The sequence below is a fragment of the Pipistrellus hanaki genome (genome assembly GCF_964339955.1).
Source record: "Pipistrellus hanaki genome assembly, chromosome: 2".
Taxonomy (NCBI): domain Eukaryota; kingdom Metazoa; phylum Chordata; class Mammalia; order Chiroptera; family Vespertilionidae; genus Pipistrellus; species Pipistrellus hanaki.
Genome location: NC_140504.1, coordinates 191,835,864 through 191,948,416, shown reverse-complemented (window position 1 = coordinate 191,948,416; position 112,553 = coordinate 191,835,864). Strand labels below are relative to the sequence as shown.

The 112,553-nt window shown below is 46.6% G+C and overlaps 4 protein-coding genes and 1 pseudogene across 8 annotated transcripts in view; 3 read left to right on the top strand and 2 right to left on the bottom strand.

Moving 5' to 3' along the window:
* FBXO42 (F-box protein 42) overlaps window positions 1–29,252 on the bottom strand; it is a 67,156-nt gene extending 37,904 nt beyond the window's left edge. Inside the window, exons 1-3 of the mRNA XM_084875332.1 lie at window positions 29,027–29,252; window positions 10,131–10,397; window positions 7,660–7,776 (exon numbers count right to left, since the gene is read on the bottom strand). Of these exons, the coding sequence (XP_084731458.1) occupies window positions 7,660–7,776; window positions 10,131–10,380 (367 nt within the window). The 5' untranslated portion in view covers window positions 10,381–10,397; window positions 29,027–29,252. The remainder of the gene's footprint in view (window positions 1–7,659; window positions 7,777–10,130; window positions 10,398–29,026) is intronic.
* On the top strand, window positions 21,121–21,781 carry LOC311618142 (small ribosomal subunit protein uS15-like; annotated as a pseudogene). The gene is made up of 2 exons: window positions 21,121–21,389; window positions 21,619–21,781. The product of its transcript is annotated as a small ribosomal subunit protein uS15-like (transcript).
* Window positions 29,253–37,086: 7,834 nt separating the features above from the next.
* Window positions 37,087–59,998, top strand: SZRD1 (SUZ RNA binding domain containing 1). 4 transcript variants are annotated; one of them, XM_084875395.1, is made up of 4 exons: window positions 37,102–37,222; window positions 53,695–53,744; window positions 55,523–55,774; window positions 56,931–59,998. In XM_084875395.1, exons 1-4 carry the CDS (start codon window positions 37,172–37,174, stop codon window positions 57,031–57,033), a joined length of 456 nt encoding a protein of 151 aa, XP_084731521.1. In that variant the 5' UTR covers window positions 37,102–37,171; the 3' UTR covers window positions 57,034–59,998. The 4 variants fall into 4 exon arrangements, with proteins under 4 accessions (XP_084731522.1, XP_084731523.1, XP_084731521.1 ...); XM_084875394.1 differs by having other exon boundaries at window positions 37,103–37,222; window positions 55,520–55,774; XM_084875396.1 differs by lacking the exon at window positions 53,695–53,744 and having other exon boundaries at window positions 37,087–37,222; window positions 55,520–55,774.
* SPATA21 (spermatogenesis associated 21) lies at window positions 57,469–93,826 on the bottom strand. The gene is made up of 13 exons (XM_084875400.1): window positions 93,448–93,826; window positions 92,114–92,231; window positions 89,890–90,041; window positions 84,867–85,086; window positions 83,643–83,917; window positions 82,737–82,785; window positions 79,676–80,148; window positions 79,237–79,325; window positions 76,450–76,587; window positions 73,324–73,395; window positions 73,101–73,212; window positions 62,317–62,492; window positions 57,469–61,471 (listed from the first exon to the last, which is right to left on the bottom strand). The coding sequence occupies exons 2-13, from the start codon at window positions 92,219–92,221 to the stop codon at window positions 61,248–61,250; spliced, it is 2,088 nt and encodes a 695-aa protein (XP_084731526.1). The 5' UTR covers window positions 92,222–92,231; window positions 93,448–93,826; the 3' UTR covers window positions 57,469–61,247.
* Window positions 93,827–98,580: 4,754 nt separating this feature from the next.
* On the top strand, window positions 98,581–111,448 carry NECAP2 (NECAP endocytosis associated 2). The gene is made up of 8 exons (XM_084875382.1): window positions 98,581–98,735; window positions 101,080–101,180; window positions 103,206–103,310; window positions 103,390–103,471; window positions 104,423–104,531; window positions 107,255–107,432; window positions 110,177–110,261; window positions 111,223–111,448. Exons 1-8 carry the CDS (start codon window positions 98,644–98,646, stop codon window positions 111,269–111,271), a joined length of 801 nt encoding a protein of 266 aa, XP_084731508.1. The 5' UTR covers window positions 98,581–98,643; the 3' UTR covers window positions 111,272–111,448.
* Window positions 111,449–112,553: the final 1,105 nt, after the last annotated feature.

Here is a 112,553-nt window from a genome sequence, read left to right as displayed (position 1 = left end):
TAACTCTGGGAATAACCCTTCCTTTTTTCCTTCTTAACTGAGCCCACCCTATAGGCCCTTTAAGGAATCTCTACACTAGGAAGACCAAATTAGGATGAGTTAAGAGCCAATAAAACAGTGTGTTTAGTCACTTACACCTAGTAATCTCAATCAGTGAAAGAAGTACATCCAAACCATCTGACCTCTGACACTGCAGTAATAGAGCTGCACACTTTTTAAATTAACGAAGAAATTAAAGAGAATAGAGATATAAAGAAATGAAATACTGTCGCCCGGCAGGTGTGGCTCAGTGGTTGAGTGTCGACCTATGAACCAGGAGGTCAGGGTTCAATTCCTGGTCAGGGCACATGCCTGGGTTTCAGGCTCAATCCCCAGTGGGGAGTGTACAGGAGGCAACCAATCAATGATTCTCTCTCATCATTGATGTTTCTATCTCTCTTTCCCTTTCCCTTCCTTCTGAAATTAATAAAAAAAATTTTTTTTTTTTTTAAAGAAATACTGCCGTAACCCATTTGGCTCAGTGGATAGAGTGTCAGCCTTTGGACTGAAGGGTCCCAGGTTCAATTCCAGTCAAGGGCATGTACCTTGGTTGCAGGCACATTCTCAGAGGGTGTGCAGGAGGTAGCTGATCAATGTTTCTCTTTCATCGATATTTCTAACTCTCTATCCCTTACCCTTCCTCTTTATAAAAAATAAAAAATATATTTAAAAAATAATAAAAATAAAAAATATTATCTAATCATCAATAGGCTCACACCTGCAAAATAGTCACTATATTCCCAGAACTCAAACACACTATAATGCAGGGGTCTTCAAACTACGGCCCACGGGCCACATGCGGCCCGCAGAGGAGTCTGATCCGGCCCGCCAGGTTTTTTGGGCAGTGAGCGCAGCCGAGGTGTTACAGTAGGAATTAGTAGTCCGGCCCTCCAGCTCTCTGAGGGACCGTGATCTGGCCCCCACTTTAAAAAGTTTGAGGACCCCTGCTATAATGGTATATGAAGATTTAAATGATCTCACAACTTCCACTGACTGTCCTTGTCTTTGAAAATAAATTCTAATCTATATCTAAATCAGTTTTTTTATCCACATCCCAACAATAAAGTCTATTGAGAAGTAAAATCCTATTAAATTACATTGCCCATGTCTCAGATTTATTAAAAACTACAAACAGCAAAGGATCAAATTAGATGACATTAGACAAAAAAAAAAAGAGTAATTACTGAAGCCATATTTTAATCTCCACTAGAGGAGCTAAATTAAGCTTCAGATAGTCTGGTCTTTCATACCTTTCTTGAACTATTCCATCAAATGGGAAAATTTTGAACTGAATCAACTAGTGACAGGCAAAAAAGAACATTCTTTTCCTTTTGATAATCCATACCTCCAGGACAGAAATTAGCAATGTCCTATGGCTTATGAAACCTTAAGTTGTGTCCATTTTAACAGTGTTTAATAAACAAGTTCATGATTTCATAGCTGAAAGAGTCAGAGCTCATTTATTTGCACCATTCCTCAAAGATCAACTCTTAGCAGCTGCTTCCTTCCTGTAGCCAAAGCGTGCAGTGCCTTTATTTATCAGAGAGGTAGCACACATTCTTCTTCTCTATTTGGATTGAAAACCCAGCCAGCAGCTGGGCCCCATGAGGTTCTCAACCACGTGTATTTTAATCCTATACTAAAATAAGGCATTCGGCATTTTCCTGCTTCTCTTTGAGCAAACAAAGGTTTCTGCAAGAGGAAGGCACAGCCCAGACTCCGCAAAGATAATAGGACTGAAACGACAAGTTTCACACACTTTATTTTCAATGTCCAGCAGTCAATTATCAACGAAGCTTGGAAAGGAAGGGAGTCAATTAAGGCAGCTAAGTTTAGAACTCAGATATAATGGAATGAGAAAATGGCCACTCAAATATTTTAGGCATCCTAATGAACTTTGTTTAATGTCTATTTTTATTTAAGACACTATAGGTTTGGGTGAGAGTGGGGAAACCGGACAAGTTCAATGGGTCTTGTAGAAAAAATAAGAAAATAAGCAAATACCAGTGCTCAGATAGTCATTTCCCTTTTACCAACGTTCTCCACCCAAAGAGAATATTTTCCTTTCAGAACATCTAGACCATTGGAATGTACCAAACAAATGTTACAGTTCATAGTACAGTATGAATACTCTGCTAAGAAATAACGTTTACTCCAACCGCTAAACCTCTTCAACCTTTGGAAATGGGCTTGATTGTTCCATGAACAATTATTGCAAGACACATACCACAAGTTAAGACCTAATAATAATCCCTATTCAAAGGCAAGTCAAATATTACAATTACACAAACAGCAAGCGAATGAATCTCAGCATTCTGAATACTTCCCTCCTATATTACATTCCTCTCAAATGTAAGATCTTCCAGTTGTTTCATATTTTCCATGATGCCTGGTAGTCACTCAGTAAATGTCCACTCTAACTTTTGCACTTTCGGTTGTTAAAAGTCTCTTTTGTTTCCCCCACTTGTCTCCAGAGAAAGGTCCTGAGGCATTTATCCCATGCTTAAAGAGACTATGCTGTCATGTGTCTCACATCTACAAGCCAGGACATATTTGATAGGGCCTGTAATTACATAACTATGGAACAAGCAAGGTTGGTTACCCAGTCTGGGCCTGCTGGCTATTGCAGGAACACAATTTGCATGTGTGTGGAATGCTCTGACCGTATCTGGAGCCTAAACACTAAAACTTTTTTCTAGGCATGATGCTGGGGACTCAACAGACCACTACATCCATTTGAAAAGGACACCCTACAATCTGAAAAGGACCGTCTAATCAAGGCTTGCATGATTGATCACGCACTCACCAAAAACAAAAAAAAACAAAAAAAAACGAAACAAAAAAACACAGGAGAACTGACTTTATTTTACTTCCCCTGCCTTTTTTGTCCCAGATATTTTTATTTATTACTATTTTTTATACTTAGGAAAGAAACAGTACTGCTCATATCTCTGTTACATTTAATTTCACAGAATTTAATAAATTATCAACTATAAACATTTTGCAGTTTAAAACATTTTTTAGCAAATCTTCCTTTAATTCAATTTCCTAGCAACTCAATCTGCATGTTTCTCATTCATGGTACATGGGTGCAGTCCCTAGGCATGGCCAGCGATGTAAGCGTGAATGTCTGGTGTGGAAGGGCAGGTCCCAGCTGGCCTCTGGACCCTGGGCAGCACCTGGGCCCCAGCTCGCCCACCTCCGCCCGAGTCCCCACGCAGAGATGCAGTAAGTGAGGCCAGAAGCCGCAGGCCAGGGCGCAGCACAGGACACCCACCGGTTCCGCACAGAAGCCAGGTGGGCAGCACGCTCTCTCCCCGCCAACCTTGCAGACCACTTCTGCGCGAACCTATGGGGAGCCCAACTGGCCCCTGTGGTCCCAGCGGCCGCGAGGCTGCGCCTCCTTGCAGGCGCCCAGCATCTGGAGTGCGACCCCTGGTGTCTCGGGGGAGGGTAGCAAGGGAAGTGAGAGCAAGCTCAGTGGACACCTGCATTTTCACCATACCTCAGTCCTGTTCCCATCACCCCCGACCTCAGGTAACAGAGAGGTCACAGCGCATCGCCAAAGCCTGTCATTTTCCATGCCGCCCCCTGGTGGCCAGCACACATCATAACAAGCGGTTGAACTCCTGGTCAAACTCCCAGTCGAATGACTGCCCAAGGGGACAGGCTTTTATTACATAGGATAGGGGAAGGTATGAAGTGTATAAGAGGAGTATAAGCAGAGGAAGAAAGAGTTTAATTACCATGGTGAGGAATCTGAAAGTAGTTTTTGAAGATGGCTTTTGGCTTTGCTTCTGAGATAGATTTTAGAGGATAGGACATTTTCAGTAAATTAATGAGGGACAACCAAGACTGGGACAGAAAAAGAATAGGAGGAAAAGGGAAAATGAAATCAGGGCATCCAAGGAAAGTCATGAAGTAGGGGGTTTAAGACATGACAAGGAGCCTTGTGTGGTCTGGCTGCGTAAGGAGGCAACAGCACTGTTAGGCTGAAAAGGTAAGGTGGAGCCTTGAAAGCCAGTTGGAGTGGGAACTTGACGTGTAGTGCAACGAGGCCGAGGCTTTTTGGAAGAGGAATGAGAAGGCTGGTTTTATGTTTCAGATTTGCTCTGTTTCCTGACAGGAGCTCCTGTCATTTCGAACAGGCCAATTCTTTATGTGTGGGATCATCCCAGTCACTGCAGGCCATTTGCCTGGTCTTTGCCTAACTAGATGCTTATAATGCTTTCTAGTCGGGACAATAAACAATGACTTTACACATTTCCAAATACCCTAAGAGGTAGCACTGTCCCAGTTTTAGACATGATTGCCAACAGTGTCTAATCCAGATTCAAGTGAAGAGAAAAGGCAAGAAGACTATTTAGACAAAACTTAGGAAAGATGGAATGATTAGATTATACATGGGAGTAATGGTAAAACAAAGGAAACATGAAAGAGATTGCTGAGACAGAATAAAACCAACAGGATTTTACTTTTATTGTTGGGAGAAAGAGGAACTGAGGATGATCCAAGTTTTCAAGCTTGTATAATTGAAAGCATGATAAATGCCATTAACTAAAGTAGGGGGAGGAGAAAATTTGGAGGGTACTACTGACTTCTGCTTTTAGCTGACTAAACATGGAACATCTGTGTATCTCTTCAGAACTAGGAGCAAAGAATTAGAAATGCAGATCTCAAGCTCAACATGAGCTGAGTATAAGAAATAAAGTTGATCTCAAGGTATAAATACAGGGTTGAAAGAAGAAGGAACTAAGGGAAGAAATTCCTTGTTTAAACCCTATTTCTCTGTAATAGTTTTCTTTAGTTCACCAGCTAGATAACATGTAGATAGATGGAAAGAAACATGAGAGACCAAAAGAGACAATAAGACACAGAGGAACTTCTTTAAAAAATCTATAGCACCTTTTTCCAGATTTCAATTGGATATGAAACAATTTTTGAGTAAAAACAGTATCAAAACCCACCAATCTCTGAAATTCTGGGAGCTTACTCATTGTACTATTTCTTTCTATTTCCCCTTTAAATAAATACCTCTATTTTATACTTTTTCAAAAGTAAGTTAATGGAAATAAGTTTTTCTCCTTTTCTCATCAGAAAGCTAAACTATTGCTATGATAATTATTCACCTCTGAATATTTCCTACTTTGGTTTTTATTTCACCTAGATTCATTCTATTTCCCTCACAGTTTAAAAAACTAAAAGAAAAAGAAAAAGAAAGAAAGAAACGCTGTCTCTACTTCTTATACCAATTATCTCTAGGTAACTGAAGTTATTCCTCCCTCAACAATAAATATTGGACCTAACATAGAATCCTACCATAATTTCATTAAATACTAGTGGCCCAGTGCACAAAATTCGTACACAGGGGGAGGGGGAGGACTGCACCCTCTCCAATCTGGGAACCCCTCGAAGGATGTCCTACTGCTAGTTTACAGGGATCGGGCCCAAACTGGCAGTCAGATATCCCTCTCACAATGCTGGCTCCTAACCACTCCCCTGCCTTTCTGCCTGATTGCTCCTAACTACTCTGCCTGCCAGCCTGCTTGCCTCCCACTGCCCCCTTCCACCACCCTGCTTGCCCCAAAAATGGCCCCGTCAGCCTGATTACCCCCAACAGGCCCCCCTGTGCAAGTGTGCTCGCCCCCAACTGCCCCCCCCCCGGCCTGCTCACCCCCACTTTCCCTCCCCACTGGCCTGCTCACCCCAAACTACCCCCCCCCACTGTCCTGATCAACCCCAACTGACCCCCACTGACAGCCTGTTTGCCCCCAACTGGTCCCCCTGCTGATCTGCTCACTCCCAACAGCCTCCCCCCGCCCCCCTCCCCCACCAGCCTGATGATCCTCACTCCCTGGTATTTATACATTTGGTCAATCTCTATGTGACCAATAAAATACAGCAGAAAAGACAGTATTCATCTCAGAGATTAGGTTGTGAAGGACACCATGGCTTCTGTTGGTGTCTGTCTCTGTCTCTCTCAGATCATTTATTCTGTGGAAAACCAACTGCCAAGTCGTGAGCAGCTCTACACAGTCCATGTTAGTAAGGAACTCCTCCTGTCAGTTACTTGTTTGAGCTTGGAAGCAAACCCCCAAGGCCCCAGTCAAGTCTTCAGGTGACTATCTCTCTGGCTGTCAGACTGAACGCAACCTCATAAGAGACCCTGAGCCAGAATCTCCTAGTTGAGTCACCCCCAATTTCGTGAACCCCGGAAACTCTGGTAGATAACAAATGCTGTTTTAAACTGCTAAGTTTGGTGTATTTTTTATGCAACATAGATAACCAATATACTCTCCTTCCCCTCAAGAGTTCAAAATATAGGCTTTTAAAAAAATACACACATTTATAAGCTAACAATGAAAGACATTAAGTGCCAAATTAGAATTCCAGGCAACAACATAAACATAAGCTCAGAACAGAAAAATATTTCTTATAAGCTAGGGAGTTGAGAAAAGGTTTCATAAAGGAGCTAGAACTTGAACTGAATCTTCAAGGAGAGGCAAGCTTCTGCTAAGCGGATAGTAATATTCCAGGGAGGAAGAAACTAGTATGGCAAAGTGATAGCTTGAAAGAGGAGAGCTCTTGGGAAAAGTTGGGAGGTGAAGTGGTGAATTGAGACATAGGTCAAAAGAAAAAGGGCTTTGAATATTATACTAAGTTTAGCTTTTAATTGTAGGCAATAGACAGGCACTGAAGTTTTTGAAAAGGGAAACAATATAATTAAAACAGTAATTATGAGAACTTTCTCACTCCTCTCCCTCAGTGAGCTATCTCTTTGCAGACCCATTAATAAATGCACCTTTACTGGCCTAAGATATACCACATCTCAATTTCACTTTGATGGAAGGATATGAATCACAATAAAATAAAATGTGTCTACAAAAATCAATTAAAATAGTTAATTCTAGCCGAAACCAGTTTGGCTCAGTGGATAGAGCGCCAGCCTGCTGACTGAAAGGTCCCAGGTTCGATTCCGGTCAAGGGCATGTACCTTGGTTGCAGGCACATCCCCCATAGGGGGTGTGCAAGAGGCAGCTGATCGATGATTCTCTCTCATCGATGTTTCTAACTCTCTATCCCTCTCTCTTCCTCTCTGTAAAAAATCAATAAAATATATTTTAAAAAATAGTTAATTCTAGAATAACTTTAAAACTCTATCTATTTTCCAGGGACATTTTATTTATAATTTTACTATATAAGTTTATATTTTATAATCAATAATCTTCAGTCAAATTCAGTGTTTGCTGAACATACACTATGTTAAAATAGTTATTGTAAAACTCTAGAGAAAAATCTAGAAATACTCTCGTGTACGTCGTTCCTTTGTTTTCATCTTACATTATGTCAGATGTTTAAGAGTCTAAGCATAACACCTTGACATCTTTGGAGAAATACTACAAAAAAAAAAAAAAAAATCAATGAAAAGCAGAATATAAAATTATACCAAAATACCAACAATGTATTTAGGCTCATGCTCTTCCCTAATTCTGATTGTAAAATTAATACTAAGTCCTCATTTTACATTTTCATCATTAAAAAGCCAGACAAAACACATGCCTCAAAGTAGTCTTTGGAAACACAGGCAGGGTGGGATCTGCTTTCTCAGTAAATACTTACTGTGTGAGAACCGCTGAGTGATCGGGGTTCCAGGATAAGGGTAAGTCCGACTCTCCCACTGAATGTTTCCTTCCTGAACAGCCTTTATGAAACCATGATAACACTGGTGAGCTACACCTAAAGACAAAAATAACAAAGGCCTCAGCCTAGACACTTTACTTGTAAATCAAATTATTAAAACAATTTAAGTATTTTGTAACTTTTATAAAACATAAGTTTCTTTGAAGAACTCCAAATTTTTTTTGATTTTTCATTCAAAGAAAGAAAACAGAGACCTGGCCTGGTAGCTTAGTTCATTAGAACATTGTCCCAATATGCTAAGGTTTCAGGTTTAATCTCTGGTCAGGGCACATACAAGAATCAACCAATAAATGCACAAATAAGTGAAACAACAAATCAATCTTTCACTCTCTCTCAAAATCAATAAATAATTTTATTTAAAAATAAAATAAAGTCATAAGAGTTTTAAAACTGGAAGATCCAATCCTTTCATTTGCCAGGTTCAGGAAGGTCAAATGACTTGCTCAAAGTTAGAAAATCAGCTCACTCTGTAACCAGCTCCCCTTTATGTTATATCATGATGCAACACATCAAAATAACTGATATTATTTACTCCAAGGCAAAGGGGCTGGTGAACAATTTAGCTGAGTGATAAAAGAGTATGGTAAAACAGTACCTGGAATATAGTAGGTGTTCAGTAAATATCTATTATTAGGCCATGGCAACTAAGCATTCTCCATCTTAAACAAGGAGATAATAATTAGTTTATAATGGATTGTTATTTATAACTACATTATTTATAATTAAGAAAGTCTTTTAAAAAGTGAAAGTGTGCCCAGCTTATATGGTTAATGATTGAGCACTGACCTATGAACCAGGAGGTCATGATTTGATTCCTGGTCAGGGCACATACCCAGATTGTGGGTTTGATCCCTGGTGGGGGGACCAGAGTACAGGAGGCAATCTACTGAGAAGCAACTGATTGATATTTCCTTCTCACACTGATGTTTCTCTCCCTCCCACTTCCTTTCTCTCTAGAATCAATGAAGAAAAACAAATACCACTATCCTCAGTGAGAAATAAATAAGTAAATGCCCGATAATACATTCATACATGTGATTAGATCACAGCCCCTCATCCAAAATTCTTCCTCCTCTATTTAAGAGGTAAAACCATCTATTTCCACAGTATAAGGAGCCAGTCTCTCCTGAAGTGTCCACTAACTCTCCTGACAGAAGCAGGTTGTGCATACTAGTACTACCTGTTATAAGCAGCTTCAACACAGCTAGTCTGTAGACTTCAGGTAGGAGTTGGATAAGTGACAAGATCACGTTCCCCATGAGAACCCCTCCGATGCCAAAAAAAAGCTTTTAAGGCTGATTCTTATATAAATGTTTTTCGCTTTCATATTTCTGGCTGCCTTGCTCCACCAGGAAAGAACCAATTGATAGAACCTTTGCCTTAATAAAAGATTATTATTAGTGTCTGTCTCTGTCTCTTTTTCATTCAAGAAAACCAAGATGGCGGCATAGGTGAACACCTAAACTTGCTGCCTAGCACAACCACTATAACTGCTATCAATTAATTAAAAATTACAGCCAGTAATTTCAACATTTAGCTACAGTTGAAATCTTGATTAGAAAATAAAGAGAGAAACTCATTTTTAAAAGTAAAAGATATCCATAAGGCCTGTGTTGTTTAGAGATAAAATCAAAGGGTAAATGCTTTCGCTAATCTAAATTTGCCACAACTAGCCACTTTGAGAGATAACATGGTATCATCATGGACTTTAAAGACAGACTGCCTGTGAATCTTCGATCCTCCATTTATTATCTATGTGACTGTGGATAAGTTACCTAACTGTACCTCAGTCAGTTTCTTCATCTATTATAGCATGCTGAGAGGATTGTAAAGCAGTTACAATAGTGCCTGACAATGGTAAGAGCTATCTTAATGTTAGCTATTACTGTTATCCCATATCCCTACTTTGCCTGTTCAAGAACAATACAATTTACCAGATCAACTCTAAGAATATGCAGAAAAGAAACTGCAAAATGATTAAATACTATAGTATTCAAGCTGTTCATAAAACTATTTAGGATAAAACGAAAAGGGAAATGTACAATATTAACTAACACTAAATTTTAGAACCACAGTAAGTTTAAGGAAGAAAAGAGAAAAAAGCCCTGGCCAGGTGGCTCAGTTAGTTGGAGCGTCATCCAGTACAACAAAAGGTTGCAAGTTCAATTCCCAGTCAGGGCACATATCTAGGTTGCAGGTTTGATCCCCATTTGGGGTGCATGGAGGGGGGCAATTGATGTTTCTCTCTCACATCTTTTTCTCTCCCCTCCCCCACAAATCAATTTTAAATAAAAGAAGAAAATAAAATTTGGGGTTTAAAAATAATTCATTCAAACACATTTTAAATAAATAACCTTTCCACTGTCCACTGTCCCTCTGTCCCCCAGTACCTTTGATAAGTCGATACCATTGTTTGCAGACAAGGGCTGCAGTTTTGTGTTCTTGGTATGGTGAAAGAAAGGACAGGATGTATTCCAAAACCTCTTCAGGCAACTCAGACATGGACCGATTATGTCTAGTCTCCTCAACCTCCAATATTGGGTGGGACTCCTCATCTTGCTCCATTGTCCCTTCTAGCACAGTTTCTTCTTGGTCCACCGCCATGAAACTGTCATCTTCACTGTCCGAGGAACTGGCCATGACATTCCACTCGACAGCTATCGTGGGAAAGAAACAAACATCAGTATACACTGCTAGCAGCTCTGAAATAACATAGGCATGTGCACCCAAGTTGTTCAGGGTTTGTCTGAGACCCTCAATATGAAATGTGTTCTCTAGCACTTTCATATACTACTTGTGAGCCACCTTAATTAGATAGGCACAGCTAGCACCAAGCCCATCCCAAATAACTAACAATCCCTTAAGACTTCTGGTTGTATTTTTTCTCTCCACTGAAAACTGATAGGTACAACTATATTAGTAAAACCAGAAAACAGGTTCTCTAATTCCCCTGACTCAGGATCTGACGGGAAGATAGCAAAGGAAGTAACAATTAGCCCCTCTTAGCCAGTAACATAATTTAAGACCTCACACTTAGAAGGAAAAACTAATCGTGGTGCTACAAAGAGTAATAAGAATATTCTGAGACCATAGCCAGTGAATAGAGCCTCTGCTTGCAGACTGAAAGGTCCTGGGTTTGATCTGGTTAAGGGCACATGCCCAGGTTGCTGGCTCAGTCCCCAGTAGGGGGCATGCAGGAAGCAGCTGATCAATGATTCTCATCATTGATGTTTCTATCTTTCTTCTTCCTTCCTCTCTGAAGCCAATAAAAGTGTGTGTGCGCGTGCGTGCGTGTGTGTGTGTGTGTGTGTGTGTATATATATATATACATATATATACATATATATACATATACACATATATATATATACATATACATATATATATATTTTTTTTTAGTATTCTGTCCTAGCACTGGCCTGTGGACTGAAGGGTTGCAGGTTCGGGGAGGAATCAAACCCGGGAACCTTAGGTCCGTAGGCCGATGCTCTATCCACTGAGCCAAACTGCCTAGGGCTCCAATACCATATCTTGATAGACTGTGAGCCTAGGGTCTGCTTCAGAACAAACTGAATCATAAAAACTGCAAAAGGATATTTTCATTACTATTTTTATCCGCAAACAAAATAAATCTGTTTGGCTACATAAAACAATTTACTTCTTTTCCAAATCTCAAATTAGCAAACCCAAAGAAAGGGCTCATACTTTTGTTAAATCCAGTTTTAAGCAATTCTCACCATTTGCCCATTTCACTGTCTACACAAGCACCAAACCCTGTGCCCCTGAGCGCATGTCTGCTATCTTGGCCCTGAACACAGATGCAAAGCCTCTGATTACATGCGCAGCATCAATTTGCACAGCCCTTCATTTTCACTTTCTTGATTAGGTAATGAAATCATCACTCATATTCCCAGAGGACATGGAGGAGTTCTGAAACAGTTTTTCATTTTTTCATGCCAAAAGAAGCCCTACACAACATTTACATGTAAGTGTATTAATTTAATGAAAGTGATTTTCATGAAAAGTCTTTAAAAGGAATTGTCTCACCCTTCACATTTGTGTTAGGCCTTCTCAGTTTCGACAAAGTGAGAAACCACAATTTGAAGTCAACTTACTGGACTATTGAGGGCAGAGACCATTTGCCTAGGCACCCTGTCTTTCTAGCACTAGTCATTCAGATGAGCCAAGGTTTATTGGCATTTCTACTCACAAAACCCTTGTGCTGACTTCACATTATTTTATAATAGAAATGACATCATTAGTAGATCCAGGAAATAGCAGATCCTACCCTTATATGTCACTGGATGTTGTCAAGATGTCTTATTGGTCAGAATGAATATACTTCTATGGTTCCTTGAATTTTGACCTTTTAAGGTGTACACTGGCTGGCCTGAGAGTCTGCTGCCAGACTCATGACCCACACCACACCCAATGACCCCTCGCTAATTCAAGAGGAACAGTACTGAAGAAACCATTTAACAGGCCCAATAGTATTTTTTCCTTGAAAAATTACTATACAACCTCCAACTAAATTCAAACCAGTTTGAAAGTCCTTCTGAAGTACAAATTAAGGTTAAGATTCTGAAACCAGGAGATTTGGTTACAGTTTCTAGCTGCAATGCTATGTGACCCAGGTAAGTAACATAGAGAAAGATAGGAAAACCTCTTTATTCCCTAAGTAATGAAAGTTCCCTACCTACTTCAGAAAGACTTCGTAAAAATAGCAGATATCAACAAACTACTCTGAACTCAGAAGAAGTAAGTTGTAAAGCGTTAAAATGGATTCAAAGAAATTCAAAATGGAAATGAGAATACTTTGTTTTTCCCTTAAAAGAAATTGCTATAATTGCTTTTAATATTTGATTAATCGTGTCTGTGATTTCTGTACAATTGGACATCTGACAATCCTCTTGGAGTAAACATGTCTTTCTGAAAATCAGAATACACTCTACTTATCAAAAAGAAGGCTGAAGATTTAAAATGCAATCAAACTTATTCACAATCTCAAAAAGTTAAAAAATGCAATTAAGGGAACTTCTTACTGACAGTAAAACAGAGCACTCAGACCCAACTAAGGAATGCATGGCTGGGTTGAATGGGAAGCACCCAGTCATCCCTCAGCATGAGGACTTCTGCAGTTTCAGGGCAGAGCAGCAAGCTTGCACAGATACCATTAAAAACTCATGAAATTATGAGGAACCTTTGTAATAATATGAACAATAAAGATTGATTTAAAAAAAAAAAAGAAATTTCAAAAAAATAAAAAATAAAAACTCATGAAATTACTTCCCTCAGCAGCACTGACTTGAGTTTAAAAGTATTAAATATTACTCTTGAAAATATATTTTTTTCAGAGCAGCATAAATAACTGCCGAATGAGGATTTAAAGACCACAATATGATTCACTCTAAGATGATAACAAACTTTCCTATTAATATACTATTATTATCATCATTGAACTAAGTCAAATGAAAAAGTTATAAAAAAGTGGGAAATGGTAAAATATAAATTTCTACTTTATTGCAGGCTTTCAACAAACATCAAAGGAACATCCACTATGTGAAAATACTGTGCTTAGATTCCCATGGGAGTTCTAAAAAAAAAAAAAAGATATGCTGAAACGGGTTTAGCTCAGTGGATAGAGAGAGTGTCAGCCTGCGGACTGAAAGGTCCTAGGTTCGATTCTGGTCAAGGGCATGTACCTTAGTTGCGGGCACATCCCCAGTAGGGGGTGTACAGGAGGCAACTGATCAATGTTTCTAGCTCTCTCTCCCCATTTCCTCTCTGTAAAAAAAAAAAAATCAATAAAATATATTTTTAAATATACTTTACTGATTTTTTTACAGAGAGGAAGGGAGAGGGATAAAGAGTGAGAAACATCGATCAGCTGCCTCCTGCACACCCCCTTCCGGGAATGTGCCCGCAACCAAAGTATATGCCCCTAACCGGATTTGAACCTGGGACTTTTCAGTCTGCAGGCCAACACTCTATCCACTGAGCCAAACGGGCTTCGGCAATAAAATATATATATATTTTTTAAAGAAGATATGCCACTATTCTCTCTCAAAGAGAATAGCCCATTTAGAGCCAGACAGATGTGTGATAGAAAAATGAGAAGCTTTTAACACTTCAGGAAAGAAAGAGATGGCTCCTAACTAGTATGAGAAGGAAGTTAAACAGAGGCAAGCATTTGAGTTTTGAAGAATAGTAGGCCCTAGCTGGTTTGGCTCAATGGATAGAGCCAAATTGGACTGAGACCTGAAGGGTCCTGGGTTCGATTCCAGCAGGGGCACATGCCTGAGTTGCAAGCTCGATCCCCAGTGGGGGGCATGCAGGAGGCAGCTGATCAATGATTCTCTCTCATTAATGTTTCTATCTCTCTCTTCTTCCTCTCTCTGAAATCAATAAAAATATATTTTTAAAAAAATGAATATTAGGATTTCAGAGAATGAAGTGGAAGAAGGTAAACAGATAAGATTTTAAAATTACTGTCTCTTGTACCAATATTCCTTGCCACTTATAGAATTACCTTTAGAAAAAAACAACTATTTTTTACTCCATGAGTGATTTACCAAACACACATACTACTTAATATTTATCTATTGTACATTAACAGAAGCTCATAATCTGAGACTCCTTAGATCATGAGTCAATGTTTTGACAAAAAGCCTAGAAATAGAATAATTCGGCATAACTATTGTTGCTATTAGAAAACTGTGAGCTATTTTGACAAGCAAATTCAGAGAGCTGTTTCTATAAAGCATTCCAAATTTAATAACAGGTATCAGCTGCAGTGAGGGTTTTGTTGTTGTTGTTGTTGTTGTTGTTCTTAATCCTCACCCAAGGATATTTTTCCATTTAGTTTTAGAGAGAATGGCAAGTAGAGGGAGAGAAAGAGAGAAATATCAATTACTTGCCGCCTACATGCACCCTGATGAGGGCTGGGACAGAGCCTGCAACCAAGATATGTGCCCTTGACCAGAATTGAACCCAGGACCCATCAGTCCCCAGGCTGACACTCTCTCCACTGAGCCAAACCAGCTAAGTCTGCCACAGGTTTTTTTAATGATTAAATTCATCAATGTGTCATGCAATTAAAATTCCCCTTAATTAGCTGAAACCGGTTTGGCTCAGTGGTAGAGCGTTGGTCTGCGGCCTAAAAGCTCCCAGGTTCGATTCCGGTCAGAGGCATGTATTGTACATCCCCAGTAGGGGGTGTGCAAGAGGCAGCTGGTCGGTGTTTCTCTCTCATCGACGTTTCTAGCTCTCTATCTCTCTCTCTTCCTCTCTGTAAAAAATCAATAAAAATATATTTTTTAAAATTCCCCTTAATTAAATAAATAATTTCCATAAACTACCCATTAGTATACTTTATCATTCTTTTTTTAAAAATATATTTTATTTCAGAACCTAGGACCCTTTAGTCCACAGGCCGATGCCCTATCCACTGATATTTTCTCTCATCACTGATATTTTTATTTCTTTCTCCCTCTCCCTTCCTCTCTGAAATAAAAATATATTTAAAAAAAGAAAAGAAGAAAAATGCAAAAGGAGTAAATAACCATACTGTAACACTGTATTAATTCAAAATGGACTGCATCCGGCAGCAGAAATGTTCAGAGCACAACTACCTCTTCCTCTATTCTCCCACAATACTAAGTATCTGCCTGCATACTAGCAATTACTATACAGTAGTCCCCCTTTATTTGCTGGGGATATATTCCAAGACCCCAGTGGATACCTAAAACCTCAGGTAGTATCAAACACAATATATGTTTTTTCCTATACGTACATACCTATGATAAACTTTATAAGTTAGGCACAGTAAGAGATTAACAACAATCATTAATATAGTAAAAGCCTAATATGCAAACTGTCCCCTCAGGCAGTCATTCAACTGGGAATTCAACCACTAGCTATGACATGCGCTGATCACCAGGGGGCGGCGTGGACCATGGTGGGCTTCCACAATGCAGCTCTGGCAGAGTAGGCGCTGCCAGCCCCCATGAAAGCCAGACTGCAATGGGATGGTGGAGCAGGTGAACAGGCAGCACCAGGCGAAGGTCAGTGCGGGGGGGGGGGGGGGGGGGGGGGGGGGGGCGCGACGATCGCTCTGCAAATGGCAACAAGTGGTGGCAGCAGGGGGTGGAGCCAGTGCTGAGGGAGCCAGGCGAGGGGCCCAGCCCAGATCAATCGCCTCACAGGCAGGATGGTGAAGCAGGTGAGGTAGCGGTGCCAGGCAACAGCAGGATGCCAGGTGGGGCTGCAGGGATGCAAGGCTGGAGGCATGAGCTGAGGCTGCGAGGCTGGGGGCGTGAGCTAGGGCCCAATCCCCACAGGCCACCCCAAGGGACCCCACCCATGCACAAATTCATGCACCATGTCTCTAGTCCTATATAATAAAAGCCTAATATGCTAAGTGTCTAGTCATTGGTTCAACAGAAGTGTAATATGCTAATGATATGCTAAGGCCGCTGAACCCACTCACTATGATGTGCACTGACACCAGGGGGCAGACAGATGACTGTTCACCCAGTCACTATGACCACTACTGGGGTTAGACACTCTGACCAGTAGGTGAGCTTGCTGCTGGGGTCCAGCTAACAGAGATTGAGTGAGATGGGCCAGACATGCCCTGGAGCCCTCCTGCAGTCCCTCTCCGACTGGCCAACCTCCCGCATCCCTCTCTGGCCCCCATGGCCTGGCCTGTACCCTTTCACAATCTAGGCTGAGGGACCCCCAGCCCCTGCCCCCAAGAGCGTGAATTTTGTGCACTGGGCCCCTAGTAACTAATAATGAAATAGATTATGACAATATTCTGTAAAAGTTATGTGTGTGGTCCATCTCTCAAAATACCTTATTGTACTATACTCACCTTTTCCTTAAAGGATGCACTTTATAGTTTCTGTATATCATATTCAAATTGTCAGCATCATTATTTATTGCACTTTGGGGTTATTATTAAGTAAAATAAGGGTTACTTGAACACAAACACTGTGGTACCAAGACAATTGATCTGATAATGGAGGTGGCTACTAAGTAACTATCAGGCATGGAGCACTTACAGCGTGGATATGCTAGTCAAAGAGATAATGCATGTCCCAGGCAGGATGGAGTGGGATGGCTTGAGATTTCATCATTCTACAATTTCAAACTGATGAACTGTTTATTTCTGCAATTTTCCATTTAATATTTTTGAACTCTGATTAACTGCAGGAAAGCAAACCCACGGATAAGGAGGGACTACTGTACTAAAGCTGTCTATGTCTCCTCTTCTCCTTTCAAAGCACAATAGAAAATAATTCTATTTCCTGCATCCATATAAGCCCTCAACAAAAAGCTGCTGAGTGAATAAGCAAACACAGCTTTATGAATTCATTTTAGAGCCAAAAACAAAGCCTAAATGTTAACTCATAGATATTCTGATGAAAAAACACACAGAACATTCATATGAAAAATTAAAATTAAAAAAATAATAAAATCAGAGTTCAGATGGCTAAAGACAAAACTAGAAGAGGGATGGTAAAAAAAAAAAAAAGGGTATAAAGAAGTAGGATTTTGTTTTTAATTTTTATTTACTGATTTGAGAGAGAAACATCTATTTGTTGTTCCACTTATTTGTACAGGTCACAGATCAAACTTGAAACTCTGGTGTACAGATATCAATAATAATCAAAATGTAGCCCTGACTGGTTTGGCTCAGTGGCTAGAGCACCGGTCTGTGGACTGAAAGGTCCCAGGTTCGATTCTGGTCAAGGACATGTACATTGGTTGTGGACACATCCCCAATAGGGAGTGTGCAGGAGGCAACTGGTCGATGTTTCTCTCTCATCGATGTTTCTAGCTCTCTATCCCTCTCCCATCCTCTCTGTAAAAAAAAAATCAATAAAATATATTTTAAAAATTAAAATTTAGCCAATTATATGCAAAGACAGACTCTCCAAATCTTCTATTTATCTTATTTCTATCCTGAACTAAATTTTCTAAAGTTTTCCAATCAGAATTGACATTGGCTGTTTTTTACATTCCTGAGTCTCCTCTCCTGGTTTAGCAGAAGTAGTAATTTATCCAAAAATTAGTTCCAGTACAACCGAATACACTTTTATTAAATATACACTTCAAAAACTTCACACTTTCAGCTTAAAGATAGCTGCATTAACTTTAGACTTTAAAAATAAGGGAAGTCGTTCATGAAAACAAAAATATGCATGTTAACAAAAAAATACACTCACAAAAATGACTTAGTAAAACAATCTAACTTGAGGTTTCTCTATCACTTCATACATTAAATGTAAGATAGTCCCTCAAATTCCATTTTTTAAAATATATTTTTATTAATTTGAGAGAGGAAGGGAGAGGGAGAGATAGAAACATCAATGATGAGAATCGCTGATCAACTGCCTCCTGCATGCCCCCTACTAGGGATCAAGCCGCAACCCAGGCATGTGCCCTTGACATGAATCGAACCCAGGACCTTTGAGTCCCCAGACTGATGCTCTATCCACTGAGCCAAACCAGCTAGGAATCAAATTCCATTTTTGCTTTCTCTTTCCTTACTACATCTCCTTAGGCAACCATGTCTGAAAAACACGATATGGCTGAGATTGAGAAATTTGATAAGTTGAAGTTGAAGAAAACAGAAACACAAGATAAAAATCCACTGCCTTCAAAGGAAACGATTGCGCAGGAGAAGCAAGCAGGCAAAATGTAATGAGGCGCACACTACCAACAAGCACTATACATTCCACAAGCACTGCCTTCTTATTTACTTTTATTATCTGTTTAATTTTGTAAGATCAGGTTATCAGAGAACTACTGACAACAAAGCAGCACCTACAGCTCCCCTCTGCCTGACTGGCTGGCAGGAAAGGAAAGAACTTGCATGTTGGTGAAGGAAGAAGCTGGGTGGAAGGACAATCGAATCTACAGTAAAAACCAAGCTGGTCCAGCCTTGGCTGGTGTGGCTCAGTTGGTTGAGCACTGTCCTGAGAACCAAAAGGTCACCAGTTCAATTCCCAGGCACATGACCAAATTGCAGGCTGGATACCTGGTCGGGTACTAGAGGAAGGCAGCCCATTGATGTTTCTCCCTCTCCCTCCTCTCTCTAAAAATCAGTAAAAACGTATTAAAACAAAAGGTGTCCTAAACGTATTGGTCCAAGGTGTCCTAAAGGCTGTAAAATGTAGTTTAATCAGACTGTTGTTGTTAAAATGATTTTAATTATTGGAATGCACAATTTTTAATATGCCTGAGGGAAGCCTGGGTCCTGGGTGCCAGAGGGAAGCCAGTGCTGGTAGCTGGGTGAAGGCTTACTCTTGCATGAATTTCATAATTTCTTGCACCAGGCCTCTTGTATCCTATATAATGAAAAGCTAATATGCAAATAGACTGAACGGCACAACGACCAGTCACTATGACACTCACTGACCACCAGGGGGCAGATGCTCAACCCAGCAGCTGCCCCCTGGTGGTTAGTGCACCAGAAACCCAACTGGCAAGTGCAGGGGTGGTAGAGGGAGCCTCTCCTGCTTCCAGGGCAGTCGGACATTCCCCAAGGGTGCAGGCTGGCCCAAGGATATTATCACAAAAGACAGATCTATGGTTACTTCTAAAAGAAATAAATGGTTGTAATCAAAAAGGGGTACATTAAAAGTACCTCTGAGGCACCAGCAATATTTTCTTTTCTTGACTCAGATGGTAGTTACACAGGTGTTGGCTTAAAAATATTATTTAAAATGCATACTATATCTTATGCACTCATCAACCTTTCACAATTAAAAAAAAAACTAGGTAAAGCTAACTTTTAATACTATTTAATAATAATATGTAAATATTTCTGCAGATATTATTCTGAACAGGAGCTCACATATTTCATCTAAAATAGTGTCAGCTTAACAGTGCACAGCAAAACCTACCTGGTAAAGGTAAGAAGAACAGCAAAGTCATTAAGAATGTAGATGAAAAAGGAGAAAAATCTCAAGGTTCCAATACTCCTCAAATTTTAATGTGAATCTCATTAAACTACACATTCAGATTCATTAAGCCTGTAGTAGGACCTTTCTGCATTCTAAATTTGGTGATGCCAATGATGCCAATTCATGGACTCTTGAGTACCAAGTTCTTAAGTAACCATTAAAATGCAGCTGGTATTAATACTAGATGATAAAAGGAAAGAGAATCAATAGGTATTGAGGGTATGTGCCAGGTACATTAACTCATGTAATCCTACCTCTACTCTATCAGGGACATGTTATCAATTATATTTTACAGATGAGAATAATGGGACTCAGATAAATTAATTTGCCTATGATTACATAGCTTTGTAAAAAGAAGAGGAACCAGAATATGAACCCAATTTTATGGCTCCATTGTTAAGAAAAAAGAGCATAAATCAGTCATTGAAATTAATTTAAAATCGACAAAATAACTGTAACATGTTCCATTACATGGTATCTTACATATAGTATCACTTTCCCCATTAGCTCATTCTTCAAAATGCCATTCCCCCTGCTAGGACACTTATCATTGTTATCTACCTTTGAAATAGTGTAACAAAAGACCTATCTAAAATCTAACTTTCCTGATTCCAGTCTCTTGCCCCATCAATGTTTGAAGTCTCTAGGAATGTGAGAAATGAGAAACATGATGAAAATGGTTTTTCAGGAAGTAGAATTCAAAGTACTCTGCAATCCCACTGGCTGGAGGCGTGGCTCAGTGGTTGAGCATTGATCCAAGTATCTGCAATCCCACAATTTGGATTTCAAATTTCTGTTTCATATGGAGTCAGCTTCCACACTGACACACAAAAATATCCTATAAAGACCTCAGGAGGGTGGCTCAGCTGGTTGGAGCATTGTCCCACTATGCCAAGGTTGTGGGTTCGATCCCTGGTTAGAGCACATGTAAGAAACAACAATGAATGCATAAGTAAGTAGAACAACAAATTGATATTTTTCTCTGTCTCTCTCTCTCCCTCAAATCAATAAAAACAACAGCACTGCCCTACTTGGTTTGGCTCAGTGAATAGAGCATCGGCCTGTGGACTAAAGGGTCCCAGGTTCTATTCCAGTCAAAGTCATGTACCTTAATTGCAGAGTCATGTACCTTAGGTGCAGATTTCCAGGACCTGGTTGGGGTGTGTGCAGGAGGCAACCAATCGATGTGTCTCTCACAGCGATGTTTCTTTCTATCTCTCCCTCTCCCTTCCAATCTCTCTAAAAATCAATGGAAAAATATCCTCGGGTGAGGATTAACAAAAATACACACAAAAGACAGCACTTATGTCTTGTAGGATAAAGCAAATAAATGTGAACAATACTAAAAGTCAAGATTTTCAGTTTACCTCTTTTCCACTGCCAGTCTGCCGCCATCATAGGTCGCATGCACACCCTCAGGAAGGGCCTGTCCCAATCAGCTCTGCCCTACTGCCCCAGCATCCCCACCTGGCTGAAAGTGACATCTGACAATATGAAGGAGCAGATCTACAAACTGGTCAAGAAGGGCCTGACTCCCTCACAAATTGGTGTGATCTTGAGAGATACACATGGTATTGCACAAGTACGTTTTGTAACAGGCAATAAGATCTTGAGAATTCTTAAGTCTAAAAATTCCTGAGGATCTCTTCCATTTAATTAACAAAGTTGTTACACCCTGACAGGTTTGGCTCAGTGGACAGAGCATCGGCCTGCGGACTCAAGGGTCCCAGGTTCGATTCCGGTCAAGGGCATGTACCTTGGTTGCAGGCACATCCCAGTGGGGGGTGTGCAGGGGGCAGCTGATTGATGTTTCTCTCTCATCGATGTTTCTGGCTCTCTATCCCTCTCCCTTCCTCTCTGTAAAAAAAAGAATAAAATGTATTTTTTTTTTAAGTTGTTACAGTTCAAAAACATCTTGAGAGGAACAGAAAGGATAAGGATGCTAAATTCCATCTGATTCTGATCAAGAGCCATATTCACTGGTTGGCTCAATATTGTAGACCAAGCGAGTCCTCCCCCACAACTGGAAATACCAGTCTTCTGTAGCCTCTGAGCTGATTGCATAAAATATCTACGTACTCAAGCAATAAAATAATTGTTTAACTAATATATATATATCCCCAGTTTAAGGAAAGAGAAACAAATATAAATATAAAGGGGAGGGGGGAGCCCTGCAATATGTTCAAATTAAACTGGAAATATCAAGCCTGGCCAGTGTGGCATAGAGGAGGCAGCTGGTAGATGTTTCTACCTCTCTCCCTCTCTAAAAATCAATAAACATTTTAAATTGGAATTATCAACATGAAGTTCTGATTTCTAAAAAAACATCTTTTCTAGCTCTACCCACTGAAAGTATCTAGAAATAATAAGGACCTAATAGCAATGAGCTTGATTTCTAATGGAATTCCCTGTAAAAAAACAACTTGGTCTTCCTAAGAAAATGACTGATTTCAGGTCAAGGATGGGGAGAGTACAAGGTAAATCTGAGATATCTTGTTGTGACAGAAAACAACCCAAAGACCAGTGTGGGCATGTCAAAAAGACACACCAGCTTGAAGAAGAGACTTACAGTGGCCTAACTTCAGTGTCAAAAAGACTAATGGCTGTAACTAAGTGTAAAGGGAAACATTTACAATGCAAAGATCTAGGACTTTCACATTAACAAAGTTATCAAATTATAGTAAAAAATCAGACATCATGAGTACACAGTGTCACAAAAGATTGCAAATTCCTATCTAATAAAAGGGTAATATGCAAAATAACCATCAATCCCTCACGAAGATGGCAACGAGAGCCCAGCGTCCCGCACCCTGGCCATGCGGAGGGAGGGAGGGACATATCTCAGCGAAAGCTAAGAAAGCAGTCTTGCAAACACAATACTGCTTGATCCTAAGACAAGCCAAGACTGATGCTTTTGGACGAGAAACAGCAAGGCTAACTAGTTTTAAAAAAAAAAGCTTTAAGAAGAAATACTGAGATAGAAGAATAAATTCCACTTTCCTTTGACTTTCATCTGAAAAGCCAGCAGATAGAAGAGGCAACATTTAGTAAAACTATATTTATGAATTCATAACTAACATCAATCTTTCTCCTAATTCTCCTAACAATACAACAAAAGGATCGTTCTGGGAAAGATTTCTTACTCTCTAAATCACAACACAAGTTAAACAGTTAAAGTGAATAAAGGAAACAAAAATTTGGAGAAGTATGCCATACTAGGGAATTCCTTAAAGTAGTTGAAATAAAAAGTACCCTAAGTATTAAATATTCTAATAATAGCTAAAACTTAAACTTGCTTACCTTTATAGAAATTAAATGAACTACCTCAAACCTATATATTACCAGAAGACAAGAGAAAATAAGTTACTGTCTAAGTTAAGTTACTGTCCAGAGTAATAAAATTTTTCTCAAGTAACTATTGCTTTACATAATAGAGGCCCAGTGCACAAAATTCGTGCACGGGGGGGGGGGGCGGTGTGTGCCATGTCCTACACACTCTCCAATCAGACCCCTCGGGGGATGTCCAAAGGCCTCTCGAAATCCAGAACTGCTGGCTCCTAACTGGTTGCCTGCCTGCCTGATTGCCCCTAACCCCTCTGCCTGCCTGCCTGACTGTCCCTAACTATCTCTGCCTGCCTGACAGTCCCTAACTACCTCTGCCTGCCTGATCGCCCCTAACCACCTCTGCCTGCCTGCCTGATTGCCACTACTGTCCTGATCACCCCTAACCACCTCTGCTTTGCCCTGCACCCAGGACCCAGGATTCCCTCCTCCAGCCAATCACAGGCACCCATGACCCAAGCCAGCTTCACCCAGGCTGGTTGCAGCCACAGGGGACCATGGGCATGTGGCCTTTCCCGGGCCACAGCTGTAGGGGACCGTGGGTGGGCAGCTTTGCCTGGGCCTCAGCCGCAGGTGCTCAGGACCAAGGCATGGGCAACTTGTCCCTCTCCTGGGCTGCAGGAGCTGGCACCTGGGCTCCAGGGTGGGCAGCTTGTCCCTCTCCCAGGCCGCAATGTAGCTGGTCCCCATTCTTCTCTTGCAAGCTCATTTGTGCCTGGCTGGTCCCTGTTCCTCTCTAGTGAGCTCATTTGAGTATGGCTGGTCCCCATATCTCTCTCCCAGGTGTTGAGTGTCTAAGCTCTTACATCAAGACAACGTGATGACCATTTGCATATATTAGCTCTTTATTATATAAGATATCTGCACATTTTTCATTTATATATATATATTAACAAGCATCACAACACCACAAGAAACTTCCATCTTTGAAACAAAACACAGACAGCAACACTGGAAAAAAATAAAAACTTGGAAGAAACTTTACAAATTAAAGGTAACAGGCTCAAGACTGTCAAATTACAGCAGGGAGGGTAGGGAGATCTGGGGGAGATAAGAGATCAACCGAAGGACTTGTATACATGCATATAAGTACAACCAATGGACACAAAACTCTGGGGAGGGAGGGTATGTATGGGGAGGCAATGTTAAAATATGTACACAGATAATAATTTAATTTAAAAAACAAACAAACAAACAAACAAATAAATAAATAAAAAGGTTACAGGCTCAATCCATAGTCATGATACATACAAAAATCAACCAATGAATTCGTAAGTAAGTGGAACAACAAATTTATGTTTGTCTCTGTCTCTCTCTAAAATCAATTAAAAAATAAAATAAAAGGTAGAAATTTAATACAGAAAAATCAGAATTAAGAGCAAATGTGTTGCCCTGGCTGGGTGATTCAGTTGGTTGGAGCATCACCCCATATACCAAAAGGTTGTGGGTTCAATCCCTAGTTGGGGAGCATAGGAGAGGCATATGATCAACGTTTCTCTCTAATATCTATGTTCTATCTCTCCCTTCCACTCGCTCTAAAATCAATAAAAATGTATCCTTAGCTAAGGACAAAAAAAAAAAAAAGCAAATGTGCTTTCCAACAGAAGCATGAGTAAGGAAAGGCAAAATTAAACATAATTTTACAAGACATCTACACTAATAAAAGAGCAACATGTTAATTGACCATACATTCATGATGCCCACCAGCCAATCAGGAGTGAGTATGCAAATTAACCCAACAAAGCTGGTGGGTTAATTTGCATAAGCAGGCACCAAGCAGCTGGGGAAGGGCGGGACATTTGCCCCTACACTTTTAGGCGTTCGGCACCACCCCAGCCACTCCAGGCCTCTGAGCAGTGTGGGAAGGCAAAAAGGGGGCTCCAGCCAGAGTGAAGGCAGTGCCAGAAGCTGGGGGAAGGAAGGCCATTCTTGCATGAATCTTAGTGCATCAGGCCTCTAGCATATAATAAAACTCTAATATGCAAGTGGATCAAACAACAAACGACAGGTCGCTATGATTTGCACTCATCACCAAGGGCCAGATGCTCAATGCAGGAGCTGCCCCAGCGGAGAGGGAAGCGACCAAGGCAGTGATTGGGGGGCAGTGGTTGGGGGGCAGGGCCGGCCAAGGTGGGTGCCAGTGAGGGAAGGGGGGATCGCCCTGCCCACCGGTCATCCAACAGATGGCCCGGATCACCGGTCAGTACAAGGGACCCTACCCTATATATTGGGTAAGTCTCTTAGATTTGAAAATTAGAACCTAGCAAGGCTACTCTTAACACTGAAAAAAACAGGATGATGCAGCAATGACATGCATTGACTCTGGCTTGCACATTTTGTGGTCAGTCCTGATTCTGACACTTATAACTGTGTGACAAAGCCAATTACTTAATTTCTCTCCTTCAGTTCTTCCACCCATAAGATGGGGAAAATGGTACTACTGCCTCCAATTTAACTTTAACATATTAACAACCTATTATACTATAGAAAATGAACAAACACATCCCCTCCACTTTTCTGTCAAACACAACAATTAAGCATTCATTTTCAGTTAAGACACAGATTGTACATGTTCAACTAATACTCATCATTTAAAGATTTCATTCAATCCAAAAATTCATACAATATTTTTACAATGTAGGCAACAAGATTATAAAATTAATTATAAAACTACCACAGCACTAAGATAAGAAACTTGTAATGGGACACAGAAGTTCATTATCAGAGATACTCAGCTTCAATTCACACAGATTCTATAAAATAGTTTAATATAGCTCTGGCTTAAGCAGTCATTCACCCAACTTTTACTTATTTTACTTACTATTGGGAGGAAGCAGTACTAATAACTATTTACAGTCAACATTCTGAGTGATAACTAAACATTAAATATAATCAAATTAAAATCATATAGTGTTCCTTATGCTAGTTTATAAAACAAAAACAAAAGCAGCATCACTCTAAAGTAACACCATTCAATAATCTGAGATATTTTAATTGCAACTGCAATGTTTGTGTTAGTTGCCTGAGTGTATGACTCACTCTCAGAAAGGTTCTCCCTAGACTTTTGGATTTTTGAGAATGCAAAAACCATAACTGGAGCATACTGTGTGGGAAGTGTCATGACAGTGAATGAATAAAAGGAGAAAATGATATAATATTTAAAAAGCTTTTTATAAAAAGCAAATCACTTACAAAAGGCAAATTTTTCTGCAAAATAATAGGAAAGGCACTGGGAATTCTTGGTGGGTTGGATTCAGGGCACTTCTCATACTAGAACTAGTGGCCAGTGCACGAAATTCATGCACGGGTATGGTCCCTAGGCCTGTCCTGCAATCAGGGTCCATCTGCCCCTACACTGCCGCCACCACTTGCCCTCTGAGTATGGAGCAACTGGCAGGGCAATCAGGCCCAGCGCCACCTGCGACTGCTGCCACCCAACCCCATTCCCAATTCCCCACTGGGAAATTGGGGCCAGTGGGCTGGGGGCAGCTCCTGTGTTGAGCGTCAGCCCCCTGGTGGTCAGTGCGCATCATAGCTGACCAGTTGTTCCATTGTCTGGTCAATTTGCATATTTAGATAGATAGATAGATAGATAGATAGATAGATAGCAGATATACAGTACCTTACTGGCTTCCTTGTCTGGCTCACCAACTAGACTGTGGACAACCTAAGACCAACAGCTGTATGGTCTTAGAATCATTAGTACCTACTTTCCTAAATGCCCAGCATACAGAGGGCCCTAGAGAGGTGTTTTCATAACACTGATTATTGAATAATCAAGCTTACATTTGCCTTTTATTTTACAAACATTATCTTTTTTGAGCCACAAAACAACCTTGTGAAGTGGGAAGGGCATTATTTAACCAAATGGCTTTTGTTTTTATAAAGAGTTGTTAATTCACTGACCTGCACCACCCTGAGACCACAAAGATAATCACATGTTTACTCATCATTGTGATGACATCTCCTTGAGACTTCCAACATTCTTGTAAAACCCAGAGGACTTGCTAGTATGTTCTGTGCTGGCTCTTCACCACAGGTAGGAATCACGCAGCTTCAAACTTTACAGAAGGGTTTTAACTACATAACGTAGTGTTTAAGGAAGGGTCTTCTGGAAACCAGACATTAAGAAGCATCCTAAGCTATTTTTCCTGGCCCTGTTCTTTTTTGAGAAGGGAAGGAATTACAAAGGCAAAATGCTGGAGAGTGAATGATGTCATGATTGTCATGAAGTTGCATCAATACCTGATGATGATTTAGCACAACAATGCAACTCAGTATGCCAAGAAGCATAATATCAAACCACCAGGATGTTTTACTGCATTAATTTCATGACTCTTTATTATTAGCAAATTGAAATAGAGAGTGACTCTCGAATTTTTGAAGATGGAGAAGTTGTTGGTTCAGGTTTATGTCTTAGGCAAAGGCACTAAGAAAAGCTATAAATCTCTATGGAGATAGATGGCTTTAAGAAAAGGTAAAATCACTGATATTAAGCTAACAGTTGTCATTTTAACAATTAAAAGCTTTATAAAATAGACAAAACACCCCTGGATCAATGTAGGTTGAGTAATATATTTACACCGGGCATGTCGAAAGCACTCAGAGGGTATAAAACAACTACATACAAATGAAAGGACACCCAATCAGATAAAACAGATGAATAGAATCAAAGTTAGAAACTTGACACAGAGCATCATTATTCACTGTAAAAGCTACAGAGTGAATTTTGAATGTTCAAATCCAAACGATGGCACTTCCTCTTAAATTATCCTTTCCACATGACGTCATCACTTAAAGCACAGCAAAACACATTGAAGTTACAAAAGGTATTTGGCGTGTCCAACCCAAAGCCATCCCCTTCCTCATCCCCCACACAATTCCAACTGAGGCCACATCATCCCTCAAGAAAAAGACCACAAGACGTCAAACCCGACTTCCCGGAGGAAAACGACATCAGCCTTTCCAATTAGCATTTGAACAACAAAAAGTTGTTCTCAAAAAAAAAAAAAAAAAAAAAAAAAGAACAAGCATCGAACAAGGTCCCTGCCAGCAAGGGAGAACCGGGTAATGGGTCTGAATATTCATCCAGCGCAATCCGCATCCTGCCACAGAAAAGTCCAAAAGCGTGGCAATTAAGAAACGAAGCTTTTCTTTTCCCTAGTAAAATTCGGGAGGTTTTACAGACAACACGCCACGGGTTCCTCCGAATCTTAACAATCCAAAGGTTTCAAATGAGCGAGGACTTCCATCAGCACGGAAGTTACTCTGCAGGGACTAGGAAGAGCCTTTCTTTTTTTCTTTTTTTAATTCGTTTACAAATCCATTCCCACCCTCCACCGTTCCCAGCGCCCAGACGCCTCTCAGCAGAGGGCTTCCCCTGTCACAATGTGGATTGCTTATCTCAACCGCGGAGCCCCACGGCCCCCACGTCGCTGGGGGTGGGGAGGGACAGACTCGGGAAGCTAAGGGGTAGGTGCTTGTGTTTTATTGTTTTATTTTTCTAGGCCAATTCCAAAACCTTCCCTTCGCGGCGGCAGCCTCAGCGATGCCGGCCCCTCGCCGCAGCCCCAATTTGGGAGGGCACGGACTCCGGCTTCTCGGGCCAGGCGTTCAAGATTCGGGGGCGGGGAAAGGCTACCTGCCCTCCGTCCCCACAGCCATCCTGGCCCAGGTCTCCCACCCCGTAGGGGCCGCCCCGGGGAGGGGGAGAACCACCCTGGAGGAAAGGGGCCGGGCTCGCTCCCATCCCAATGGCTGGAGGGAAGGGGCTCTCCTCCTCCTCGCCTAACCCAGAGAGAGGCCGAGGATGACGACTGCAAGGTCTCCCGCCCAGCCGGCACCGACCCCCGCGCGGGAAGCAGAGCCTGCGCGGGGCCCAGGGTGCCCACTGCCCGCTGCGGGCCCCGGGCATAAAGGGCAGGAGGCTCCAGCTCCCAGCCGCGGCCCCGGGAGGGGAGAGACCTCACCTGGCCCAGCCCGCGCCACGCTCTCGGGTTAGCTCCGCTGACGACAGCGGTGAGGGAGCCCGGGCAGGGCCAGAGCAGAGGCGCTCCGCCTCAGGCCGTGCTTGCCGCACTCGGGGGGTTCCTCACAGTGGGCCGGACCCCGAGCCGCCCGGAGCCGCCATCTTCCTCCACTCAAACGCCGCCGCCGCCGCCGGGGCTGCTCTGGCCGGGAGAAGACAGCGCGGAGTGCGCATGCGCGGGGCCTAGCGCGGAGGACACGCGCGCGCACCCACGTCGGCGGCCGGGGCGGGGCCTTATGGGAAAGGGGCGTGGCCCGGGCCGGGGATCTCCTGGGAACCGGACCAGCTTCGCGGAGCGCAGTTGGAGCGAAGAAACGTCGAGCTTCCGCGTCCTTATTCCTCCTGGGGGTCTCTCTCTCTAGAGCCTACCCCAGGTCAGCACCCACCCTTCTTCTCAATGCCGAGGGACAACTGGCTGGAGACCGTGATGTTTGGCAAGAATTCACCCATCTGTACGCCTGGGGGCCAGATGTGGAAGTCGGACGAGCTATTGGATGTAACCTGGAGGGAAATTCAGTTCCTTGGTTGTGCAAGCGAAGCCTCCCTTAACTATAACCACCACTGGCCTGCAGGGAACAGACGTGTGACTAACTCCATTTTTTTCAGATGAGTAAACAGGCGCAAAGAAATATCTCCTTTTCCCAAGGCCATACACCTTAAGGGACAGGAAGGCAGAATAGGATTTGAATTCAGGCTTATCTGGTTCTCAAGCTCCTTGTACTTTCCTCTATCGCTATCCCCAGGCCAGACAGCAAGGTCCAACAAAATACCCCTTCCTCGGTAGCAATCTGGTGTGTAGGTGAGAATCTTCATGAATCCATCCATGGAGGCAGCAAGTGGTCCAAGGAAATGCCAGAGATTACAGAAGCCCTTGCTCCGAAGACCAAAGGAACCTTGAGGTGCCAGCCCACCACCCTGGGATAAAATGGACCTTCTGGGATATTTCTTGGGACACCAGGCTGGATCAGAACCAAGTCCCCTTTCAAATTGGGAGAGCATTGCACTAATGAGCAGACTTGAGTCAACCCACCTCTAGAAATCACTAGATCTGTGTGACCAGTCCCATCACCTCTAATGGAGAGCTCCATGTTACAAACACTGGACCAGCTATTAAGTGCTTCCTTGTAAAAATGTTGGTTCTAGCCAAAACCGGTATAGCTCAATGGATAGAGCGTAGGCTTGGGGACTGAAGGGTCCCGGGTTTGATTCTGGTTAAGGGCATGTATCTTGGTTGCGGGCATATCCCCAGTAGGGGGTGTGCAAGAGGCAGCTGATCGATGACTCTCTCTCATCGATGTTTCTAACTCTCTCCCTCCCTTCCTCTCTGTACAAAATCAATAATATATATATATATATATATATATATAAAATGTTGGTTCTAGGGCCCATCTTAGAACCTGCCTCACACTTTTTCTAAAGCTCCCTAGGGATTCTGACCCCAGTTAGGTTTGTAACTGCTGGATCATGTTAGATCAGGTTCAAATACTGAACCACTTCATCCTGAATCTCCGAGATCAAAGACAGCAGGAATTTTTGTCTGTTTTCTTCACTATTTTATCACCTACTATAGAGACTGGCACACAGTAGGGAATCACGAAATATTTAATGAATGAATGCATGAACTGGGAATTTAACAACTAAGATCGCAGGCAGTCAAATATTTAGTGAGTACCTACAATGTGCCAAACCGTGTGATTCATATAGTATCACATGTGCTATGTGATAAATGAAACTTTAAAAATCGTTGTCCAGCCGAAACCGGTTTGGCTCAGTGGATAGAGCATCAGCCTGCGGACTGAAAGGTCCCAGGTTCGATTCCGGTCAAGGGCATGTACCTTAGTTGCAGGCACATCCCCAGTAGGGGGTGTGCAAGAGGCAGCTGATCGATGATTCTCTCTCATCGATGTTTCTAACTCTCTATCCCTCGCTCTTTCTCTCTGTACAAAAATCAATAAAATATATTTTAAAAATAAAAATAAGAATCGCTGCCCTCATGAAAGGCCCCTACAGTCTACTGAGAGGCAAAGCTGGGCTGAGAGGCTAGTCTAGGTTCAGAGGTTAGGTGAAGCTCCGAGGCCAGGATGTCCTTTCTTGGTTAGGCTAAGTTCCTTGGATAGGCTCAGCTCCCCAAGGCCCCAAGGATCAACTAGGCTCAGCTCTCTGAGGCCCCGAGACTAGGCTCTGTGGCTTCCAGGCTAGACTAAACTTCAAGGACAGGCTGTCCTCCATCAACTAGGCTAGGCTCTAGTCCAGGTTGTTCTCGCTGGCCAGGCTAGACCCTGAGGTGAGGCTCTCTGAGCTTCTGGGTCTAGGTTCCGAGGCTAGCATGAGTCTTGAATGATGTCATGCTACGCATTGATAAGTCACATGCTTTGTTCTTGTGTTGGCAGTGGAAACTTACAATAAGTCTAAAAGTCTGAGCACCAGACTGGCCTGCTGAGAACAGACACTCATTCCACCTCCCCCTCTAATTTCTTCTGAATTCCATCATGAGCCATGGACTGGTTTCATTTGTCTTTACACAAACTTTACACAGAATTATAAAATCATATTTACAGACATTCCACGGTGCTAACAGTGCTATAATCAGGAGCAAAGAAATACCTCCTTTTTTTTTTTTAAGTACGTTTTTATTGATTTCTGAGAGGAAGAGAGAGACAGAAACACCAATGATGAGAGAGAATCATCGATCAGCTGCTTCCTCCATAGCCCCTCCAGGGAATTGAGCACACAATCCAGGCATGTGCCCTGACTGGAAATGGAACCAGCAAATTTTAGTTTACAGGATGACATCCAACCAATTGAGCCACACCAGCCAGGACAAAATAATAATAATAATAATAATACTTTTTAAAAAATTATGTCCCAGTTCCCTAGCTACGTAGTAAACTTCTTTCCTTCACTGAGATGACTACTGTTACAAATTCCTGATATCTTTCCAGATTTGCATACACAAACACACATGTAAATAAATACACGTAAAGTAGCAGCAAACTATACACAATACTCTGTATCTTGCTTTTTTGTTCTTTTTGAAGTATAGTCCTTCAGGTCATTTGATGTCAGCATACTTGGAACCATCCAAATTTTGTTAACTAATTTCATTCCATTCCTTTGTATGGAGATACCATATATCTTTAAAACAAATCTTCTAGTAATAAACATTTAATTTGTCTCCATGTGATTATAAACAAAGTAGCAATGAATATACTTATATTTTTGTTATACCTAGCAAATGTATCTACAGAAAAATTTACTAGAAATGCAATTACTGGGGCAAAAGGCACATACCGTGTTTCCCAAAAAATAAGACATCCTCCGAAAATAAGACCTAGCGCAACTTTGGGAGAAAAAATTAATATAAGACACTGTCTTATTTTCGGGAAAACAGGGTACATGCATTTTAAATATTAAAAATATTTAATATTTTCTAAAGTAGTTTTAATCCTCACTGAGGATATTTTGTCCATTGGGGTTTTCTTGGGGGAGGGGGGGTTTGACCCTTTGGTCCAAGGCCAATGCTCTAACCACTGAACCGGCCAGGGTGCCATTTATTTCTTAACACAACAGTTCATATAATCTTAGTTTATACATCAGGTGGAAATTTTTCTCCCTATGGTCTTTGTTTTTATATTCCCATCACATATCAATCAGAGTGGTTTTTTGTGGTGTATTTGTTCTGAGTGCCTGCTGTTCTGAGTGCAAGTCTCCAAGTTCCAAACATAAATGATGTATCAAGCATATTTTACAAGAAAAAGAAGCTCATGTTTTAGGGTCTCTGCCACTGCAGGGGGCTTTCCCCTGAGAAAGAAACCACCACTTCCTCAATTTTGAAGCTTATTTAGTCCCATCTTTTTATTCTACAGATGAGGAAGGGACTTGCCCAAGGTTACAGGGGGCCTATTTGATTTACTAGGCCTGGTCTCCAGATTGACTGCTCATTTGGTGACACAAAGGCTGTTTCCTTTGTAGCATCCTCTCGGATGATCTTCAAGATCTCTACCTTTCTGGCCTCCTCCGAAAATTTAGTCCCAGGAATGCCCAACTAATTCCTTTGTTAAGGCTCATTGCAAAATATAACAAAATTGTAAGAAACTATCTCCCTCTGCTGGTAACACGCTATTATGACAAAACCTAAAACTACTGAGAGTTGCATTTATGAAAACCTAATCACACCTCAAGAGTGAGACTTACGTGATGTCTGATAGACAGTCTGGCCTTTGCCAAGGCTCAATTCAGGATAATGCACTTAAAAGAATGGTTCACAGGAGAATGTATTCAAAATAAACATAGTTCCAGAGAGAGAAAAAGACAAAGCCCTTTATCTTTGGGTAAATTGGTCAGATTGTTATTAATATTTTAGACATAGAAAATTAGAGTTGTTAGTGGAATAGGCATGTGGAGATGCCAATAAGAAACCTATCTAGCTGGATCAGAAATACCAGCTCCCTTCAGGGCTGGAAATCAAATTTGGGGTGTTTTTTTTTTAGCATACAGTGAGTAACTTACACCATGAGCATCTAAGTAAGAACAGTGGACTGAGGACAGACCCAAAGATGAACAATATTTCAGAGACAAGAAATCATGTAAGAGAATTAGTAAGCATGTCACTTTAACTTCTAAATAAAGGTTAGTAACATTTAAAACATGACTATAATTTATTATAATAATAACCATTAGGAATACAAATTGCTTAATTTTGAAACAGGAAACTGTTCCTTCAGAAAGATTAATGACATGCTATAAACACATCCCAATTCAAATAACTTGATTATAGCAGCCAAATGCAACATTACTGAATGACATATTTTTAACACTGAGCGGCCTAACACAAAACATGTCAAGTAGGTTAAAAACATGGGTGCTTGCCTTGACCCTGCTTTTGTGGTTTGAGAGAGAAAGCACCATCAGAGATGTGAGAATTATAAATCTTGGCAGGCAAGCCCCATAATAATAACAGGTAACCTTTAGAACTCTTACTATGGGTTAAGCACTGTTCTAAGCTTTTTAGCATACATAGTACCTCCTCACAATCTACTTTTTTAAAAAAATATATATTTTATTGATTTTTTAACAGAGAGGAAGGGAGAGAGATAGAAAGCCAGAAATGTCGATAGGAGAGAAACATCGACCAGCTGCCTCTTCCACACCCCCTACAGGGAATGTGCCTGCAACCAATATAAATGCCCTTGACCGGAATCAAACCTGGGACCCCTCAGTCCGACGCTCTACCACTGAGCCAAACCGGTTTCGGCTCACAATCTACTTTTGAAGAAGCTACTATGACTATAATTCTCCTTTTTTTTTTTTTTTTTTTTTTTTACATTTGGGGACACTAAGGCACAGAAACTTTAAATAACTTAAATACGATCACACAGCAGTTCAAGTTGGAAAATTTTGAAGTTGAACTTTAAAAGTCCAAGGACCCTACTTCTATGTTGGTACAGATACATGTATTTGTCATTAAGGACTCAGAAAGTCTTTTTTTTTTTTTTTTTTTTTTAATTTAATTTTATTTATTTATTTATTTTTTTTACTTCTTTTTTTTTAATAAGTTTTTATTTTTCATATTATTACAAATGTTCCTTCCTCCCCCCCCCCCCACCATTGCTCTCCTCCACCAGGTTCCCACCCCACCCTCTGCCCTTTCCCCTCTCCCCATTGTCCTCATCCATAGGTGCACAGTTTATGTTCAGTCTCTTCCCACGCCCCCCTCTCCCCTTTTCCCCAAGAATCGTCAGTTCACTCCCCTTCCATACCTCTGATTCTATTATATTCAACAGTTAATATTGTTCATCAGATTTTTTTAATTTCCTTGGTTTTTAGATTCACTTGTTGATAATTACGTATTTGTTGTTCATAATTTTTATCTTTGTTTACTTTCTCTTCTGAAAGAACCCCCTTCAGCAATTCATATAATTCTGGTTTGGTGGTGATGAACTCCTTTAGCTTTTTTTTATTAGTGAAGCTCTTTATCTGGCCTTCGATTCTGAGTGATAGCTTTGCTGGGTAGCTTATTTTTGGCTGTAGGTTCTTGCTATTCATCACCTTGAATATTTCTTGCCATTCCCTTCTGGCCTGCATGGTTTCTGTTGAGAAGTCAGCTGACAATCGTATAGGTGCTCCTTTATAAGTTACTACCTTCTTTGCTCTTGCTTCTTTTAATATTCTCTCTTTATCTTTTGCTCTTGGAATTTTAATAATGATGTGTCTCGGTGTGGTCCTCTTTGGATTCCTTTTGTTTGGAGTTCTGTGCGCTTCCTGGACTTGTAAGTCAAATTCTTTCACCAGGTGGGGGAAGTTTTCTGTCACTATTTCTTTCAGTATGTTTTCGATATCTTGCTCTCTCTCATCTTCTGGAACCCCCATAATTCTGATGTTGGTTCGCTTGAAGTTGTCCCAGAGGTTTCTTACATTATCTTCAATTTTCTGGATTCTCTTGCCTTCTAGCTTCTGTGGAGGAGTGTCTTCTGGCTCTTTATGTTCCAAATCTTTGACTTGATTCTTGCGATCTTCCCTTCTGTTTTTAGGACTCTGTAGAATATTTTTTATTTCAGACAATGTATTCTTTATTTCTTGTTGATCCCTTATCATTTCTTGTTGACTCCTTATTAATTCTAGTTGATCTCTTTTCATATCCTCATAGGCCTTATCCATCTTTTCTAGGAAATTCTTGAAAAACCTTATAAGCGTAGATTTGAACTCTATATCCAGACGCTTTTTGTCCTCCATTTCTTTCGTTTGTGATCTATTTTGTTGTCGCATTTCGCAGTTACAGATGGGACGGGGTTTCAGGGTGGAGCCTGCAGCTTTGGCTTCCGTCAGCCCCGCCCTATGCGGGTCCTTCAGTGCTCGCTGCCTGCGCCTCTGAGAGAAAGGTGCCCTCGATTTCCGCCTGCTGCCAAACAGTCTATGCTCTCCCACAATGAGCCCGGTATTGGGGTTCAGTTCAGTTGGAAGTGGAGTTGGAGGTGGCGTTCACAGCAGTCTGGAGCCCCAGTCTCCTTCCGGCCAGGGCAATCCCGCGGCACAACCGACGGTCCCTTCTCTGGGGGCAGTGTGCGCGCCTCCGGGACCTCCTTTCTCTGCTACCCCGGGGTTCCGCTTTACAGCCCAGCTCCCTATGGCTGAGCCTGAGTCCCCGGGGTCTGGCCCAGAACTGGGGTTCAGAGCAGTCAGGGGCCCAGCACAGTCGGAGTTTTCTCTCCTTCCCGCTTGGGAACGCCCGCCAGGCACTCGGCCTCCCTCCTCTCCGGCTCCGTCCTCTCCACGCGCCGCGTGTCTCCGTACCTTAGGCTTTTACAGCTCCTCCGCGCTTCCTTCTGGTTTTCTCCTTGCTTCTTGTTGTAGGATTTCCAGTCAGTCGACTTTCCTGTAGTTCTGGGTAATGTCCATTTTATATTTTAGTTGTATTTTATTAAAATTGTTGTGTGCGGCTGCGGCTAGTTGCCTACCCGAGCAGCCATCTTAGATTCTCCCTATCAGGACTCAGAAAGTCTTTAATAGTTCTGGTTGCCTAGCTCAGGTGCAATATTACCAACTAACAGTAATGTTTTTACCTCACAGTAGACAATATCATTGTTAACAGAAACTTGGAATACTGCTTCTTGAGAAAGAAAATACTGTAATCATTATCACCCTATCAGATAGAAATAATAACATGTTTTATGCGCCAGCAAATATTTTAAATTCTTTGTTGAGGTATAAAAATATGTTTAGACTTTTGGGGGGAAAAACAACATGCACTTTATATAAAAACTACTTAAAAACTCAAAAAACTGTTTTTCAGTAATTGACTGCCCTTAGAAAAGATGGTTCCAAAGATCACACTTCCTGTACTCAAGATTCACGTGGAGTCCATTCAGTGTAACACTTTGCCCTTAACAAAAATGGCGACACCCTGATTTCCTCGCCCTCTTCCAAGATGGCTTCCCTGACACTCCTGGACCCTAGCCTGGCGCCTCTTCCGGGGCTTGGCAGGGGGCGGGGTCCATTGAGTAACTTGCGTGCTGGCGCCCGCGACGGATGCGCGTATCAGGGCGCAGGCGCGGGGAGGGGGTTGGGAGGAGGGGAAGCGGCGAGTAAGATGGAAGATGAGGAGGTCGCTGAGAGCTGGGAGGAGGCGGCAGACAGCGGGGTAAGGAGTAGCCGCCGCCCTGGGGCTGGGCCGGGAGGGACCCGGCGTGAAGGAAGCCTCCAGGGACTGGGTCTGAGGCTGGTTATCCCCGGGGAAGGGCCCCACACGCCGGGCCCCGGGTGGTGGAGAGGTCCCCGGTCTCTTGAGCTCTGCGAAGGCCTCTTAAAGGGGCCACGTTCCATTTCTCCCTCCACCTTTGCCCGGTGCGCTTCCTTCCGTCCCCAGGCGTGCGCGTCACTCGGGGCGCCCCGCACGCCACCCAAGACCTCTTTTCTGGGCCCCCGCACCCTCTGGCTCGCCTGAGCCCTTTTGACCCTTCCCATCCCGTCGGACTCTCGCCTGGGGCACCATTTTAAAGTTCACGTGTTTGGATGAGGAGCGACACTGTGTGTCGTGGTGGGGCAGAGGGGGTGGCGGTGTGCGGACCGGGGCGGCATGCGGGGCAGGAACGGAAACAGTCTATGGGCCCCTCAACTCTACTGAAATCCCCCACTGCTCTGCGCTCTCCGCCTCGGTGGGCGAGTGTGGGTTTTTTTTTCTTTTAGTTTTACTCTGAGATCCGGTTGCTGGCAGGTCTCCCCAGGGGACTCCGCCCGAAAGACCCTAAGCCCAGCCCGTCTCCCCGGGGACCCAGCCAACGATCTGAGCCAGGAGGGAGTGTGCTCGCCGGGGTCGAAGGGGGTGGGGGGTGCGATGTACAATGTAAAGTAGCCGCATTCCAGGGGAAAGAAGGGGAAAATAGCGTTCGTCTTGCTTTGGGGAGTTTTGATTTACTCCCAGAAGCTGTAGGAAAGTAGCTTCTTATCCCAAGCCGGAACCGTCTAATTCTATTAGGTTCCTGATTAATCTGGTCTTTTTCAGAGTTTGTGGTTTCGTGGTGACCCTCGGGAACATGGGGAGATGCCTTTTTTTGGCCTCCTCGTGTTTGTGTCTGTTCAGTGCTGGCTCGAGTGACACATACCTTATAGGTTTCCTAGTTGGGAGAAGGGCGTGGAGAGCCGAGCGAGCGTGCGAGGGCAGAACAGACTGGGTTTTCCTCTCGCAAGTGCCTTTCAGGGCGCTTGTCAGCTCGGGAAGAGGCCAAGAGAATGACCCTCGCAGCAGTGGGTGTATCCGGGAATGTTGAAACTTGGCTTTGAAGGTTTTTTTTTTCTCTGGCGGTTCAGCATTTCTCTCAGGGTGTGTGTTTGTCCACTTAGCATGATTGAGAATTTGAAGAATTAATTCGTTCCCAAAGTATTTGGTACAGTTCTTACGGACCGACTATCTTTCTTGGATTTTGTCTTGAGTGAGGAGAGCAGTTGAAAGATTCTATAGGGAGCAGCAGGTGACATCTGGGGGTTTATTCAATGAGCAAACATTTTTGAGTGCCTGCCGTGTGCTAGGCAGTGTGTGTGCTGAGCAGTGACTTTGTGCCAGAGAATGCAAAATTTCCGGTAGAGGCATCTATTGCCTACCACTAATACGAGTGAATCATTCAGGCACCCCTCGTGCCAGCCCTCTGCAGAAAAGCTTGGCCTACATTTTGAGTGTGACTCAAATGATAAATTTCTTGAGCATCTTAGCCTTTCTTTATTTTTCTTCATCTATTTTGAAGGGACATGTATTTCTCATATTAAAGGTGCAAGAAAACGGAAAACAAAAGCGAATGAAGGGTTCAGAGGGTGGGGGTTACTTTAGTTTTCAGAATGGGTAAGTCAGCTAGCCCAGTACTGCATTTTACAGCTAAACAAGCCCCAGAGATGTAAGGTTTAACTTAAAATTTTCTGCTTGTCCAGTATTCTTTCTACTATGTTTTAACTTTAGTAAAACGCTTTAAAAGTTCTAGATACAGCCCTAGCCGGTTTGGCTCAGTGGATAGAGCGTCGGCCTGCTGACTCAAAGATCCCATGTTCGATTTCAGTCAGGGGCATGTACCTTGGTTGCGGGCACATCCCCTGTAGGAGGTGTGTAGGAGGAAGTTGATGGATGTTTCTCTCTCATCGATGTTTCTAGCTCTCTATCCCTCTCCCTTCCTCTCTGTGGAAAATCAATAAAATATATATATTTTTTAAAAAGTTCTAGGTACAGAGATGGAACCCAAACTTTGCATTATTATTGAGCAGTAACTACCAAAATGCAAGATCCCTTATCTGTTATTTAAGTGAACCATTGCAACAATCTGTAGAGGCACTATTCTCCTTTTTTTTAAAAAAAAATATTGATGAGAGAGAAACACATTGATTTGTAGTTCCACTTATTTATGCATTCATTGGTTGGTTCTTGCATGTGCCCTGACCAGAGATCAAACCTACAACCTTGACATAAGGGGATAACGCTCTAAGCAACTGAGCTAATGCACCAGGGGCCGTTATCCTCCTTTTATAAACAAGTAAACTGAGTTTAGGCAGAAACCTGTCTTGCTCAAGGTCACACAGCTAATGAGTAGGGTAGCTGGGATTTGACCCCAAACCTGTCTTACTCAAAAGCTGGTTTTGTTCTCTAGTATTTTGCTGCCTGGGAACCTGGGGAAGACTTGGGAGTTGGGCATTAACTTTTTTTAAAATATATATATATATATCTTTATTGATTTCAGAGAGGAAGGGAGAGGGGAAGAGATAGAAACATCAATGATGAGAATCACCGATCGGCTATCTCCAGCATGCCCCACACTGGAGACTGAGCCCACAACTGGGGCATGTGCCCTTGACTGGAATCAAACCTGAGACCCTACAGTCTGGAGGCTGATGCTCTATCCACTGAGCCAAACCAGCCAGGGCTTAACTTTCATTTTTAATGTGTTTACTTCAGATTTATATTTGAAGGCTCTCTCTTTTTTAATTTTTATCAATTTTAGAAAGAGGAAGGGAAAAGAAAAGAGAAACATCAATAAGCTTCCTCCTGCATGCCCCCTACTCAGGATCTAGCCTGAAACCTGGGCTTGTGCCCTGACTAAGAATCAAACTGGCGACCTTTTGGTGCATTGGATAATGCTCAACTAACTGAGCGACACTGGCCAGGGCTGAGGGCTCTCTTGAATTTAATTCCCTTTTCAAAATTCACAAAGAGTCTTATAAATGTGCACTTTAGAAGGAGAGGAGCCTGGGAGACGGGGTGGGGGTTGTGGGGGAGCACTGTCCCCATCGCTGGGAAACCAACTGCTTATTACATGTCTTTCAGTTGCATGTTTAATCTTAGCTTCAGGTTACCTTATCTCTCAATTGATATATGGTAATGAACATTAAGTTTGCAAATACAAAACAAAACAACAACACAACAATAACAAAAACCTCATCCCTGGCAGGTATATGCACTGAAAGGTTGCTGGTTCAATTCCCAGACAGGGCACATGCTCAGATAGCGGGCTCTATCCCCAGTAGGGGCTGTACAGAGGCAACCAATCGATGTTTCTCTCATTCCTCCTCCCTTCCTCTCTCTCTAAAAATCAATAAAAATATTTTTTAAAAACCAAACCTGAGTGGCAAGAGGACTAGCAAATGAGAGTTGTTAACTAATTTTTTATTTTATTTTATTCTCACATGAGAATATGGTGTGTTTTTTTAAAATATGTTTTTATTGATTTTTAGAGAGAGGGGAAGGGAGAGGGGAGAGAGAAACATCAAGGATGAGAGAGAAACAGCATTGATTAGCTGCCTCCTGCAAGCCCCATACTGGGGATTGAGCCCACAAGTGGGGTATGTGCCCTGACCAGAACTCTTGGTTCATGGGTTGATGGGGATCGAACCCACAACCTACCTAGCTATGTGCCCTGACTGGAAATCAAACTAGCAACTTTTTGGTATACAGTATGATGTTCCAACCAACTGAGCCCACCTAGCCAGGGCTGCTCACTAATTCTTCAAGTGAACATTCAAACTTTATGAAATCTGGAGACAGTTCTAACCCTTGAAAATAGAGGCTTTTGGTGATCCTTGTCCTTCACACAAAAATGTTGACATTATGTTAGAATTTCTCTTTTGTCAGGACATGTGAGGTCATTGTTTCCTGCATATCTTCAGAATGCTCAGTTTAGTACTATTGTGTCATTCCAGGAAGACTAAATTTGAGAAACACCTAAAATATTATGTAAATAGGCAGCTTTTGCTTTTAGTTAGTATGGTGAATGCTTATCTAGTATAAAATTGTGCCTTTACCTGTTTCCTTCCAAGGAGTTACATCCCAATCAAAGGACAATTCAAGAAATATAACTTAGGCCCTGGCCAGTGTTGCTCAGTGGATAGAGCGTCAGTCTGTGGACCAAAGGGTCCCAGGTTTGATTTTGGTCAAGGGCACATGCTCAGATTGTGGGCTTGATCCCTAGTAGGGGCCATGCAGGAGGCAGATGATCAATGATTCTCTCATATCATTGATGTTTCTCTCTTCCCCTCCTTTCCTCTCTGAAATCAATGAAATTATTTTTTAAAGGAGGGAAAAAAGGAAATATAACTTAGGAAATGCTTCTTTAAAAAATATACTGCCTTTGGGAAAAATGCAAATTTAAAATTGAGTTAATATTGATTCTAACTCTAAATTGTGTCCTTTATCTTAAGCACATCTCAGGGGACAAACAGCATTTTGTAATTGGGAGGTACCTTTGTGCGTACCTCCAAAATTGTATCAGCAGTTTGCTCTGTTTCTGTTGGCTTGAAGCTTTATAATAAATATCTTGTTTCCTAGTCCATCTTGTTGGTAATGAGATAACCCAGTCCTAGAGGAAGGCAGGTGATACTTAAATGAAATTGGATTAGTAGTTATTGTAAAGCATTTCCTTGCATCTCAATAGTTGCATTTTATTCTTTTTCACAAAGGTAAGTTAGGTAGCAATTAGAAGATCTAAAGTAAGTTAAAGGATGACCAGTCTTTTGGACTAAGAATTCAAATTTACTTTCTGCCTTCAGTGAGCCAGTCAGCTGAACTTTACCCCATCGTGGTATCGGTGTAAGCCTGTAGAGGGTGTCAGTAAACATTGCATACCTACTGTGTACCAGGCACAGTCTAGTGGAAGACGCATAGATGGGGTTCCATGGCGGGGATCTTGTAGAGAAGGTGTTGTCTAAACTAAGATTGAAAGGACCAGTTGAATTAAGCAGTATTAAGTTTGGGAGGAGCAGGTAGAGCTAGGGCCAATGCCTACATAAGCTAGGAGGCAGTGAGAGAAAAGAATGCCGCATTGGGAGAGCTACAGTATTTCCTTCTGGCTGGAGGGCAGGGTGTTGGCAGGGCTGAGTGGAAAGAGATGAGGCCAGAGAGGTATGCAGGGCCGGATTGGGAAGGCCCTCCTTGTACTTGGTTCTGTGGAGCTTGGGCTTTTCCTGAAAGCAGAGGGGGAACTTTGAAGGCTTTTTTATTTTTATTTTTTATTTTTAAAAAATATTTTATTGTGCCGAAGCCGGTTTGGCTCAGTGGTAGAGCGTCTGTCTGCGAAATGAAAGGTCCCAGGTTCGATTCCGGTCAAGGGCATGTACATTGGTTGCGGGCACATCCCTGGTAGGGGGTGTGCAAGAGGCAGCTGGTCGATGTTTCTCTCTCATCGACATTTCTAGCTCTCTATCTCTCTCCCTTCCTCTCTAAAAAATCAATAAAATATATTTTTAAAAATATTTTATTGATTTCAGAGAGGAAGGGAGAGAGAAACATCAGTGATAAGAGAGAATCATTGATCGTCTGCCTCCTGCATACCTCCACTGGGAATCTAGCCTGCAACCTGGGCATGTGCCCTTGACGGAATCAAATCCAGTGCCCTTTAGTCCACAGGCCGATGCTCTATCCACTGAGCCAAACCGGCTAGGGCTTTCTTTTTCTTTTTTAAAGCAAAGTGGTGATACAGTTAGATTTTAATGTAAGAGATAAGAACTTTGATTTACTTCTCTTTCTTTGGGGAAGAGGCTGTTCTCCCTGAAGTAGGGCTACAACTACACTGTGAGCATGGACCTGTGATCCAAGAGGTTACAGTTCAATTCCCAGTCACTGCCTGTAACTACTGTTTTGTTGTTTATTATGGAATGTGGCTGTGGGTAGTGGGCTATTAACAGTTAAATTTCAGGGCTACCTGGTGCTGATTTCTTTGTGCCTGTCTTTGTAGTAAAGAAGGTACTACTTAAGCTTTGTGATCTGAAAGCACAAATCCTGAAGGAGCCCTTTCTAAACTATTCCTGGTTCTTTGGGGGAAGATCTAGTGTTAGGGACTGTGAAGTCCTCAGAGGAGGCTTTCTGTAAAGCGTTGGCCCCTTTAGACAAGGTTGTGTTAAGCAGTCTGTCCCTGGAAAAAGATCTGTTTTACTGTGATTTCAAAGAAAGGAGGATAATGGCTTTTCACTAGTAACTCCTCAGCTCTTTTCATTGAGGCTGCATGGGGGGGCCTGTTCCCAGCATGCTCTGACTGTTCAAGAGAGCTCCATGGTTGCTGTGAAATTTGGGCAATCACAAGCCTTCTTGCTTTTCCTTCTGTAACAGGAGAGTACTTTTTAGTGGATTGATTTAAAACTTTTGGTAAAATTCTGCAAGAGAAAAGGTGCTCTGATGACTTCAACATACTCTTTCTTTTCACCCCTACACTGTGGTGCCCTCCCTTCCCCGCCCCTGCCACACACACATACACACACACAGCTAAAGGGCAGTTTCTGGCTGTATCAGGTAGCTAGCCTTCACAGGGTGTAGTGTGTTCTTTCCTGCATACTTTCCCCACAGGAATAGAAAATTTTCCCTGTCGGGACAACTACTGACTTGTTGGTTTTCTAGGAGATTAAGTTGAGCTACTATATCTATGGCCAAAATGCAGAATGAACTGGTTTTTTTAAAAGTAGTAACTAGAGATTTCTCTTCCCAAGTGTTTTAGAGAGCCAAATTCCGACCCCTCACGTTTGGCCTTCTTGGCTTATAAAAGCATTTGTGACCCTCTAAAGGGCAGTTGCTTCTGCTATCTACCCTGTTTCCCCGAAAATAAGACAGTGTCTTATATTAATTTTTTCTCCCAAAGTTGCGCTAGGTCTTATTTTCAGGGGATGTCTTATCTTTCCATGCGCTAGGTCTTATTTTTGGAGGATGACTTATTTTTGGGGAAACACGGTAGTTGCACATCTCACAGGTAAATGGACATTGCCCATAAGCATGCAAGCTCCCAAATCCTACTGGCCCTTTTTTGTTTGTTTGTTTATTTTTATTGATTTAAGAAAGGAAGGGAGAGGGAGAGAGAGATGGAAACATCAATCAGCTGCCTCCTGCACACCCCACACTGGGGATCAAGCCCTCAATAAGGACATGTGTCCTGACAGGGAATTGACCTGTAACCTCCTGGTTCATAGGTCCATGCTCAACCACAAAGCCACACCGGCTAAGCCCACAGGCCTTTTTCAGATGGCATCTGGAGGGCTCATTATAGGCCAGGTAGACTGCAGTTTTACATTCCTTATCCATTCAGTCTCAGTTGTCTGTGTAATTGGGGTGTAGGTTCTTTTACTCACCTTTAGGAGAGGAAATCACAAGAAGTATCGCAGCCCTGGCTGTTGGCTTCACTCTTAGGGACCTTTTGGATAGTTTGTTTACCTTTGCTTCTCAGCAGACAATTAATTACACAGTTAAGTGCTTGGATGCTTAGTTATTAGTTCCTTTGAAGTATTATTTGTTTCTCTTAGGATTAAGCCTGACCCCCTGCTTCTGTAGCCTGGATGATGAACTGATTAAGTTTTGCGTCTCTTGAGGAACTTGAACTCAAGAGCCAAAAGGACAGTGCTGCTGTTAGTTGTAATGTAAGAACAGTGACTGCAATCGAGATAGACGCTGATTGAAATCTTGATCATAGATGGGAAATAACTTTTTAACTTCTGGCCAGTGGAAAGAGACAATATAAATAATTTCTGCTCCGCTCTCTTGAGAGGATTTAACAACTCTACTATCTTAGGATCTCTATATCTGTAGTTGCAGACTGGCAGCCCTTGGGTATTTGGCCTAAAGATTTTGGGGGCTTGTTTTTTAAGTATTGAATACCTTTACCTGGATCTCAGTTGCTCTCCTCTCCACTGCAGCCTCCCATTCCCCCACCCCCATGCTACTGTTACCTATTGTGTCTGTTCCGCTGGCTTTTTGGTTATTGGTTTGGCCCTGGAGACATTGTTTGCTGCCCCTGCTGAGTACCTTTGATGACTGCACCCTTGGGTGTTTGAATACCTGGTAGTGACTTTGTTCCATCCCCCAAAGCTGTTTGTCCGTTTCCTATGGGAGAGGAGCCTTGCTGTCTTCATTATAGAAAAGGTAGCAAGGTTACCAATCAGTAACCCTCTTACTCCTCCATGGCCATAGAAATCAGAAGACTAGCCTCAAATGCCAGGTCTGATTTTTGGACAAACAACTGCCTACCTTTCTCTCAGCTTCATTTTCTCATTGTAAAATTGGGTGACTCTGCCTTGCCTGGTGTTGAGAGTTAAATAAAGCATCATTCAAAGGCAGATGTTGCCGCAGAGAGAGCTGTGGCTCTGAGTGTGAGGGCCATTGTTCCCTTGCTCCCCGTTCACTGACAGTGTGGGTACGGCCTCTGTCAGTTAGGGCGGGAAGTTCCTAAAACTGGCTGAAGGCTAATCTACTGTTTCTTCTAAGAGTTGTATTACTTAGTATTGGATGATAACCAAAAGGGGAAAAACTAATGAACCTGAAGAAAGAGGAGCCCCATTAGACTTTACCCCTTATTTTATTCCAAAGGTACTGCTCACCACCATTACTCCTACCCCTGCCTGCTCTGCTTCTTGTTTGTTTGTTTAGTCTCACCTGAGAATATTTTTGCATTGATTTTTAGAGAGATTGGGAATGAGGGACAATGGGAGTCGGGGGGAGAGAGAAAGAGAGAGGTCAATGTAAGAGAGACTCACCAATTGGTTGCCTCCCGAACGTGCCCCAACCGGGGCTGAAGATCGAATCTGCAACCCAGGTACATGCCCTTGATTGGAAATCTAACCCGTGACCCTTCGGTGCAAGAGCCGACACTCTAACCACTGGGCAATACTGGCCAGGCATGCTCACTTTTTTTTCTTTTTTTTTTCCTTTTTCATATATTTTTATTGCTTTCAGGGAGGAAGGGAGAGGGAGAGATGAAAATATCAATGATGAGAGAGAATCATTGACTGGCTGCCTCCAGCATGCCCTCTACTGGGGATTAAGCCTGTACCTAGGCACATGCCCTTGATCAGAATCAAACCTGGGACATTTCAGTTACAGGCTGATGCTCTATCCACCGAGCCAAACCAGCCAGGGGAACTTCTTTAAGGTAAAGTTGGCTGTATGGATTCCCTGCCTCATGGAGACCCTTTGAAGAGTCACTCAAAGCAGAACAATACATTGTCTCAAAATGGCAGCTACAAAGTTTTTGAGGCCCTCCAGCCTAGTATACATCTAAATTATTAAGAATTGTATCCTGTGGGTACTCTTCAGATTTAAGATCTGGACTTTAGATTTCAGCTCCGTTGTGGTCTGCTACTGCGATAGTCCTCCTTCGGAACCTTGGTCTGAGCTGTGACAGGTTGGTGCTGTTGTCAGCCTTTATCCTACCTTATCCATTCCTGTGGCCACCCCCAGCCACTCTTCCTGAATGCCTTTGCTTTCTCCTTTTGAGGTTTAGGGTTCGTTTCTGTTGCTTACTAGTTGAGAGGCTTTAGGAAAATCACTTAACTTCAGAGCACGCTGCAAGGCTGCTGTTTAGCCCATGGGTTGTGGTGAGGATTAGAGGTGGTAAAGGAAGGACACATGTCTCTGGCAGGTACTTGGAGAATGTTGCTGCCACCACCATTGCTGAGAAATTCCTCAGGCAGCCTTAGCTCTTATTCTGACTATGAGTAGTGTCTCTGATTTCAGACCCAGATAGATCAAGTTTATATTCTGGCTTCACAAAGATTGCTTTCTAGTGATTAAAGATGCACAATAAATAATAATGTTTTATTTATTTATATATCTATGATAATAAAAGGGTAATTTGCAAATTGGTCAGGACACCCTCACAGAATCGACCTAACAGCAGGCTGTATGGGGTGACCAGGCAGCAGGGGTCCACTTAGGGGCGATCAGGCCAACAGGCAGAGGCAGTTAGGGGTGATCAGGCTGGCAGGGGAGCAGTAACTGGGCGATCAGGCAGGCAGGCAGTTGAGCAGTTAGGAGCCAGTGGTCCTGGATTGTGAGTGGAATGTCTGACTGCCAGTTTAGGCTCGATCCTGTCGGACATCCCCTGAGGGGTCCTTCCCACCCCCACACACACGAATTTCGTGTACTGGGCCTCTAGAATACATATATACATACATACATACATACATACATACAACGCACACCCACACACACAATGCAAAAAAATAAAGCCGATTAAGGGCATGTAAAATGACTGGTAGGGGTGCCATTTGTGTAAAAAAAAAAAGGGGGGGGGGTCTGAGAAGGCCTCTCAAATAAAGATAGGCAAAGCAACCTGGAGGAAGTGAGAGTGAAAGCTGTGCAGAAGCTGGCGGAAGTACATTCAGGCAGAAGGAGCTGCCAGGGCAAAGGCTCTCGGACTGGAGCATGCTTGTTTTATCTGAGGAACAGTGGGGGCCAATATGATGGGGTGAATTTTATTTTATTAAATTTACCTGAGTTATAAAAAAGAGGTTCCTAGCTGGTTTAGCTCAGTGGCTAGAGTGTTGGTCCAAGGACTGAAGGGTCCTTTTTTGATTCCAGTCAAGGGCATGTGCTTCAGTTGCAGGTTTCACCCCCAGCCCTGGTTGGGGCATATGCTGAAGGCAACCAATCAGTGTGTCTCTTTCCCTCCCTTTCACTCTCTACAAAAATCAATGGAAAAAGATCCTCAACAACAAAATTAACAATAAAATGTATAAAGAAATAGGTGAAATCAATTAAAATTTTTATTTAAAAATTATTTTTATTGATTTTAGAGAGGAAGGGAGAGGGAGAGATAGAAACATCAATGAGGATAAAGAGTCATTGATTGGCTGCCTCCTGCACACCCCACACTGGGGATCCAGCCCGCTAGGCAGGCATGTGCCCTGGCCAGGAATTGAACCGTGACTCCTAGTTCATAGGTCGACGCTCAACCACTGAGCTACACCAGCCAAACGGGATCTCCAAATCCCAGCCAGATGCGTGGTATGGGAGACATACGTACTTCGCTGGGGAGACTGCTCTCCCAGGAGACCCTGTCACAAGCAATCCTGTAGCCAAGGGAATTGGCTGCTGATGTCCTGCCTAAGACTTAGAGCCATTAGGACCAGCATGGGCACTACCTGCTATGGTGGAGTTCAGGGCCAAGCTGTGTTGGAAGTTATTTCTGTCTTCTATTGCTTCACAGGATCTTCTTTTTTTTAAGTATGTTTTTATTGATTTCGGAGAGAACGGGAAAAGGAAAGAGAGAGAGAAACATCTCTGATGAGAGAATCATTGATCAGCTGCCTCCTGCACGCCCTCCACTGGGGATTGAGCCCCCAACCCAGGCATGATCAGGAATCCAACCATGGCACTCAACCACTGAGTGATACTTGCCTGTTACTTTTTTCTAAAATGGTGGCATTGTGTTCATCAGGACCTGTCAGGCTCTGGCTCTGAGGGCACCCTTGTTCTACTCTCAGGGTTCCTGTTTCTTCTGCAGAGCCCCTTCTTGTAGATGTGTGCTTCCCAATCTGGGAGAGCTGGACCAGGCCGTATGAGCCTGTGGGACATCGTGGTTCACAGCGCAAGACGATTCCCTATTCCTTGAGTTTGAGAGGAAAATCAGAAAATGTCATCTTCTGAATTGCAAACTGACAAAGGCAAATTATCTGAGAAAAGTTACTAGTAACTATTGCTGATAAAAAGGGGTTCTTTTCTAACTCAGCTGGTGCCTCTTAGGCTTCCATTCACTACAAGAAGACGGATTCTTAGAAGTCTGTTAGTTGCATTGGTGACCAGAGGATTCTGGTTTACAGAGAGGAGTGTGATGGTGGAGCAGGACTTTGCTCCTTCGGCACCATGCGGAGCAGGCAGCCGCAGGTCAGCTCCCACCCCCACCCCCACCCCAGTGTAACAGGTGCAGGTGTAGGTTTGTTCACTCTGTCTCTTGTGAGTTTGGCTAGTTTGCATCATTCGTTCCCCAGAGCTTCGTCACCCCTGTGGGAACTGATAAAATCTGTTTCTTGAACGTTCAGGTCTGGACAGAGCATCTGTGATGGTGCTGTGCTTGCTGTAATTTGCACCAAGGCCTATTCTCTCCTTTGCCTTTCTTATCCCCTCTCCCCTTTTTACCTTTTTTTTTCCTTCCGCATCCATCTCTTGCTGTTACAGGAGAGATCCTGTCATTGTAATCTGCCTGCCCTTGCAGATACATTCCTATTCTCTGTCTCCTTTGTTCTTCTTGAAGCCGGTGGCTATGTTACAAATGAGGCTGTTTGAGGTGTCCCCTACCTTGCTCTTCCCTTATGCTTCTGCCCCCTAACTTTCTGCCAGAGGCTCACACAAGCATCATCACTGCAAGTCTAAGGTCACCAGCAGCCAGTGGAGCTGTGCTTTTTCCTCCGGTGAGTTGAATTTGTAGATATCGACATCTGATTTCATTCACCTGTGGCTGTGGCCTCTCCTTTCCTCCGCAAGGTACTTCATGATACCCTGCCTCCACTCTTTCCTCTGGTTTCGCTTTTCCCTCTCATATCAAGAAGTACACCTCTCATTTTTGTAGAGGAATAGCCCCACGGGGCTATACCTATGTTTAACAACAGGTCTTCTGTTTAGGGTTTTGACCCAAAGAAAGGCGGCCACCCACTTACCGAAGCACAGAGCACCTCTTCACTTCTGCAGCGTCTCAGCGCTACTTGGCAAAAAACCAAGAATCTTCCCAGGAGAAGCCCTAGGAAATCAAACTGTTTTAGCACCTTGCCTCAGATGTGCTTATGCCCTAACACTTGCCTTGTGCCCTGTGACCCTCAGAGCAGAGTCAAAGAGTGATGAGCTTATGATTTCTTTCACTAGCCATGGAGGTTCAGCTTCCAACACAGGAGCAGCCTTGACCTTGAGCTGGGGCTCTGTGCATCCTTGTCAAAGGAGAAGATGCCCTTAGATAGTAAGATTCCTTGGTGGGGCCCACATCTAGATGCTTCCTCACGAAACATGGAGGACTGTTTAATTCCGTTGGACGGTTTGCCTCTCTGGAGAAGACGGGTATTCTTGTAGTGCACACTGTGGGAGAGTTTCAGCTGGACCCAGTTCTTCAGAGAACACGTCTGAGAGCATTTCGTATCCAAGTAGAGAATGGACTGACTCATGATACCTGGATAGACTCCAGAGCGAGAGGCAGTGCCCGCTCCGCTGCTGGCAGAGCACTCCCTCTCCTGCTTGGAACGCCCTGAGCTCGCTGGTATCCAGTGACCATGTGGAGATGGCAGGATCAGCTTTCCGCCGAAAGCCGTTGGGTTTATATCCCACTCTAATCTGATGGAAGAATTCCTCAGCTCTGATAACCTGCCCTGTCTGACGGGTAGGAGTTTGATGGGAGTGTTAGTTATTGGAGTGCCGGGGGGCAGTGTGGAATTCAGGGGAGAGGAGGGGGCGAGGATCAGTGGCCTTACCAGCATTTCCATGGATTTGAGAAATTGTGAGTACGCAGCAGCATCGGGTAGGGCTCCAGAGACTTTAGTTCCTTGACCTCCCTGAGCCATATTACCCTCATCTGACAAACATAAAAGCTACAGAGTTGGTGTGAGCAGAAAACGAGTGTTTGGGGAAGTGCATGCTAACCATAAAGCATCATGTTGACATAAGGCATTGTTTTTAAAGCCGATAGTTTTAGATTACATGCCGGATGCTGGGCATGTTCTAGTGTGGGGACAGAGGCACATTTACTTAGACACGGCCCATCTGCCCTCTTGAAGGACTTTTCTCCACCCGGGCTCCATTTCCTGGGTCTGGGCAGATTCCCTATTTTCCCTGGGACCTTAGAGAGGAAACGTGGATGAGGCCCCCAAATTGAGCTAATGTAATGTGTGTTTTACCACAGTTAAAAAAAAATCAGCTAATGCCTTAGGCCCATTTGCCTCTATGTCTTATTTGGCCCACATAGTGATATGAAAGCAAGAGTTCATGTAACAAAGTTTAAAATTTTAGAGCTTTCCCATAAAAATCTTGATAGGTTTCTCCTAAAATAGCAGAGCGAGTGCTCGTTGGTGCCTTTGTAGCTAGCTCCTTCCCTTCCCCACTGTGCTCCCTACACGTGGAGATTGGTACCTGGCTGGCTTGTGGAGGCGTTTGGCTTTAACTGGGTTTGAAGATATCTAAGGGAATCTAAATCCCACAGATGGAAAACTTTGCATTTACGGTGGAGGAACTTGAATAGGCAGTGTCCTTTTTAGATTGGAGCAAAATAATACATTGTGAAACTTTTAAAACCATAAGTTATTTGTGGTAAACCTTGAAAAGCCCTTAAAAGGTAATGGACATTAGACTAACCTGAGACAATATTTAGTTAGGCAATATCACTGGTATTAATTTTTGAAAAAAACTTAGAGTTACAGTTCTGATAGACTGTGCTATGGCATAGATTTTCTTTGAGTGTCTGTCAGTTCACAGAAAACATCAGGTCACCCTTGACTCTAGGCCCCCTTTTTTCATTCTGTCACTGGGTACCCACCTTGTGTTACAAGTTTGAGTGAGAGGTTTTCATTCTAGAGTTTTCCTAGCCAGAGAGTTCATCGTGCCCTCAGAATATAGTCTGCTGTGCTTGCCTAAATATATTTGGGGTCTTTCAAAAATTTTAAACAACTCAACACCAATCAAAATGAGTATCATTGTCAGATTGGATTTAAGTCTAGGTTCATGTTGTTCATAGGAGACAAGAATAAGGACATTGGAAACATGAAAACTAAAAGAGAAACACATGTTTCAGGGGAATACTAAACAATAGAAAATGGGCATAGCTTTATTGATATTAAACAATAGATTTATTTATTTTTAGAGAGAGAAACATTGACTTGTTGTTCCACTTATTTATGCATTCATAAATAAGTGGGGGTCGAGCCTGCAACATTGGTGTATCGATCGGGTCAATGAGCTACCCAGCCTAGGCCTAAACAATAGATTTTAAGGCAAAAAATGATCACTTCATAATAATAAACTGTTTAATTTACTAGAAAGAATAATTCCTGGTTCTTCCCATAGTCAGAAGTTCAAACAAACTAGTAAGAATTTAGAAGATTTGAACCATACAGTTAACCAGCTTGAACTGCTCCCATAACTGCAGAATACAGTCATTCTCAGGACACATAGAGCATATGGGCCATTCACTGGGCCCTGAGGTGATCTCAGCAAATTTCAAAGACTTTATACTAAGGCGGTGATTCTTAAATTTTGCAAGTAATACACGCCTTTGAAAAGCCCATGTATCTTACAAGTTAGGGTTTGTGGAACTCAGCACTGACATTTGGGACCGGGTAATTCTTTGCTGAGGGGCTGTTCTCTCTATTATAGGATTTTAACAGCATCCCTAGCCTCTGTCCACTAGATGCCAGAGGTACCTCCCTTCTCACAGTGACAACCCAAAATGTCTCCAGACATTGCCAATGTCCCTTGATGGGCACTATCAACCTCGGTGGAGAATTACTGTTACAGATCTTCTCTCCAGAGAAATACATCCTTTTGCATACAGTTTCTTCCCTCTCCAATACCTATGGTCTTGCCCCCCACTGAAGATAGTTTAGTTGGGACGTTTTGTAAGAAAAAGCAGCAAATCTTCCAAGGAGCCTCTGCTCTTTCCACAGCTTCCAGTGTGTGTAGGCTTCATGGGGTTCCTGGTGCTGAGGGTCTGGGGCTTGAGACTGCCATTGAGTTCCACAGACTTTACGCTTCTGTTTTGTTCTAGGCCTTTTGCTAGGTGCTAATTACAAATCATTCAAATCCATGACAGTGAAAATAATTATAAAATGAGATACACGAAGGAATGAAAAAAGGAGAACTTACCTCTGAGGAGCAGGCAATTTAACTACATGGGATCAGAGACCGTACAAAGGAGAGGTGGACAGCCAAGCTGGGTTTTGCAGGATAAAAAGAAGTTTGTAAGGGGGAGGACATTGCAGGCAGGTGGACCAGCACCCTAGGACCTGGGGGTTGTAAGAGCTCAGCTTTGCTGTGGTGTAAAAAAGAAACGAAAGATAAAAGGTGTGGGTGAGGTGTGCTTAGGAGCCTGGACTTGATCGGTCAAGTAGTTGAAGTATTTTAAGTGGGGAAGTGACACAACCAGACGTGTTGAGAAGTTGATTTGAGTGGCTCTGTGAAGGACAGCTGGGAGGTCAGAAGATCAGCTGGAGGCAATGCAAAGAACCCAGCTGAATACCGAGGTCTAGCACTCTCTGCGGCTGTGGGAATGGAGAGTCAGGTCCCCAAACCCGAGTTTAGTAAAGGGACATAATTATGTCCCTGGCCAGAGGGCACTGCCCTTAGCTCTGAAAATAAAGGCATAAGTTTTTATTTGAGAGAGATTTTTTCCACTTTTTATATACATCTTTTTCCTCTAGGAAATAGACAGACGGTTGGAAAAAAAACTGAAGATCACACAAAAGGAGAGGTAAGGCTACTGTCTGGTTTGAGGACTCACGCTCTCTGCATTTGAGAGCTGGGCAGTCAGTGGTGTTCTCCAGCTGGCTCTAGGGTTAGCAGGTCAGGCTCTTGGACAGTGGATCCTTCCCTCAAGGATACGGTGGCTTGAGGTTTTGATGGAAGTGGGGAGGTGACAAGTCAGAAGACTTGGGTTTAGGCCTGGCTCTGCTCCCAATTGCTCTGGTGTTTGGGACAAGTCTGTCCCTTCCTCCTGCCCCGCAGCCTGAACATCAGTTTCTTTCTCTGTGCCGTAAGGAGGTTGGACAGATCATCTCTCTGGGCCTCTGTGACTTGCTGGCTCGGGGCATTACGGGGGCATCCTGGAAGGAAAGATTCTCAGGACTTCTTAGACCTTGAAGGGTAGCTTCATCGCCCAGCTTCAAAGCGAGGGCAGTGGGTTTTCAAAGCAGGTGAAGGTGGACTTCAGCAGTCTGTCTGTGGGCTTAGGTAACCTGCCAGCTTCCCACAGGGACACGTGACAGGAAAGAGGAAGAGAGGGCCTCTCTGGACTTGCCTAATGGGCTACAAGATGTTCCCCGGGGAACCCCCCTGGAGTGCCCACCTGCCTTCCCAACAGCTTCCCTGGTCCCCTTCCCCTCAGATCAGATTGCTGGCTCCTGTCCGTCTGCTCATCTCAGCAGCTACACTAACACCCGGCTACAGTCCCCTGGCCTTGCCATTCCTGTCCTGCCAGGACTTATTTTAGTTCCCCTGACAGCAGCTGAGTTCCTCCAGTGCCTACCCCTCCTGACAATCAAGAGTCTACGGACAGCCCCCTGTGGGCTCTTTGGTTCTGAAGAGAAGAAGCTAGTTGACTGCTCTGGGGAGGATCTTTGTGGCTGTTAAGGGGTGGCCATTCCTGCTTGGATCCCTTTTCCCCTGTGGCTTTTGTTTCTTTTCCTTCCTTGTTGTTTTCCTCCTCTCCTTGTGGACACATCGCCTGATGTGCACATCCACCAGCCTTGGACAATGCCTCCCCTTTGAGCACTGCCAAGCACTGTTTCTAGGATCGTCCTTCGCCCCACCCCGCCGCGTGCAGCAGACCAGAGCCCTGGTGAGGGAGGTGTCTGCTCAGAAGCCTTCTGAAGAGGTGATCCAGTTGTTTGGTGTTAGCTTGTCTTTGGGAGGCACGAGTCACTTACCGGAAGGCTGAGGCAGTGTGGTGAATCCTGTCTCGGTGCCAGGCAGGGATGGCGGAGCGGGCTCCTTGGTAGTGTGGTTTGAGCACGTGCTGGAAGACCTTGCTGGTAAACATTTTGCTGACCCCAAAGCCTGAGGGGCTCCCACCACACCAGCCTGGTACACTCTGATCTCTGTAGGGAAGTTGGGATTTTAACAGAAGTGACTGGATTCTGGGCCTGAAATATTTTGCCACAGGAACCATGTAGTGGTTGATGTAATTGTAATGAACAGGGATAGAAGTCCACGAAAATGAGATGGTGTTCCAGCCCTCTCTGCCTGGGGTTAGGGCTCAGGAGCAGACCTGTGGATTGTGCGAGCTTATGGCAAGGTTGCTCTTTGAGAAACTTCTTGAGGAGTGAGAATTCTAATGTCTGGTCAAGAGACCAGAGAATAATGAATAGAAATAGGAGGTGAAAAAAAGTAAAAATAAAAAATAAAAAACGGGGTGGGGGGTGGAATAGGAGGTGTAGGAGGAGGAAAGTGATGGGGTGGGTGTGGGACATGGATGGGGCCTCTTTAATCAAGAATAGGAGTTGTGAAGCTGTGTTTGCTCTTTGTCAGCAGGAAATCCAAATCTCCTCCCAAAGTGCCCATTGTGATTCAGGACGATAGCCTTCCCACCGGTCCCCCCCCTCAGATCCGCATCCTCAAGAGGCCCACCAGCAACGGTGTGGTTAGCAGCCCCAACTCCACCAGCAGGCCAGCCCTTCCGGTCAAGTCCCTAGCACAGCGGGAGGCAGAGTACGCAGAAGCCCGGAAGCGGATCCTGGGCAGCGCCAGCCCCGAGGAGGAACAAGAGAAACCCATCCTTGACAGGTGAGTGTAGCTGGCAGGGCTGACTGTGGACCACCCCACCAGGCCACGAGGAGGAGGAGGAGGAGGAGAGAGAGAGCTTGGCTGCAAGTAGATGAATAAAGCAAGCAGAATCAGGTCTGGAACCGTTGCAGCTCTAGCTGTCCACCAGCCCATTGAGCCAGTTCATTGTGCTGCACTGGCTGCCTTACTATTCTGCAAGATTTGAGGATGTGGTGGTTCGCTGGCAGACACCAGGGGACAATGTGGTATGGAGGTTAAAGGCAAGGACTTGGAGTCAAAATCTGCCACTTCTACTTACTTTAGAACTGCTTGATCTCCGTGTCTTCATAGACTAATCTGGAAAATGGAATAATGATAGTACCTGCACGTTGTTGTGCAATTAAATGAGCATAGGGTTCTGAGAACCCTGCCTGGCACAATGGAAAGTGCCCAGTTCCGTGTTTGTTCTCTTCTAGTCCTCATAATAACCCATGATGGTTTCTCTGAGGTCCTAGAAATTGTACTTGTTACCTCCTAATAAAGCAGTATTTGTTCAAACAATCTCTAACTTTGAGAGACCTTCTTGGGCTTGATAATCTGGCACTTGAACTAATCTGTATACCTTCTTTCTATCCTGAGGCTCCATTGTCTCTCCTCTAACTGTTCACTTGGCACAAAGAAAACGTCCATTTCCTTTAGTCTTTCACATTAATGTCAGTCACCCATTAACCACGTGATTTGCAGAGAAGCAGGAGGGAAGCAATGGCAGGTGCTGGCTCACTGTTGAGCTTTGGGTTAGGAGTCTTTACCTTGACCCAATGCTCTGGAAAATCTGTGCTTATTTTTCTGGGGGGAGGGGAGGGTACTGTCCATGGTCACTGCCTCTGGACAGCTTGGCCCTTGAGCATTCCCCCTGCCTCCAGATGAATGATGGTGAGCCAGACCCGGGGGACAAGTGCTACAGGCTCCAGAGGTGGTCAGGGGCCACCTGCCCCATTTAGGAGCTTTCCAGCCCGGAGGTGCTCTGAGTCCACTTGCCATGGAATCAAGCTCAGGAGCCAGAGTTGGCTAATAGCCGCTGTGACTTCTGTCCCAGCTGCAGGGGTGGTTGGTTTTAAGACTTGGAGTCCTCTTTTCAACCCTTTCTCAGGCCTCCCTCTGATCTTCTTCCCTTCAGGCCAACCAGGATCTCCCAACCCGAAGACAGCAGGCAGCCCAATAATGTGATCAGACAGCCCTTGGGTCCTGATGGGTCACAAGGCTTCAAACAGCGCAGATAAATGTGGGCAAGAAAGAATGCTGCCGCCGTCACCACCTCCTGGGTCGTCCGCCATGGGTCACACTGCCGTGGCAGACAACTGGACTTGAGCAGAGGGAAGGACCTGATTAACTTGCACTGTGATCCCCTTTGCTCCTCCCACTGTGACCTTGAACCCCATGCACTGTGACCTCCCCCTTGCCCCCTTTCCCACTGTGATTGACATGTCTACAAGGGCTGTCCCAAGTCAATGGAAAGGGAAAGGATGGGGGTTAGGGGACTTAAGAGTAGAGAGTCAGACAGTGCCACTTGGCCACTTGGGGTAAAGCCAGTGCCAGCAATAACAGTTTATCATGCTCATTAATTTGGGATTTCAAAACAAATGAGAACTCCCATCCACCCACCTCCAAGTGCATGTCGTCGTCACTTAAAAGCAAGTTCCATTTGAAAATTATCCTTTCTTTTTTTTTTTTTTCTTCCTATTTTTGTTTGTTTATACAAATATCTGATTTGCAAGAAAAAGTGCATGGTAAGGGTTTTTAGCAGTTTAATGAATTTTTAATTAAGAAAGGGTAGTTTGGTAGTCTACTTAAAAATGTTTCTGGGAAACGTACTAGAAACATTAACCAATAGGTTTTTGGTGAGCTTAGCTTCTGTATTCCTACTGCCGCCCAGAAAAGGGGCAGGGCTCTGTAGCCGCCAGGACAGACGAGCACCCCATGCCTATACCTCCCTCCCCCCAGCTAAGTCCCAGGGCATCATGGCCCTACCTGGAGACTGGGCTCGTTCTATAGGCTCAGAGAGCCTGGGGAGGGTGCCAACCCCACCTCTAGTATTTTGGGAGACGGGGAAAGTGAACAGACTTTCCCTTCCCAAGCCCCTCAGGGTGGTTCCCTACCAGCCAGGCTTGCTCCTTCGAGAAGAGAGCAGGGAGTGAGACTGCACTCCTGAGCTTAGAAGTCAATGATGCGAGGCTTGCTCAGTATTTTGCTGTCAGCACAAGGAAAGCCAGGAGAGTCTGGCTCCAGGGCTCAGCCTCCTGCCTCGTGTGGTCAGAAGGTGTGTGTGGAGTGCCATCTCCAGGGATGGCATCAGCTCGGTAACTATAGCTGGTACATTTCCTTTGTGAAATCACTGCCTTGGGAGCAGACCATTCTGAACACATACGGGAAAAGACAAGCTGTGCATTGCAGATGGGTGATGACAGGCTGATTCCCCATGGTCCTAGGCCGCCCTTCACGCTTTTTCCGGAGCAAAGCCCTGGAATAAAGGCAGTTTCCCCTCTCCCTGGAGCCTAGGGATTTGCTTTGGCTCCTTGAGGTGGAAGAGACTAAGAGGGCAGCTGACCAGAGCAGCTGTGTGTGTGTGTACAGTCTGGCCCTCAGGCTTTCTCTGGTCTCTCCTGTTGCACTGCGCCTTATCCCCCAGCTAGCCAGACAGCCTTCCACTCAGTGGATGAGTTTAGAGTGGTGGGTGTGATGTTTTTGTGATTAGGGCAGCTTGTGGTGGCCAAAGTGCAAGCTAGGTTTTGGAGTCCCACTCTACCTTTGTTCATTTGGCTCTTGGCCTTGCCCTGAGGGAATGTAGGCTAGGCTCAGCACGCCATGTTCCACTACATTTTGCCCTTAGAAGGAAGGGCCAGCTGTCAGTTGAATCAGCAACTAGTCCGCAGCACAGTTTTGTAACTGTGTGAAGCCAGGAAGTTGTCTGAGCGGAGCTGGAACAGAGCTTCAGTCAGTAAGAACCTACAGGTGGTTGAGTTGTGACCGTAGACTATTCTGGCAGGGAATTACCTCCAGGTGTGGGCAAGGGAGAAGGTTGATTGCTGTCTTTCTAGTTCCACTGCCCTGACCAAGTATCCTCATTCTAAATATGTAGTGTCCATCCCTCCTGTAATAGTGGTTTCTGGCCCAAAGTGAGACTATCCTTTCAGATGGAGAAGGGCCAGAGGTAGGCCAGATGGAAATGATTGCCCAGCCATTGGGACGATCTGTTCTTGCCTCCTCCCCTAATGGAGCCAGAGGGAAGACTGGCTGATGGGTGTCTGTGGATTGAGGATCTAGTAGGGACTGGTGCTCCCACCTCCTCTGGCCAAAGATGGGGCTCTGCCCACTGTGTGCCTGTACCTCCTTGGCTTCCCAGATGGAGAGGTAGCAAATTTTTTAAAACGAAAAACAAAAACAGTGAACTGTTGTGTTGGGGGAGGTGGGAAGGGAGATGGGAGAACGGTTTGGGGTGTGTGTGTGTGTGTGTGCGCGTGTGTGTGTGTTGGTAGCTATAACTTTCCTTAAGTGCTTTTTTTTTTTTTTTTTTTTTTTTTTTTTTAACTTTTTTAAGTAAGCTGCGGGCTTTGGCTTAGAAAACCCCAGGGGGGTGTGGGGGGCAGAAACCTGAGGCTGCTGCCCCTTTATCTGCCTTCATGGTACTGTCCCCTTCCCCCAGCTCCTCCCTGACCCCATGAGCCAGGCCTCAGACCTTCCAGCTAACTGCTTCCCATGAGCCACTACTCTGTTGTCAGCCTATAACCAAAGGAGCTGGGGGTCTGGGCCTGGTGACCAACCCTTCTCAGCCCACTCAATCAGGGTGCTCCCCACCTGCAGGCAGGAGGCAACACCCTATCTGCTACCATCAACCCCTTCCAGAGCCCACTGCCCCGCCCTGCCCTGCCCAGTCCAGCCATACCCTGCTCTGCCCCATCTGGGGGTGCTCTGCTCAGGGATGGGCCGGCAGGGCTACCCCATCCTCCCTGCTAAGCAGAGACTCTGGAAACCTCTGGGGTCCTGTTCTCTGGCCATGTGATTCCAAGGGTGCACACGGGCCCCTTGGGTGTCTGAACAGAAGGGCATGGGAGGGAGGGCTGCACCCCTGCAGTCCTGCTCTGCTGATCTAGCGGGCAGCTGCCCACCCCACCCCGCCCCGCGGGCTCCTGAGTCGGCAGATTAAGCATTTTATAAATTGTATTTTAAATACATGTTTTAAACTTGTCAGAGCCTTGTCCTCATTTCAGTCCCTGGCCTCCTAACTTCTTGCTGTGGCTGCTGCTTTAACCACTGGAGCTACCTCCGCTCCGTCCCAAGGAGGGGCTCGCTCTCTGTTAGAGAAGTAGGTCTGAGGTGGTGAGTGTATTGGGGGTACGGATCCACTCCCTCAAGCTCCCAGGGCAGGGGACCCCTTATCCCCGGGGCCCTGTTGGTGGGAACATGGGCAAGGCCCTTCCTCTCTTCCATGGGTCCGCCCCTTTCCGGGGTGGAGTCTTTTCCAGGTACTCTCCTATGTTCACCATTCCTTTTGAGCAAGGAGAGACAGTTCCTGCCCGTGGGGGGCTCCTAATCCAAAAGGAAAGCCTCAGCTGAGGAAAATCCCAGCTTTGTCCTTCGAGAGTACACATAAGATCAAGACTTTGCACCCAGGGCCACGTCTAGCCAGAGCCCCAACCCTGGGCAGGGTTTTGAGGTACATCTTGCTTCAGGGACTGCCAAGCCTGAGGGAGGCTGTGGCCCTGTGCCCCGAGAGCCCAGTGGAGGGGTGGGAACCCGGGTGGGGGCCTTCCCTGGCACCAGGAAGCAGGTGAGTGCCCAGAGGGCAGGGCCCAGCACCAGGCCCAAAGGCTGAGGTTCTTGGTGTTTATTGGCTTACCAGGCCACAAAAGCAAAATCCAGCTGCGGTCCCTGCCCGATGACCTATCTGCCTGCAGGTCTTAACAGCTGTCCAGAGTCAGGACTCCGTAGGGTCAGTGGGTTCGAGCTGGCACAGAGCTGAGCCACTTGCGGCCGTCGGAGCTGTGTTCCCTAGGGAGAAGGGTGGAGGAGATGCTCCATCTCCATGTGCCCAAGGAGAGAGGACGCCTTCGCGGGGAAGTGGTGAGCGGACAGTCAGGCTCGGGCCTGACTCCGAGTCCAGATCGCTGGAAGGGGCATGCTGCCGGGGACACTTCCCTCTCCCCAGATGCTAAGTCTGTTTCCTGCTACTCCTAACATGGAGCCAGACTTGGGCAAAGGACTGGGTGTTAAACCTCCTGATGAGAAAGGCAGGCAGTGCCAGTCTTAATAGAAAGACGGTGTGTACCCCTGAGTCCTAGGCACAGGAAGGCATAAGTAGGTACCATGACTCATGAATAATCCACTTGGTGCACAGGCCTTCAACAAAGGTTCGTTCCCCTCACCCCCCCTTTCTCTTTTTTCCTCCCTGGAGCAACAGTCTCCCAGGCATCACTTCTTAGAAGGATGTATTCTTGGGTCAGGCCAAGGGCCTAGGAAGGAAGGAGGTGGATGGGCCTGGCAGGGGCCCCAGCCCTTCGGGCACCCACCTGCTTCCTTGAGATCCTGTCTGGAGGTAGAGGCTATGGATGTCAGGGCTCGGGTTGGTGGGGGTGCACTGGTTCCGACCTACCATCTTCTTGTCCAGCCTCGGGCAGAGTGGGATGCAGGGCACCTGGGCGTAGGGGCTCTGCAGGTTGGCAGCTGGCGAGGGAGGAGGTGACAAGAGAGGGGGATGTTTCAGAATACACCCAGCCTTGGGAGGCAGGCAGACCCAGGGAGATCCTGACTTTGCTACATGAGCTGGCTGGGTTTGGGCAAATTACCTCTCCAGGCCTCTATGTAGGCTGGAGATGATAGTGGTACCCACCTCACAGAGGATGATGAGGATTAAAGGGGTAGTACATGCAAAGCATTCAGCTAAAAGCTGAGCACTGCGGAGGGCTAATAACAGCTGAAAAAAGCAGGTGTCTTGCATTGGGTCCTGGCAAAGTCTGATAGGCACACTCTAGACTCTGAAAAGCTCCTAGCCCATCACCTGGCACACAGTAGGAATCTAATGGTACCTACTATTATGGGGAGGCCACCTTGCCCAGTGAAAAGAGCACAGGTGTTGTAGTCAGAGCTGGTATAAACTCCCCTGACATATTGGATGTGGGGCCTTGGGCAAGTTCCTTAAACTTACCCAGTTTCAGTTGTCTGTAAAATAGGGTAAATATGTGATTATGGGGATTACATTCTAACATATCTGCCAAGGACCCGGTGCAGTGAGTGGTTCCAGTGGGTGCTCAATCAATGATGAGCTGGGAGCACTGATCACCCGGCTCTTGGGACCAACCTGTGGTCAGGGCTAAGGCACTGGGAGGAGTCCAGTAGAGGGCCTTGTCAGCGGGCTGGAGAAGGGGTAATGACCATCAGCCCATTGACTGATACAGTTAACCCCAAAGGGGAAAACCACGTCTCTCAGCCTGGTTCTGACTTTGTAGGGGCCCAGGGGACGAGGCGAGATGTGCAGGAGAGCAGAGCCCCGCCATGCCCAGGGCCCTCACCGTAGCTCTGCTGCTTCAGCCGGTTCAGGATCCTGAGGACCCTTCGTTCTGGGACTTCCAAGGTGTCTGCCTGCTGCAGGTTGTAGGGAAGCTTCTTCCGGGATCGCAGCCGGCCTATGGCCGATTCCATCTCTCGGGCCTTACAGGTGCCTTCCTTGAGCTTCTTCTGGTAATAGCTGGGGAGGCAGTGCCCACCCAGCTCAGCCTGGCCATGTTTAATTCACCCTCCTCTTCCCTCACTCTTCCTGGGGCCTGTTCTGTCTGGCCGGCTCTGGAGCAGGAACACAGGCCCAGGAGTTGGGAGACCTGGGTTTTAGTCCCAGCTCTGCTATCAACTTCTGTGACCATGGGCATGTCATTGCTCTGCTTTAAGCCTCAGTCACAGTCACCCCTGTGCAAAATGGGGGGAAATGGTTATCTTATTCCTGTCACTGCAAGTCACTTGACTTCTCTGAGCTTCAGGTGTCCCTGGGTGAAAAGGATCAAAAAGTCCACATGTTATAGGGTTAAATAACTGCCCATCAAGCATTAGGAAAGTGTGTGGTCCATGGGAAGAGCTTGATAAATGTTACCCTTGATTTCTGTCACTGATATTTGTACTTAGATGTGCAAGTGTTTTATAAGTCAGCTGTGCAATGAACTCCTGCTCATCTTCCAGATTTCAGCTTAAGGGCAATCTCTTCCAGAAAGTTCTCTGTCCTCCCGCTGACTAGCTAGGCTCCCACTGTGGGCCCCAATAACCTGTGCCTATTCCATTGTAACCTATAGCCTACTTTAATACATCACTACTTGCCTTTTCTCCATAGACTGCAGCACCATTCATTCATTCATTCAGTAAATATTAATGGATTATTTACTATGTACTGACCTCTCATCGAAGTACTTGGGAAAAAATGGTGCAGGGTATATTTATTTAGGGTCCCTTATCACAGTCCTTCGGCCCCACCTCTCACTGTAGTCATTGCCACAGCAACCACTTCCACGAGGGCTTCCATCAGGTGTGCCCAAGCACAGCCTGACATGGTCTTGCCTCAGGCTTGAGCCCCTTGCTCCCTGTCCCAGAGTTTCTCTGATCCATGTGCAAACCAAAGTGCAGGGAAATTAAACACCTATCGGGGGCCACATTTGACCAAAGGAGCCAACAGCTAAAGTATACAGGCTTCTCTTCCCCTGACTGAGTTCTAAGCCACCATTCATAGTCTCCTCAAAAGCACATCCTGATATTGGCTTCTCCTCCTTTGCTGTCCATATCCCTTCCCCACTCTCATTCCCCAGAATTACTTTTTAAATCAACTACCTAGGCTCATAACTAGTGGAAGAGTTAGACCATAAATAAAAACACACACAATACCATGGCAGTAGTTACGGGTTCTCTAAGGGAAAGTCAAAGCTAGGTAGTGGGTAGTGATGAGGAGCTATTTTGGCTCACAGTGGTCAGCAGAAGTCTTGGAGGTGGTGGAATCTGACCAGAGTGAGAGGAGGGAGCTAGCCAAATGGATATCTAAAGGGAGTGGCATGTGAAAAGGCCAGGAGGTTGCAAAGAGCTTGGTGACCTCTAAGGATAGCAAGGAAGCCAGAGGGGCTAGAGATTGGTGTGTGAGGGAGAAGGGGAGATGTGGGCGGCAAGAAGGAAAGGCCAGACAACCTGGGGCTTTGTAGGCAGCAGTGTTAGAAAACTCTTAGGGCTTAAGCTGATGGTTCTGCTAGGCCCTCTACCTATCCCTGGGGCCTGGAATTTTGGGGTATATTGGGCTTCACACAGGGAAATAGAAGATGAATACCAGAGCCCTCACATGGAAATTGGAGCTAGATCTCTGTAAAAAAAACTGGGACCTAACAAGGCAGTGCACCGAGTGAAAGATGGACTAGAAAATAACTTAACCCCACAGCGACCAGTAGGACATGAGCAGTGTGTGCACACCTTTGTCACAATTTCGAAGGAAATTGCCTACTTCCCAACTCCTCTTTTTTCCCCTCCCTGTGGGCTTGAATTCAGGTGTGTTGCTGGTAACGGAGCTTAACGTCGACCTAGGGAATGGTGGGAAGAAACTGGGTGCTTGGGGGGACCTTGTCTTCCTGCCTGCTTCCTCCATACTGTCAATATAAAAGAGGAATAAACTATCTTGTTTGAACTATAGAACATCGGGTCTACTCCTTAACTAAGACACCTGGAATTCTATACCCAACTAACCTATTAAGTAAGTTTGAGGGTAGAAAAACACTTTCGCAGATTTGCAAAATCTCAAAAATTTCACCTCCCTCCTATGCTTGCTCAAGAAGCTACTGAAGAACACACATTCTTTCAAAATGAAGGCATGAACCAAAAAAAAAAAAAGGAAGCTATACATACAGAAAATGGGGTCTAACACAGGAGAGAGGCAAAGGTAAAGTTAGATCCCACAATGGCAATACAATTGCCATGGGACAACTAGGTTAGACTGGATCTCTATACTTAAACAACAGAAATTTTGAGGGCTGGCATACCTATTGCCTTTCTAACCCCAAAAAGTTACTGAGCAAACATGCCTTTAGGAAAAAAGAAAGAAAAAAAAAGAATAATACATCCAGCAAATAGAATCCTAATTAGAGGAAAGGAAAAAAAGATTCCTAGGATGACAAGGTTACCAAAGTGGTAGTTCTTTTTTTTTTTTTTTAAATATATATTTTATTTATTTTCTACAGAGAGGAAGGGAGAGAGACAGAGAGCTAGAAACATCAATGAGAGAGAGTCATCAATCAGCTGCCTCTTGCACACCCCCTACTGGGGACACGCCCACAACCAAGGCACATGCCCTTGACCGGAATCGAACCCGGGACCCTTCAGCCCCCAAGCCGACGTTCTATCCATTGAGCCAAACCGGTCTCGGCTACAGCAGGCCTAAAAAGATAATTCTAAGCAAGAAGAATGGAATTATTTAGAACATGCCTCCCTTCAAGAAAAATAGTAGGAAGGTGCAGAAATTATCAATGAATTAAACACAAAACAAGGAAATAACCCATTTTAGGAAATTTTTAAAAAAGGAAATGAAATTATAGTATATTATTAAAAAGCCAAATGCTTATTCAGTAAAAAGAAAAAAAAATGATACTATATTGGAATGGGAAGTGGAAGCTGGTGGGATAGTTGGATTAGACAGCTAAATCCTTGCCATCATCAGAAGTCAATAGAAAAAAGTCTAAAAATCTAACCAAAATATCATTTATTGGGATTTGAGAGGTGCCCAGGTGTGGCTGAGGCGAGATGTCAATAGCAGTAAGGAGTGAGTCAATACATAGAAGTAAGGAGTGAGTCAATGCTTGCCTTTGGAAGAAAGACTTCAAGTATTGGAGAGTATGGGGAGAAACCAAGATTGTGGCATACGTAAACACCTGAAATTGCTGCCTCCTACAACCACTTCAAAACTACAACTAAAAGACAAAACAGACATCCAGAACCACAGGAAGGCTGACTGAGTGGAAATTCTACAGCTAGAAGGAAAGAGAAAAGCACACTGAGACTCAGGAGCTGAGGAAGTAAAGTCCAGAGTATGGAGGCATGTGTGCACTCGTGGAAAGGGCTGACAAGTGAGTACGCTACTGTCTTTTTCAATGGGGACACTGCTGTCTTTTTCAACTCAAGTTCTGGGTGGGACTCTGGGGACCCAGACTCATATGGGGAGAAACTGGATTGTCTGGCAGCAGGCGGAATTTGAAGGTGGCTTTCTTTCAGAGGTGCTTGCAGTGATTACCAAGGGACACAGACCTGAGGGCCTCTTAGGGCAGGGGTGATGGGAAGCCATTGCTGTGTGCCCCACCCTGAGACCCCGCCCCACCCAAGCTGTGCCGCAGAGGCTTTTGTATATGAATGGCCTGGTCCTTTGAAATCTAAACTTACCTAACAAACTGCAGCCGTGACAGAGACCCAGAACATCCAAAAGAAGGCCCCAGGCTCCACAGCAGCTTGCATTGCTTCACAGCTGGGCCACACCTGGGCACCTCTAAATCCCAAAGAAAAGGAATCTGCAGATCTCTCAGTAGCTCCTGCTGGGTGGCCTCAGGCAGAGGCTCAATTAGCACCTCCTTAGAGATCCAAGAGCCAGTGTACCCAGTGGTCAGAGTGGGACCATCCACATTACAACTCCTCAGACCCATAAGGGACACACTCAGGGAGCAGGCTCAGTGAGCACCAAAGCCCCACTGAAGCAACTTTTGCCTCATAAGGTGACTCCAGCATAGAAGTTCTCCCATTGTAGACATAGCTGATCCTCACAGCCAATTGGCCTGGAGGTCAATTCCTCCCAGTGATACTAACAACAATCAAGGCTTAACTTCAACGAGACTGTGCACACAGCCCACAAAGGAGTATATCAAGAGTGTCCACTTGAGGTAACAGGAGGCTGAGCCACTGGGCCCCTTATAGGACACCTAGCATACAAAACCACTCTGTCAACTCAGGGAAGCAGCCAAAATGTAGAGATAAAGAAACTGGTCACAAATGAAAGAAACGGAAGATACAGAGTTCAAAACCATGATTATAAAGTTTTTCAAGAACTTTCTAGAAAAGTTCTTGAAAAAATTTAATAAGACCCTCAAAGATATTGCAAAGGACCAACTAGAAATTAAGCACATACTGACTGAAATAAAGCATAATATACAGAGATCCAACAGCAGACTAGAGGATCGCAAGAATCAAGTCAAAGATTTGAAATTCAAAGAAGAAAAAACATCCAAAAGAAAAAAGAATCCAAAAATATGAAGATAGTATAAGGAGTCTCTGGGACAACTTCAAGCATACTAACATCCAAATTATAGGGTGCCAGAAGAAGAGAGAAAGCAAGATATTGAAAACCTACTTGAAGAAATAATGACAGAAAATTTCCCCCACCTGGTGAAAGAAATAGACTTACAAGTCCAGGAAGCACATAGAATCACAAAAGGAATCCAAAGAGGACCACACCAAGACACATCATAATTAAAATGCCAGAGGCAAAAGACAAAGAGAATCTTAAAAGCAACAAGAGAAAAACAGTTACCTACAAGGGAGCACCCATACAATTGTCAGCTGATTTCTCAACAGAAACTATGCCGGCCAGAAGGGAATGGCAAGAAATAGTCAAAGTGATGAACAGCAAGAACCTACAACCAAGATTACTCTGCCCAGCAAAGCTATCATTCAGAACTGAAGGTCAGATAAAGAGCTTCACAGATAAGAAAAAGCTAAAGGAGTTCATCACTGCCAAACTAGTATGAAATGTTGAAAAGGTATTCTTTAAAAAGAGGAAGAAGAAAAAGGTAAAGATAAAAATTATGAACAACAAGTACATATCTATCAACAAGTGAATCTAAAAATCAAGTGAATAAAAAATCTGATGAACAGAATAAACTGGTGAATATAATAGAATCAGGGGCATAGAAAGGGAGTGGACTGACAATCCTTGGGGGCAAAAGGGTGTGGGGGTGCAGGAAGAGACTAACAAAAATCATACACCTATGGATGAGGACATTGTGGGGGGCCGGTTAGGGCAGAGGGTGGGGTATAAACCGGGTGCAGGGAGCTATGGGGTGAAAAAAGAGGAACAACTGTAATAATCTGAACAATAAAGATTTATCTCTTTTTTTTTAAAGGAGTGGGGAGTATGATATATCAGTTGAATACTAAGCAAAAGGAAGTTGGTATGGCCATATTAACCTGTTAACCGAGCGGGACTTATAAATATGTCAAACGTAAACAATATCTGGAACAAGGAGGACATATGAAAACATCCTTGAAATATCTGTTGCGCCCTGAAACGGACAGTATATATTTTTTGTAATCTTTATAATTGTTTGTAAAATTTATAATTTTTTAATTCGATGGTTCCATTTTTTTGTTGGTATTCTTTTCTATTTGTTTGTAATTTTGTATTTTCCTTTGTGCTTTATATATAAATAAACGAAAAATATATATATATTTCATTTATTTTAATTAAGTATAAATAAAAAAATAATAATATGAAATTACATCCACCGGGCGTGACGTACTGACACGTCCTAGTGAAAGAGTATGCGCCCGTTATACGTTGCGTAATTAAAAAGGAAACTCCCCGGTTAACAGGTTAATATTTTAAAAACTAGGCCGTAAGATAAAATGCATTACTAGAAACTAAATTATAAAATATTCAATTTGTCAGGGAATATGAAATTCTAGACATGAAATGTAAAGCAAAACCTGATAAAAGTACTAAGAGAAATTATTCCACCATCACAGAAGTATTAATAAATAACTTTTCTACTCTGCCATTGTAGCATCAAAGAATCCATAAATGATACTGAGTTGCTGTGGCTGTGTTCTGATGAAATTTTATAAAAACAGAACAGGCTGTATGTGGCCTGCATCCCATAGTTTGTCAACCCTTGCCTACTATAGACCTTTCCTGAGACTAAAATTCATAGGAGAAACAGCATTTGAGTCTTACCGAGCTAGAAGGGTTAGGATAAATCTGAACTTTTCACAATGATGCCCTAATAAAGTAAAAAACCAAGCCTACACAAATTCATGATAATCAGCTAGTAATTAAACTGCCTACAAGAACAAAAAATAACACATTAAAGAAAGATAATAGAATCTAATTTTTAAACCATATAATTCAAAATGTCCAATAAGTAAGAAAATATCAGACTGTAAAGAAACAGGAAAATGTGCATAATAATAATAAGAAAAAAACTCATAAATAGCAATCCTGAGGTGGCCCAGATGTTGGATTTAGTAGACAGCAGCATTTAAGGAGCTATTAAAAATATGTTCAGCCAAAACCGGTTTGGCTCAGTGGATAGAGCGTCAGCCTGCAGACTGAAAGGTCCCAGGTTCGATTCCTGTCAAGGGCATGTATCTTAGTTATGGGCACATCCCCAGTAGGGGGTGAACAGGAGGCAGCTGATCTATGTTTCTCTCTCATCGATGTTTCCAGCTCTCTATCCTTCTCCCTTCCTCTCTGTAAAAAAATCAATAAAATATATATATTTTTTAAAATGTTCAGATAATTGAAGGAACATGTGATCTTAATGAGTGAACAGAGAAACAAACTCTAAACTTGAAACAAATGGAAATTCAAGAACAGAAAGTATAATAACTAGAATGAAAAAGTCATTGAATGAGCTTAAGAGCAGATTGGAGATAGCAGAAAAAAGGAATTAGTAAACTTAAAGACAAATCAATAGAAATCCAATTTGAAGAAGAAAAGAGAGAGGGAAAGACAAACAGAATTCTGTTCTGGCCATGATGGAACAACTAGTACTGTACTTGTCCTATTGCCATAAATAGAAACATGAACAAAATATATGATGCTGCTGACTGATACTGGACAACAGGGAGCATAAGAATGATCTGTGAGAGGAGGGAAGCCAATGAGGTGAGCCTTATGATCTCCCTAGAATTTTTTCTGGAGGTACTTCCTAAACTGCAGTGCAGGAAGTAATTTCCAAAGCAAAAGACAATTAGGTGAGGAGACAGACATTGGAGTTTAGAAAGATGGAGGCCACTGGGGTTAATTAGTGTATCAGAATACCAAAGTGAGAGAAAGTTGCAAAATATGCATGGGTTACTCTAATGTGTGAACCATCCAATCAGATCCTTCCTTCTAAGACTTAACCGCCCTCAAGAGAGCCAATCCATGCCTTGGCTTTCTCCTACCTTCATATAATCTTCCGTCCCCTCCTTAATTTCAAATGCATAAAAGAATAAAAGAAGCTGCAAATTTGTCATTCTGCAGAACATCTGAGATCTTGCTCCCGAGCATATGTTATCAGTTTGGTTCAAATAAACTCATAAAAATTCTCTAGGTTTGGGTGTTCTTATATCAACCTAAGTGTACTAGAAATAGTATAAAAATTTCTGGAACCGGCCCGTCTCGCCCGCACCGCCGGGGAGGTGGAGCATGAGCGCATGTGTTAGGACCCGAAAGATGGTGAACTATGCCTGGGCAGGGCGAAGCCAGAGGAAACTCTGGTGGAGGTCCGTAGCGGTCCTGACGTGCAAATCGGTCGTCCGACCTGGGTATAGGGGCGAAAGACTAATCGAACCATCTAGTAGCTGGTTCCCTCCGAAGTTTCCCTCAGGATAGCTGGCGCTCTCGCAAGACACGTAGTTTTATCCGGTAAAGCGAATGATTAGAGGTCTTGGGGCTTATTTTATTTTTTTTAAAAATAAAGAAAAGAGAAAAAAAAAAAAATTCTGGAAATCTGATATGCCTTGGTATAATGTTACCAGTCATAATTACAGTTCTCTTAAAATTCTGTATATCACAGACATAATCAAATCTCATCAGATCTTTAACCTGACCATTTGAAGTCTTTCCTAATTCACAGTTATTGTTTTATTGATTCTTCTCTAAAAGTGTTTGCAATTAACTAAAGGTAAAAATACTTCAAGAAAATTTATGCAAGACTCTGGTAAGTACTCTGGATTATAGGTCTCTGGATAAGTTTAAGATCATACCAATAAACAGGGTGAGAATCTCCAGAATTCTGATGAAAAAGGTGATGGATTCATAAAATTACTAACCCAAGTTAAGCAGAATAGAAATCAGTTACATGAGAATGAACTGATGGGGATGATTATAATTTTATGATCTTTTTTTGTTTGAAACATTGTTGGTTCCTTTTGCTTTTCAGTTTTAAGAAATCCTTTTTCTCTTTTAAGCTGCCTATAACTAATAACAATTTGGTAAATTATACCTTTGTAAACAAAATGAAAACAACTTTTTCTCCTTGCCTGAATTCTCTAGAATTAAACACTCTTTAAAATATTTTTATTTTTCTAAGTATTTTTATTTTCATATTAAAATAATTACTTACATAAATTTAATAAGAATTTATTCTTGCCGAAACCGGTTTGGCTCAGTGGTAGAGCATCGGTCTGCGGACTGAAAGGTCCCAGGTTCGATTCCGGTCAGGGGCATGTACATTGGTTGTGGGCACATCCCCAGTGGGGGGTATGCAGGAGGCAGCTGGTCGATGTTTCTCTCTCATCGATGTTTCTAGCTCTCTCTCTCTCTCCCTTTCTCTCTATAAAAAATCAATAAAATATATATATTTAAAGAAAAAAGAATTTATTCTTGTTATAGGACATATGAAAAATATTGATTATGTTACAATATTTTGACACTAATGTCATATTTTTTGTTGTTAATCTTCACCCAAGGATATTTTTTCGTGACTTTTTTAGAGAGAGTGGAAAGAAGAGAGAGAGAGAGAGAGGGAGAGAAACATCAATGTGAGAAGGAGACATTGGTTGCCTCTCACACATGCCCTGACCAGGGCCAGGGATCGAGCCTGCAACTGAGGTACATACAGTATGTGCCCTTGTCGGGAGGGAATCAGACCCAGGATCCTTCAATCCATAGGCTGACACTTTATTCACAGATCCAAATGGCAAGGGTGGTAATGTCATATTTGAAAATGATAAACATAGATCAGATATCACCAGGCAGTTTTAAAGAATGAAAGTTGACTTTATGGAGGCACTGCTTAGAAAGTACTGCTTAAAATACTGCCTGGTACCTGAATTTCAGAGTTCCTGGTCTTATAGGTCCATAAAGGTCACTTACTGGCAGGCCGAAGAATCTCAGGACATTTTGGGGGACCTTGAGAAAAGAGGAATTCACCTAAGTCTATATATACTGCAGGCTACATCTGATTGTTGTTGTTGTTGTTAAAGTATAGTACGCCCTGGTTGGTGTAGCTCAGTGTCTGTTAGAATACCAAATGGTCTTGGGTTCTATTCCTGGTCAAGGGACCTTACCTGAGTTGCATGTTTGATCCCCAGCCCCGGTGAGGGCACATGCGGGAAGCAACCAAAGGATGTGTTTGTTTTTCACATCAATCAGACACCAAGCGCTGCTTCTGCTCTGTTTCTCTCTCCCTTTCTCCCTTATACTCTCTCTAAAAATCAATAGGAGAAACATTAACAACAACAACAACAAAACTGTAGTTGACATAATAATTAGTTTCAAGTGTCAACATAATGGTTCTGTATTTATATTCATCATGATTTGATCACCGCAATCAGTCTGTCACCATACAAAGTTATGATAATATTGACTAATTTCCCTATGCTGTACATTTCATCTTGTGATTTTTTTTATTTTTTTATTTTAATGATGAGGTTTGGCCCAGCCAATGTGGTTCAGCAGTTGAGTATTGATCCAGGAACCAAGAGGTCACTGGTTCAATTCTCAGTCAGGACACATACCCAGGTTACAGCAAAAATGAATGAAATATGTTAACATTTGGAAGGTACACAGTATTTTCCAAGTAACTAGTGCATATTACAAAAGCATTCATGGGAAAAGACCCATTCAAACGACAAGGCTGACAAATAGATTTTTATTTACAAGAGTCCCCAAACTTCATTGCTATGATTTCAGATTTCAGATTGCAAGCAACCTTTAAGACACCACCATTTGTCAAATTTGATGTAGTATCAAAGAAAAATATCCACATCATTTGTGGCTATCAAATGAAAAGGCTCTTAAAATATTTCTCTCCAATTACATATGTGTGTGAAGCCAGATTTGTTCATATACTATACTTCAAGCAAAACAACATATTGCAACAGATTGAATGCAGAAGCAGATACGAGAATCCAGCTCTCTTATGCCAGTTGTTAAGAGACTTGCAATATTCTAAAACAATGTCATTCTTATGGACCTGTTTTGTTTTGGAAAACAGTTATTTTTCATTACAAGAATAAATGAACAGGTGCTAAAACACTCAGTGCTATTTCCGTGTCCCCAGCCCTCCACCTCCCCACCACCAGCCCTACTCACTTGGTGATCTCTTCTAAGGCCGTCTCAGGTAAGGCCAGCATCTCCACCAGCAGGGACAGGATCTCAAAGAGCAGAGTGTGGGGATTCGGGGTAGCCGTCAGGACGTTCTGTTCTGGGGACATGGGATGGTAGCTGCCATTACCATTTGCTAGCCCTGGGTGCACCCCACCCCACCCACCTATCCCTCCCCCGGCTCTGACTGCCCTGGTTCATCCCTGCTCACCCACGGAGCAGAAGAAGCGCTTGGTGTCTGTCATTACGGCCAAGAAATCTTTGAAGCCCACGTGACCATCTCCTGTGGAGGTCGGAAGAAGACAGGGTGGGCAGGGGCCTTCCCAAGCGGCTCCAGGCATGGCAACCCGGGCATGATTATTAGTATTTACTCATTGAGTCTGAATATAAAAGTAACGTATAGATGTCCGGCTGGTGTGGCTCAGTGGTTGAGCGTCAATCCATGAACCAGGAGGTCATGGATTGACCTCCTGGCACATGCCCGGGTTGCAGGCTTGATCCCCAATAGGATCAAGTACAGGAGGCAACCAATCAATTTGATTCTCTCTCATCATTGATGTATCTGTCTCTCCCTTCTCTCTGAAATGAATAAAAACATTTTTTAAAAATAATGTATAGTCAATGCAGAAAGCATGGTGCACCCAGGAGAGTAGAAGGCAAAAATTAAAATCTTCTGAGTTACAAGCTCCTAGAACTTGAGTCCTAGAGGCAGTAATCTGAGTTCATATCTCAGGTCCACCACTTACTATTCATGTGACCTTGCAAAGTCTCTTAGTACCACTAAGCCTTAGTTCTCCCAACTAAGGTGAGGATAACTATAATACCTATCTCCTGGGAGATAAGATGAGGCAAAGGGCTTAGAACAGGCCATGCATATAATACATGCTCACTAAACATCAGCAACTATTATTTTTTAAAATCATTGGTTGTTTTTATAAATATGTATTTTTTAAAATATATTTTATTGATATTTTACAGAGAGGAAGAGAGAGGGATAGAGAGTTAGAAACATCGATGAGAGAATCATCCATCAGCTGCCTCTTGCACACCCCCTACTGGGAATGTGCCCGCAACCAAGGAACATGCCCTTGACCGGAATCGAACCCAGGACCTTTCAGTCCGCAGACCAACGCTCTATCCATTGAGCAAAACCGGTTTTGGCTAAATATGTATTTTTTGTTGATTTCATAGAGGAAGGGCCAGGAGAAAGAGAAACATCAATGATGAAAGAGAATCATTGACCGGCTGCCTCCTATCGAACCCACAACTCGGGCATGTGCCCTTGACCGGAATCGAAACCGAGACCCTTCAGTCCACAGGCAGGTGCTCTATCCACTGAGCCAAACTGGCTAGGGCATCAGGAACTATTATTATTACCATTTGATAGTCACTGCATGAGAATAGTACATATGCACATGCATTCCCAATTTGGCCTTCAGGGCCCCACTAGATCTGGCTGTTACCTGTCTCCAACCTCACCTAGCGCCCAGACCCTCCAGCACTAACCTAGCGCCCAGACCCTCCAGCACTTACCTGCTCTGCCACCAGGGGCCACATTCTTCCCAGGCTGCTTCCTTGTCCTAGAATTTTCTCCAACCCCCTCCAGCTCCTTCACTTAATACTTCCCCTTGACCATCCCTTCCTCAGAGAAGTCAGGTCAGCCCAGGTCAGATCCCTTCGAACACTCTCATATTAGCCCCCATACTTCAACCACACACTCGGAAGGTTCTTTCTGGGAGGCAGGAACTGGGTCTGTTGTGGTCTGTAGTGTCTTCTGGGCTTAAGACAGGTAGGCCTTAGAAATGTTCTCCGAACTACCTGACGAATGAATGAATAATCTCTAGTCCTTAAAGCCACCCTCTGGGGGTGCTGAATACTTCCCGTGCCACAGATGAGGCCTGATGCACAGAGAAAAGCCTGTGGCCAAGGGGCCGAGCTGGGGTCAATTCCTGGCTTGCGTGTGAAGATTTGCATTTGTGCAGTGATGGAGGAAGCATGGTCAGGAGCCCAGGCCCTCCACAGCCCACTGCTCCCCATGTCCTGCATCGAGCCAGTCAGACCACGTGTAACACTAGCAGCGAATGCCTTCTGGACGCATTCTGTGCACCAGCTGTTTGCTCAGTGCTTTGCCTGGGTTATCTCATTCAATCTTTTTTTTAATTTAAAAATATATATATTTTATTGATTTTTTACAGAGAGGAAGGGAGAGGGATAGAGAGTTAGAAACCTCGATGAGAGAGAAACATTGACCAGCTGCCTCTTGCACACCCCCTACTGGGGATGTGCTCACAACCAAGGTACATGCCCTTGACCGGAATCGAACCCGGGACCTTTCAGTCCCCAGACCGACGCTCTATCCACTGAGCCAAACCGGTTTCGGCCTTTTTTTAATGAAAAAAAAAAAAATTATTGATTTTTTTACAGAGAGGAAGGGAGAGGGATAAGAGAGTTAGAAACACCAATGAGAGAAAAACACACCTCTTATTGGGGTGTGCCCACAACCAAGATACATGCCCTGGACCAGAATCAAACCTGGGACCCTTCAGTCAGCAGGTCAACGCTCTATCCACTGAGCCAAACCGGTTAGGGCTATCTCATTAAGTCTTTAAGCACAGATGGATATTGCTATCAGCTTCATTGTACAGATGGGGAAACTGAGGCTTGGTGAACTTCATTGACTCATTCAAGATCCTACAGTTGGTAAAATGAGTGACCAAATCACAGGGGAATGTCCAGGGAAGCACACACAAGGGCCCAAAAGGAAGGGATCTCAGAGGTCACGTACATCTTGGGGTGAGGAAGTAGGTCTTGGTCATCACTCAGTCACCAGAACCTGGCACTGAGTAGGTCGGTGCTCAGGGAGTATTAACTTCCAGGTCCAGTGCAAAATGAAAAGGCAGAAAATATTAAGAATTTCTGGACTGGCCCTCGCTGGGGATCTCAGTTGATTAGAGCATTGTCCCCAATACTCCAAGGCTGTAGGCTCGATCCCTGGTCAGGGCACAGACAAGAATCAACCAATGAAGACAAGAATCAACCAATGAACGCATAATTAAAAAGGAATTCTAGACTGTGACAGCAGTGCATTAAATTAAGGGCAGTGCCTTTTAAGCCAGAGTCCTGAGCGCCTCACTGGACTGTACCGGTCTCCCATGGCCCGTGGATAAGGTGATGAGACATCCCGCTTTTGGCGGGACAGTCCCGATTTTTAACCATTTGTCCCGCATCCTGTAGCTTTTTCAAAACGCCGTGGGACGCGGAACAAATTGTTAAAAATCTGGACCTTCCCTGTGGAGCTGCCCCGACTGGGACATGGAAGGAGTCTCCGCTCACTCACCATCAATGTCAGCGCTCATCAGGGCGTCCTCCACCTGCACCGGCGTCAGGGAGATGCCCACGACGAGCAGGACGTTCTGCAGGCTGTGCGCGTCCACCTCGCCAGGCCCATTGAAGATCTCAAAGTAACTGTGGAAGGCTGGGGCCGGCAGGGGTTACGTGAGGGGGGGACATTTCTGTTTCCACCGTCCCTCCCCTCCCCTCCAGCCACCCTCTTGCCCAGTGTCCTCTGCTAGCCTGGCCGGGTGGAGGGACAGGGGAACTGAAAGAGTGAAAGTGGAGGAGTGTGGTCCAATGGACTAACTGCACTCTATACACGGGCTCAGCTGGTGTGCAAAAGCTAGGCTAATTAGCAACCTTCGCTTTGCACCAGAAGCCCCCCTCTGTGTGCCCGGCGCTGTGCTACGCTCTCTATAGCCAGGTTCTTGTTTGATTCTCACGATAGCCTTGTAAGAGTAGAATGCTTGTTCCTTTGGAAGGCGGGGGAAACTGAGGACCAGACAGGTCTTTCTGACTCTCAGTCTGCACTTGGACTTGGGTGCTCTGTGGTCCCTCATCTGCACGGACATGGCTTCTAGGCTTCAGTTATCTGGACCCGAGCCGAGGACCAGAAAGGAGGCTGAGAAAGCCCCAGGGCAGTGCCAACTGGTACAAAAGCCGTGTCCTTCCTGGTCATAACGTGTGTGGTGTCTGGTTTCTCAGCTCACAGCAAAGTGCGGGTTAGAACCGACAGACCTTGTACGAAGACTGGCTCTGGATTACTGCTGTGGGCCGAACTGTGTCCCCGACCTCCAATCCCCGTGTGGAAGCCTTAGCCCCCACCCCGTACCTTAGAGTCCAATCTAACTGGGGTCCTTATAAGAGGAGGAGATTTGGACACACAGAGAGACACCAGGAATGTGCTCACACATACAAAAGACCATGTGAGGACGCAGGCAGAAGGCAAGCCAAGCAAAGAGGCCTCGGGACAAACCAAACATATCAACATCGTGATTCCAGACTCCTAGCCTCCAGAGCCAGCCTGCCCTTCTCTGGGCCTCGGTTTTCTTATCTGTAAGATGGACTTAACAGTGCGCCCTCCAAGAGCGGCTGTATTCATCCAGTGCGGGCACATAATGGACTCTGTAAGTCTGTGAGCCTCTGGCACAGAAGTGAAACGTGGGGAGGGGATGGGGCTAGGGTTTGGGCGGTGGTGACGTGCTGTGAGCAGCCACATTGGAAAAGGGAAAAAAACAGAACCCCTCTCAGAAGCAGATCCCATCACCCAACATGCAGCGCAGCTGGGAGCATCAGCGCAGCGCAGCCAGCTCTCTCCTGGCCAGGCAGGGTGGGGAAACCCTGGCTCTAAGCCAGAAAGGCATGCTGCCCGTGACTCTACTCGAGGAGGTGGGGCAGCGGATCTTGTGCTAGAAAAGCCCAGCCAACAATGGCTAGAGGTTAAGACCCTCTGTCTTAAGGCAGAAAGGTGTGAACTTCCAGGAGGGGGTCGGAGGGAGCCAGAGAGTGCATCCAAGAAAGGCAGAGGAGCGGGCCACTGTGGCCAGAGGGTCCAGGCTTTGGAAGAGTGAAGGTGGAGGAGGTGGAGGAGTGAGGGTGGAGGAGGTGGAGGAGTGACGGGGTGGAGGAGGTGGAGGAGTGAAGGTGGAGGAGTGAAGGTGGAGGAGGTGGAGGAGTGAAGGTGGAGGAGTGACGGGTGGAGGAGTGAAGGTGGAGGAGGTGGAGGAGTGAAGGTAGAGGAGGTGGAGGAGGTGGAGGAGTGACGAATGGAGGAGTGAGGGTGGAGGAGGTGGAGGAGTGACGGGGTGGAGGAGTGAAGGTGTGAAGGTGGAGGAGTGAAGGTAGAGGAGGTGGAGGAGGTGGAGGAGTGAAGGTGGAGGAGTGAAGGTGGAGGAGTGAAGGTGGAGGAGGTGAAGGAGTGAAGGTGGAGGAGTGGAGGTGGAGGAGTGAAGGTGGAGGAGTGAAGGTGGAGGAGGTGAAGGAGTGAAGGTGGAGGAGTGGAGGTGGAGGAGGTGGAGGAGTGAAGGTGGAGGAGTGAAGGTGGAGGAGGTGAAGGAGTGAAGGTGGAGGAGTGAAGGTGGAGGAGGTGGAGGAGTGAAGGTGGAGGAGGTGGAGGAGTGAAGGTGGAGGAGGTGGAGGAGTGAAGGTGGAGGAGGTGGAGGAGTGAAGGTGGAGGAGGTGGAGTGACGGGTGGAGGAGTGGAGGTGGAGGACGATGCACACCCACTCCTTTAGGGCCAGACTGACAGGCCACCTCAGGAGCCCACAGAAGGCAGTGATGCCTCGCCTCACAACGCAGTAGGCGGGGTCACAGGCCCCAGCCCGAGCTCAGCGCCTCGCCCAGGGTGTGTGCTCAGAGCGTGTACATTTTGGGGTGGGAGCGGGGTGCGGTGGGAAAGGGAGGCCAGTCTAGGACAGCCAGGCCCTGGAGGCTGCTTCGAAGGAGGCCCAGTGGAGCAGGCTCCATGGAGGGAGGCAGAAACGCCTCCAAAACCTGACGCGCTTGGCAGGCCTGCCTCCGTCCCTCAGCGAGGTGATGGAACTGGGAAGCATCCTGGACCCCGAGCGAGAAGACCAGCATGTGCTCTGGCCCCTCACCCAGGGCTGTGCGCCTTGGGCCAGCCTCCTGCTCTGCACGATCCCTAGCCAGGCACTCCGCTGGGTCCACGGCACAGGGCTAGGTGGCACAGGGCGGCGGTCCGCTCTGTAAACACCCCCCCACCCCAGGTCTGTGAACCCCTAAGGACGGAGGCCTCTGATGCCCCTGCGAGGGGCTCCCCGGGCCGGCTCACCTTCCTCTTGCTTCAGGGTGAGGTGCTCCTCGGACCGCGCCTCCCAGTTCTGACACAAGTTTAGGAAGCAGCGCTCCTCCAGCTCCTGCCTGCAGAGGGCAGACCGGCCGGTACATACCCAGCCGCCTGCCCCTGCCCCTGCCCACGGCTGCACCCAGAGGAGGGCAGGACTAAAGAGAAAAGGGGGGGGGGGGGGCTTTGGGAGGTCAGAGAGGCTGAGTGACCCAGAGGAAGAGCGGGGAGGAGGTGAAGGACACAAGAAAAGACACACCATTTCGGGGCGGTAGGAAAAGGGGTCAGAAATGGGAACGGAGACATAGATATGGGGACACAGAGCTGGGAGAGAGGACACACAGGAGGAAACAGGAACAGGAGTGTGGGGGAGAGATGCCAGGGACAAGAGGACAGCAGCTCGGATCCTCTTTTTGGGGGCTCCTACCGGGCCTTGGCGTGGCTCAGGCTCCTCTCGCTGCTCTGGTGCAGGAATACTGCCTTCCTCCAGCCCAGGTCCAGGGGAGGCGCGGGCAGGACCGTGACAGGGACAGCGGCCGGGACAGGGGCTCCCACAGGGGCAGGGATGGGCCCCGGGGCTGGGGGCCGGACCCAGGATGGGGCCATGGCGGGGGCCGAGGCGGGGGTCTGAGGCAGTGTCAGCGGCAGGTTTGAGGCCGAGTTGCCAACCGGGGCTGAGGCGGGCACAGGGTTCAGGGTCTTGGGGGCCTTCCGGTTTGGCAGGGACCGGGCCCTGGTGGCCCTCCGATGCATGGCCTCCTCCTCCTCCACCTCCAGCAGGCACTTCATGAAGCCCTGCCCGGGGCTCCCAAGGTTCTGGGCACCCGTGGTGGCTGTGGGCTCCGGAGGCTGCTTCGGGGCACAGCCCAGCTCCCTCCTCTCTCCAGGGTCCCTCACCTCCTGGGGACAGAGAGGGGGAGGGGTGTGGCCTCCAGCCAGCCACAGTGCCCACAGATGTTCTTGGTGCCACCGACTCGCCAGGGCATCCTCGCACCGACTGCCCCTTCCTCTCTGGGCCCTGGAGGATGTCGCCCCGATCTCACTGCATCCCACGAGGCTCCCACCCCAGGGGTCCCCTGCGCTTGACTTGGGCTCTGCCGCCTCCCAGCTCTGAGCTGTGGTCTGGAGTTCCTCTGGTCCCACCACTCACTGTGACTGACGTAGCCTGCAGTGGCCTGACCAGAGATAACTTCGGGGGCCTTGTCCACCTCTTTAGCCACCTCCACCCAGCACTCCGCACAGGGCAGGCACGCAGTAACTGGCCACTCATTCCTTCAGCAATCCAGCCACCCTGCCCCTCCCCTCCCATCACAGCCACCCTGCCCCTCCCCTCCCATCACAGCCACCCTGACCCTGCCCTCCCATCACAGCCACCCTGCCCCTCCCCTCCCATCACAGCCACCCTGACCCTGCCCTCCCATCACAGCCACCCTGCCCCTCCCCTCCCATCACAGCCACCCTGCCCCTCCCCTCCCCTCCCAGCCGTCCTGCACCCCCCCTCCCATCACAGCCACCCTGCCCCTCCCCTCCCATCACAGCCACCCTGCCCCTCCCCTCCCATCACAGCCACCCTGCCCCTCCCCTCCCATCACAGCCACCCTGCCCCTCCTCTCCCCTCCCAGCCGTCCTGCATCTCCCCTCCCATCACAGCCACCCTGCATCTCCCCTCCCATCACAGCCACCCTGCCCCTCCCCTCCCATCACAACCACCCTGCATCTCCCCTCCCATCACAGCCACCCTGCATCTCCCCTCCCATCACAGCCACCCTGCCCCTCCCCTCCCATCACAACCACCCTGCATCTCCCCTCCCATCACAACCACCCTGCATCTCCCCTCCCATCACAGCCACCCTGCCCCTCCCCCTCCCATCACAGCCACCCTGCCCCTCCCCTCCCATCACAACCACCCTGCATCTCCCCTCCCATCACAGCCACCCTGCCCCCTGCCCCTCCCATCACAGCCACCCTGCCCCTCCCCTCCCATCACAGCCACCCTGCCCCCTGCCCCTCCTATCACAGCCACCCTGCACCCTGCCCTCCCATCACAGTCACCCTGCCCCTCCCCTCCCATCACAGCCGCCTGCACCTGTCCCCGGCCCATCTCTAACCAGGCCTTGCCCTGCAGGCTCCAGCCCAGTCTTTGCTCTGGAAGATGCAGCGCTTGCCACACACCCTCTTTTCCTAAAACATCAGCTCTACTTCGCCACCAGATTGCTCCCGTCAGCCTGTAAGCATGCCATAGCATCTTCCTTCTTTTAAAAAGTAGATTTTATTGATTTCAGAGAGGAAGAGAGAGGGAGAAAGAGAAACATCATAATGATGAAGGCCGAGACCGGTTTGGCTGAGTGGATAGAGCGTTGGCCTACAAACTAAGGGTCCCGGGTTTGATTCCGGTCAAGGGCATGTGCCTTGGTTGCAGGCACATCCCCAGTGGGGGGTGTGCAGGAGGCAGCTGATCGATGGTTCTCTCTCATCGATGTTTCTAACTTTCTATCCCTCTCTTTTCCTCTCTGTAAAAAATCAATAAAATATATTTTTAAAAAATAATAATGACGGAGAATCATTGATCCGCTGCCTCCTGCATGCCCCCTACTGGAGATCAAGCCTGCAATCCATGCATGTGCCCTGACCAGGAATCAAACCCGGGGGACCCTTCGGTCCGTAGGCCGAAGCTCTATCCACTGAGCCGAACCGGCTATGGCTACCATCCTTCTTTAAGAGAAAAGTACACTCCTGACACCACAAACCCTTCCAGCTACTATCCCAGTTTTCTCTGATGCTTCTTGCCTTTCACTGACACATGAGGCCAGATCACCAGCCCAGACGCACGGCAAGGAGAGTGCTGTTGTGAATGACATCCTGGAGCAGAGGGGGCGGCAGCATGGCCAGAACAGCCGAGGACTGCCAGGAGCTCCCGGCCTTAGTGGTCATCGCTGGAGAGTGAAACCCACCAAGACAGGGCTTTTCTCCAGCCGTGCTGAGCTGCTCATGTGCAGGCAGAAGGCAAGTGGGTGGCGGGTTAGCCAGGGTTGGGGGTTGGCCAGTGACGAGCAGAAAGACACAGGGGCGGGCGATGACTGGGCATTCACAGGCTGCCCAGAGGTGGCAGAGCTGGTGGAGAGGGGGTGCTGGGAGGGGAGTGGAAGCCCCCAGATGTTCAGGGAAGCTTTGGATCATATGCTGTGATCGAGAGCGAATGGGTGAGAAAAAAATATATACCGGTGTGGGAAAAGCCGAAACAAGACTTGGGGTGAACACAAGGGCTCCAGGGTGTAAGAGCATCCTTGACCCCCCCACCCCAACCCAAGATGCACACATATACAGATGTGCGTACACAGGTGTGCATGCATGCACACGCCTGTGCATACACACACACAGGTACACACCTTCCCCAGTTTGACTCCCAATACTGTCCCATTTCTGCCTCTGCCCCCTTCCTCCTCAGGGTCCCCTCCGCCTCTCCCTATCTCCTCTCTGGCTCTACTTACCGGTGGAGGGACAGGCCCTGGTGCTGGCTTCACCTCCGCAGCCTTGACCCTAAACAAGGGAGAAGCCCCAGTGTGGGAGGGGCTCAGTTTAAGGCATGGCCCTTGCACCCCCTTCTCTCAGCCCCCAGGACCCTCAGGTCCACCATCCCAGCATCATCCACCTGGTCCTTTAATCTCAGAGGGGCTCCCCATTCTCATGCCCCCGCCCCCCATAGGGCATGGCCCATAAAGTGCAGATCAATAGAACAAAAAATTCCAGTGTTAGCCGGGACCGGTTTGGCTCAGTGGATAAAGCGCTGGCCCGCGGACTGAAAAATCCCGGGTTCGATTCCGGTCAAGGGCATGTACCTTGGTTGTGGGCACATCCCCAGTAGGGGGTGTGTAAGAGGCAGCTGATTGATGATTCTCTCTCATCGATGTTTCTAACTCTCTATCCCTCTTTCTTCCTCTCTGAAGAATCAATAAAATATATTTTTTTTAAAAAAATTCCAGCCAAAACCGGTTTGGCTCAGTGGATAGAACGTCGGCCTGCAGACTGAAAGGTCCCGGGTTCGATTCCGGTCAAGGGCATGTACCTTGGTTGCAGGCACATCCCCAGTAGGAGGTGTGCAAGGGGCAGCTGATCAATGATTCTCTCTCATCGATGTTTCTAACTCTCTATCCCTCTGTCTTCCTCTCTATAAAAAAATCAATAAAAATATATTTAAAAAAAAATTCCAGTGTTAGAGCCATTGTACAGGTGGGCACATTGAGACCCAGAGAGCCATGACCTGCCCTCCCCTCCCCCCCAGGCCTCCGTCAGGTCAGGAGCAGCCAGGACTCGAATTCACCTCACCTGGAACTCAGCCGAAGAGCCCTCTTGCTGGGGTCAGGGAGTGGGTGGGCTGGCATCAGGGGGTGGCTTACCCTTCTCTGGGCGGGTGAGGTCCCGGCGTGGGTGTCGGGAAGGAGTTGCCAGTCTTCTCCGGAGTCGTGGGCATGAGGGGCTTTGCTTCCTGAGACCCGTCCTTGTCTCCCCCCGGGCCAGGCTCTGGCAGGGTCCCCTGTGGCCTAATGTGTGGGGCGCCTGCCTCCTTGGGGGGCTTGTCTTCCAGGTACTGTCCACAGCTGTCCAAGGTGCAAGAAGGCTCTGTTGTCTGCACTAAATCTGACCCACTTGCTGCCTGGTGACCTGGGCTGGGCTGATGACAAGGACACCAAAATGGGCAGCCCCATCCTGGCTGACCTTCGACCAAGGTGAAAATTCAGCAGAGTAGGACAGGCCTCAGCAAATGGTGCCGGGACGATGGCATAGCCACGTGCCAAACACGAGCCTCAGGCCAACACTCACACCGCTCACAAAAATCAACTCACCAGCCGAAACCAGTTTGGCTCAGTGGATAGAGCGTCAGCCTGCGGACTGAAAGGTCCCGGGTTGATTTCGGTCAAGGACATGTACCTTGGTGTCAGGCACATCCCCAGTAGGGGGTGTGCAAGAGGCAGCTAATGGATGATTCTCTCTCATCGATGTTTCTAACTCTCTATCCCTCTCTCTTCCTCTCTGTAAAAAATCAATAAAATATATATTTTTTAAAAATCAACTCACCATACTCTAACCATGTCCCAAAGCTGAGACACAGCTTCTAGGATATCCTGGTGTAAAGAAACCCAGCACGTCCCCATCTTAATTGTATGCGAGCCCCGCTTACCTGCTTCCTGCCTCAGGCACCCACCTCATACCACAGGGCCACTCCGGAAGCAGGTCTTAAAGCAGGGGTCCTCAAACTTTTTAAAGTGGGGGCCAGATCACGGTCCCTCAGAGAGCTGGAAGGCCGGACTATATGAACTACTAATTCCTACTGTAACACCTCGGCTGCGCTCACTGCCCAAAAAACCTGGCGGGCCGGATCAGACTCCTCTGCGGGCCGCATGTGGCCCGCGGGCCGTAGTTTGAAAACCCCTGTCTTAAAGGCTTGCTATGGACAATCAAAACCCACGGGAATATCCCCGTGACCCACACAGACTGCGTGCTGGGCATTTCCGGGGCACAGAAAGGAGAGACACAATACACCAGTGGGGCGTGGGGGCTCCTTCGTGTCCCTGTGGGTCAGTCATTCCCTGCCTTCCTGCCCAGTTCTGCGCAGACATTACCTGGCACCTCTTGGGGGCCTGACCCTTCACTGTCCCGGGGTTCTGCCGCCTCCCCTGCAGGTCCTCGGTCTCCTGCCCGGAGCCCTGCTGCTGCAGCCCTTCAGGAGCTGGGGAGACACTGCAGGGCAGCACCCCCGGCTCCCTTCCTGGCTTGGCCCGATCCTGGCCCACTTGCAGCTCCTCGGGCCGCTCCAGAGGGGCCTGAGAGAACAGCTTCTTCCTGGGAGAACAGACAAAGGGACACCTCAGCTCCTGGCCTGGGGCACAGTTTTATCTTCTTACTGGAGGATTCGTGTACATTGAAACTAAATTAATTAGAAGGTGGGGGGAGGCAATGGTAAGATATGTACACATATAATACCTTAATTTTTTAAAATAAATGAATTAATTAATTTAAATTAATTAATTAATTAGTCCAGCGGGGCAGGACTGGGCGAGACAGGCCAGACATACCCTGGAGCCAACCTCCTGCAGTCCCTCCTGGCTGGCCTGCTGCTGGGGTGGCACTAGAGCTCAAAGGGCGTCTACGGAGTGAGAGGGGGGTCCCTCTGGCAGATGGGTTCCCTCAGCCTGGCTGAAACCGGCAGTCTGACATCCCCCGAGGGGTTCCAGTTTGCAAGAGGGTGGTTCTTGGGTGATAGACCCCGGAATCGGGCTCCCTCCTCTCTGGATCCAGGTGTATCACCTGAGAACCACAACTGCCAAGTCACCGCAGTGTGGCAGCTCCTGTGCTGAGCATCTGCCCCCTGGTGGTCAGTGTGTGTCATAGCTACCAGTCGGCCAGTTGAATGGTCACTGGTCAAAGGGTCACTTAGGCTTTTTTTTTTAATTTAATAAATCTTTATTGTTCAGATTATAATTGTTTCTCTTTTTTCCCCCCATAGCTCCCCTTCACCCAGTTCCCACCCCACCCTCTGCCCTTACCTCCCCCCAATGTCCCCATCCATAGGTGTACGATTTTTGTCCATCACTTAGGCTTTTATATATATAGATACTTCTTTGTAGTTCCCAGAGCACCAGTGCAGGACCAGGCACAGCAGGGTGCGTACTTAATGCCTGGGAGAATGGATGAAGGACTGATATGAATTCAACAATCATAAACACTTTGATGTCAATATTTAAGCAAGTTAGGACTTACATACTATTCTTAACATTCTTTTTTTAAAAATATATATTTTAGAAAAATCCGAGAGAATCCAAGATGGCTGCTCGGGTAGGCACCTAGCCGCAGCCGCACACAACAATTTCAATAAAATACAACTAAAATATAAAATGGACATTACCCAGAACTACAGGAAAGTCAACTGACTGGAAATTCTACAACGAGAAGCAAGGAGAAAACCAGAAGGAAGCACGGAGGAGCTGTAAAAGCCCAAGGTACGGAGACATGCGGCGCGCGCGGAGAGTACAGAGCCGGAGAGGAGGGAGGCCGAGTGCCTGGCTGGCGTTCCCTAGCGGGAAGGAGATAAACACTCGGACTGTGCTGGGCCCCCAACTGCTCTGAACCCCCGTTCTAGGCCAGACCCTGGGGACCCAGGCTCATCCAGAGGGAGCTGGGCTGTAAGGCGGTACTCGGGGAAGCAGCGAAAGGAGGTCCCAGAGGCGCGCACACAGCGCGCAGAGAAGGGCCGGCCGGCTGTGCCGTAGGACTGCCCTGGCGGGAAGGAGACAGGCTCCAGACTGCTCTGAACGCCACCTCCAACTCCACTTCCAACTGAACTGAACCCCAGTTTCGGGCCCATTGCGGGAGAGCTTACACTGTTTGGTAGCAGGCGAAAATCGAGGGCACCTTTCTCTCAGAGGCGCTTGCAACAAGTACTGAAGGACCCTGAGTCTCAGGAGTCGCATAGGGCGGGGCTGACGGAAGCCAAGGCTGTAGGCTCCACCCTGAAACTCCGCCCCATCAGAAAAGCTGCCTGCGAAAATGCCTAAACCAAATAGATCACAAAGGAAAGAAATGGAGGACAAAAAGCGACTGGATATAGAGTTCAAAACCACACTTATAGGGTTTTTCAAGAGACTCCTAGAAAAGGCCGATAAAATAAATGAGACCTATGAGGATATGAAAAGGGATCAACAAGAAATGCTAAGGGATCAACAAGAAATAAAGAATACATTGTCTGAAATAAAAAATATTCTACAGAGTCCTAAAAACAGAATAGAAGATCGCAAGAATCAAGTCAAAGATTTGGAACATAAAGAGCCAGAAGACACTCCTCTGCAGAAGCTAGAAGGCAAGAGAATCCAGAAAATTGAAGATAATGTAAGAAACCTCTGGGACAACTTCAAACGATCCAACATCAGAATCATGGGGGTCCCAGAAGATGAGAGAGAACAAGATATCGAAAACATACTGAAAGAAATAGTGACAGAAAACTTCCCCCACCTGGGGAAAGAATTGGACTTACAAGTCCAGGAAGCACACAGAACTCCAAATAAGAGGAATCCAAAGAGGACCACACCAAGACAAATCATAATTAAGATTCCAAGAGCAAAGGACAAAGAGAGAATATTAAAAGCAGCAAGAGCTAAGCAGGTGGTTACCTATAAAGGAGCACCTATACGATTGTCAGCTGATTTCTCAACAGAAACCATGCAGGCCAGACGGGAATGGCAAGAAATATTCAAGGTGATGAATAGCAAGAACCTACAGCCAAAAATACTCTACCCAGCAAAGCTATCACTCAGAATCGAAGGTCAGATAAAGAGCTTCACTAATAAAAAAAAGCTAAAGGAGTTCATCACCACCAAACCAGAATTATATGAATTGCTGAAGGGGGTTCTTTCAGAAGAGAAAGTAAATAAAGATAAAAATTATGAACAACAAATACGTAACTATCAACAAGTGAATCTAAAAACCAAGGAAATTAAAAAAAAAAATCTGATGAACAATATTAACTGTTGAATATAATAGAATCAGAGGTATGGAAGGGGAGTGAACTGATGATTCTTGGGGAAAAGGGGAGAGGGGAATGTGGGAAGAGACTGAACATAAACTGTGCACCTATGGATGAGGACAATGGGGAGTGGGGAAAGGGCAGAGGGTGGGGTGGGAAGGGGGGGGAAAGGAACACTTGTAATAATATGAACAATAAAAATTTATTAAAAAAATAAAAATAAAAATAAAAATATATATTTTATTGATTTTTTTTACAGAGAGGAAGAGAGAGGAATAGAGAGTTAGAAGCATCAATGAGAGAGAATCATCAATCAGCTGCCTCTTGCACACCCTCCTACTGTGGATGTGCCCGCAACCAAGGTACATGCCCTTGACCAGAATCCAACCCAGGACCCTTCAGTCCGCAGGCTGATGCTCTGTCCACTGAGCCAAACCAGTTTCGGCCTTATCATTCCTTTTTAAGAAAAATTAAAGACAACTGGAATTCAGAGAGATTGAGAGACTTGAGCCTAGGGTCAAAGAGCTCAAGGTGACAGCTCAGGATTTGAATCTGTGTCTATGGGTGTCCCTCGAATACTCTAGAGCAGTTCCCCCAGCCTTCTTCCTGTGGACATACACACATATTGGTAATGAGGGTTTATTTAATTACCCTCTGCAAGTAATTGCATCATTTCACATGGCTAAAATTCTATTGCATCTATTGTTTTTCATTTAACAGTATAGCCTAAGTTTTTCCCATGACAAAAGTCTTTTATAAACATGCTTTTTTTTAAATATAAAAAGTCTTTTGTCAACATACTAGAGGTCTGGTGCACGAAATTTCATGCATAGGTAGGGTCTCTAGGCCTGGCAGTGATCAGGGCCCATTGGGGCCTTCTAGCTGCTGTCAGGGCCTTCCTCTGGCTGCCAACTGCTGGCTGGAGCCTGCCTTCATTCTGTGCCTTCCCCTGGTGGTCAGCGTATGTCATAGCAAGTGATCAAACTTTGGTCTCCCTGTTGAACTCCTGGGGGTTACTTTGCATATTAGCCTTTCATATATATAGATTTTCTAGAGAATCATAATTTACTTAACTGTTTCTATATTTGGACATTTAGGGCACATGGGCAGTCCCAATCTTTTAGTGTTTAAAAAAATGTGACAGTGAACATTCTTCTGCATAAAACTTTGCCTGGCTCTCCAGTTATTTCCTTAGGGCATACTTCTGGGAATGAGTGAATGATGGTTAGATATTTACCCATTGATTTTTAGGGAGAATGGAAGAGAAAGGGAAAGACGGAGATAAACATCAATGTGAGAAAAACACATCCACTGATTGCCTCCTGCACAAGCCTCAACCAGAGCTCAGGTCCAGAAGGAGCCAGCAACCAAGGTACGTGCTCTTGACCAGAATCAAACCCAGGACCCTTTAGACCTCGTGAGGGATGCTGTATCCACTGAGCCAAACTGGCTAGGGCTAGAAGTCAGTTAAAACAATTTGCCCAGTTGTTTCAGTAGAAACAGTTTATATTTTCGCCAGCATGGTACACAGTATGTGTCTCTCCAGGGACTCAACCCGGGCTTTGATGGAGCGCCTTCACTTTTCATGGAGAAGAGATGATTTAGAGGTTTCTGGTTATAATCAAATGTAAGCAACAAGCTAATCAGGTGTCACTATTACTGTTTCCCAAATCTTTCACTCTGGCTCCCTGCTCACTTGCTCTCTTTGGAAAGAATACGTTCTCACTGCAGACAAGTTTAAAACACATACACAACATTTAGAAAACAGGAACATTAATTCCATGTAAACATGTGTTTCCATGACTCTCAGCCTCTCTTTTGTTCCTTCCTTTTTAAAAAAATTAATTTAGTGAATACATATTTATTGAGCATCTACTATGCACCAGGCACAACCCCAGGCATGAGGAATTTGAGGCTGAACATGACAGAAGCCTGTGGCCCAGCAGGGGAGCTCAGACAACAGCCGACACAATCATTTTGTGTGACTTGTGTGAGGAACCAGTTCAGGCGCTGTGAATGGGAGGGTTCACCTTGGTCTGGGAGTGCTCCCTCCTCCCCCTCCTCCCTCCCGATGGATCCCGGGGCGCTCTCTCCTGGACCTGCTCTCGGGGAAGCCCCCGGCTCACCCTAGGTCTGCCAGGTGACTCTGCTCCTGGGTCCTGAGCTCCGGAGGCCCCTCCTCTGATGCTTCTCTGTGTCCGGGCCGCTTCTCGGGCCTTTCTGGGGCCGGTGAGGGCTCCTTCCCACTGCCTGTCCCTGCAGCATCCGGAAATACGACCTGAAACAAAGATGCTCTTGTGAGCACCCACTCCCTGGGCCTCGGGGACAGGGAGATTCTGTGTCTACCCAGGGAGTTTGTTGGAGAGAGGCAGGGCGGAAACAAGAGGCAGAGAGAGAGAGGCTGGGGTGCAGAGCCAGCCAAGCTGAGAGGCTGTTGGTCAGTACTCGGTTCTGACGTAAACCTAGTGTCCAGAGTAGTACCTGATCTGAGGGTGTCCTGCCTAGGAAGGCTTGACAGAGCACGGGGTGGGGGGAGGAGCCTTGAGGACTCTCATGAGGTCCCAGAGCCCAGAGCCCCCATGAAACTGGGCTGTAATGCCCCTCTTGGTCTCACTCCTAACTGGGTGGCCTTGAGCCAGTGACCCAGAGCCAGCTCCAAGCCCCACCAGAGTCAGCAAAACCCACACACCCCAGCTCATCCATCACCTGGTGCCTTCGGTGACCAAGTGATGGATGTGAGCCAAGTGATAGAAGATTCTGATGTGAGCCAACACTAAGGCACCTGCTGGAAGGCAGGGCCCGTGCCAGGTACCCCAGGGATTTCCACCAGTAGGCCCTCACCATGACACACATCGACAGTGAGGCTCAAAGGGGTGCACTGCCATGGCCAAGGTCACGCAGCTGGTTGGGGGTGGGGGGCGTGAATCACAACTGTGCTGTTGGAAAAATGACAGGGGGTGAAGGAAGCTCTGGATGTTTGCCCCAGTCTCCCTTCTAGACCCCCTCAGGCCCTCTCCTGCCCCCAAGCGAAGCCATGATTTATATCAGAGGCTACAGAGAGGGGTGTCTTCACCCAAGGGAATGTTGACCTTTTCTATGGTGACGTTTGGGCCCTGAGGAAACTGGATAGGAAGGTGAGTCTTCTCTGTGCTCTCAGTTTGTGCCACTTGACATTAAAGACACTGATGGAAGTGCGTTGAGGGCTTAGCACGCAGGCTGGGGCTGGGAGGGGCCCGGGTGCAGTTGTCAGGAGAAGAAAGGTTACCAGGAGAGCTGGAGGTCACCGAAGGCACCTCATAGAATAAGCAACTCTTGGTTTGCTCCTGCAGCATCTCTCCAGCATCAGAAGCCAGCACTCTTTTTATTTTTTAAACATACTTTATTGATTTTTTTACAGAGAGGAAGGGAGAGGGATAGAAAGTTAGAAACATCGACGAGAGAGAAACATCCATCAGCTGCCTCCTGCAAACCCCCTACTGGGGATGTGCCCACAACCAAGGTACGTGTCCTTCACTGGAATCGAACCTGGGACCTTTCAGTCCCCAGGCCGACGCTCCATCCACTGAGCCAAACTGGTTTCGGCAACCAGCACTCTTTTTATGGGAACCTGTCCTTCTCTATTCTGCCAGTGGGGCTCAGTGAACCTCTGGCTCCATGATGCCAGGAGATTCAGGCCCCTCTGCCCTGCATGGTGGCTGGTTCCGAGATAAGCATGTGAACATAATCTGGGCCAACGGCAGCGATACCAGACTTTCCTCGACCCTGGCAAAGCCGTTCTTCCTGCTGGGGATGCTAAAGCGAGGAAGATGTACGCCTGGCGTGGCCAGGGCGATGCTTGCTATCTTGCAGGGAGAGCCTGCCTGGGAATGGTACAGAGGAAGGCAGGACCTAGAGACACTCGGTCAGCACCTTGACCCAGCCATACCTGAAGTCCACGGAAGGATTTTTCAGTTACCCAAGCAGCTGTGTTCTCCTTCCTGCCTACTCCAGTTTAAATTGGGTTTCATGCTGCTTATAACTGAGTCTTTTTAAAAAAATATATTTTATTGATTTTTTTACAGAGAGGAAGGGAGAGAGATAGAGCTAGAAATATCGATGAGAGAGAAACATTGACCAGCTGCCTCTTGCACACCCCCTACCGGGGATGTGCCCGCAACCAATGTACATGCCCTTGACCAGAATCGAACCTGGGACCTTTCAGTCCGCAGGCCGACGCTCTACCACTGAGCCAAACTGGCTTCGGCTATAACTGAGTCTTAATTAAAGCAGTTGCGGGAGGAAGGCTGGGCAGGGAAGGGGAAAAGTGTCCTTGGGAACAGAGAGGCCAGAACACGAGGCACAGGTCCTTACCTGGTTGACTCCTGATAGGGCAGGCTCAACACCAGCACTCTTTCTGCGAGTCCTCAGGCCAGGGCTTGGCTGGGCCCCTGGAGACTTGATCGTATTCTCCATGTGCATCTGGGCGTTTCTGTTGTCCATTGTGCCACGGCCAACGAGGGTGCCATGGGGGAAAGCCAATCAAAGGTCTGCCCGGCCCATGACCTAACCACCTCTCCGGGGGCCTCTATGGAGCCTGCAATGTGGGGACCCTGCTCGGGGGACGAGGCCTGGCCTGGCACAGGAGGGGCACAGAGCCAACCAGAGAGGTAACCACACGCGCCTTACCCACACATTTCCCCCAATGCCCACGACGACTCTGAGGAAAAGGAGACTCAAGGGAGCAACGTGACTGGGCTGACTGCCCACACTAACTAGGTCACAGAGCAGGAATCGAACCACGGCCGGCTGCACCCCAAACCCTGCCCTTTCCCCCACAGCAGCATTTCCCAAGGGCGCTCTTCGGGATACGAGTTGCCCAAGGTGTACTGCGAGGAAAGGGCTCTTGTAGGCCAAATGTGTTCGGAGTGTGCCAAGCGAAATTAAACAGGCCCTGTCCTGCAGGACTTCTCAGAGCCTTTAATACACTAGTATTCATTTTAGAGAGAGCCCACGAACATCACGGTTGCTGCTGCTGTAGATGAAAACTCTAAGTTGTCCTTGGGGCTAAGGAACAGGAGTTGGGGGCCATCTGTCTGTGGGGGACCCTAAGGTCTCCAGTGACAATAGTAGTTCCTCAAAGCTCCTCACCATGCCCTGGACACAGCCCTTTCTAAAGCCTTTCTGAGCGTCTCTCCTGCCTCTCCCATCTAACTTCACCTTCTCCCCTACCGCCATCCCTCACCCAAACATTCTGCTTTAACCTAGGCTAGTGGTCGGCAAACTCGTTAGCCAACAGAGCCAAATATCAACAGTACAACGATTGACATTTCTTTTGAGAGTCAAAATTTTTAAACTTAAACTAGTTTTAATGCCACTTCTTTAACATAGACTCGCCCAGGCCGTGGTGTTTTGTGGAAGAGCCACACTCACGGGGCCAAAGAGCTGCATGAGGCTCGTGAGCCGCAGTTTGCCGACCACGGATCTAGGCAGACTCCTGCAATCCTAATCCCACAGACCCCAGCCTCTGTGCCCACCTCCCTCTTCTCTGGCTCTCCAACACCCCCAGCCCATCCTCCAAGCTCCGACTTCTTTTCCAAGCTTCCAACCGCCTCAGCCCTCTCTCCAGCCTCTGAATTCTGTTGAGACAACATCAACACCATTTCTATGGGTACATCGTGGACCCCTTGTCCAGGGGTGAGTCCTACCCCTCAGTGAGACCTTGAAGCTCTCGATGGGATTTCTTCCACTTTAAAGCACGGCCGGCCAGCCACCATCCATGGAGGGACCTTCTATGTGCTGGCCACGTTTGCAAATAGTATTCTCCTAACCACCCTGTGCGGTCACTGTGTTTGGCCCTGTTTTAAAGATAAGAAAACCAAGGCTCAGGGTAGTCCAGAGTCTTGTCCAATACCACATGGCTGGCCTGACCGGCATGGCTCGGTGGTTGAGCACCGACCTATGAACCAGGAGGTCACGGTTCGATTCCCGGTCAGGGCACATGCCCCGGTTGTGGGCTCCATCCCCAGGGTGGGCCGTGCAAGGGGCAGTCGATCCATGGTTCTCTCTCACTGATGTTTCTCTCTCTCCCTCTACCTTCCTCTCTGAAATCAATAAAAATATATTTGAGCCGGGACCGGTTTGGCTCAATGGATAGAGCGTCGGCTTGGGGACTGAAAGGTCCCGGGTTCGATTCCGGTCAAGGGCATGTACCTTGGTTGCTGGCATATCCCCAGTAGGGGGTGTGCAAGAGGCAGCTGATCGATGACTCTCTTTCATTGATGTTTCTAACTCTCTATCTCTCTCCCTTCCTCTCTGTACAAAACCAATAAAATATATTTTTAAAAATATATATATATATTTGAGCTCTAATCAGTTTGGCTTGGTAGATAGAGCGTTGGCCTTCGGACTCAAGAATCCCAGGTTCGATTCCAGACAAGGTAAGGGCATGTACCTTGGTTGTGGGTACATCCCCTGTAAGGGGGTGTGTAGGAGGCAGCTGATTGATGTTTCTCTCTCATCGATGTTTCTAACTCTCCCTTCCTCTCTGTGAAAAACACCCCTTTGTAAGTATTCTCTTCCATGGCTGGCCTGCAGAGGAACTGGATTCAAACCCAGGCCTTGCTTATCCCACCAAGTTATCTCACCTCCAAAGAAGCTTACGCCCATGCAATGCACAGTTGTCTAACGGGCATGGGCACAGTGCCAGGCCCTGGGAAGGCACCAGGTGTTCTGGTGGCTCACATGTTTTCACCAGGACCACAGAGGAGGAGCCCCTAACAGCTGCTGACCAAAATGCCCCCTCCCACCCTCCCTCTTTCCTCCCAACCTGGTCTGCCCTCCAGTCCTTCCTGCAATGAGGCTTGCACCCCCACAATGCACCCAGGTGACCCCGCACCTCAGGTGGAAGCTCGGGGACCCCAAAGGCCGCAGGCTCTCACTTGGCAAGAAGAAATCAGCATTGTGACCAAGTCCCTCTCTCTTCCCTCTGAGCTCCTGTCTCCTCCCTGCCTCTCTCCCATCAGGGTTCCTTAAGCATTCCCGCCCCAGGGGTGGGTGACCCTCTGGGGGACTCCTCCCCACCAGGCCCCTCAAACACGCCCCCCATTGTTCGCTCTCCTTACCTCAGAAAGCGCAGGCTCCCTCTCGGAATTCTCAGAGCCCAGTATTCCACAAGCTGATGTTTGAGGGGGGCAGGGGCCCCGGGGCGTCCCCATGGGGAGAATCTGGGCGAGAAGGGGAAGGCCCACCCTAGCAGAGAGGCATGGAGCCTGAGGGCAGAATCGAAGGGTGGCGGCAGCAAACACAGACTGTACCCATGGGTCCAGGGGCTTTACTCCTGGGAGACCCCATTTCCCCTGTGTTGCTGGGCACATATGGATACAAGGAGTCAGCATGTGAAAGAGAAAATACGGTGGCCCAGCCCCAAACTGGCATTGGGATGCAGCCACACACACTCATACACACACACACACACACACACACACACACTCATACACACACACACACACACACTCATACAGACACACACTCATACACACACACACTCATACACACACACACTCATACACACACACACTCATACACACACACACACTCACACACACACACACACACACACACACACACGAGACACAGACATACTCATTCATTCATTCACTGAGCACTTACTCTGTGCCAGGCCCTGTGCTGCTGAATATGCTGATCCGCAGGTGGCAGGGACAGGTTCCTACATCCAAGAAGCTCTGGGTCTAGTGCAGTGGTCGGCAAACTCATTAGTCACCAGAGCCAAATAGCAACAGTACGATTGAAATTTCTTTTGAGAGCCAAAATTTTTAAACTTAAACTTCTTCTAATGCCACTTCTGCAAAATAGATTCACCCAGGCTGTGGTATTTTGTGGAAGAGCCACACTCAAGGGGCCAAAGAGCCGCATGTGGCTAGTGGAAAAGCAGAAGTAGACTGAATGTTGAGGACGGGAGGGGCTAAGATTGTCCATCTGGGAGGTGCCCTCCCTTCTCCCCTCCTCTCAATAGCTCTCCCCCTTCATCTTCTGAGGGGAGCTCTGTCTTTGCCACTCCAGAGCGTTAAGAAAATGAGAGGCAGGCCCAAAGGCCGAGGAGGAAGAAATCTCATCTTCTGGGTCATTGCTCAATGTTCTCTGCTGTGGAGAATCAGGGTAATGAGCGGAGCTGAAATTTAGAGGTTAAGTCAATTCACCTAAAGCACATGTGTCAAACACAAGGCCCGCGGGCCAAATCCAGCCCGCCAGGCCTTGCAATGTGGCCCGCACCGCGCTGTCATCACTGCACTCCGCTGTCAGTTTATGACATTGTCAGTTTATGACTGTTCAGTAAACCATTCGGCCCGCGATTTAGGCTGGATTTTAGATTTTGGCCCCTTCTCTGATTGAGTTCGACACCCCTAACCTAAAGAGAGGTTAACTTCACGCTCTCCGGGATGACTGTCACCAAAGAAAACGGAAAATAGCAATTATTGCCTGGCCAGCGTGGCTCAGAGGGTGAGCATTGACCCATGAAACAGGAGGTCAATAAAAATATATTTAAGGGAGAGAGAGAGAGAGAGAGAGAGAGAGAGAGAGAGAGAGAGAGAGAGAGAGATGCACTAGCCGGCTTGGCTCAGTGGATGGAGCGTTGGCCTATGGACTGAAGGGTCCTCAATTCAATTCCAATCAATGGCACAGGCCCAGGTTGCAGGCTCAGTCCCCAGTAGGAGGTGTGCAGGAGGCAGCTGATCAATGATTCTCTCTCATCATTTATGTTTCTATCTTTCCCTCTCCCTTCTGAAATCAATAAAAAAAATATAATGAGAGAAAGAGAGAGAGAGAGAGAGAGAGAGAGAGAGAGAGAGAGAGAGAGAGAGAGAGAGGAACCTTAGTTTCCAGAGAAAAAGGAGGAAATTGGGAAGGGGTGCTTTGAAGGAAAGTCATTGGAGGAAAGTGAGACTTCAGGGTGCTGATTGCTTCTCATAGACTGAATTTCGAGAGTTCCCATTGGCCGGGGCAGGGGAGGGGGAGGGGGGAAAGGAGAAAAATCCTCCTTCCCCTTCTGGGGTAGGCGAGTTCCTTGTTGGGAATGCAAGGTAGTTTCTTCCTGTTAGGGTGCATGATTGAGGTGGAATGGTAGTGCATGAAAGCTCGTTCTCCTGGCCTCTTGTTAAGCAAAGAGCTAAGGTCTGTGAAAACCTCAGCACATTGTTTGTGGATTCTAAACACAGAACCCAGAGGACTGGCTGTGAGAGACATGGGTATATTAGGACTTACACGCGCACCGTGGCCGACCCATGAAATTTTCCACCACACCAGTGGCAGCTGCCATGGGTGAAGTTTTCCATCAAGTCCCATTTGGCCCGGGGATGGGCCACACCTGGGGCAGCCAGGCTGGTGCTATTGTTTTACTGCAACCCAGACTTTCCCAGTGCAAGGCTGCATGGAGTAGCAGAGTTTCCCAAACTTCTCTCATGATGAGAATCACCTGGTGGAGTTGCACTTGTTAAGTATACAATTTTACCTATATGTTCCCCAAAACTCCAGTTTAGCACTTCTTAGTTGGGATTCAGGAGTCTGTATTTTAACAACTCCACCAGGTGATTCTCATCATGAGAGAAGTTTGGGAAACACTGGAGTACAGAAAACAAAGCAAAACAGGGCAAGTGGGGGAGGGGAAGTGCCTGTATGCAAACTGTGTAAGAGCAAAACACTAGCTGTTTACAATCCAGGCTCACATCTAAGAGGCCATTTCTCCCGCCTTTCTTTTTAAAAAATATATTTTATTGATTTTTTACAGAGAGGGATAGAGAGTTAGAAATATCTATCAGCTGCCTCCTGCACACCCCTCTACTGGGGATGTGCCCGAAACCAAGGTACTGCTCTTGACCGGAATCAAGGGGACCCTTCAGTCTGCAGGCCGACACTCTAGCCACTGAGCCAAACCGGTTAGGGCTCTCCGGCTTTTCTTAGACCCAGGACTGGCCAGGCTCCCACTTACAGATGGCCTCACTATATCACCACAGGGGCATGGGAAGAGCTGCATTCTCATTTACCATATACATCCTGGCTCCACTTTAAATGGGGTTTCTTTTAAAAAAATATTGATTGATTTTAGAGAGGAAGGAAGAGGAAGAGAGAAAGAGAGAGAGAGAGAGAGAGAGAGAGAGAGAGAGAGAGAGATCAATGAGGAGAGAGCATCATTGATCTGCTGCCTCCTGCACACCCCAACCTGGGGATGGAGCCCACAACCCAGGCATGTGCCCTGACCGGGAATTGAACCATGACCTTCAGGTTCATAGGTCAACACTCAAACCACTAAGCCATGCCAGTAGGGCTTAAATGGGATTTCTTTATTCAGTTTCACACTTATGTTACTAAACTTTGCTTCTTTGAATACAACTCTTTGTTGGGTCTAGGCCACAAGAAGCCCTGGGCACGTGGGTTAGGACAAGGGTGGCCGGGTAGGGGCATCTCACTGGGTCAGGTATGCATTTCTCAGGAGGAGGAGGCAAAGATTCCAAGAGGGAGTCTTCAGGGGGAGCTTCGTAAGTCGCCACAGCATTGAATCTCAGGCAATTGGGTCCCAGATGTAAGTGTCCAGGCGATAGGAATGACCCACAACCAGACCACGGTGGTGAAGTCAGTACTGACATTTTCTCTGAGGTCCATGAGGCCTTGTGGGAGATGGAAGTCCCCAGAGAACCCTGGTTCTCATCCAGCCAACTCCTGGGTCCGCCGTGTGTCTTGAACCAGGGCTTCCAGCAGGGGGCGCGCGGGCGCTGGAGGCGCTGAGGTCCGCGAGCCGCCACTCTAGCCCGACCCGGGTCATAGAGTCTCGCCGCTTCCGGCCCCCGGGCTGGAAGGAGCCGGAAGTCTGGCGGGCTGTGGGCTACGAGATGGAGGAGGGCGAGTACGAGTCGGTTCTGTGTGTCAAGCCGGAGGTCCATGTCTACCGCATCCCGCCGAGGGCCACCAACCGTGGCTACAGGTGACCGCCGCCGCCGGGCCAGGCTAACCCTGACTTTACCCCCTTCCCTCCGCCCGACACGCCCACTGTGGGCGCGGGGGATGGCCCCGGCCGGTGGAGGGGCGAGGGGGGGTGTTGAGGTGATGCTGCGGCGGCCCCGGCCGGTGGGCACAGCAGGGAGGCACCGGCTCCCCGTGGCGGGGAGGGCGTTAAAGCCTCGTCTCGCGCTTGGGGACCCGATGGCTTCCAGGTCGGCGATGGTGGTGTCCCCAAGCTTTCTCTTTCAAAGCCAACTGATGGCCTTGGAGGGATCCTTGACCAGCCTCCAGGGGGGAGGGGCCCTCTCACCGGCGGAAATCCCGGAGGGGCAGGGAGCTGGGAGCTGATGGCGGCGGAAGCCAGGGACCCCCTCCCGGCCCAGCGCCCTTCGCCCGAACTTCTCGCCTTCCCACCGCCTGGGCAGCTGGGAGGAACCCATCTGCACTTCTCTGACGAAATGTTCCCGAGACGAGTAAACACACATGTACTGGGACACGTAGGGTGTCTGGAAGGATCTGTCCCACGGAAGCGGAGCGGGTGGGGGTGGGGGGCCGAAGGGACTTCCTCGCCCTGTATACCTTTCCGTCCTGTTGGCATCGTGTTACCATGTGTATGTGTTGCCTATCAGAGGAAGACGAACCCTATGAAAAGGAAAAAACAGGACGTACCTGGTACAGACAGCCTGGCCGTTGGCTGTTTTGTGCCCCTGGGCGGGTGGCGTGGTGGGGTGGTGGGGTGGGTGGCTCTTGAAAGGTAGTGTTTGTTCAAGTTATTTGGAAATGCAGAGACCGGGATTGGCCCGCACCACAAGAATGTTGGGGTGTCGACAGATCTGGCTTCTTGTTCATTTCCGATTGTGTTAATACAGGCTCACAGCCCATGATTTCACAGGGAACAGATGTCTTATTGAACACCGACTACATCCGTGATGTAATTTTTAAAATTGTATGAAAGCAACAGTAGTAGCACCAAAAACCCATTTGCTTTCTATCATCAAAGCTGGACCTGGGCCGCCAAACCAGGGATGGTCATCGACCCCTGTTCCCCTTCAGTAAAGTGGGTTTGGCCCTTCTTGGACCCCCGGGAAGTGAGGATACCACGGGTCAGGGCTGGCTGGTTTGACAGAGGAAACTGTGGCCCTTGCACTTCAGCTTCAGAGCTCTGTTTAGCCTGAATCTAAGGCCTTCTGCCCCAGTAAGAGGAACCGAAACGGAGTCCGCTGACTTGTGAATAGAGAGCCTGCATTTGTGTGGTCTTCCAGACAACCTGCGGCCACAGTGATGGTGTCTCTGGCATTACACTTAGGGACTTCCATGGAAAGCAGGGACTTCCACGGAAAGCGTCGTGAAAACACCCAAGGCTCTTGCTATATGGGGGTGTCACGGAGTTGCTTCTTACTGCTTTAAAAGAGCCAAAAGAGGCCATTGCGATAGGTCCTGGGTTTCTTTTTTAATTTTTAATTTTATTTTAGAGATCGGAAGGGAAAGGGAGAGATGGAAATGTCAGTGGTGAGAGAGTCATTGATCAGCTGCCTCCTGCACGCCCCCTACTGGGGTAGGAGCTGGCAACCATGGCAGGTGCCCTGAGCAGGGATGGAACTGGGACCCCCTGGTTCATGGTTCGACGCTCAGCCACTGAGCCTCACCCTGGGTTTCTTTCTGTCTAGGATGCCTTTGAGAATGTTTCTTCAACATCCTTTCACTTTTCCCATGTGTATATTTTCTTCTCCTTCTCTCTACTAATGATCTCTCCCCTCTCTACTTTTCCTCCAAGTTGGTCTCAGTGATCCCAAATGGTCACCCTGACCACCACTGCCTAGCAATGTCCTAAACAAAGAGGTCCCAGCACCTGCTTCCTCCACAGAAAGAAAACTGGAAGTCCTACCTCCGGGAAGGTCTTTCTAATCTAGAACCAGGCTCAGCAACCTGAGACCCACTGTGTTTTTGTGTGGCTCACAAGCTAAGAACGGTTATTCCACTTTTAAATGGTGGGGGGAGTTTTTAAAGAAGACTATTTCATGATGTGAACATTATAAATGATATGAAATTCAGGTTTCAGTGTTAACAAAATTTCCCTGAAGTACAGCCACACTCAGGCCATCTGGTTACTACCTTAGAGCACCAATACACTCATGTACTGGGTACAACTGCTCTCCCTGCTAACTGGCAGAGTAGTTGTGTCAGAGATTGTGTGGCACTTTTTAGAGCAAGTTCACCAACTCCTGGTCTAGAGCAAGCAGCCCACATGCCCTTCCCATCCCCACCCCTGGCACTGGAGGGATGGACGGGAGCCTCCGGCAGAGGCTCAATGGCTTTTGTCCCCTTAGGGCTGCGGAGTGGCAGCTGGACCAGCCGTCATGGAGTGGCCGGCTGCGGATCACTGCCAAAGGGCAGGTGGCCTACATCAAGCTGGAGGACAGGACCTCAGGTAAAGGCACGGGAGGCCTGCTCGGGGCTGAGGTGCCAGCCTCCCACGCTGCAAAGGGAGAGGCCTCTCGGGGGTCATGGGAACCTGTCCTGGAAATGGAAGACCCGAGTGCACCGTTAATTAAGCCTCCTCCATTCCCCCACCTTTAGTTGTAGTAGCCACTGTCCCCAAGTATTAAAAGGGGCATTTCTTGCCAAGCATCTGTTCTTTTGGGAGGGGTCCTTTAAAAATACTAATTTTGGAGCCCAAGGAGAGGAGACCTACAGGTTGGTCCCAAGTGGGAGTGCCCAGAGGTTGCCTTGAGGCACGCTGGGTGAAGACACAGCCCTCTGCCTTATCGACTGAATGGTGACTCCCAGACCAACCACGCCCGTTAACTGAAAGAACTGACCTGCCTCCATAGCTCTTTCTGTGGGAAGAGGCTGAGCTTGGGTGGCCCGTGTTGGGGTCAGCTGGCAGGTGTCACTTTGGGGAAATCTCTCCAGAAACCCTGTGCCACCAGTGCCTCTGGGTGGGCTGTGGAGGGCAGAATGGCCTGGAATAGCCCAGCCCCCAGAGCAGGGATCGGGCACAGTGCCTGCTCAGTCAGGTGCCTCGACATTCGGTCGCCTGTTTTTCCAATATATAGAAATTTTTCTTAGTGTGGTGGTATAAAGTGCAAAAATTCAGAGGCAAATGAATTCTCCAAACTGTGTCATTTGCGTCTGAGCTGTGGGGCCTTGGGCGAGTCACATGACCTCTGGTGCCTTGGCCTCCTTTTTGCTGAACTAGGGATCACATTTGTTCCTCCTTCACCAGGTTGTTGGAAACCCACCCACTTGCTTTGTGAACTGCAAGGCGACCCAAAGCATTGATTTGTTCTGGAGCATGGGGTTGGCTGGGGGAGTGTTGTCTGCAGAGGAGTTAGAAGAGACAGCTGCCATGGCTAGGCCAGAGAACTTTGGCTGTGAGACTTGCTGGGATGTGCCAGGTGGTGTCACAAGGGAATGCAACACCTGTTCCCTTGGAAACTGACGCACACCACTGCTCAGGACTGAGCCTCACCCAGGATGCTCTTAGCTTGGAGTCGTGCCCACTGGGTCATGTTTGACTCTCGCTTTCCAGAGTCTAGACCAAAGATTCTCAGCCTCAGCACTGGTGGCATTTGGGCCAGACGAGTGTTGTGGGCTGTTAAGTGAAATTTAAGATATTTAGCAACATCCCTGCCTCTACCAACTAATTGTCAGTAGTATCCCTAGCCCCCAAGTTGTGACAACAAAAATGTCTCCAGACATTGCCAGGTGTACCTGGGGGGAGGGGGAGTAAAACCATCCCTGATTGAGAACCACTGCTCCCTCCCGGTTGAAGACATCAAGGTGAGTCCCGGATGCCCGAAGGTGGGGCAGAGAAATTAACAGGAAGCCTCGGACTCTAGGCCACAGATTGCTTCAGCTCACCCTTGATTGCGGTCACCTCTGAACCACGGGTTTCAGTAGAAAATATTTGGCTAAATATTTAAAGCCCCAACAAAGATCAGCACACGGTCATAAATGCTCAAGGAAGTGGGTGTTGCATGCACCCTGGAGAGCTGTAGTTGACACGGGGCTGCATTTCACAACCAGTCCCTCTTGCTCTGTCTCTGAGACTAAATCGGCCTGCTTCAGATTCTCCTGTGGGTGCCAGAACTTTCTCCCTCCTTTCCACTGGGTTCCCCAGTCCTCTACAGACCTGCCTCAGGTACCAGGTCTTTTCCGAAGGCGTGGTATACCTGTACCAGGGCCCTCGGGGTGCAGGCAGGTAATGTAGATGTGTAAGACAGGTGGAATGGGTGGCCAGATGGAATGGTTAAATGAAAAATATTAAAACTAAAGCGCATCTGACTTAAACCTTTCCTTAGTTATATTTCTGGGTCTCCCTTCAGCCAGAACGGATTTGATTTGAATCCCAGAGTAAGTTTGCCATGTGCCTCACAGGAGAAAGGCCCCATAGGATGATGGGAACATCAGGCTGGAGTGGGCTCGGGGCTCACCCTCGCTTGTCTTGCAGGGGAGCTCTTTGCTCAGGCCCCTGTGGACCAGTTTCCTGGCACAGCCGTGGAGAGCGTGACGGATTCCAGCAGGTACTTCGTCATCCGCGTCGAAGATGAGAATGGTACGTGCGGGTCGGTCTTCCTCCTCGTGAGAAAGGTTTCTCTGCCTCCACGTGGGACTGATCGTGTGTTGTCCTCCAGGACGACGGGCGTTCATCGGACTTGGCTTTGGGGACCGAGGTGATGCCTTTGACTTCAACGTGGCATTGCAGGACCATTTCAAGTGAGTGGTTCGGGACCCATGTGCTTATCCTCCTCCCTTCTCTCCCTGGACACAGTGATTCCCAGGTTAGGATCCGCAGGAGGGTGTGTGGTTGGTCTTCCAGCAGAGCCTCAGGATAGCTCACTTCCGGGCAGCTGGCTTCTCTGCATCCTTCCAGGCCTCCTCTCCGCTGTGAAGTTATTTCCTTCTCCTCAGGCCCATCTCTGCCACCTCATTCCGCTGTCCAGACTTTGAGGGGGTCACCTTTCTTCCCTTATAAGCCCCTGAGCAGCCAGAGTCCTTGTCAGGTTCCTGTGGCTTTTCTGGGCCTGTGGCTCTGATATAATAACTGATGCTTGGATTCCCTGGTGGCCCTTTTTGAAGCTCAACGGCAGGGCAGGGAAGACTGCTTCCTGCCATCCACAGGCCTCCACCTCTGGCTTCCAGCCAGCGGGGAACGTGTGGCTGCTCACCAGGAGGCCTCTCTGGCTCTTCCCTGTGCTGGGGCCCTTGCCCCAGGTGGCTATGGATGGGTGTTTTATGGAAGACCTTTGTGATGCTCTCTCCTCCCCAGCATCTGTTGTGTCTCACCATCTGCTTTATGAGCCCTGGGATGGAGGGAAGGGGGGCGTCCTTATCTTAGTTCTCAGGCCAAGTGCTGGGGGTAGAGGGCCACGTTCTCAGGTTGACTGAAGACCAGCATAAGGATGCTCTACATAAGTGATCTCATTGAATTCTTGTAACGGGTTTTAAGACATAGACTGTTCAACCCATTTTGCTGATGTGGAAACTGATACGCATGCAACTACTTATGTGTCACTGGCGGGATTTGAATTCAGGCCTCACTCCCCAGCCTGCGTTCCTCTGCCTGCTGCAATAAAAGCCTCATCCTGGACTGCTGGCAGGTGGTGGTGAAGTGAGTGTGGATGCAGGGCAGCTGGTCCTTTCCTAACCTGTGTCTTCCTCCCCCAGGTGGGTGAAACAGCAATTTGAATTTGCAAAACAAGCCCAGAACCCAGACCAAGGCCCCAAATTGGACCTAGGCTTCAAGGAAGGCCAGACCATCAAGCTCAACATTGCGGTGAGTCCCACCCCTGCTTGGCTGTATTGGCCACGATCAGATGATACGTGTGGCCACCACACTGCGCCCAGTCCAGAGCCCATCCCTCTCACAGTTCAGCCCTGTCAGTCCAGCAGATGCTCATTGTGCCAGTTACTACATGGGGGTGAAAGAGAGGGATCTGCTGTCCTCTCGAGTTGAGATGGACAAGTCAAGATGTGATTACAACATGGCTGGAGGGTCTGTGACCTAGGGGTGTCCTCAGGGCCATGAGTTCCTAGAGGAAAGGTATGTATGTAGCCCAGAGTTACGTGAGTCATGGAAGGCTTCATGGAAGAAGTGACCTGTAAAGAAGGGAAGAAGGGTCAAAGGGTGACCCCAGAGGAGGAAACAGTGTGTGCAAAGCCTTTGAGTTGAGAAGGAACATCCGTCACTCATTGCCAGAGCTGGGGATTTTGTTCTGGCTGTTACACTGGGGGTCACTGTGCCCATTTCAAGCTGCGTTTTGGCCTTAACACTGTGAGGAAGGAAGCTTTGGGGGTGCTGAGCGCAGGAAGACATCAAGATGGGCACAGGGAGTCGTGGGCACCTTCTGCTGGTGGCGTGGTCCTGGCTCCCTGAGCTGGCTTTTCCCTGTTAGTTGCTATTGGACTGGCTAGGTTGCCTTGATCGACTATGGGGGTGGAGTTGAAATAATTTGGGGGAACCAAGGACCAAACGGATTTGATTTTGAAGAAACTTTGTAACCCTAAAATACTGCTCTTCCTCTTGACTCACTGTCTCTTTCTCCTCTCTTCTGCTTCGTGCTAGTGCTGATTTGGGACCTTGGCGTTATCTGGCCCTTAAGAGAAAATGCAGTGACTGGTTGGGATGTGATTCTTTCTCTGGCTGGGAGGAAACTAACATTTACTGAGCAGCTGTGTGCCAGGTAGTGTTTTCAGGCACTTTCTCTTTCGAATTAAATATTCTCTCCTTTTACAGGCGAGGGAACGGAGTCTTGGAGAGGCTGCAGGACTTGCCCAGGGTCCTAGAGCTAGAAACGCCAGCCTCGCTGGACTCGCACTGAGCTCTGAGGGCTTTTGACTTGGGGCCGTGGTCGTAGCTTTTGATTAAACTGCTGCTTTCCTTACAAGTAGGGATCCAGGTCGCCCTCATCTTTGTAACCTCTCCAGATTTCTGGCTCACGCTTGGTGCTCAGGTTTTTGCTTTTTTTAATGTTTTATTGAAGTATGATACTCAAACAGAAAAGTGCAGAGCTCAGCAGATTTTTAAAACCGGAATTTACCCACACAGACCCGCCTCCAGACCAAGAAGCAGGTTCTCAGCACCCTGTACGCCCCTCTCCTGCTCTTCCTAGTAACTGCCAACCTCGAGTAACCACTACCTCACCGAATACCCTGAATTTTGTTTTCAACTTTCATTAATTGAATCATACCAGAGTACTCTATTGTGTACACCTTCTTTCTTTTACTGATGTGGTATTTTTGAGGCCTCCACACTGTTGCATGAATCATTCTCACTGTGGTGGCATATCCCATTGTGAGAATGCATCCAATGACTTACCCATTTAACTGATGGCGGACATTTGGGTAGCTTCCAGTTTGGGGCGATTGCAAGTAGTGCTGCTAAGAATGTTCCAGTGCATGTCTCTGGGTGCACAGATGTGGGCATTTCTGTTGGGTCTGTGCATGGATATCACTTCAGATGCCCAGCTTTCTACAGTTTTTCAAAGACATTTACCCACCTGACACTCCCACCAGCAGTGTATGAGTGCTCTTTTTTTATTTTTTAATATTTTTATTGATTTTTAAAGAAAGAGAGAAAGAGAGAGAGACATTGATCAGCTGCCTCCTGCATGCCCCTTACCTGAGATCAAGCCTGCAATGCGGGCATGTGCCCTGACCGGGAATCGAACCAGCAATGAACTGAGCCACACCAGCCAGGGCAGTGTACTACCGTGTTTCCCCGAAAATAAGACCTACTTACAGTATTCCTTCTGAGTGAAATATAAGGCATCCCCCCGAAAATAAGGCCCCCCCTAGGCTCTGTCTCAGAATGCTATTGCTAAACATGAGAGATTTGGTCCACTGATTCTGAAAGAAATGGAGTCACAAGAAATTCACCAGGAAATTCAGGAATTGGATTGTTACGATGATGTTCCAGAAGATGATGACATAATTGTCATTGAATAAATGAGTAAATTCTTGATACTGTAAGATTCAGTTTGTCTGGTTTGTGTTGACAACTACCGTACTACCGTACCGTATACAGGTAATAAATTTCCTTTATTTTCGTTTAACAATAAATGTGTACCGCATTCTTCTTCATGGAAAAATAAGATCCCCTGAAAATAAGACCTAGCGCATCTTTGGGAGCAAAAATTAATATAAGACACTGTCTTATTTTTGGGGAAACAGGGTAGTGCTCCATGCCCTTGTCAGCGGTTATGTTCTATGTTTTAGCCATTCGGATGGGTACGTAATTGTGTATCATGGTAGGTTTGATTTTGCCTTTCCTGATGATTAATAATTTCAAGTGTTAAAATTAAATGTGTTTGTGATAACTTTAGAATTTGAGGCGTTGAATACATCTCGTAACAATGGAAGTGCTGGACGGGTCTTAACCATCTGTCTGTCGGTTTTACACGTTTGGGGACTGGGGTCACGTTGGCCCTCCTTGTGGGGTTTTCTGATAGCAGTGGGGCTCCAGCAGAACTGACGGTTCACATTTCCCTCCTCTCTTAGAACATGAAGAAGAAGGAAGGAGCAGCCGGGACTCCCCGAGCACGGCCCGCCAGCGCAGGAGGACTGAGCCTGCTGCCCCCTCCCCCAGGGGCGAAGCCCTCCACCCTCATCCCTCCCCCTGGGGAGCAGTTGTCTGTAGAGGGGTCCCTCGCCCAGCCAGCAGTTGCTCCCAGTTCAGGTCAGTGCTTGGGGGTGATTGTACTTGCTGCTAAGTCTGTGCCTGTGGGTTCCTCTCCCTGCTGGCAGCTGGTTTTCCTTCCTTCACTCATTGGTCTGTCATTTAGCTGTATGTGACCAACAGGAAGGTGCGCACAGCAGAGCTGGTCCTGCCCACACTGGGTATAGGGTTCCTCTGTTCCCCTGATTCCCACCACTTACTCTTAGGGTGTCTTGTCTGTCCTTCCCTGATGGGCAGAGACTTCAACTCATTTGTGAAGGCATCACGTGGTCCCTGGTTCTCAGAGGCTGGTCAGTGGGTATTGAGTGAGTGGGTGTTGGAGACACAGTCTGTGCTCATAGGGCACTGAGAGCTAGTAGGAGACAGGAGCCACAGGCTAGAGACTGGAGACCACACTCGCTGCCAGCCCTCGAGATGCTCTGTGGCTTCACGAAAGAGGTCACATTGAGCGGGCCCTGAAGGAAGGAGATTGGGGGAGGGACACTTGGGACTCCATTCAGAGAGAAGAGCTGAAAAGTCTCAGGCTTTTAGACACCTGGTGTATTGAGGGAGGTGGATGCAATGCAGCACAGGAAGGCCAAGGTGAATGGTGAGAAATAAAATGGGACATTTCGTTTGGAGCAAGGCCATCAGGGTGCTGAGAAGTGAGAGGCACTTCCCCAGGAAGCTGTGTGGTGCTTGTGCCAGGATGTAAGGAATGCCTTGTAGAGACCCCGGAATTCCAGAAGTTAGTACCTAGTGCTGGCCCCCCTGCCCTGCCTCCCAGCCCAGCCTGATGCCCTGGCCGGCCCCAGGCTGGGTGATTGCTACCAGCCCACTTTCTCCACACACCGCTCACCAGCTGGAGGCAAGATGCAGGCAGGAAGCCTGCTTTCTTTCCATCTCAGGCTCGTGGACATTGGCTTCCCTATCTGGAGGTCAGGCTTCAGACTTCAGCCCTGCGGGGACACGCCAGTCCAGGGAAGTGGTGGGAGCAGCAGGCAGTGAGCCGCCTGCCCTGCCCCAGGAATTATTCTTTTAGCATTGGGTCTCCGTGAGGTCACAGGACCACCTGCCTGGCATCGCTGGGGGCAGAGAGCCAGGAATCGGTGTTCTTAATGTTGTTTGTATGAGCACTAATGTCTGAGAGCCACTTTCCCTCGGTGCCGGTGCACTTGTAGCAGGTAATATGAAGAACCTGCTGTGTGCCGGGTAGCATGTTAGGCCCTGGGGATACTGTGAGGATAACACCAAGTCCCTGCTCTCCAGGGTTTATGTGCTGATGTGAACAAAAGGCAATTAGCATCTACAAACTAAATGGTGTTGGAGGATAAGAGTCATGTCTAGCTGATAGTGAGCATTTACTGTATGCTCCAAAACCAGACTTGCTGAGTTCAAATTCTAGCTTATCAGGAGTGTGATATTCAGAAAACTGCCGTTCTCTGTGCCTCAGCCTTCTCAGCGGTAGGATGGGGTAGTAATGATACCTACAATATAGGTCTCTTATAGGGATCAGTGTGAAGTCCACAGATAGCCCTTATGAACATGGTAAGTGCTCACATTTGTTAGCCCCATTTTACTAATGTTATTACTGTCACTGTGCTGGGCCTGTCCTCGGCATTCCATGTAAATTACCTTATTTAATCATAGACAGTCCTGTTCTGTCTCCATTTCAGACGTAAGGAACTGAGAGTTAGTGGTCTGGGTAAAGTCACACAGCTGGTCCTGGCGTGTCTCCCCCAGGCCCTGTGGTGAGGTTCCCAGGAGATAAGGGATGTTAAGCACGCGGTGAACTATAAATTAAACCGTTGAGGGCCTGAGTTTTATCTGGTCTCAGCCCAGAGCAGATTAGAAATAACAAGTGGGTGGGAAGGCAGAGGATGGCAGGCACAGGGACAGTTGGCAGCACTGTCCGGGGAGGTGCCTAAGACGCACAAAAGCAGGCCCTGAGGCCCCATTGTGCCCCCATCTCGCAAAGAGGCGCCCAAACAGCAGCTTCTGTGGTGCCTTTTCTGGATGCTCTCCCGACCCCTGATCAGTTTAGCTCTCAGGAGTTGGCACATGTCTGACACACAGTTGTCCTGGCTGGATGATCCCGGCACTGGACTGAGGGCTCTATGTGAAGATAATCCAGCAGTGTGAGTGGGCATTTTCCATTAAAGAAGCCAGGGCAGGAGACGGTACTTTTTTTTAATATTCACCCGAGGAGTGAGGGTATTTTTTCCATTGATTTCTAGAGAGTGGAAGGGGAGGGGGAGAGAGAAACATCGATGTGAGAGACACACATCAATTGATTCATTCCCACATGCACCTATGGGGATCGAACCTGCAACCAGGTACGTGCTAACTGGGAATTGAACCCATAACCCTCCAAAACACAGGCCGATACTCCAACCACTGAACCATGCCTGCCAGGATGGAAGGGTAAATTTTAAACAGATTTTCAATATAAACTGTTAAAAAACAGGGTCACCTTCAGATATGTGTGACAGATGGTGTGTGACCCGTCCTCACTGGCACCCCTCCTCTCCACCTGGAATGTGCCTTTCTGCCTTTTCTCCAGGAGCCCTCAATGGCTCATGAGAAGATGGTAGAAATGTGGCAATCTGATGTCTAGTTGCCCAAAAGCATGTCTCTGTGTGTCTCTTTCTCAGCCACTTGGAATTATGAGACTGATTTCAGGGTCACTGAGACAACCAAAAAGATCTCTGACTCCTGTCTCCTTCTCTTCTCTCCCTACCCATCGGACTTGGGGACATCAACAGGAGGCGCCACTGTGTCCTGGCCGCAGCCCATGCCTGCCACGACTGCCACTGCCGACATCTGGGGAGACTTTGCAAAATCCACAGGGTGAGGAGAGTCCCATTCTCTGGTGCGACAGAGCCCCCGAGCACCCACGTGGGTGGCACATTTCTCTCCAGGAAGGCTTTTTGTTGCTCTCCTCTGCTGGGTGGCCTGGAGCTCCCTCATCAAGCGCTTGGCTTGGTCCCAACACCTCCTTCCTCCCTCCCAGAGCTCCGCACTGAGAATTAGCCTGGCTTCTAGCCGTGGCCTCTCCTGGGACCCCTGAGGCCCATCCTTATGCCTCTCTGACCCCATAACATTTCAGGCCTCTACCTGGGGTCGGGGTGAAAAGATGTTAAAACCCTACTGCACAGGCTCTAGGACAGGAGTCAGCAGATTTTCTATGAAGGACCAGATAGCAAAGAGTTTAGACTTTGCAGGCCATATTGTCTCTGTTCCAACTACTCAGCTTTGCTCTTCCGGCTCAAAGGCAGCCACAGACAATATGTACTAGTAAATGAATGGCTATGTACCAATAAAACTTTATTTGTAAAGTAGGGGGGTAGATTTGGTCCCTGAGTTATAGTTTACTGACCTCTGCTCTAGAATATTCAGAGCTGACTTCTTTAAAAATAAATAAATAAATTATATATATATATATATATATATATATATATATATATATATTTTTTTTTTTTTTTAATTGATTTTTTTTACAGAGAGGAAGGGAGAGAGAGATAGTCAGAAACATTGATCAGCTGTCTCCTGCACACCCCCTACTGGGGATGTGCCCGAAACCAAGGTACGTGCCCTTGACCGGAATCGAACCTGAGACCCTTGAGTCTGCAGGCCGACGCTCTATCCACCAAACCAAACCGGCTAGGGCAGAGCTGACTTCTTGAGAAGATTGCAGAAATATGGCAACTTATTGATGGAGCTCCCTTTTTCCAGAGAGAAGCCACCTTTTATCTGCTTTGTAGTTTCAAACGTCTAAACCCTCTCACCCGTCCCTGTCTTCCCTTCACAGGGCAACTTCCAACCAGACTCAGCCAGGCACAGACTGGGTCCAGTTCTGATCTGAGTACAACTCTTCATCCGCACACAGCTTCTGGGACGGAGCTGCCGCATCTGGGCCGAAGGAAGGAAGGCGAAGCACTCCCTGGCCAGTCTGTTTGGAGCGTGACTCGCTCCTCTTCCTTGCCTTCCTCTCTTGACAGACTGGGCATGCTGGGCAGTAAATTGTCTCCATGTCACACTGTTTCCTGGGACTTAATTGTGCAGCCAGAACACGAGAAGACAAGCTCCAAGATCCTTATCCCTGTCTGTCCTCTGACATGAGAGAGACTGAGACTACTACTTAACACAGTGACCTGTAATAAACACAAGCCCCCAAAAGCAAAAGAAGGGGTTCAGTGTGCTGCCTGGATTCAGATGAGCCCTTCCGGGGATGACCGGTGCCTCGGGATGGATCCCTGTGCGCAGGGGAGCTTTCTGCTCTCCCGCTGGCTGCAGCCACTTCCAGCAAGGCTCCTTCCGGGGAGGGCTTCCTCGCTCCCAGCAGGTTAGAGGCTGCAGCTTGAACAGACAATCAGAAGGAAAACTGGGAGCGTTAACCAGCTTTCTAAAATTGTTAGTATTTGCTTTGCTTATAGGCTGATCTGCACTAACTTGTTACCTTTGCAAAAGGAACCGTTCCTGCAGAGTGCCCCGGAAGGGCCTCTGAGCACATTCCTCACTGTGGCCGCAGGTGCCGCTCTGAGCTGCAGGCGGCAGCGTTCATCTCAGCTCGGGGCCTGGTTTCCAGCCTGCCAGGCCAGCAGGCGGTGCAGGGCGGGGCAGGCACTGGAAGCCAGGTGGGACAGTGTTTGGGCAGGAAGGTGGAAACTGCTCTCAGACGTGGGGGTTCAGCCTTCCTGGCGACTCTGGGGGTTCACAGGCTCACGGTGCAGTTCTAGTGAACTGGAGTTTTCTTGGTTTCTTAGGGGCCTTGTTTGCAGACAACCTCTTACTTTCTTTTCTCCTTCATGGACTGTACATGACAGAGAGCTCAGACTGAACTTTAGGGTTGCCTGTATTGCTGGTTTATACAAAATAATTTTATCTGAGCACATCTCTAAAATTGCTTTTATCAACATACTTTTTACCTCTTAATGAAAAGATTTCTCTTTTGAAGGGTCAAGGTGAACTGAAAAAAGTATTGGCCATTTTGTGGGGCCAGTTTTCTAAAATAAAAAAATAAATATTTTTACTTCTGTCAATGTATGTCAAAGACAAACCTGTTTTTTGGGGGCACGGTCCCTAAACCCCCCAGGATGCTACGACTAGCTCACAACCACCACTCCCCCTTGCCCACGTGTA

What these genes read in the sequence shown, in the direction of transcription:
- NECAP2 (XM_084875382.1), top strand. Translation starts at nt 98,644, where the DNA reads ATGGAGGAGGGCGAGTACGAGTCGGTTCTGTGTGTCAAGCCGGAGGTC. An exon ending in GCCACCAACCGTGGCTACAG is followed by an intron (nt 98,736 to 101,079) that starts GTGACCGCCGCC and finishes TTGTCCCCTTAG; the next exon opens with GGCTGCGGAGTGGCAGCTGG. An exon ending in AGCAGTTGCTCCCAGTTCAG is followed by an intron (nt 107,433 to 110,176) that starts GTCAGTGCTTGG and finishes GGACATCAACAG; the next exon opens with GAGGCGCCACTGTGTCCTGG.
- SPATA21 (XM_084875400.1), bottom strand. Translation starts at nt 92,221, where the DNA reads ATGCACATGGAGAATACGATCAAGTCTCCAGGGGCCCAGCCAAGCCCT. An exon ending in CACCCTGAAGCAAGAGGAAG is followed by an intron (nt 76,588 to 79,236) that starts GTGAGCCGGCCC and finishes TGCCGGCCCCAG; the next exon opens with CCTTCCACAGTTACTTTGAG. An exon ending in GCCTTAGAAGAGATCACCAA is followed by an intron (nt 62,493 to 73,100) that starts GTGAGTAGGGCT and finishes CTGCCTCCCCAG; the next exon opens with CTATTACCAGAAGAAGCTCA.
- SZRD1 (XM_084875394.1), top strand. Translation starts at nt 37,172, where the DNA reads ATGGAAGATGAGGAGGTCGCTGAGAGCTGGGAGGAGGCGGCAGACAGC. An exon ending in AGGAGGCGGCAGACAGCGGG is followed by an intron (nt 37,223 to 53,694) that starts GTAAGGAGTAGC and finishes TTTTTCCTCTAG; the next exon opens with GAAATAGACAGACGGTTGGA. An exon ending in GAGAAACCCATCCTTGACAG is followed by an intron (nt 55,775 to 56,930) that starts GTGAGTGTAGCT and finishes TCTTCCCTTCAG; the next exon opens with GCCAACCAGGATCTCCCAAC.